Genomic DNA, 143,756 nt, shown 5'->3' on the forward strand with positions numbered 1-143,756 from the left:
CAGGAGGCCAGTCCAGGTGGGGAGGGGTCATGGGGGTGTTGTGCCCAAGATGTCGAATCTGAGAAACCACTAAGGAGCCGACACTGATGCAAACACCCAAGGGTTGTTTTACAAACTCGAGCATGTGTTCAAGTATAGGCCACACAGTGGAACAGGAATTTGGACCCCGAGGAGGATTTTAGCTTAGTTTTAAGGGCTGGTCTCAGGGACGTCCAGAAGAGCTGGAGCAATTCCTCAAGTTCTGTTTACATTTTGATATGGGGCCTTCAAGGGCATTGAGCTCTCCTCTCATTCTAATTGGGGTGTCCAGCCCTTTGCTTAGGCTCAGTTTTTATTCTATTGTGGGGCTTTCTAAGAAATTAAGCTGTAAACTTGTTTTTTTCCAGTAACTGAAGTAATGCAAATTTCAGCTTTCTTCACAGGGGCCTGGGATTGCTGGACATGTGCTCATACTGAACTTAAAGTAGAATGGCCATAATGTTCTCGGCCTCCAAGCATCCTGTCCTGTCCTATCTAGCTCATGCCCCCCTCCCTGGAGCTCCTAAGAGAGAAATTGCAAACGACCTCAGCATGGCAGCCTGTTTTGTGGGACAGGCCCAGAAATTTGTGATCAGGAAGACCTGGGGCACAGGCATCCCAGCAGTGCAGCAGGATTCCATGCTGCAGACTATTAACCCTAAGGCTATCTTGACAACTGACTTTGTACATAGAAAAGTTCTCCTTTGTCTTTAAAAGTGCAGGAGCGAGATGCAAACACACGAGGGTTTATTTACCACCTCGAGCTTGTGTCCAAGTGTACCCAACAAGCGGAGCAGGGACTTGGACCCTAGGTGGGTTTTAGCTTAGTTTTAAGGGCTGGTCTCGGGGACCTCCAGAAGGGCTGGAGCAATTCCTCAAGTTCTGTTTACATTTTGATATGGGGCCTTCAAGGGCATTGAGCTCTGTTCTCATTCTAATAGGGGCTTCCTGCCCTTGGCCTGGGCTAAGTTTTGATTCAATTGTGGGGCTTTCTAGGACATTAAGCTGTAAACAGCAAAGGTTCCACACCTGGAAGGGGGACGTCACACTGTCCCTATATGCTGAAGATGCAGAACTAGAAACAGGCAACCCCAGAGCCTCCACCAAAACCTGTTAGAACTAAGGAGTGAGTTCAGTAAAGTCACGGACACAAACTGACCCTACAGAGCAGAGTAGCCTTGCTGTGTCCCGACAATGAGCACTCAGGAAGGAAAGGAAGGATGTGAAGGCCTTCTCAGGAGCATCAAGGAGAATAAATAATGAGACTGAACCAAAGGAGCACAAGACTTGTGCACTGAGCCATACCAGGCTCTGGGAGGCCGTCCTGGGCTCGTGGGGTGGGAGCCTCATCTTGTGAAAATGTCCGCAGTTCCTGAAGCCACCCTCAGTTTCAATGTCATTCCTATCAAAATCATGGTGGCAGACCTTAAAAATAGGAAAAAAAAACCCATAACATCCATCCTCCTCAACAAATAACCCCTGACAACAAACCAGTATTGGAGAAGCAGGACAGGGTGAGACGCAGCACTTTCCTATTTCCACTGTTATGCCCCCACCCCTCCAGCGACCCTCAGTTCGTTTCATATCATTAAGAGTCTGTATTTCCTGCATCTGTTTTGATCTTATTTGTTTCTCCTTCCCTTCACTGATGTTCATCTGCTTTGCTTCTTTAATTCTACCTATGAATGACACCACAGGGTCATTCTCTTTCCCGAGTGACTTACTTCACTTAACATTTTCCCTTTAGTTCTATCCACATCATTGCAAATGGCAAGATTTCCTTCTCTTTGATAGCTGAGTACCATTCCTCTCTCTATGACCATCATCTATCTCCCATCCTCTTTATCCATCATCTGCCACAGGGCACCGAGTCTCCTCCCACAGTGTGGCTACTGTGGACCCAGCTGCAGTGGACATTGGGATGCACGTGTCCCAAGTCTCACTGCATCTGTATCTTCGGAGTGAGCTCCAGGCCGTTCACCTGCTCGTCACAGGGCGGCTCTATTTGTAACTTCCTGAGGGGCCTCCACACTGTTTCCAGGGCGGCTGCATGAACCCACGGTCCTGCCCACAGTGGAAGAGGGTTGAGTGAGTTTTGCAGGACGTGGTAAAAGTCTGGTCCTCATTTCATTTCGCAACCTGTGGGCTCCAATTCCTTGTTCTTAAGTATTTCTGGGGAAGCCGGGTGTTGGGCTCCTTTTCAGTGAGATGTTTCCGAAACTAACAGGCCTCAGCTGGACCCTGAAAGGAGGCAGGTGGGGCCCATGGAGCACCCGCTGCCTCCAGCACAGCCTCCTGCACAGCCTCCTGCAGCGCCTGGGTGTCCCACAGGGTGCGCCCAAGCCAGGCCCCTCCCATGGGGCAGGCATGTGCAGTAGGCCTCCTCTGCCTGCACTAACAGGAGCCAGCCTGTGCTGGGGAGGCCTGAGGGGGACGTGGGGACGCATCTACACTGATGAGCTGCAGCCTCCACAGGACCCGCAGGAAGGCTTCAGGGGGAAATTGGGTCGCGTTCATGCTGACAGGAGCCCCAGTCTCCTCAGGACCCGCGGTGAGGCTTTAGGAAGATGTGGGCCCGCATCCACCCTGACAGGAGCCCCTGGGCTGCCTCAGCACCAGCGGGGAGTCTTCAAGAAGATGTGGGCCCACGTCCACACTGACAGGAGCCCTGAGCCACCTCAGGACCCGCGGGGAGGTTTCAGAAAATTGTGGGCCCGCATCCACACTGACAGGAGCCCCTCAGCAGTCTCAAGACCCACGGGGAGGCTTCAGGAAGATATGGGCCCGCATCTACGCTGACAGGAGCCCCTGAGCCACCTCAGGACCTGCGGGGAGGCTTCAGGAAGATGTGGTGCGACATCCACTCTGGCAGGAGCTCCCAGGCCCCTCAGGACATAAGTTGAGGCTTCTGGAAGCTGGGGGCTGCATTCATGGTTACAGGAGCCCCGGCCTCCTCAGAACCCTTGGTGACACTTCAGGAAGACTTGGGGCCACATGGACACAACAGGACGCTGACTTCCTCAGGACCCCTGGTATAGACTTGGGGAAATATGGGGATGCGTCCATGGGGACAGAAGACCCCAGCCTTGTCAGGGCCTGTGGTGAGGCCTAAGAAAAATGTGGGTGCTGCATCCACACTGACAGGATTCTCCAGCCTTCTCAGAACCCACTGTGAAGGTTTGGGAAGATTATGGGCCACATCCATGCTGACAGGAGCCCCGAGCCTCCTCAGGTCTTATGGTGAGGCTTGAGGAAAATGTGGGGCCACGTCAACCCTGACAGGAACCCCGTCCTCCTCAGGACCAGCACTTTGGCTTCAGGACATATGGGGCTGCGTCTATGCTGACAGGAGCCCACAGCCCCCTCAGGACCCGCGGTGAGTTTTCTAGGGGACGTGGGGCCATGTCCAGGCTGACAGGAGCCCCCGGCTTCCTGAGGACCTGCTGTGAGGCTTCCAGAGGATGTGAGACATAGTCCACAATGACAGGAGACCCGGCGTCCTCAGGACCTGCTGACTATGACTCAGGAACACGTTGGGCCATGTCCACACTCACAGGAGCCCGGCTCGCTTGGACCCCCTGGAGGACTCTGGAGGAGCCATTGGGGGCCACGTCTACATCAGAAGGGACTCCTCAGAACCACAGGGTAAGTGAAAGGATAGAATGAATGGTAGGGTTAGGGGAGGGGAGGCAGTTGGTGGTTAGCCTTAGGTTATATGTTAGGTGTTAGTGATTATGCTTATGGTTACAGATTAGAAGTTAGGTGAGGCATAAGGGTAATGGTCAGTAGTTAACAGTTAGGATGGGGGTTAGGGTAAGGGACAGGATTTACTGTTAGGGTTAGGGTTTAGGCTCTAGGGTTAGGGCAGGAGGTTAGGAGTTGGGGTTAGGGTGATGGTTAGAGTTAGGGTTGGGCTTAGGTTTGCAGTTAGGGTTAGGGGTTAGAGTGTGAGTTAGGGTTAGGGTTTAGGGTGAGGGGTTAGGGTTATAGTTAGGGCTAGGTTTAGAATTAGGGCGAGGGTTAGGGTTGGGATAGGGGTTAGGACTAGGGTTAGGGTTATTGCTTGGTTAGGGTTAGGGACAGGTCCGGGTCAGGGTCAGGGTACGGTTTTGGAACAGGGTAAGAGATACGTTTAGGGAGTGGGCTAGGGGTTAGTTTTAGGGTACGGGTTAGGGTAAAGTTTGGGGTATGAGATAGGATTAGTATTAGAGGGTTAGGGTTAGGGTACAGGTTAAGGTCAGGAATAGGATTTGAGTACATTAAGTTAAGTTTAGGTTTAGAGGTTAGGGTTAGGGTTAGATTTAAGGTAGCGGTCAGGGTTAAGGGTTTAGAATAGGTTTAGGAGTTAGGTTGAGGTTTGGCAGGAAGGTTCAGTGAATGTGTTTTGGTCTTGGGGTTTGTGTTTGGTTTTCGATTAGTGATGGGTCTTATTTAAGGGTTAGGTTAACATTAGGATTAAGTGTAGGGTTAGGGTTATGTCTGTGAATGGTTAGAGTTTGGGTCTTGGCATGTGCCTGCACTGGGACTCCTAGCATCTTGGGCCATTTAGTTTTATGCACTCTATTTAGGTTTTGGGTTCAAAGATAGCCTGACTCCACCAAGTCACTGGCCTCCCCAGAGAATCTGTAATTCTCCTTTTTGGTGGGGTCTTTGTCTGGTTTTGGAATTAAGGTGATGCTGGCCTCATAGAACGAATTTGGAAGTACTCCATCTCTTTCTATCTTTCCAAACAGCTTTAGGAGAATAGGTATGGTTTCTTCTTTAAACGTTTGATAGAATTCCCCTGGGAAGCCATCTGGCCCTGGACTTTTGTGTCTTGGGAGGTTTTTGATGACTGCTTCTTTTTCCTCCCTTGTTATTGGCCTGTTAAGGTTTTCTATTTCTTCTTGTTCCAGTTTTGGTAGTTTGTGGCTTTCCAGGAATGCGTCCATTTCTTCTAGATTGCCTAATTTATTGCCGTATAGCTGTTCATAATATGTTTTTAAAATCGTTTGTATTTCCTTGGTGTTGGTAGTGATCTCTCCTTTCTCATTCATGATTTTATTAATTTGAGTCTTCTCTCTCTTCTTTTTAATAAGGCTGGCTAATGGTTTATCTATCTTATTAATTCTTTCAAAGAACCAACTCCTGGTTCTGTTGATCTGTTCCACAGTTCTTCTGGTCTCGATTTCGTTGAGTTCTGCTCGAATCTTTATTAACTCCCTTCTTCCCTCGGTGTAGGATCTATTTGCTGTTTTTTCTCTAGCTCCTTTATGTGTAAGGTTAGCTTTTGTATTTGAGTTCTTTCCAGTTTTTGAATGGATGCTTGTATTGCGATGTATTTCCCCCTTAGGACTGCTTTTGCTGCATCCCAAACATTTTGAACGGTTGTATCTTCATTCTCATTAATTTCCATGAATCTTTTTAATTCTTCCTTAATTTCCTGATTGACCCTTTCATCTTTTAGCAGGATGGTCCTTAACCTCCACGTGTTTGAGGTCCTTCCAAACTTCTTGTTCTGATTTAGTTCTAATTTCAAGGCATTATGGTCTGAGAATATGCTGGGGTGAGAATAGACATGGCATGCTTCTCCTGAGCTGAGCTAAGGAGGGGATTTGTGGCTCTAAAGACTTTATTTGGATTTTTCAGTTGCCTTTCTGATTTTATCTCTAGTGCATACATGTTTCATCAATACTACCTATTATTATTTTAGTTTTACTTGAATTCCTGTTTGTATACACAGAATGATATAGTTTCAGGTTTACCACATAGTGATTCAACCCTTGGATACAACGCCTGGTACTGGCCACAGGTGCCCTCCACTATCCCCATCCCCTGATTCCCCATCCCCATCACCTTCCTCTGGTATTTATTAGTTTATTCTCTGTGGTTAAGAGTGTGTTTTTTTGTTTGCTTCTCTCATCCCCCCTCTGCCCCTTTGCCAGTTTGTCTGGTTTCTTAAAATTTACATGTAAATGCAATTGTATGGTATTTGGTATCTTTCTCTGACTGACTGAGTTCATTAAGCATAAGTCCTTTCCACTTCTCCCACGTCATTGTAAATGGCTTCATTTCATCGCTCCTGATGACCCAGTGATGTCGCAATGGGTATATTTACCACATCGTCTCTGCCCATTCATCAGTCGATGGACATCTGGGCTGTATCCACAGTTTGGCTGTTGTTGATAACACTGCTACAAACACTGGGCTGCGTGTCCCACTTGGAATCTACTAAACGACTTTTGTATCCTCGGGGTAAATACGTAGCTCTGCAATTTTGGAATCGTAGTGTAGCTCTATTTTTAACTTCTTTTTAAAATTTTTTTATGATAGTCACAGAGAGAGGCAGAGACACAGGCAGAGGGAGAAGCAGGCTCTGTGCACTGTGAGTCCGACATGGGATTCGATCCTGGGTCTCCAGGATCGCGACATGGGCCAAAGGCAGGTGCCAAACCCCTGTACCACCCAGGGATCCCCTATTTTTAACTTCTCGAGGACCCCCCACAGTGTTTTCCACAGTGGCTGCACCTGTTCGCATGCCCACCAGGAGTGTAAGGGGGCTTCCTCTTCTCTATAGCCTCAACAACACCTGTTGTTTCTTCTGTTGTTAATTTTAGCCATTCTGATGGCTGTCAGGTGACATCTTATTGTGGTTTTCATTTCCATTTCCCTGATGATGGGTGACGCTGAGTGTCTTTCGATGTCTGGTGGCCATCTGGATGTCTTGTCAGAGACAAAGTCCATTCATTTCTTCTGCCCATCTGCAGTTGGATAATTTGTGTTTAGGATGCTGAGATATATATTTGCTTTATGCATTTTGCATACTAACTGTTTATTGGATGTGTTGTTTACAAATATCTCCTTTCATTTTGTATGTTGCCTTTTAGCGTTGGTTGTTTCTTTCACTTTGCAGAAGCTTTTGAATTTGACGAAGTCCCAATAGTAGTTTTGCTTTTGTTTCCCTCAACTCAGAGGCATATCTAGAAAGAAGATCCAATGGCCAATGTCAAAGACGTTGTTGCCTATCTTTTCTTCTTTGTATGGTTTCAGGCCTCACATTTAGGTCTTTCATGCATTTTGAATTTATTTTTTATATATATTGTGTAAGAAAGTGGTCCAGTTTCATTCTTCTGCATGTGGCTGCCTGATTTTCCCAACACCATTTGTTCTTATCCTGGGGTCAGGGTTAGGGTTTGTTGAAGAGACTGTCTTTGTGCCATTGGATGTTCCTTGCTGCCTTGTTGTCGATTAATGGATCATCGAGTTACAGGTTTGTATCTTGTTTCGGCATTCCATTCTATTCTATTGATCTAAGCATCTCCTGTTGGGAGATTCTTGATTCCTGATTCAATTTCGTTGCTGGTTATCTGTCTGTTCAAGTTTCTTATTTCTTCCTTTTTCATTTTTGCTATGTTATATATTTCCAGGAATTGATCTATTTCTTCCAGGTTCTAGGTTGCTGGCATATAATTTTTCATAATGTTCTCTTATAAACGTTTGTATTTCTCTAGTGTTGGTTGTTATTTCTCTTATCTCATTTGTGATTTTATTTGGATCCTTTCTCATCTTTTTATCTTTTTTCTTTTTTAAAGATTTTATTTATGTATTCATGCGAGACACAGAGAGGCAGGGGTATAGGCAGGGGGAAAATGAGGCTCCATGCAGGGAGCCTGATATGGGACATGATTCCCCAGGACCCCGGGATCATGACGTGAGCCAAAGCAGATGCTCAACCACTGAGGCACCCAGGTGCCTTTCTGATTGAATTCCTTTGCTTGTAATGGGTCTACTCACATTTTCTATTTCTTCCTGTTTCAGTTTTGCTCGTTTGCACATTTCTAGGGATCTCTCCAATTCTTCCTGGTCTCCCAGTTTGTTTGCGTATAATCTTTCATAGTATTCCCTTATAATTGTCTTATTTTCTGGTGTTGATTGTGATCACTCTTCTCTCTTTTGTGATTTTATTTATTTAGTTCTTTTCTGTTTTCTTGTTGATAAGGCTGGCTAGGGCTTGATCCATTTTCTTAGTTATTTTGAAGAACCAGTTCTTAGTTTCATTATTCCATTCTACTGTTTTGTTGTTTCTGTATTGTTTATTTCTGCTCTCATCTTTATTTTTCCCTTCTTCTGTAGGCTTTAGGCTTTGTTTCCTATTCCTTTTCCAGCTCCTTTAGGTGTAGTGTTGGGTTGTGTATTGGAGTCTTCTTGTTTCTTGAGGTAGGCCTGTATTGCTATCTACTTCCCTCTAAGGACTGTCTTTGCTACATCCTAGAGGTTTGAAGAAACATGTTTTCATTTTCATTTGTTTTAAATTTCCTCTTTAATTTCCTGGTTGCTCCATTCCTTCTCTAGTAGGATGATCATAATCTCCATGAATTTTTGGATTGTCCAAATTTTTTCTTACTGTCGACTTCGAGTTTCATAGCCTCATGGTCCGAAAATGTACTGGTGTGATACCATCCTTCTTGTACCTGTTGTACCTGTTGAGGGCTGATTTGTGGTCCATGATATAATCTATTCTGGAGAGTTTCCCATGTGCACTTGAAAGGAATGTGTATTCTGCTTTCGGAAGAAATGTTCAGACTATATCTGTTGAGTCCCTGTGGTCCAGTGTGTCAAGGCTATTGTTCCCCTGTTGATTATCTGCATAGACGATCGGTCCATTGCCATAAGTGGGTGTTAAAATCCCCTGTCATTGTATTATTATCAGTGTGTTCCTGTACGTTTGTTGTTAATTGGTTTCTATATTTCGGTACTCCCATGTTGGCAGCATAAATATGTAGTTGTTTGATCTTTTTTAAAAAATAAATTTATTTTTTATTTGTGTTCAATTGACCAACATACAGAATAACACGCAGTGCTCATCCTGTCAAGTGTCCCCCTCAGTGCCCTGTCACCCATTCACCCCCACCCCCCTCCCTCCTCCCCTTCCAGCAACCCTAGTTCTTTTCCCAGAGTTAGGAGTCTTTATGATCTCTCTCCTTTTCTGATATTTCCCAAACGTTTCTTCTCCATTCCCTTATATTCCCTTTCAGTATTATTTATATTCTCCAAAGGAATGAGAACATACACTGTTTGTCCTTCTCTGATTGACTTACTTCACTCAGCATAATACCCTCCAGTTCCATTCACGTTGAAGCAAATGTTGGGTATTTGTCGTTTCTAATGTCTCAGTAATATTCCATTGTATACATAAGTCACATCTTCTTTATCCATTCATTTTTTGATGGACACCGAGGCTCCTGCCACAGTTGGCTATTGTGGACATTCTGCTATAAACATCGGCGTGCAGGTGTCCCGGCGTTTCATTGCATCTGAATCTTTGGGGTGAATCCCCAACAGTGCAATTGCTGAGTCGTCAGGCAGGTCTATTTTTAACTCTTTGAGGAACCTCCACACAGTTTTCCAGAGTGACTGCACCAGTTCACATTCCCACCAGCAGTGTAAGAGTCTTCCCTTTTCTCCGCATCCTCTCCAACATTTGTGGTTTCCTGCCTTGTTAATTTTCCCCATTCTCACTGGTGTGAGGTGGTATCTCATTGTGGTTTTGATTTGTATATCCCTAAGGGCAAGTGATGCAGACCATGTTTTCATGTGCATGTTGGCCATGTCAATGTCTTCCTCTGTGAGATTTCTCTTCATGTCTTTTGCCCATTTCATGATTGGATTGTTTGTCTCTTTGGTGTTGATTTTAAGAAGTTCTTTATAGATCTTGGAAACTAGCCCTTTATCTAAAACGTCTTTTGCATATATCTTCTCCCATGCTGTAGGTTGTCTTTTAGTTTTGTTGACTGTATCCTTTGCTGTGCAAAAGCTTCTTATCTTGATGTAGTCACAATAGTTCATTTTTGCTTTTGTTTCTTTTGCCTTCATGGATGTACCTTGCAAGAAGTTGCTGTGGCCAAGTTTAAAACGGGTGTTGCCTGTGTTCTCCTCTATGATTTTGATGGACTCTTGTCTCACATTTAGATCTTTCATCCATTTTGAGTTTATCTTTGTTTATGGTGAAAGAGAGTGGTCTAGTTTCATTCTTCTGAAGGTGGATGTCCAATTTTCCCAGCACCATCTATTGAAGAGACTGTCTTTCTTCCAATGGATAGTCTTTCCTCCTTTATTGAATATTTCTTGACCATAAAGTTCAAGGTCCACTTCTGGGATCTCTATTCTGTTCCATTGATCTATGTGTGTTTTTGTGCCAGTACCACACTGTCTTGATGACCACAGCTTTGTAGTACAACCTGAAATCTGGCATGTGATGCCCCCAGATATGGTTTTCTTTTTAAAAATTCCCCTGGCTTGGGATCCCTGGGTGGCGCAGTGGTTTGGCGCCTGCCTTTGGCCCAGGGTGCCATCCTGGAGACCCGGGTTCGAGTCCCACATAGGGCTCCCTGTGCATGGAGCCTGCTTCTCTCTCTGCCTGTGTCTTTGCCTCTCTCTCTCTCTCTCTGTGTGACTATCATAAATAAATAAAAATTAAAAATAAAATAAAATAAACTTCCCCTGGCTTTTCGGGGTCTTTTCTGATTCCACACAAATCTTAAAATAATTTGTTCTAACTCTCTGAAGAAAGTCCATGGTACTTTGATAGGGATTGCATTAAACGTGTACATTGCCTGGGTAACATTGACATTTTCACAATATTAATTCTGCCAATCCATGAGCATGTAATATTTTCCATCTCTTTGTGTCTTCCTCAATTTCTTTCAGAAGTTTTCTATAGTTTTTAGGTATAGATCATTTATCTCCTTGGTTAGGTTTATTCCTAGGTATCTTATGCTTTTGGGTGCAATTGTAAATGAGATTGACTCCTTAATTTCTCTTTCTTCAGTCTCATTGTTAGTGTATAGAAATGCCATTGATTTCTGGGCATTGATTTTGTATCCTGCCATGCTACCAAATTGCTGTATGAGTTCTAGCAATCTTCACGGGGAGGGTTTTGGGTTTTCTAGGTAGAGTATCATGTCATTGGCGAAGAGGGAGAGTTTGACTTCTTCTTTGCCAATTTGAATGCCTTTAATGTCTTTTTGTTGTCTGATTGCTGAGGCTAGGACTTCCAATACTACGTTGAATAGCAGTGGTGAGAGTGGACATCCCTGTCTTGTTCCTGATCTTAGGGGAAAGGCTCCCAGTGCTGCCCCATTGAGAATGATATTTGCTGTGGGCTTTTCCTAGATGGCTTTTAAGATGTCGAGGATTGTTCCCTCTATCCCTACCCTCTGAAGTGTTTTGATCAGGAATGGATGCTCTATTTTGTCAAATGCTTTCTCTGCATCTAATGAGAGGATCATATGGTTCTTGGTTTTTCTCTTGCTGATATGATGAATCACATTGATTGTTTTAGGAGTGTTGAACCAGCCTTGTGTCCCGGGGATAAATCCTACTTGGTCATGGTGAATAATATTCTTAATGTATTGTTGGATCCTATTGGCTTTATCTTGTTGAGAATTTTTGCATCCATGTTCATCAGGGATATTGGTCTGTATTCTCCTTTTTGGTGGGGTCTTTGTCTGGTTTTGGAATTAAGGTGATGCTGGCTTCATAGAACGAATTTGGAAGTACTCCATCTCTTTCTATCTTTCCAAACAGCTTTAGTAGGATAGGTATGTTTTCTTCTTTAAACGTTTGATAGATTTCCCCTGGGAAGCCATCTGGCCCTGGTCTTTTGTGACTTGGGAGTTTTTTGATGACTGCTTCAATTTCCTCCCTGGGTATTGGCCTGTTTAGGTTTTCTATTTCTTCTTGTTCCAGTTTTGGTAGTTTGTGGCTTTCCAGGAATGCCTCCATTTCTTCTAGATTGCCTAATTTATTTCCATATAGCTGTTCATAATATGTTTTTAAAATCGTTTGTATTTCCTTGGTGTTGGTAGTGATCTCTCCTTTCTCATTCATGATTTTATTTTATTTTTTTCATTCATGATTTTATTAATTTGAGTTTTCTCTCTCTTTTAATAAGACAGGCTAATGGTTTATGTATGTTATTAATTCTTTCAAAGAACCAACTCCTGGTTTTGTTTATCTATTCCACATTTCTTGTGGTCTCAATTTCCTTGAGGTCTGCTCAAATTTTAATTAAATCTCTTATTCTCTTGAGCGTAGGATCTAGCTGCTGTTTTTTTCTCTAGCTCCTTTATGAGTAAGGTTAGCTTTTGTATTTGAGTTCTTTCCAGTTTTTGAATGGATGCTTGTATTGTGATGTATTTCCCCCTTAGGACTGCTTTTGCTGCATGCAAAAGATTTTGAACGTTTGTATCTTCATTCCAATTAGTTTCCATGAATCTTTTTAATTCTTCCTCAATTTCCTGGTTGACCCTTTCATCTTTTAGCAGGATGGTCCTTAACCTCCATGTGTTTGAAGTCCTTCCAAACTTCTTGTTGTGATTTAGTTCTACTTTCAAGGCATTATGGTCTGAGAATATGCAGGGGACGATCTGAATCTTTTGGTATCGGTTCAGACCCTATTTGTGACCCAGTATGTGGTCTATTCTGGAGAAAGTTCCATGTGCACTTGAGAAGAATGTTTATTCAGTTCAGTTCAGTTTAGATATAAAGTTCTGTAGATATCTGTGAAATCTATCTGCTCCAGTGTATCATTTAAAGCTCTCGTTTCTTTGGAGATGTTGTGCTTAGAAGACCTATCGAGGGTAGAAAGACCTAGATTGATGTCACCAGTATTTCTTCACTTTCGGTATTAATTGGTTTAAATATTTGGTAGCTCCGATATTCGGGGAGTATATATTGAGGATTGTTAAGTCCTCTTGTTGGATAGATCCTTTAAGTATGATTTAGTGTCCGTCTTCATCTCTCACTATAGTCTTCGGGGTAAATTTTAGTTTATCTGATATAAGGATGGCTACCCCTGCTTTCTTTTGAGGACCATTTGAATGGTAAATGGTTCTCCAACCCATTATTTTCAGATTGTAGGTGTCCTTCTGTCTAATATGAGTCTCTTGTAGCCAGGAAATAGTTGGGTCCTGCTTTTTTATCCAGTCTGAAACCCTGCGCCTTTGAGGGGGTTATTAAGCCCGTTCACGTTCAGAGTTACTATCAACAGATATGAGTTTAGTTTCATCATGATACCTATTCAATCCTTGTTTTTGTGGATTGTTCCACTGAACTTCTTTTTAAAGGGGAATTTTAAGAGTCCCCCTTAAAATTTCTTGCAGAGCTGGTTTGGAGTTCACAGATTCTTTCAGTTCCTGCCTGTCTTGGAAGCTCTTTATCTCTCCTTCCATTTTGAATGAGAGCCTTGCTGGATAAAGTATTCTTGGTTGCATGTTCTTCTCATGGAGGACCCTGAATATATCCGGCCAGCCCTTTCTGGCCTGCCAGGTTGCTGTGGAGACGTCTGCTGTTACCCTAATGCTCCTCCCCATAAAGGTCAGGATTTTCTTGTCTCTTGCTGCTTTAAGGATCTTCTCTTTATCTTTGGAATTTGCAAGCTTCACTATTAAATGTCGAGGTGTTGGACGGTTTTTATTGATTTTAGGGGGGGGGATCTCTCTATTTCCTGGATCTGAATGCCTGTTTCCCTTCCCAGATTAGGAAAGTTTTCAGCTAGGATTTGTTCAAATACATATTCTGGCCCTCTATCCCTTTTGGCGCCGTCGGGAACCGCATTTACACATAGGTTTTTCTTCCTCAGACTGTCGTTTATTTCCTTTAATCTGTCTTCCTGGTCTTTTAATTGTCTGTCTCTTTTTTCCTCAGTTTCCCTCTTTGCCATCAACTCGTCTTCTATGTCACTCACTCGTTCTTCCACCTCGTTAACCCTCATCTTTAGGACTTCTAGTTTGGATTGCATCTCATTCAATTGACTTTTAAATTTCGGCCTGATTGGATCTAAATTCTGCAGTCATGAAGTCTCTTGAGTCCTTTATGCTTTTTTCTAGAGCCACCAGTAGCTGTATAATAGTGCTTCTGAATTTGTTTTCTGACATTGAATTGTAATCCTGATTTGTAACTCTGTTGGAGAGAGGACTGTTTCTTTCTTTTGGGGTGAGCTTTTCTTTGTAGTCATTTTGCTCAGTGCAGAGTGGCCAGAAACAAGTGTATTGGGAATAAGAGAAAAAGAGAGGATAGAAAAAAGGAAAGAGAAGAGAAAAAGAAAAAAGGAAAAAGGACTAAAAAAAGCAAAAAAGAGAATAAAAGGAGAAAGAAAAAGAAAGAAAGGGGGAGAAAAAGGGTGGGGGAAGCAATCAGAAATAAATAAAACATGGGGGAGTATCTTCTGATTCTGTATACTTTAAGTCCCTTGACTTCCCCTGGAACTTGTCCGTCTAGCTGGTCTTCTGGGGGAGGGGCCTGTTGTGCTGATCTTCAGGTGTTAGCCCTTGGGGGAGCTCCTCTCCCCCTGCCAGGGGAAGCGCTCAATGGGGGTAGTTTACCCCATGAAGCCCAAGGAGAAACAACCCCAGTGGCAGTGGCCAGGTCTGAAAACCGGTATTCAGCCCCCACAGTAACTCCAGAACAGTCCATCTGCAGGGCCTGGAGGCTCCGGGGTGAGGCTGCTGATCTGCTGAGCTCTTGGCAGGAGCGTCATTGCTGTCCTGGGCCCTCCGGGCCTCTGCCTGTCCTGGGGGAGGCCGAATCCTGGGCTGTGTCATGGCGCCCTGTGCTCCGGGGCCTGTGCTGTTGGATTCTCGCTCCCAGCCGTGCAGCCACCTCTCCACGGAGCCGCCGCCCTAGCCCCTCTGAGCTGCTGTAGGAGCTGCGCAGCCCCCTCCACATGGAGTCTCTTCCTCTGCCCTAGGTTCCGCCACCTAGCTGCTCCCAGGGACCCGCAGCCCCCTCCACACAGAGCCGCCACCTGAGCCCCTCAGAGCTGCTCCTGGGTCAATGCATGTGCCCTGCAGCCCTTAGGGAGCTCGGTTCACTCTCTTGGGAGTGCAGGTGTCTGTTAGTTTCCCATGGACCCCGAGGGTATCCCCACCCTCCTGGGGTCCTGCTCTGAATCCCTGCGGGCGCCATTCCACCTTGGAAGATTGGTGCAGCTCCTGCATCTCTGGGACAGAGCTCTCCTGACCGGGGGGCACTCGCCCTGGCCTTAGCCCGGCTCCTCGGGGGCCTCTCCCCCTTGGATGCCTTTTGTTTCTTTATTCCTTTTTTGGTCTTCCTACCTTGATAGAAGCGCGAACTTTTCTCTCTGTAGCATTCCAGCTGATATATGTTTAAATCTCAGGTCGAATTCCTAGATTTTCAGGATGATTTGAAGGTTATCTAGGTAATTTGGTGGGGACAGGTGACTTGGGGACCCTTCTCTTCCGCCATCTTGCCCTTCTTCCTGTATGTTGCCTTTTAGGTTTGGTTGTTTCCTTCACTTGTGCAGAAGCTTTTCAATTTGATGAAGTCCCAATAGTATTTTTGCTTTTGTTTCCCTCACCTCAGAGGCATATCTAGAAAGAAGATCCAATGGCCTATGTCATAGATGTTGCTGCCTATCTTTTCTTCTTTGTATGGTTTCAGGTCTCACATTTAGGTCTTTCATCCATTTTGAATTTATTTTTTATATATATGGTGTAAGAAAGTGGTCCAGTTTCATTCTTCTGCATGTGGCTGCCTGGTTTTCCCAACACCATTTGTTCTTATCCTGGGGTCAGGGTTAGGGTTTCTTGAAGAGACTGTCTTTGTGCCATTGGATATTCCTTCCTGCCTTGTTGTCCATTAATGGATCATAGATACATGTTTGTATCTTGTTTTGGCTTTCCATTCTGTTCTATTGATCTAAGCATCTCCTGTTGGGAGATCCCTGATTGCTGATTCAATTTCTTTGCTGGTTATCGGTCTTTTCAAGTTTCTTATTTATTCATTTTTCATTTTTGCTATCTTATATATTTCTAGGAATTGATCTATTTCTTCCAGATTCTAGGTTGCTGGCATATAATTTTTCATCATATTCTCTTATTATCATTTGTATTTCTCTAGTGTTGGTTGTTATTTCTCTTTTCTCATTTGTGATTTTATTTCAGTCCTTTCTCATCTTTTTATCTTTTCTCTTTTTTAAATATTTTATTTATGTATTCATGAGAGACACAGAGAGGCAGAGGTATAGGCAGAGGGAAAATGAGGCTCCATGCGGGGAGCCTGATGTGGGACATGATCCCCCAGGACCCTGGGATCATGACCTGTGCCAAAGCAGATGCTCAACCACTGAGGCACCCAGGTGCCTTGCTGATTCAATTCCTCTGCTAGTTATGGGTCTGTTCACATTTTTTATTTCTTCCTGTTTCAGTTTTGCTCTTTTGCACATTTCTAGGGATTTGTCCATTTCTTCCAGGTCTCCCAGTTTGTTAGCGTATAATCTTTCATGGTGTTCTCTTGTAGCTTGCTTCTCATAACCATTAGCGTGATAGATGATTTTCCATCCCCTGACTTTCAATCTCCCGGTTTCTATAGGTCTAATGTGAGCATCTAGTAGGCAGCATACTGATGGATCTTGTTCTTTTAATAACGATTTTATATTTGAGAGCATGAGAGAGAGAGAGAGAGAGAGAGAGAGGCAGAAAATTAGGCAGAGAGAGAAGCATGCTCCCCACTACTAGTACACTATGGGACTCAATCCCAGACTCCAGGATCACACCCGGAGTCAAAGGCAGAGGCTCAACACCTGAGCCACCCAGGCATCCCGGATCCTGTTTTTTAAGCCACTGTGATACCCTCTATCTTGTGATTGGAGCATTTAGTCTATCAGCATTCAGAGTGATTATTGAAAGATATGAACTTACTGCCTTTGTGTTACCGGTAGAGTTGGTGTTTCCAGTGACTCTCTCTGGTCCTTTCTAGTCTTTGTTGCTTTTGGTCTCTTTTTTTCCCCCACTAGAAGAGTCCCTCTTAAAATTCCTTACTGGATTGGTTAAGTGGTCATGAACTCCTTTATATTTTGCCTGTCTGGGAAATCTTTATATCTCCTCTCCTGAATGACACCCTTGCTGAAGAAAGAATTTATAAAAATTAGGGATCCCTGGGTGGCGCAGCGGTTTGGCGCCTGCCTTTGGCCCAGGGCGCGATCCTGGAAGACCCGGGATCGAATCCCATGTCGGGCTCCCGGTGCATGGAGCCTGCTTCTCCCTCTGCCTGTGTCTCTGCCTCTCTCTCTCTCTGTGAGACTATCATAAATAAATAAAAATTTATAAAAAAAAGAAAAAAGAAAAAAAAGAATTTATAAAAATTAGACACTTATAAAAAGAAATTAAAAACATAAAATAAATTTTTGGTGTTATGATTGAAGAAAATGGCATTTAGGAGGAAAACCAGAAGCTGAAAGGGAGGAGGACAGATTTCACCCTCGGTAGCCTTCACAGGGACCTGGTGTCCTGTCCTAGGAGGGCCCCCCTCCTTAGGATGCTTCCTGCTCCTCTGCGCTCCTTGTTGGAACCCAGCAGGCACATCTCCATACCTCTGACACCTCTGTAGTCGTGGTTTATAACATCTTCCATGTATCCTTTTGGGGACCACAGCGTCGTGTATGGAATCATCGGCTGCTGTTTGACAACATTGGGGGGATTCTGATTTTTGTTGGTTTTGGGGTGTGTGCGTGTGTCTATCACATGCAGCTATCACGTGCAGCTATCGGATCCTCTGGCTGGGTCACCCAAACGCCAAAATGGTGGGCACAACATCATTTCTGGTGCTGGAGCTGGGCGGCTACTGGGGTCTCCTGGCCGACTCTGTGCTGGCTCATGCAATGACTTTCCGCTGGAGTGTCTGCTGAGATGGAAGTTCTGGCTTGACCACATTCCTAGGTCCTGCAGTGGGTCCTGCCAAGCACCATGTGCTTCTCTTCTCCCTGATGCCTCTCCAGCAGGGAGCCAGACCTCAGGGCCGCTCTGGGGGGTGCTCCTGAGGAGGTGGGTGCACATGGAGGGGAGCCCTGGGGCTGCCTGTGTGTGGGAGTCGGGGTGGGGACGGGGATGGGGTTCCTCAGTCTCCTGTGCTGCCTGGCCTTCAGGTCGAGTCCCATGCTCACCAAGCTCCTACTCACTCGGGCAAGGAGGGTGCCTTCCACACGGTGGTGTGAGAGATCCAGCACCACAAGGTGTGCACGCGGAGTCCACCTGGTGCCGGTGGCCCAGGTGCATGAGCTGCAAGTGTGGGACCCAGGAAATTTAACAAAAATCTCCTACCCCTGAGCAAGCAGAGCAGGACTGATTCCATTTTGTGCTACACCCGCCACCTCCCCTATGACCCCCTCATCACCTGATTATGGCTTAAGGCGCTGCCCCACCCTAGTCAGATTGCTGGGCACACCCTAATCAGAAATCAGCTCATAACAGTGAACCCCGCTTTGTGCCCACCAAATCTGTGCGCCGATTCTGACCAAAGTAATAGACCAGCTCAAGTGGATACTATACGGTAAGGTGCAATTCAATCGGCCACCTGCGTGTGAACTGACATGACTGTGCAAATTTCTGCATATCCCATGGTCCACTGGCCCCTATAAAGCTGCTATGCCTCTTAGTCTCAGGGTCCAAGTCCCTGCTCCGCTGTGTCGGGTGCACTTGGACACAAGCTCCAGTTTGTAAAGAAAGCCTTGGGAGTTTGCATCGGTGTTGGCTCCTCAGTGGTTTCTCGGTTTCACAATCTTGGGCACAACACAAGGGACTACTGTCCTGACATCCCTTCTAGGGCCATGCTGACTGCCCTGCAGGCCCTCTCTGCCCCAGGCTCATAGGCAAGGGGATGTGGGGAGGGGAGGAAGTGCCCCGTACCTGGCCAGCCACGACCTCCTGGACAGAGGGAGCACAGACATCCGGGTCGCTTTGCACAGACCCTGGTGACCTGAGGCTTCCTGGCTGTCACTCTGTCCCAGGCCCTCCTGGCCCGTGGGGCACAGCCTGAGTCCCAGTAAACTCTGTCAGGTCCTGAACCCGACATCTGGCCACCTGTGGAAGGCACGTGGGGATGTCAGCTGGGTGTTCCTGGTGGCGCCCCTGCAGGGGCTGGTGGGGCCAAGGTGGTACCCCCTCCTCCTCTCTTGGTGTCTTTCCATGCCCCATGAACAGTGTTCTGGGAGACACAGAAACGGGCTGGCTGTGCATTTTCGCACCACAACACTTTATTGACTTTCTACAGTAAACGGGTTCAGAGTCGAGGGTGCACACCTTCCCCTGGGGAGGGAGACCTTTCTGTCCTTTAGGGGAGGGCAAGAATGACATGAGTTGGGGGGCGGGTGCTGGAGTCCCCCACCTGGGAGCAGGTGTGGACTCTGGGTGGGGGCGTGTGTCCTGAGATTTCAGTCTGAGAGACAGTTCAGAGGACAGCAGAGCTGACCTGGACCTGCACCTCATGGGCTTCTGCGCTGGGCCCCGCAGGGCAGCTGGACCCCGGCCTCGGGATCACTGGGGCCCCAGCACCTGGAGGAGCCTGCCTCCTGGTGTGGGTGCGGGATGGGGCCCACCATCCTACCCCACGGCCCAGGAGTCAACATCCAGCTGTGAGAGGGCTCCCTCAGTCCAGGGCCAGAATCCAGGGCCGGCCAGGGCCATGTGGGCTGGATCCCATTAGTCTTTGTGTTGGGCCTGGGGTGAGGGCTCAAATCACCCCAGCCCTCACAGAGCCCAGGGCCAGGCCAGCCCAGATCCCCATGGGTTAAGGGCTGGTGTCCTGTGCAGGGTGTGCCGCCCTAAATGAGGGACAGTGGGCGGAGGCAGGGCACAGTGGGTCCTCTGCACCACTCACCTGCACCCACCCTGTTGGGGGCTCCCTGTCTTCCCTCCTCCCTGCAACCCATGGGTACTCTATGGGACACCCGGGCTTCTGAAGGGATCAGGTTATCCAGAGAACCCCAGGGAGGCTGAGCATGTCCCACAGGGGGCACCTGCACTGGGTCCTTGCTGGGGGTCAATGGTGTGGTGATAGATGGTGTGGGGGCAGGGGTATGATGGTGGTGGAGAGTGGGGAATGGTGTAGGGGTGATGGTGTTGGGGTATGGTGTGAGTGGGAATTGTGTGGGGCTGCGTGGTTTTCACAGGGATGGAGTCTGTGGGATGCCATTGGGGATGATGATGTAGGGTGATGGTGTGGGAGTGGTAAATGATGGGTATGTCGTGGGAGGCCTGTGGAAAAGGGGCATCTCCTTCCTCTAAGATGCACAAGGAGACATCTACAGTTAAAAGCGACTAGTCTGGGGTTTGCAGTGACACCTGCCCCTGGGGCACCGTGTGGTCAGTGCAGGGCTGGACTGGGGGCATTATCTGGGGGTCATTATACTATGTATGTTTTCAAATTGCAAATTGTCTCAAATGAAATGCATAGAATTTAGAAATATATAAAGCACCGAGAGTGGGTCTCACTCTGACCCATCCGACCCTCATGGGATCAATGTGTGTCCTCCTCCAGCCGCGGCCATGCCGCCTGGCCCCCAGGTCCGGGTCCTGCCCCCCACGTCCCCCACCCCATTCCCTTCTTCTCAGGGGGCCATCCTTCTCCCCTTTGGCGTTCAGCTCCCATGGCAACCCCTGGAGGCCCCATCCTACTGGCCTCCTCATCCCGGAGGCACCGGGAGTGTGGGCACGGGGTCATCCCCAGCATCCTACCATGGAGCAGTGTGTTGTTGGCTGCTATTGCTCCCCCCGGCCTCAGAAACCCGTTTTCCCTACCCAGAAGGCCCCGGGCCTCCCTCGGGGCCCCGAAGCCCCCTGGCCCAGCAGCCTCACCCGACCCCCTAGCCATCCCAAAATACGGTGTGGCTGCCGAATGTCCTGTTGACGTCCAAGTCTACCTGGGTGATGTCCCTGGAGGAGACCAGGACCTCCTCCTTCATTTCCTGTGGGAAAACTGGGGAGGAGGAGCAGGCATCAGGGACACAGACCCCCACCTGTCACGAGCTGCCATGCTGGCTAGGGAGCCCTGGGGCCACCATGGGAGTGTGTCCTGCCAAAACCCCCTTCCTTCCCCTGGGAGTCCGGGCATGGCAGGAGTGCCCACCATGCCCGTGGGACCTGTGTGAGGGCCTGTGCCCAGCTGTTGTGGGCGAGGAGGTGACTGAGGGTCAGCCTGGGTGGGAGGGGATAAGGGTTCAGCCCAGGTGGGAGGGGACATGGGGATGTTGTGCCCAAGATTGCGAATCCAAGAAACCACTATGGAGCTGACGCTGATGCAAACCCACAAGGGTGATTTCCAAACTCGAGCCTGCGTCCAAGTACACCAAGCGGAGCATGGACACAGCGGAGCATGGACTTGGACCACGAGGTGGGTTTTTGCTTAGTTTTAAGGGCTTGTATCGGGGACCTCCAGAAGGGCTGGAGTAATTCCTCAAGTTCTGTTTACATTTTGATATGGGGCCTTCAAGGGCATTGACCTCTGTTCCCATTCTAATAGGCGCCTCCATCCCTTTGCGTGGGTTCAGTTCTTATTCTATTGTGGGGGTTTCTAGGACATGAAGCTGTAAACTTTTGTTTTTTTTCCTGTAACTGAAGTAATGTAAATTTCATCTCTTCTTCACAGGGGCCTGGGATGGCTGGGCGTGTTCGAACGCTGAACTTAAAGCGGAAAGGCCTTCATTTTCTCAGCCTCCTTGCGTCCCATCCCATCCTATCTAGCTCCTTTCCCCTTCCCCGGACCTCCTGAGAGAGCAATTGCAAATGACCTCAGCGTGGCAGCGTGTGTTGGACAGGACCAGGGATTTGGGATCAGGAAGACCTGGGTTGCGTGCACCCCGGCTGTGCAGCGGGATTCGATGCTGCAGACTCTTATTCCCTAAGGCTATCTTGAAAACTGACTTTCACATAGAAAAGCTGTCCTTTATGTTTAAAACATGAGGAGTGAGTCAAAGCCTTTTTTCTCTGCCCATCTGATTGCTCAGATTCCAATCTGAGATGTATTTCCTGTTAATAAGGATAATTTACTATCCATAGTACTATGGTTAAAATATTCTGACACAAGTAATTCAGAGGGATGAGGGTTTCTCATCTCTTTCTTCACAGCTCAGTCACTCCTCAGGAAATGCATCTTTATGGATTTGGAAAGAACTGAGAGACATTATTACCAATGGTCCTATTATTATGTGAAGGATTCTTCCCTGAGAATCTTCCCCTGTTTCAACTGACACTGAAACACTTTGAACTCTTTGGAAGACAAATGTCAAGGAAATAAATGTTATGCATTGCTAATTTTAAATGCACTTGCAATATGGTGTCTATTATAATAGAAGTATTTTTATCTGATTTTTGCTATTTATTATCCGTTCCTGCTTTTTAGGTTGAGGAGGCATTATACATTTTATAAGTGTTTTTCTTTCCTTCTGATGTAAAATTCTTACTCTGTTTCCATCAAAGGAACTCTTTAAGAATAAGGCAACAGTTAATTAAACTATTCTTAAAATGTCTTCACACTTGGAGCCTGATTCATTTAAGTCAATTTTCAAAATAAATCTTATTTATTAGGAAAAAAACAAAGATATATAGGTAAATTGAGAAGATAGTACAGAGCATTCGCATGCACTTGCACTCAATTTCTCCAATTATTGATATCTTATATTAGTACGGTACAAATGTTAGCTAATGAATCAATATTAAAATAGTCGCATTAACCAAAGACCATACTTTATTCAGATTTCCTTAGTTTTTGCTAAGTTACCATCCCTCATATCACATTCCATTTGTCCTCATGTTTTCTTAGGCTCCTCTGGATTGTGACAGTCTTTCAGCCTTTCCTTGTTGTTGTTGCACTGGAACACTTTGAGAAGTAGAGTATTTTGTAAAATTTCCCTCAGTTGGGACATGTCTGTTGTTTATCTCATGATTGAATTGTTTTGTGGATTTTATGCAGAGATATACTGCCATTTTATTATATCATATAAAGGATAGATACTATCAACATGATTTATCAGTCTTGGTATCGATCTGATCATCTTGCTGAGTTAGTGTTTGTCATCTTTCTCCATAGTTAATTGATTCTTTTTATTATTATTAATTATTGTTATTATCATCATCATATTATTTTGTTTTTCATAATATATTTTGTAGAAGGAAGTTACTATGTGTATTCCACACGTAAGAGTGGGAAGCTATGCTCATCAACATGAGACTGGAATGTCTGCACAAATTGTTTGAAATTCTTCTACAAGGGAGATTTCTCTTCCTTGTGGGTTTCTTTTTTTTGTTTCTTTTTCAAAGATGTTATTTATTTGAGAGAGAGAAGAGAGAAAAAGCATGAGTGAGAGAAGCAGAGGGAGAGGGAGAAGCAGGTTCCCTGCTGAAAACGGAGCCTTCCTTGGGACCTGGATCATGATATGACTTAAGGTAGAAGCTTAACTGACTGAGCCACCCCGGTGCCACTCTTTCTTTCTTTCTTTTTTTTTTAAATAATAAATTTATTTTTTATTGGTGTTCAGTTTGCCAAATCAGAATAACACCCAGTGCTCATCCCGTCTAGTGACCCCTCAGTGCCCGTCACCCATTCACCCTCAACCCTGCCCTCCTCCCCTAAGTCACCAAGAGTTCATTTCCAAGAGTTAGGAGTCTTTATGTTCTGCCTCCCTTTCTGATATTTCCCACACATTTCTACTCCCTTCCCTTATATTCCCTTTAAGTATTACCTATATTCCCCAAATGAATGAGAACATACAATGTTTGTCCTTCTCTGATTGTCCTACTTCACTCAGCATAATACCTTCCAGTTCCATCCACCTTGAAGCAAATGGTGGGTATTTGTTGTTTCTAATGGCTGAGTAAGGCCCACCTTTTCTCTATCTTCATCTTCTGAGTCTCCTATGATATGAATGTTATTGTTTTAATAAGTGGCTGACTTCCCTACATCTGCCTCTGTGGTCCATAACCTTTCTTGTTTTTAAGGCTGCCAGTTGGGACTGCATCTCCGTTATAGCATTTTTAACGTTGGACTGACTTGATTTTAGCTCTTTTATTTCTACAGTAAGGGATTCTCTAGTTTTCTTCTGTGCTCTTTTTCCAGCCAAGCTGCTATCTTTATAATCATTGTTTTAAACTGTAGTTAGACATCATATATGTTTATTGATGAACTTCCTGGCTGTGAGTACTACCTCATGTTATTTTATGGAGGTGAATTTCTCCATCTCATTATTTTTTCCAGAAAAGAAAGAAGGAAGAAAATGAAAAACCAAGAAAAACAATAACAACTGCCCTCCAAAAAAAACACCAGATTATTTTGGCCTGATTGTTAAAAGATTCTAAATCCCAAAATATGAAACACAATTAAACTACCATAAAAGTAAAAATAAATATATAAGGTACATACATAAAATTAAAATAAGGCAATTAATAAAAAAGAATCAAAGAAAATAATTAAAAATAGAGCACAAAGTACAAAGGAATCTAGACCCTACTTTCCAGGCAGAGCTGAAGCTTTGCAGCCTCTGTGGTCTGGCAACTTGGGGGCAGCGAATGGTCTGTGTGGGGTCTGGGGATGGGCCTTGGCGCTGATTGTCAGGTGCACATCTGCCTGGGAGTTGCACCTGTGGGGGTCAGAGTCGGGGTGGGCTTCAGCGCCTCTGGGCTCCAGCGGGCGGCACTGTGCTGCTCCCTGATTCCTGGCCCTGATGGGCGGGATGCCGGTGGGGACGCTGGGTCCTCTGGCTCTGGGGCTGAGCATCCCGCCCCCCAGTCTGCTGGGGCCTCCACAGAAGAACCCCGAAGCCCCCGGGTCTCCGCGGCTTCGCTCAGAACCCTGCGTTCACTCTACCTGCGTCCGAGCTTCTTTTGGTTTTCTTTTTTTATCTCAGACTGTTGTGCCCAAGATTGTGAATCTGAGAAATCACCAAGAAGCCAACACCAATGCAAACACATGAGGGTTTATTTACAAGCTCGAACTTGTGTCCAAGTATACCCAACACAGTGGACCGGGGACTTGGACCCCTGAGGTGGGTTTTAGCTTATTTGTAAGAGTTGGTCTTGGGGAACTCCCGAAGGGCTGGAGTAATTCCTCAAGTTCTGTTTACATTTTGATATGGGGCCTTCAAGGGCATTGAGATCTGTTCTAATAGGGGCTTCCTGCCCTTGGACTGGGCTCAGTTTTTATTCTATTGTGGGGCTTGCTGTGTCCTGACAGTGAGCATTCAGGAAGGAAATGATGGATGTGACTCCCTTCTCAGGAGTATCACAGAGAATAAATAAGGAGACTGAACAAAAAGAGGACAAGACATTGGGGGCTTCGTCCATATCAGCATGGACTCCTCAGAACCACAGGGTAAGTGAATGGGTAGAATGAATGGTAGGGTCAGGGGAGGTGAGGCAGTTGGTGAGCCTCTGCAGTTGGTGGTTTGGCTTAGGTTAGATGTTAGGTGTTTGTGATTAACCTCAGGTGTTTGTAGGATGATCAGAAACTCAACGTATTTTTGGTCTGTCCAAATTTTTTCTTACTGTCGACTTCGAGTTTCATAGCGTCATGGTCCGACAATGTACAGGGTGTTATATCAAACTTCTTGTACCTGTTGTACCTGTTTAGGGGTGATTTGTGGCCCATGATATGATCTGTTCTGGAGAATGTCCCATGTGCACTTGAAAGGAATGTGTACTCTGCTTTAGGTTGAAATGTTCAGACTATATCTGTTGAGTCCCTGTGGTCCAGTGTGTCAAGGCTATTGTTCCCTTGTTGATTTTCTGTATAGATGATCGGTCCATTGCCATAAGTGGGTGTGAAAATCCGCTGTCATTGTATTATTATCAGTGAGTTCCTGTAAGTTTGTTGTTAATTGGTTTCTATATTTAAGTACCCCCATGTTGGCAGCATAGATATTTAGTTGTTTCATCTTGATAGTCTTTTTAATTATGAAATAATGCTCTTCTTCATCTCTTCTTACAGTATTTGTTCTTTCTTTTTTGAAATGTAAATATTTTATTTATTTATTCTTGAGAGACAAGGAGAGCAGCAGAGGCAGAAACATAGGCAGAAGGAGAGGCAGGCTCCACACAGGGAAGCCGATGTGGGACTCGGTCCTGGGATCCCAGGATCACACCCTGCGCCGAAGGCACATGCTCAACCACTGACCCACCAGGTGTCCCCCAGGGTTTGGTTTCAAATCTAGTTAGTCTGATATAAGTATGGGTCCTCCAGCTTTCGTATGGTATCCATTACCGTGATAGATGGTTTTCCATCCCCTGACTTTCAATCTCCCGGTGTCTGTAGGTCTAACGTGAGCATCTTGTTGGCAGCATACAGATGGATCTTGTTTTTTTAATAACGATTTTATTTATGAGGGAGTGAGAGAGAGAGAGAGGCAGAAAATTAGGCAGAGAGAAAAGCATGCTCCCCACCAGGAGCCCAATATGGGACTGGATCCCAGACTCCAGGATCACAGACTGAGTCCAAGGCAGAGGCTCAAACCCTGAGCCACCCAGGCATCCCGGATCCTGTTTTTTAAGCTACTCTGATACCCTATATCTTTTGATTGGAGCAATTTTTCTATCAGCATTCAGAATGATTATTGAAAAATATGAACTTATTGCCTTTGTGTTACCGGTAGAGTTGGTGTTTCTGGTGACGTTCTCTGGTCCTTTCTAGTCTTTGTTGCTTTTGGTCTCTTTTTTTCCCCCACTAGAAGAATCCCTCTTAAAATTCCTTACTGGACTGGTTTAGTGGTCATGAACTCCTTTATACTTTGTCTGTCTGGGAAATCTTTATCTCTCTTTCTTTCCTGAATGACACCCTTGCTGAAGAAAGAATTCATATGAATTGTACACCTGTGAAAAGAAATTTAAAAACATAAAATAAATTTTTGCTATTTTCATTGAGGAAAATGGCATTTAGGAGGAAAACCAGAAGCTGAAAGGGAGGAGGACAGATTTCACCCTCCGTAGCCTTCACAGGGACCTGGTGTCCTTTCCAAGGAGGGCCCTCCCCTCCGTAGGATGCTGCCTTCCCCTCTGCACCTCTTGTTGGAACCCACCAGGCACATCTCCGTACCTCTGACACCTCTGCAGTCGTGGTTTATGCCATCTTCCATGTATCCTTTTGGGGAACCACAGCATCGTGTATGGAATCATCCGGATACTTTTTGACAACATTGGGGGGATTCTGACTTTTGTTGGTTTTGGGGTGTGTGTGTGTCTATCACATGCAGCTATCATGTGCAGCTATCTGATCCTCTGGCTGGATCACCCAAATGCCGAAATGGTTAGCACAACATCATTTCTGGTGCTGGATCTGGGCAGCTAGCTGGGGTCTCCTGGCCGACCCTGTGCTCGCTGGTGCAATGACTTTCAGCTGGAGGGTCAGCTGAGCTGGAAATTCCGGCTCAACCACATTCTCATGACCTGCAGTGGGTCCCGCCAGGCGCCGGGTGCTTCTATTCTCCCCGATGCCTCACCAGCAGGGAGCCAGACCTTCGGGCCGCTCTGGGGGGAGCTCCTGAGGAGCCGGTTGCCCATGGCGGGAGCCCTGGGGCTGCCTGTGTGTGGGAGTCGGGGTGGGGATGGGGCTGGGGTTCTTCAGTCTGCTGTGCTGCTTGGCCTTCAGGCAGAGACCCATGCTCACCCAGCCCCTACTCACTAGGGTGAGGAGGATGCCCTCCATATGCTGGTGTGAGTTATCCAGCACCACAAGGTGTGCAGGCTGAGTCCACCTGGTGCGGGTGGCCCAGGTGCATGAGCTGCAAGTGTGAGACCCAGGAAATTTAACAAAAATCTCCTACCCCTGGGCACACAGAGCAGGACTGATTCCATTTTGTGCTACACCCGCCACTTCCCCTATGACCCTGACATGACCTGATTGTTGCTTAAGGCGCTGCCCCACCCTAGTCAGGCTGCTCAACACACCCTAATCAGAAATAAGCTCATAACAATGTAACCCCGCTTTGTGCCCGCCAAATCTGTGCCCCGATTCGACCAAAGTAATAGGCCAGCTCAAGTGGATACTATAGGGTAAGGTGTAATTCAATCGGCCACCTGCGTGTGAACTGACATGACAGTGCAACTTTCTGCGTATCCCATGGGCCACTGGCCCCTATAAAGCTGCTACGCCTTTTAGTCTCGGGGTCCAAGTCCCTGCTCTGCTGTGTCGGGTGCACCTGGACACAAGCTCCAGCTTGTAAAGAAAGCCTTGGGAGTTTGCAATGGTGTTGGCTCCTCAGTGGTTTCTCAGATTCACAATGTTGGGCACAACACAAGGGCCTACTGTCCTGACATCCCTTCTAGGGCCATGCTGACCGCCCTGCAGGCCCTCTCTGCCCCAGGCACACAGTCAAGGGAATGCAGTGAGGGGAGGAAGAGCCCCACACCCAGCCAGCCACAGCCTCCTGGACAGAGGGAGCACAGACCTCCGGGTCGCTTTGCACAGACCCTGGTGACCTGAGGCTTCCTGGTTGTCACTCTGTCCCAGGCCCTCCTGGCCCACGGGGTGCAGCCTGAGTCCCAGTAAAGTCTGTTGCGTCTTGACCCCGGCATCTGGTCCAGTGGAAGGCACGTTGGGATGTCAGCTGGGTGTTGCTGGCGGTGCCCCTGCAGGGTCTGGTGGGACCTAGGTGGTACCCCGTCCTCCTCTCTGGGGTTCTCTCCATGCCCCGTGAACAGTGTTCTGGGAGACACAGAAACGGGCTGGCTGTGCATTTTCGCACCACAACATTTTATTGACTTTCTACAGCGAACGGGCTCAGAGCTGAGGTTGCACGCCTTCCCCTGGGGAGGGAGACCTTTCTGTCCTTTAGGGGAGGGCAAGAATGACATGGGTTGGGGGGCGGGTGCTGGAGTCCACCACCTGGGAGCATGTGTGGACTCTGGGTGGGTACGTGTGTCCTGAGGTTTCAGTCTGAGAGATGGTTATGAGGACAGCAGAGCTGACATGGACCTGCAGCTCATGGGCTTCTGCGCTGGGTCCCAACAGGGCAGCTGGGACCCGGCCTCGGGCTCCCTGGCACCCCAGCACCTGGAGGAGTCTGCCTCCTGGTGTGGGTGTGGGTGGGGCCCACCATCCTACCCCAGGGTCCAGGAGTCAACATTCAGCTGTGAGAGGGCTCGCTCAGCCCAGGGCCAGAATCCAGGGCTGGCCAGGGCCATGAGGGCTGGATCCCATTAGTCTTTGTGTTGGGCCTGGGGCGGAGGCTCATATCACCCCAACCCTCACAGAGCCAAGGGCCAGGCCAGGCCAGATCCCCATGGGTTAGGGGCTGGTGTCCTGTGCAGGGTGTGTACCCTAAATGAGGGACAGTGGGAGGAGGCAGGGCACAGTGGGTCCTCTGCACCACTCACCTGTACTCACCCTGTTGGGGGTTCCCTGTCTTCCCTCCTCCCTGTAAACCCTGGGTATTCTATGGGACACCTAGGCTTCTGATGGGAGCAGGGTATCCAGAGAAACCTGGGGAGGCTGAGCATGTCCCACAGGGGGCACCTGCACCGGGTCCTTGCTGAGGGCCGATGGTGTGGTGTTTGGTGTGGGGGCAAGGTTATGATGGTGGTGGAGTGTGGGGGATGGTGTAGGGGTGATGGTGTTGGGGTATAGTGTGAGTGGGGATTGTGTGGGGCTGTGTGGGTTTGAGGGGGATGGTGTAGGTGGGATGCCAATGGGGATGATGATGTAGGTGGATGGTGTGGGAGTGGGTAATGAGGGGGATGTCGTGGGGGGCCTGCGGACACAGGGCATCTCCTTCCTCTAAGATGCACAAGGAGACGTCTACACTTAAAGGCGACTAGTCTGGGGTTTGCAGTGACACCTGCCCCTGAACTGGCTGGACTAGCAGCATTATCTGGGGATCATTATACTATGTATGTTTTCAAATTGCAAATTGTCTCAAAGTAAATGCATAGAATTTAGAATAATATAAAGCATTGAGAGTGGGTGTCACTCTGACCCGTCTGACCCTCATGGGATCGATGTGTGTCCTGCTCCAGCAGCCGCCATGCAGCCTGGCCACCAGGTCCGGTTCCTCCCCCCACGTCCCCCACCCCATCCCCTGCTTCTCAGGGGGCCGTCCCTCTCCCCTTTGGTGTTCAGCTCCCATGGCAACACCTGAAGGCCCATCCTTCTGGCCTCCTCATCCCCGAGGCATCGGGAGTGTGGGCACGGGAGTCATCCCCAGCATCCTACCATGGAGCAGTGTGTTTTTGGCTTCTATTGCTCCCCCGGCCTCAGAAGCCCCATTTTCCCTACCCAGAAGGACCCGGGCCTCCCTCAGGGCCCCGAATCCCCCTGGCCCAGCAGCCTCACCCGACCCCCTAGCCATCCCAAAATATGGTGTGGCTGCCGAACGTCCTGTTGACGTCCAAGTCTACCTGCGTGATGTCCCTGGAGGAGACCAGGGCCTCCTCCTTCATTTCCTGTGGGAAAACCGGGGAGGAGGAGCAGTTGTCAGGGAAACAGACCCCGACTTCTCAGGAGCTGCCGTGCTGGGCAGGGAGCCCTGGGGCCACCATGGGAGTGTGTACTGCCGAAACCTCCTTCCTTCCTCTGGGAGGCCGGGCATGGCGGGAGTGCCCACCGTGCCCGTGACACCTGTGTGAGGGCCTGTGCCCAGCTGTTGTGGGCAGGGAGGTGACTGAGTGTCAGCCTGGGTGGGAGGGGATAGGGGTTCAGCCCAGGTGGGAGGGGACATGGGGGTGTTGTGCCCAAGATTGTGAATCTGAGAAACCACTATGGAGCTGACACTGATGCAAACCCACAAGGGTTGATTTCCAAACTCGAGTTTGCGTCCAAGTTCACGCGACACAGAGGAGCAGGGACTTGGACCTCGTGGTGGTTTTTTTCCTTAGTTTTTAGGACTTGTCTCAGGGACCTCCAGAAGGGCTGGAGTAATTCCTCAAGTTCTGTTTACATTTTGATATGGGGCCTTCAAGGACATTGACCTCTGTTCTCATTCTAATAGGCGCTTCCAGCCCTTGGGGTGGGCTCAGTTCTTATTCTATTGTGGGGCTTTCTAGGACATTAAGCTGCAAACTTTTGTTTTTTTCCTGTAACTGAAGTAATGTAAATTTTACCTCTTGTTCACAGGGGCCTGGGATGGATGGACCTGTTTGAACCCTGAACTTAAAGAGGAAAGACCTTCATTTTCTTGGCCTCCTTGCGTCCCCTCCCATCCTTTCTAGCTCTTTCCCCCTTCCCCGGAGCTCCTGAGAGAGCAATTGCAAATGACCTCAGGTTGGCAGGGTCTGTTGGGGGACAGGCCCAGGGATTTGGGATCAGGAAAACCTGGGGTGCGGGCATACGGGCTGTGCATCGGGATTTGATGCTGCAGACTCATTCCCTAAGGCTATCTTGACAACTGACTTTATACATAGAAAAGCTCTCCTTTATCTTTAAAAGATGAAGATCCAATCAAAGCCTTTTTTCTCTGCCCATCTGATTGCTCAGATTCCAATGTGAGACGTATTTCCTGTGAATAAGGATAATTTACTATCCATAGTACTATGGTTAAAATATTCTGACACAAGTAATTCAGAGGGATAAGGGTTTCTCATCTCTTTCTTCACAGCTCAGTCACTCCTCAGGAAATGCATCGTTATGGATTTGGAAAGAACTGAGAGACATTATTACCAATGGTCCTATTATTATGTGAAGGATCCTTCCCTGAGATTCTTCCCCTGTTTCAACTGACACTGAAACACTTTGAACTCTTTGGAAGACAAATGTCAAGGAAATAAATGTTATGCATTGCTAATTTTAAATGCACTTGCAATATGGTGTCTATTATAATAGAAGTATTTTTTTTCTGATTTTTGCTATTTATTACTCATTCCTGCTTTTCAGGTTGAGGAGACATTATACGTGTTCATAAGTGTTTTTCTTTCCTTCTGATATAAAATTCTTACTTTGTTTCCATCAAAGGAACTCTTTAAGAATAAGGCAAAAGTTAATTCAACTGTTCTTAAAATGTCTTCACACTTGGAGCCTGATTCATTTAAGTCAATTTTCAAAATAAATCTTATTTATTAGGAAAAAAAACAAAGATTTATAGGGAAATTGAGAAGATAGTACAGAGCATTTGCATGCACTTGCACTCAGTTTCTCCAATGATTGATATCTTATATCAGTACGGTACAAATGTTAGCTAATGAATCAATATTAAAATATTCGCATTAACCAAAGATGATACTTTATTCAGATTTCCTTAGTTTTTGCTAAGTTACCACCCCTCATATGACATTCCATTTGTCCTCCTGTTTTCTTAGGCTCCTCTGGATTGTGACAGTCTTTCAGCCTTTCCTTGTTGTTGTTGCCCTGGAACACTTTGAGAAGTAGAGTATTTTGTAAAATTTCCCTCAGTTGAGACATGTCTGTTGTTTATCTCATGATTGAACTGTTTTTGTGGATTATATACAGAGATATACTGCCATTTTTATTATATCATATAAAGGATAGATACTATCAACATGATTTATCCGTCTTGGTATCGATCTGATCATCTTGCTGAGGTAGTGTTTGTCATCTTTCTCCGTAGTTAAGTGATTCTTCTTCTTCTTCTTCTTCTTCTTCTTCTTCTTCTTCTTCTTCTTCTTCTTCTACTTCTTCTTTTCTTCTTCTTCTTCCTCTTATTATTATTATTATTATCATTATCATTATATTATCATTATTATTTTAAGTTTTTCATAATATATTTTGTAGACGGAAATTACTATGTGTATTCCACACGTAAGAGTGGGAAGCTATGCTCACCAACTTGAGGGTGGAAAGTCTGCACAAATTGTTTGAAATTCTTCTATATGAGAGATTTCTCTTCCTTGTGTGTTTGTTTTTTTTTCCTTTTCAAAGATGTTATTTAATTATTTGAGAGAGAGAGGGAGAGAAGAGAAAAACCATGAGTGAGAGCGGCAGATGGACAGGGAGAAGCAGGTTCCCTGCTGAACAGGGAGCCTACATTGGGACCTGGATCATGATCTGACTTAAGGCAGAAGCTTAACTGACTGAGCCACCCAGGTGCCCCTATTTCTTTCTTTCTTTCTTTCTTTCTTCTTTCTTTCTTTCTTTCTTTCTTTCTTTCTTCTTTCTTTCTTTCTTTCTTTCAATAATAAATTTACTTTTTATTGGTGTTCAATTTACCAACATACAGAATAACACTCAGTGCTCATCCCGTCAAGTGCCCCCCTCAGTGCCCGTCACACATGCACACCCACCCCTGCCCTCCTCCCCTTCCATCACCCCTAGTTCGTTTCTCAGAGTTAGGAGTCTTTATGTTCTGTCTCCCTTTCTGATATTTCCCACACATTTCTTCTCCCTTCCCCTATATTCCCTTTCACTATTATTTATATTACCCAAGTGAATGACAACATACAATGTTGTCCTTCTCCAATTGACTTACTTCATTCAGCATAATACCTTACAGTTACATCCACGTTGAAGCAAATGGTGGGTATTTGTCGTTTCTAATGGATGAGCAAGGCCCACCTTTTCTCTCCCTTCATCTTCTGAGTCTCCTATGACATGAATGTTATTGTTTTAATAAGTGGCTGAGTTCCCTAAATCTGTCTCTGTGGTCCATAACTTTCGTTGTTTTTAAGGCTTCCACTTGGGACTGCATCTCAGTTATAGCATTTTTAACGTTGGCCTGACTAAATTTTAGTTATTTTATTTCTACAGTAAGGGATGCTCTAGTTTTCTTTTGTGCTTTTTCTAGCCCAGATGCTATCTTTATAATCATTGTTTTAAACTGTAGTTAGACATCATATATTTGTATTGATGGACTTCCTGGCTGTGAGTACTACCTCATGTTATTTTATGGAGTTGAATTTCTACATCTCATTATTTTTTCCAGAAAAGAAAGAAGGAAGAAAAAGAAAAACCAAGAAAAACAATAACAACTTCCCTCCCCCCCCCCAAAAAAAAACCCACCAGATTATTTTGGCCTCCTTGTTAAAAGATTCTAAATCCCAAAATAACAAACACAATTAAAGTACCATGAGTGTAAAAATAAGAAATATATATGGTACGTACATAAAAATTAAAATAAGGCAATTAATAAAATAGAATCAAAGAAAATAAATGAAAATAAAGCACAAATTACAAAGGAAGCTAGACCCTACTTTCCAGGCAGTGCTGAATCTCTACAGCCTCTGTGGTCCGACAACTTGTTGGCAGTGAGTGGTCTGTGCGGGGTCTGGGGATGGCCCATGGTGCTGATTGTCAGGTGCACATCTGCCTAGGTGATGCACCTGCAGGGTCAGGGGCCGGGTGGTTTTCAGTGACTCTTGCCTCCAGCGGGTGGCACTGTGCTGCTCCCTGAGACTCAGTGCTATTTGGCATGATGCCGGTGGGGATGCTGGGTCCTCTGGGTCTGGGGCTGATCATCCCACCCCCAGTCTGCAGGCCCTCCACAGAAGAGCCCCCAAGCTCATTTCTCAGAATCCTGCTTTCACTCTGCCTACGTCCGAGCTGCTTTTGGTTTTGTTTTTTTATCTCAGACTGTTGTGCCCAAGATTGCGAATCCGAGAAACCACCAAGAAGCCCACACCGAAGCAAACACACAATGGTTTATTTATAAGCTCGAGCTGGTGTCCGAGTATACCCGACACAGCAGAGCAGGGACTTGGACCCCGAGGTGGGTTTTAGCTTAGTTTTAACGGCTTGTCTCAGGGACCTCCAGAAGGGCTAGAGGAATTCCTCGAGTTCTGTTTACATTTTGATATGTGGCCTTCAAGGGCATTGAGCTCTGTTCTCATTCTAATAGGGGCTTCCTGCCCTTGGCCTGGGCTCAGTTTTGATTCTATTGTGGAGCTTTCTAGGACATTAAGCTGTAAACAGCAAAGGTTCCACACCTGGAAGGGGTATGTCACACTGTTGCTATATGCTGAAAATGCGGTACTGGAAACAGGAAACCCGGGAGCCTCCACCAAAACGTGTTAGAACTAAGGAGTGAGTTCAGTAAAGTCACGGACACAAACTGACCCTACAGAGCAGAGTAGCCTTGCTGTGTCCTGACAATGAGCACTCAGGAAGGAAAGGAAGGACGTGAAGGCCTTCTCAGGAGCATCAAGGAGAATAAATAATGAGACTGAACCAAAGGAGCACAAGACTTGTGCACTGAACCATACCAGGCTCTGGGAGGCCGTCCTGGGCTCATGGGGTGGGAGCCTCATCTTGTGAAAATGTCTGCAGTTCCTGTAGGCACCCTCAGTTTCAATGTCATTCCTATCAAAATCATGGTGGCAGGTCTTAGAAATAGGAAAAAAAATCCATAACATCTATCCGCCCCCACAAATGACCCGGGACAGCAAATCAGTATTTGAGAAGCAGGACAGATTGGGATGCAGCACTTTCCGATTTCAAATGATGTCACAGAGACACAGGATAAAGCAGTGTGGTTTTCGGGCCCCCACCTGGCTCCGTTGGTTAAGCATCCGACTCCTGACCACACCTCCTGTCCCGATATTAGGGGTGGTGAGTTCTAGCCCTGGGCTGGGCCATGGACGAGGCATGGAGCCTATGTAGGCAAACCAGTCCCACGGCGGGTGGTCCCAGTATAAGCTGAATGAGCAAAACAGAGAGTCCAGAAGGAAATGTGCTTTGATACAACTGATTTTTTAACTTAATTTAATTTAAACCCAATTAATTAACCGATAGTGTATTATACTTTCAGAGGAAGAATTCACGGATTCACCAGTTGGAGATAACAGCAGTGCTCATGACATCACATGCCCTCCTTCATGCCGGTCTCCTGTTAACCCACCCCCCCGCCTCCAACGACCCTCAGTTTGTTTCCTATCATTAAGAGTCTGCATTTCCTGCAACTGTTTTCATTTTGTTTTTCCTTCCCTTCACAGTTGTTATATGCTTCGCTTCTTTAATCCCACCTATGAATGACACCACACGGTCATTCTCTTTCCTGACTGACTTATTTCACTTAACATGATCCCTCTAGTTCTATCCACGTCATTGCAAATGGCAAGATTTCTTTCTCTTTGAAAGCTGAATACCATTCCTCTCTCTATGACCATCATTTATCTCCCATCCTTTTAATCCATCATCTGCCCGAGGGCACCGAGGCTCCTCCCACAATGTGGCTACTGTTGACCCGGATACTGTGAACATCAGGACATGCAGGTGTCCCGATTCTCACTGCATCTGTATCTTCGGAGTGAGCTCAGGCCTTTCACCTGCTGGTCGCAGGGCGGCTCTATTTGTAACTTCCTGAGGAGCCTCCAAACTGTTTCCAGGGTGGCTGCACCAGCCCGCAGTCCCGCCCACAGTGGAAGAGGGTTGAGTGAGTTTTGTGGGATGTGGTAAAAGTCTGGTCCACATTTCATTTCGCGTCCTGTGGGCTCCAATTCCTTGTCCTTTAGTATTTCTGGGGAAGCCGGGTGTTAGGCTCCGTTTCAGTGAGACGTTTCCGAAGCTAACAGGCCACAGCTGGAGCCTGAAAGGAGGCAGGTGTTGTCCCTGATGCGCCCGCTGCCTCCTGCACAGCCTCCTACAGCGCCTGAGCGTCCCGCAGGGGGCGCCCGAGCCCAGGCCCCACCCAGGGGGCCTGAATGGGCAGGAGGCCTAATCTGCCTGCAATAACAGGAGCAAGCCTGTGCTAGGATAGGCCTGAGGAGGACGTGGGGAAGCGTCCACGCTGATGAGCTGCAGCTTCAGGAAATTGTGGGCTTGCATCCAGGCTGAAAGGAGCCCCTGGGCCACTCAGGACCCACGGGGAGTCTTCAGGAAGATATGGGCCCACATCCACGCTGACAAGAGCCCCTGGGCCACCTCAGGACATAAGTTGAGGCTTCTGGAAGTTGGGGTCCGCATTCACGGTGACAGGAGCCCCGGTCTCCTCAGAACCCTCAGTGATGTTCGGGAGGACGTTGGGTGACATCTACACAACAGGATGCTGACTTCTTTAGGACCCCCAGTGTTGGCTTGGGGAAATATGGGATACGTCCATGTGGACAGAAGACCCCAGCCTTGTCAGGGCCTGTGGTGAGGCCTCAGAAAAATGTGGGTGGCCAATCCACACTGACAGGAGTCTCCAGCCTCCTCAGGACCCACTGTGAAGTTTTTGGAAGATTTGGGGCCACATCTATGCTGACAGGAGCCGCCAGCCTCCTCAGGTCTTATGGTGAGGCTGAGGAAAATGTGGGGCCACGTCAATCCTGACAGGACCTGGACTTTGGCTTCTGGAAATATGGGGCTGCGTCTATGCTGACAGGAGCCCACAGCCTCCTCAGGATGCGCCGTGAGTTTTCTGGGGGATGTGGGGCCATGTCCAGGCTGACAGGAGCCCCCGGCCACCTGAGGACCTGCTTAAGGCTTCCAGAGGATGTGAGGCATAGTCCACAGTGACAGGAGACCCAGCATCCTCAGGACCCGCTGACTATGACTCAGGAACACGTGGGGCCACGTCCGCACTCACAGGAGCCCTGCTTCCTCAGGACCCCCTGGAGGACTCTGGAGGCTCCGTTGGGGGCCACGTCCACATCAGAAGGGACTCCTCAGAACCACAGGGTAAGTGAATGGGTAGAATGAATGGTAGGGTCAGGGGAGGGGAGGCAGTTGGTGGTTAGGCTTAGGTTAGATGTTAGGTGTTTGTGATTAAGCTTATGGTTACGGATTACAGGTTAGGGTGAGGGATAAGGGTAAGGGTCAGTAGTTAGGAGTTAGGGTGGGTATTAGGGATTAGGGAACGGGGTTAGGGTTAGCGATAGGATTTAGAGTTAGGGTTAGGGTTTAGGCTTTAGGGATTAGGGCAGGAGGTTTGGAGGTGGGGTTAGGGTTATGGTTACAGTTAGGGATGGTTTTGGTTTCCATTTAGGGTTACGGTTTAGGGTGTGAGTTAGGGTTAGGGGTAAGGGTTAGAGGTTAGGGTAAATGGCTATGTTTAGGGTTAGGGCGAGGGTTAGGTTTAGGATAGGGGTTAGTGCTAGGTTTAGGGTTAGTGTTTAGTTAGGGATTAGGGTCAGGTCAGGGTCAGGGTATGGTTTTGGAAAAAGGTAAGAGATAGGTTTAGGGTGTAGTTTAGGAGTTAGTTTTAGGGTACAGGTTAGAGTACAGTTTGGGGTATGTGATAGGATTGGTATTGGGTTAAGGTTAGGGTACAGGTTAAGGTTAGGAATAGGATTTGAGTATATTAAGTTAAGGTTAGGGTTAGAGGTTAGGGTTAGATTTAATGTAGGGGTCAGGCTTAAGGGTTTAGAATAGGTTTAGGATTTAGGGTGAGGGTTGGCAGAAAGTTTCAGTGAATGTGTTTTGGTCTTGGGGTTTGTGTTTGGTTTTCGATTAGTGATGGGTTTTGTTTAAGGGTTATGTTAACATTAGGATTAAGTATAGGGTTAGGGTTATGTCTGTGTATGGTTAGAGTTTGGGTCTTGGCATGTGCCTGCACTCGGACTCGTAGTAATGGGCAGTTTAGTTTTGTGCACTCTAGGTTTTGGGTTCAAAGATAGCATGACTCCACCAAGTCAGTGGCCTCCCCGGAGAATCAAAATACAGGCTTCTGCTGGGGTCAGAATAGACATGGCAGGCTTCTCCCGAGCTGAGCTAAGGAGGGGATTTGTGGGTTAGAGACCCTTTATTTGGATTTTAAGTTGTCTTTCTGATATTATCTCTACTGCGCCCATGTTTCATCAATACTACCAATTATTATTTTAAAGTTTTACTTGAATTCCTGTTTGTAAACACAGTATGATATAGCTTCCAGTTTACCACATAGTGATTCAACCCTTGGATACAACGCCTGGTACTGGTCACAGGTGCCCTCCACTGTCCCTATCCCCTGATTCCCCATCCCCCCTTCCTCTGGTATTTATTAGTTTATTCTCTGTGACTAAGAGTGTGTCTCTTGGTTTGCTTCTCTCATCCCCCCTGAGCCCCTTTGCCAGTTTGTTTGGTTTCTTAAAATCCACATGTGAATGCAATTGTATGGTATTTGGTATCTGTCTTTCTCTGACTGAGTTCATTTAGCATAAATCCTTTCCACTCCTTCCACGTCATTGTAAATGGCTTCATTTCATCCCTTCTGATGACCGAGTGATGTCGCAGTGTGTATATTTACCACATCTTTCTGCCCATTCATCTGCCGATGGACATCTGGGCTGTATCCACAGTTTGGCTGTTGTTTACACTGCTACAAACACTGTGCTGCGTGTTTAGAATCTACTAAAGTACTTTTGTATCCACGGGGTAAATACCTAGCTCTGCAATTTTGGAATCGTAGGGTAGCTCTATTTTTAACTTCTTTTTTAAAAAAATTTTTTTTCTTTTTTTTTTAATTTTTATATATTTATGATAGTCACAGAGAGAGAGAGAGAGAGAGAGATAGGCAGAGACACAGGCAGAGGGAGAAGCAGGCTCCATGCACCGGGAGCCCGACGTGGGATTCAATCCTGGGTCTTCAGGATCGCGCCCTGGGCCAAAGGCAGGTGCCAAACCGCTGCGCCACCCAGGGATCCCCAAAAATTTTTTTATGATAGTCACAAAGAGAGAGGCAGAGACACAGGCAGAGGGAGAAGCAGGCTCCATGCACTGGGAGCCCGAAGTGGGATTCCATCTCGGGTTTCCAGGATCGCGCCCAGGGCCAAAGACAGGCACCAAACCACTGCACCACCCAGGGATCCCCTTTTTTTAACTTCTCGAGGACCATCCACACTGTTTTCCACAGTGGCTACATCTTTTTGCATGCCCACCAGGAGTGTAAGGGTGCTACCCCTTCTCCATAGCCTCACCAACACCTGTTGTTTCTTGTGTTGTTAATATTCGCCATTATGACGGTTGTCAGGTGACATATAATTGTGGCTTTGGTTTGCATTTCCCTGATGATGGGTGACGCTTAGTGTCTTTCCGTGTGTCTGGTGGCCATCTGGCTGTCTTGTCAGAGACAAAGTCCATCATTTTTCTGCCCATCTCCAGTTGCATAATTTGTTTTTAGGATCTTGAGATTTATATTTCCTTTATGTGTTTTACATACTAACTCTTCACTGGATGTGTTGTTTACCAATTACGCCTTTCATTTTGTATGTTGACTTTTAGCTTTGGTTTTTTCCTTCACTTTGCGGAAGCTTTTAAATTTGATGAATTCCCAATAGTATTTTTGCTTTTGTTTCCTCACCTCAGAGGCATATCTAGAAAGAAGATCCAGGGATCTCTGGGTGGCGCAGCGGTTTAGCGCCTGCCTTTGGCCCAGGGCCCGATCCTGGAGACCTGGGATCGAGTTCCACGTCAGGCTCCCTGCATAGAGCCTGCTTCTGTCTCTGCCTATGTCTCTTTCTCTCTCCCTCTGTGTGTGACTATCATAAATAAATAAAAATTAAAAAAACAAATATATATATATTTTATATATATATATAATATAGAAAATAAAAATTAAAAAAAATATATATATATAATATATTTTATATATATAAGATCCAATGGCTAATGTCAAAGACGTTGCTGCCTATCTTTCCTTCTTTGTATGGTTTCAGATCTCACATTTAGGTCTTTCATCCATTTTGAATTTATTTTTTATATATATCGTATAAGAAAGTGGTCCAGTTTCATTCTTCTGCATTTGGCTGCCTGGTTTTCCCAATACCATTTGTTCTTTTCCTGGGGTCAGGGTTAGGGTTTCTTGAAGAGACTGTCTTTGTGCTTTGGATATTCCGTCCTGCCTTGTTGTCGTTAATGGATCATAGAGTTACAGGTTTCGATCTTGTTTCGGATTTCCATTCTGTTCTATTGATCTAAGCATCTCCTGTGGGGAGATCCTTGATTACTGATTCAATTTCTTTGCTGGTTATCTGTCTGTTCAAGTTTCTTATTTCTTCCTTTTTCATTTTTGCTATGTTATATATTTCCAGGAATTGATCTATTTCTTCCAGGTTCTAGGTTGCTGGCATATAATTTTTCATACTGTTCTCCTATAATCGTTTGTATTTCTCTAGTGTTGGTTGTAATATCTCTTTTCTCATTTGAGATTTTATTTGGGTCCTTTCATTTTTATCTTTTTTCTTTTTTAAGGATTTATTTATGGATTCATGAGAGACACAGAGAGGCAGAGGTATAGACACAGGGAAATTGAGGCTCCATGCGGGGAGTCTGATGTGGGACTTGATTCCCCCAAGACCCCTGGATGATGACCTGAGCCAAAGCAGATGCTCAACCACTGAGGCACCCAGGTGCCTTGCTGATTCAAATCCTTTGCTAGTTATGGGTCTGTTCACATTTTTTATTTCTTCCTATTTCAGTTTTGCTCGTTTGCACATTTCTAGGCATTTGTCCATTTCCTCCAGGTCTCCCAGTATGTTAGCGTATAATCTTTTTTTTTAATTTTTTTTCTTTTTAAATTTATTTATTATTCATGATAGTCACACGGAGAGAGAGAGAGAGAGGTAGAGACACAGGCAGAGGGAGAAGCAGGCTCCAAGCACCGGGAGCCCGACGTGGGATTCGATCCCGGGTCTCCAGGATCGCGCCCTGGGCCAAAGTCAGGTGCCAAACTACTGCGCCACCCAGGGATCCCTGATAGCGTATAATCTTTCATAGTATTCCCTTATAATTGTCTTATTTTTCTGGTGTTGATTTGATCTCTCTTCTCTCGTTTGTGATTTTATTTATTTAGGTCTTTTCTCTTTTCTCGTTGATAAGGCTGGCTAGGGCTTGATTCCATTTTCTTAATTATTTTGAAGAACCAGCTCTTTGTTTCGTTATTCCATTCTACTGCTTTGTTGTTTATGTATTGTTTATTTGTGCTCTCATCTTTATTTTCCCCGTCTTCTATAGGCTTTAGGCTTTGTTTACTAATCATTTTCCAGCTTCTTAAGGTGTAGGGTTAGGCTGTGTATTGGAGACTTCTTGTTTCTTGAGGTAGGCCTGTATTGCTATGTACTTCCCTCGTACGACTGCCTTTGCTACATCCCAGAGGTTTGGAGAAACATGTTTTCATTTTCATTTGTTTTAAATTTCCTCTTTAATTTCCTGGTTGCTCCATTCATTCTCTAGTAGGATGTTCATAATCTCCACGTATTTTTGGTCTGTCCAAATTTTTTCTTACTGTTGACTTCGAGTTTCATAGCGTCGTGGTCCGAAAATGTACAGGGTGTGATATCAACCTTCTTGTACCTGTTGTACCTGTTGAGGGCTGATTTGTGGGCCATGATATGACCTGTTCTGGAGAATGTCCCATGTGCAATTGAAAGGAATGTGTATTCTGCTTTAGGAAGAAATGTTCAGACTATATCTGTTGAGTCCCTGTGGTCCAGTGTGTCAAGGCTATTGTTCCCTTGTTGATTTTCTGTATAGACGATCGGTCCATTGCCATAATTGGGTGTTAAAATCCGCTGTCATTGTATTATTATCAGTGAGTTCCTGTATGTTTGTTGTTAATTGGTTTCTATATTTAGGTCCTGCCATTTTCGCAGCATAAATATATAGTTTGATCTTGATAGAGAGTCTTTTTAATTATGAAATAATGCCCTTCTTCATCGCTTGTTACAGTATTACTTTCTTTTTTGAAATGTAAATATTTTATTTAGTTATTCATGAGAGACACAGAGAGCAGCAGAGGCAGAAACATAGGCAGAAGGAGAGGCAGGCTCCCCAATTGGAGGCCGCTGTGGGACTCGGTCCTGGGATCCCCAGGCATACAGGTACGGGGATGATGGGTGGAGGAGGGGCCCCAGAACACGGCCTGCCCCGGCCCCCTTCACAGAGAGAGCACAGACATCTGGGTGGCTTTGCACAGAAACTGGTGACCTGAGGCTTCCTGGCTGGCACTCTGTCCCAGCCCCTCCTGGCCCAAGGGGCACAGCCTGAGTCCCAGTAAAGTCTGTCAGGTCCTGAACCTGGCATCCGGCCGCCCCTGGAAGTCACATGGAGAGGTCAGCTGGGTATGGATGGTGGCGCCCCTGCAGGGGCTGGTGGGGCCTGGGTGGTGCCCCCTCCTCCTCCCTGGGGGTCTCTCCAAGCCCCATGCAGTGTTCTGGGAGACACAGAAAAGGGCTGCCTGTGCATTTTCGCACCACAACACTTTATTGACTTTCTACAGCAAACGGGCTCAGAGCCGAGGGTGCACACCTTCCCCTAGGGACGGAGAGCTTTCTGTCCTTTAGGGGAGGGCAAGAATGACACGGGGTGGGGGTGCGGGTTTTGGAGTCCCCCACCTGGGAGCATGTGTGGAATCCGGGTGGGGGGCGTGTGTCCTGAGGTTTCAGCCTGAGAGACGGTTCTGAGGAGAGCAGAGCTGACCTGGACCTGCAGTTCATGGGCTCCTGTGCTGGATCCCCGCAGGGCAGCTGGACCCCAGCCTCGGGCTCCCAGGTACCCCAGCACCTGGAGTAGCCTGCCTCCTGGTGTGAGTATGGGTGGGGCCCACCAGCCTACCCCTGCTCTCCCCACCCTGGGGTGTCCCAGGATCCAAAGGGCGCCCTAGGTCAGCGACCTGGATCGGTGGGGTACGCCCAGGGCCCAAGAGGCCACATCCAGCTGTGAGACAGCTTGCTCAGCCCGGGGCCAGAATCCAGGGATGGCCAGGGCCATGGGGGGCTGGATCCCATTAGTCTTTTTGTTAGGCCTGGGGGGGCTCAAATCAACTCAGCCCCCACAGAGCCCGGGGCCAGGTCACCCCAGGTTCCTATGGGTTAGGTGCTGGTGTCCTGTGCAGGGTGTGCCGCCCTCCAGGAGGGACAGTGGGTGGAAGCAGGACACGGTGGATCGTCTGCACCACTCACCTGCACCCACCCAGTCGGGGGCTCCCTGTCTTTCCAGCTCCCTGCAACCACTGGGTACTCTATGGGACACCAGGCTTCTGATGGGATCAGGGTATACAGGGAAACTCGGGGAGGGTGAGCATGTCCCACAGGGGGCATCTGCACCAGGTCGTTGCTAGGGATAAATGGTGTGGGGGTGGATCCTGTGGGAGCAGGGTTATGATTGTGGTGGAGTGTGGGGGATGTTGTAGGGGGATGGTGTTGGGGTATAGTGTGGGTGGAGATTGTGTGGGGCTGTGAGGGTGTGAGGGGGATCATTTAGGTGGGATGCCTTTGGGGATGATGATGTAGGGGGATGGAGTGGGAGTGGGGAATGAGGGGGATGTCGTGTGGGGCCTGCGCACACAGGGTATCTCCTTCCCCTAAGATGCACAAGGAGACATCTACAGTTCAAGGCGACCCCAGTCTGGGGTTTGTTGTGACACCTGCCCCTGGGGCACCGTGTGGTCAGTGCAGGGCCGTGGCTGGACCGGGGGCATTATCTGGGGGTCATCATAATATGCATGCTTTCAAATTGCAAATTGTCTCAAATTAAATGCATAGAATTTAGAAATATATAAAGCACCGAGAATGGGTGTCACTCTGACCCGTCCAACCCTCATGGGATCGATGTGTATCCTGCTCCAGCCACGGCCATGCCACCTCGCCCCCAGGTCTGGTTCCTGCCCCCCACATCCCCCACCCCATCCCCTGCTTCTCATGGGGCCGACCCTCTCCCCTTTGGTGTTCAGCTCCCATGGCAACCCCTGGAAGCCCCATCCTAGTGGCCTCCTCATCCCTGAGGCCCAGAGGGGTGGGCACGGTGGTCATCCCAATCACCCTACCATGGAGTTGTGTGTTGTTGGCTGCTGTTGCTCCCCCTGGTGTCAGAGGCTCCGTTTTCCCTACACAGAAGCCCCCGGGCCCCAAAGCCCCCTGGCCCAGCAGCCTCACCCGACCCCTAGCAGTCCTAATATATGATGTGGCTACCGAACGTCCTGTTGACGTCCAAGTCTACCTGCGTTATGTCCCTGGAGGAGACCAGGGCCTCCTCCTTCATTTCCTGTGGGAAAACTGGGGGGGAGGAGCAGGCGTCAGGGACAGACCCCGACCTGTCACGAGCTGCCATGCTGGGCAGGGAGCCCTGTGGTCACCATGGGAGTGTGTCCTGCCAAACCTCCTTCCTTCCTCTGGGATGCCAGGGATGGGGGGAGTCCCCACCATGCCCGTGGGACCTTTGTGAGGACCTGTGCCCACTTGTTGTGGGCGGGGAGGTGACGGAGTGTCAGCCTGGTTGGGAGGGGATAGGGGTTCAGCCAAGGTGGGAGGGGACATGGGGGTATTGTGCCCAAGATTGCGTATCCGAGAAACCACTAAGGAGCTGACATCAATGCAAACCCACAAGGGTTGAATTCCAAACTCGAGTTTGCGTCCCAGTACACCCAACACAGCGGAGCAGGGACTAGGACCCGGAGTTGGGTTTTAGCTTAGTTTTAAGGGCTGGTCTCAGCGACCTCCAGAAGGGCTGGAGCAATTCCTTAAGTTCTGTTTACATTTTGATATGAGCCCTTCAAGGGCATTGAGCTCTGCTCTCATTCTAATAGGGGCTTCCTGCCCTTGGCCTGGGCTCTGTTTTGATTCTATTGTGGGGCTTTCTAGGACATTAAGCTGTAAACTTCTGTTTTTTTTCTGTAACTGAAGTAATGTAAATTTCATCTCTTCTTCACAGGGGCCTGGGATGGCTGGGCATGTACGAATGCTGAATTTAAATTGGAATGGCCTTAATTTTCTCGGCCTCCATGTGTCCTGTCCCATCCTATCTAGTTCCTTCCCCCTTCCCAAGAGCTCCTAAGAGAGCAATTGCAAATGACCTCAACGTGGCATCCTGTGTTGGGGGGACAGGCCCAGTGATTGTGATCAGGAAGACCTGGTGTGTGGGTGTCCCAGCTGTGCAGCAGGATTCGATGCTGCTGACTCTTATTCCCTAAGGCTATCTTGACAACTGACTTCGTACATAGAAAAACTCTCCTTAGTCTTTAAAAGATGAGGAGCGGGTCAAAGTGTTTTTTCTCTGCCCATCTGATTGCTCAGATTCCAATGTGAGACGTATTTCCTGTTAATAAGGATAATTTACTATCCGTAGTACTATGGTTAAAATATTCTGACACAAGTAGTTCAGAGGGATGAGGGTTTCTCATCTCTTTCTTCACAGTTCAGTCACTCATTAGAAAATGCATCTTTATGGATTTAGAAAGTACTGAGAGACATTATTACCAATGGTCCTATTATTATGTGAAGGATTCTTCCCTGAGATTCTTCCCCTGTTTCAACTGACACTGAAACACTGTGAACTCTTTTGAAGACAAATGTCAAGGAAATAAATGTTATGCATTGCTAATTTTAAATGCACTTGCAGGGATCCCTGGGTGGCGCAGCGGTTTGGCGCCTGCCTTTGGCCCAGGGCGCGACCCTGGAGAGCCGGGATCAAATCCCACATCAGGCTCCCGGTGCAGGGAGCCTGCTTCTCCCTCTGCCTGTGTCTCTGCCTCTCTCTCTCTCTCTGTGACTATCATAAATAAATAAAAAAAAATTTAAAAATGCACTTGCAATATGGTGTCTATTGTACTAGAAGTATTTTTATCTGACTTTTGCTATTTATTTTCCTTTACTGCTTTTCAGGTTGAGGAGGCATTATACGTATTCATAAGTGTTTTTCTTTCCTTCTGATCTAAAATTCTTACTCTGTTTCCATCAAAGGAACTCTTTAAGAATAAGGCAAAGTTAATTCAACTATTCTTAAAATGTCTTCATACTTGAAGCCTGATTCATTTAAGTCAATTTTCAAAATAAATCTTATTTCTTAGGAAAAAAACAAAGATTTATAGGGAAATTGAGAAGATACTACAGTGCATTCACATGCACTTGCACTCAATTTCTCCAATTATTGATATCTTATATTAGTACGGCACAAATATTAGCTAATGAATCAATATTAAAATAGTCACAATAACTAAAGACCATACTTTATTCAGATTTCCTTAGTTTTTGCTAAGGAAATCATATCACATTCCATTTGTCCTCATGTTTTCTTAGGCTCCTCTGGATTGTGACAGTCTTTCAGCCTTTCCTTGTTGTTGTTGAACTGGAACACTTTGAGAAGTAGAGTATTTTGTAAAATTTCCCTCAGTTGGGACATGTCTCATTTATCTCATGATTGAATAGTTTTTGTGGATTATATACAGAGATATACTGCCATTTTCATTATATCATATAAAGGATAGATACTATCAACATGATTTGTCAGTCTTGGTATCAATCTGATGATCTTGCTGAGGTAGTGTTTGTCACCTTTCTCTGCAGTAAACTGATCCTTTATTATTATTAATTATTATTATTATATTATCAATATTATTTTAAGTTTTTCACATTATATTTTGTAGAAGGAAGTTACTATGTTTATTCCACACATAAGAGTGGGAAGCTATGCTCATGAACTTGATGGTGGAATGTCTGCAAAAATTGTTTGAAATATTTCTACATGGGAGATTTCTCTTCCTTGTGGGTTTGTTTCTTTTTCAAATATATTTTTTATTTATTTGAGAGAGAGTGGAGAGAAAAAGCATGAGTGAGAGGGGCAGAGGGAGTCGGAGAAACAAGTTTCCTGCTGAACAGATAGCCTGCCTTGGGACCTGGATCATGATCTGAGCCTAAGGCAGAAGCTTAACTAACTGAGCCACACAGGTGCCACTCTTCTTTCCTCCCTTCCTTCCTTCCTTCCTTCCTTCCTTCCTTCCTTCCTTCCTTCCTTCCTTCCTTCCTTCTCTTTCTTTCTTTCTTCTTTCTTTCTTTCTTTCTTTCTTCTTCTTTCTTCTTCTTTCTTTCTTTCTTTCTTTCTTTCTTTCTTTCTTTCTTTCTTTCTTTCTTCTTCTTTTAATGATAATTTTATTTTTTATTGGTGTTCATGTCGCCAACATACAGAATAACACCCAGTGCTCATTCCGTCAAGTGCCCCCCTCAGTGCCCGTCACCCATTCACCCGGACTCCCTGTACTCCTCCCCTCCCAGCATCCCTAGTTACTTTCTCAGAGTTAGGAGTCTTTATGTTCTGTCTCCATTTCTGATATTTCCCACACATTTCTTCTCCATTCCCTTATATTCCTTTTCACTATTATTTATATTAACGCATTGAATGACAACATACATTTGTCCATCTCCGATTGACTTACTTCACTCAGCATAATACCCTCCAGTTCCATCCACGTTGAAGCAAATGGTGGGTATTTATCATTTCTAATGGCTGAGGAATATTCCATTGTATACATAAACCACATCTTCTTTATTCATTCATCTTTCAGGGGACACCATGGCTCCAACCACAGTGTCGCTATTGTGGACATTCCTGGTAAAAACATCGGGGTGCAGGTGTCCCGGCATTTCATTGCATCTGAATATTTTGGGCAAATAGGGAAGAGTGCAATTTCTGGGTCATAGGGCAGGTCTATTTTTAACACTTTGAGGAACCTCCACACAGTTTTCTGGAGTGGCTGCACCAGTTCACATTCCCACCAACAGTGTAAGAGGGTTCCCTTTTCTCCGCATACTCTCCAACATTTGTGGTTTCCGGGCTTGTTAATTTTCCCTATTCTCACTGGTGTGAGGTGGTATCTCATTGTAGTTTTGATTTCTATTTCCCTGAGGCAAGTGATGCAGAGCATTTTCTCATGTGCATGCTGGGCATGTCAGTGTCTCCCTCTGTGAGATTGCTCTTCATGTCTTTTGCCCATTTCATGATTGAGTTCTTTGTCTCTTTAGTGTTGATTTTAAGAAGTTCTTTATAGGTCTTTGAAACTAGCCCTTTATCTGATACATCATTTGCAAATATCTTCTCCCATTCTGTAAGTTGTCTCTTAGTTTTGTTGACTGTATCCTTTGCTGTGCAAAAGCTTCTTATCTTGATGAAATCACAACAGTTCATTTTTGCTTTTTTTCTTTTGCCTTCATGGATGTATCTTGCAAGAAGTTACTGTGGCCAAGTTCAAAAAGGGTGTTGCCTGTGTTCTCCTCTAGGATTTTGATGGACTCTTGTCTCACATTTAGATCTTTCATCCATTTTCAGATTATCTTTGTGTATGATGACAGAGAGTGGTCTCATTTCATTCTTCTGCATGTGGATGTCCATTTTCCCAGCCCCATTTATTGAAGAGACTGTCTTTCTTCCAATGGATAGTCTCCTCCTTTATCGAATATTAGTTGACCATAAAGTTCAAGGTCAACTTCTGGGTTCTCTATTCTGTTCCATTGATCTATTTGTCTGTTTTTGTGCCAGTACCACACTGTCTTGATGACCACAGCTTTTTAGTACACCCTGAAAACTGGCATTGTGATGCCCCCATATGAGGTTGTCTTTTTTAAATTCCCCTGTCTATTCGGGGTCTTTTCTGATTCCACACAAATCTTAAATAATTTGTTCTAACTCTCTGAAGAAAGTCCATGGTATTTTGATAGGGTTTGCATTAAACGTGTTCATTGCCTGGGTACCATTGACATTTTCACAATGATAATTCTGCCAATCCATGAGCATGGAATATTTTTCCATCTCTTTGTGTCTTCCTCAATTTCTTTCAGAAGTGTTCTATTGTTTTTAGGGTATATCCTTTACCTCCTTGGCTAGGTTTATTCCTAGGTATCTTAAGTTTTTGGTGCAATTGTAAATGAAATTGACTCCTTAATTTCTCTTTCTTCAGTCTCATTGTCAGTGTATAGAAATGCCATTGATTTCTGGGCATTGATTTTTTATCTTGCAACGCTACCAAATTGCTGTATGTGTTCTAACAATCTTGGGGTGGGGGCTTTTGGGTTTTCTAGGTAAAGTATTATGTCATCTGAGAAGAGGGAGTGTTTGACTACTTCTTTGCCAATTTGAATGCCTTTGATGTCATTTTGCTGTCTGCTGAGGCTGGGACTTCCAGTACTATGTTGAATAGCAGTGGGAGAGTGGACATCCCTGTCTTGTTCCTGATCTTTGGGGAAAGGCCTCCAGTGCGGCCCCACTGAGAATGATATTTGCTGTGGGCTTTTCCTAGATTGCTTTTAAGATGATGAGAAATGTTCCTTCTCTCCCTATGCTCTGAAGTGTTTTGATCAGGAATGGATGCTCTATTTTGTCAAATGCTTTCTCTGCATCTAATGAGAGGATCATATGGTTCTTGGTTTTTCTCTTGCTGATATGATGAATCACATTGATTGTTTGACGAGTGTTGAACCAGCCTGTGTTCCGAGGATAAATCCTACTTGGTCATGGTGAATAATTTTCTTAATGTACTTTTGAATCCTATTGGCTAGTATCTTGTTGAGAATTTTTGCATCCATGTTCATCATGGCTATTGGTCTGTAATTCTCCTTTTTGCTGGGGTCTTTGTCTGGTTTTGGAGTTAAGGTGATGCTGGCCTCATGGAACGAATTTGGAAGTACTCTATCTCTTTCTAACTTTCCAAACATCTTTAGTAGGATAGGTATGGTTTCTTCTTTAAACGTTTGATAGAATTCCCCTGGGAAGCCATCTGGCTCTGGACGTTTGTGTCCTGGGAGGTTTTGGATGACTGCTTCAATTTCCTCCCTGGTTTTTGGCCTGTTCAGGTTTTTGTATTTCTTCCTGTTCCAGTTCTGGCAGTTTCTGGCTTTCCAGGAATGCGTCCATTTCTTCTAGATTGCCTCATTTATTGGTGTATGGCTGTTCATAATATGTTTTTAAAATCGTTTCTATTTCCTTGGTGTTGGTAGTGACCTCTCCTTTCTCATTCATGATTTTATTAATTTGAATTTTCTCTCTCTTCTTTTTAATAAGGTTGGCTAATGGTTTATCTATCTTATTAATTCGTTCAACGAAACAATTCCTCCTTCCGTTGATCTGTTCCATGGTTCTTCTGGTCTCGATTTCCTTGAGTTCTGCTCGAATGTTAATTAACTCTATTCTTCTGTTGGGTGTAGGATCTATCTGCTTTTTTTTTGCTCTAGCCTCTTTATGCGTAAGGTTAGCTTTTGTATTTGAGTAGTTTGCCGTTTTGGAATAGATGCTTATATTGTGATGTCTTTCCCCCTTAGGACTGCGTTTGCTGCATGCCAAAGATTTTAATGGTTGTATGTTCATTCTCATTAGTTTCCATGAATCTTTTTAATACTTCCTTAATTTCTTGGTTGACCCTTTCATCTTTTAGCAGGATGATCCTTCACCTCCACGGGTTTGAGCTCCTTCCAAACTTCTTGTTATGCTTTAGTTCTAATTCCAAGGCATTATGGTCTGAGAATATGCAGGGGACGATCCCAATCGTTTGGTATTGGTTCAGACCCTATTTGTGACCCAGTATGTGGTCTATTCTGGAGAAAGCTCCATGTGCACTTGAGAAGAATGTGCATTCAGTTGAGTTTGGATGTAAAGTTCTGTAGATTTCTGTGAAATCCATCTGGTCCAGTGTATCATTTAAAGCTCTCGTTTCTTTGGAGATGTTGTGCTTAGAAGACCTATCGAGGGTAGAAAGAGCTAGATTGAAGTCACCAAGTATAAGATAATTATTATCTAAGTATTTCTTTACTTTGGTTATTAATTGGTTTAAGTATTTGGCAGCTCCCATATTCGGGGCATATATTGAGGATTGTTAAGTCCTCTTGTTGGATAGATCCCTTAAGTATGATTTAGTGTCCCTCTTCATCTCTCACTACATTCTTCGGGGTAAATTTTAGTTTATCTGATATAAGGATGGCTACCCCTGCTTTCTTTTGAGGACCATTTGAATGGTAAATGGTTCTCCAACATTTAATTTTCAGATTGTAGGTGTCCTTCTGTCTAAAATGAGTCTCTCGTAGGACAGCAAATAGATGGGTCCTGCTTTTTTTATCCAGTCTGAAACCCTGGGCCTTTTGATGCGGTCATTAAGCCCTGTTCATGTTCAGAGTTACTATCGATAGATATGAGTTTAGTGTCATCATGATATCTATTCAGTTCTTGTTTTTGTGGATTGTTCCACTGAACTTCTTCTTAAAGGGGAATTTTAAGAGTCTCCCTTAAAATTTCTTGCAGAGCTGGTTTGGAGGTCACATATTCTTTCAGTTCCTGCCTGTCTTGGAAGCTCTTTATCTCTCCTTCCATTTTGAATGAGAGCCTTGCTGGATAAAGTATTCTTGGTTGCATGTTCTTCTCATTGAGGACCCTGAATATATCCTGCCAGCCCTTTCTGGGGTGCTAGGTCGCTGTGGAGACGTCTGCTGTTACCCTAATGCTCTTCCCCTTAAAGGTCAGGGATTTCTTGTCTCTTTCTGCTTTAAGGATCTTCTCTTTATCTTTGGAATTTGCCAGCTTCACTATTAAATGTCGAGGTGTTGGATGGTTTTTATTGATTTTAGGGGGGAATCTCTCTATTTCCTGGATCTGAATGCCTGTTTCCTTTCCCAGATTAGGAAAGTTTTCAGCTAGGATTTGTTGAAATACTTATTCTGGCCCTCTGTCCATTTTGGCGCCCTTGGGAACCCCAATTACATGTAGGTTTTCTTCCTCAGGCTGTCGTTTATTTCCCTTAATCTGTCTTCCTGGTCTTTTAATTGTCTGTCTCTTTTTTCCTCAGTTTCCCTGTTTGCCATCAACTTGTCTTCTATGTCACTCCCTCGTTCTTCTACCTTGTTAACCTTCGTCGTTAGGACTTCTAGTTTGGATTGCATCTCATTCAATTGATTTTTACTTTCTGCCTGATTGGATTTAAATTCTGCAGTCATGAAGTCTCTTGAGTCCTTTATGCTTTATTCTAGAGCCACCAGTAGCTGTATAATAGTGCTTCTGAATTGGCTTTCTGTCATTGAATTATAATCCAATTTTTGTAACTCTGTGTGAGAGAGGACTGTTTCTGATTCTTTCTTTTGAGGTGAGCTTCTCCTTCTAGTCATTTTGCTCAGTGCAGTGGCCAAAAACAAATTGTATTGGGAAAAGGAGAAAAAGAGAGGAGAGAAAGAAGGAAAGAAAAGAGAAAAAAAAAGAATAAAGGAAGATAGAAGGATAAAATGAGAATAAAAAGAGAAAATAAAAGAAAGAAGGGGGAAAAAGGGAGGGCGAAGCAATCAGAAATCAAAAAATAAAACATGGGGGAGTATCTTCTGTTTCTGTATACTTTAAGTCCCTTGACTTCCCCTGGAACTTGTCCATCTAGCTGGACTTCTGGGGCGGGGCCTGTTGTGCTGATTTTCAGATGTTAGCACTTGGGGGAGCTGTTCTGTCCACTTCCTGGTGGAGGGCTCAGTGGGCGTAGTTTACCCTGTGAGGCCTCTGGAGGAACAACCCCAGTGGCAGCGGCCAGCTCTGGATACCTGTATTCAGCACCCACAGTAACTCCAGAGCAGTCCATCTGCAGGGCCTGGAGGCTCTGGGACGGGACCGCTGATCTGCTCAGCTCTGGGCAGGAGTGTCCTTGCTGTCCTGGGCCATCCGAGCCTCTGCCTGTCCCCGGGGAGGCCTAATCCTGGGCTGTGTCCTGGCGCCCTGTGCTCTGGGGCCTGCGCTGTTGGATTCACGCTCCTGTCTGTGCAGCCGCCTCTCCCCGGAGCTGCCGCCCAGCCCCTCTGAGCTGCTCCTGGTCGGGCAGCCCCCTCTGGGAGCCGCCGCCTGAGCACCTCCGAGTTGCTTCCGGAGCCGCACAGCCCCCTCTGCAGGGAGCCACTTCCTCTGCTTGAGGCACTGCCACCAAGCTGCTCCTGGGGCATGCAACCTGCTCCATGCAGAGCCCTGCCCGAACCCCTCTGAGCTGCTCCCAAGTCAGTGCACGTGCCCTGCAGCACTTAGGGAGCTTGTTGCACTCTCCTGGGAGTGCAGGTGTCTCTTAGTGTCCCAGGGAGCCGGTGGGTATCCCCGCCCTCCTGGGGTCCTGCTCTGAACCCCTGTGGTCGCCATTCTGCCCAGGAAGATTGGTGCATATCCTGCTTCTCTGGAACAAAGCTCTCCTGACCAGGGGGTACACCGCCTGGCCTCAGCCCGGCTCCTCGTGGGGCCCCACCCCTTGGATGCCTTTTGTTTCTTTATTTCTTTTTCCCCTGTCATCCTACTTTGCTAGAAGCGTGAACTTTTCTCACTGTAGCATTCCAGCTGGTCTGTCTTTAAATCTCAGGCAGAATTCGAAGATTTTCAGGATGATTTGAAGGTTATCTAGGTAATTTGGAGGGGACACGTGACTTGCGGACCCTACTCTTCCGCCATCTTGCCCCTCCTCCTGTATGTTGCCTTTTAGCTTTGGTTGTTTCATTCACTTTGCAGAAGCTTTTCAATTTGATGAAGTCCCAATAGGATTTTTGCTTTTGTTTCCCTCACCTCAGAGGCATATCAAGAAAGAAGATCCAATGGCCAATGTCAAAGTCATTGCTGCCTATCTTTTCTTCTTTATATGTTTTTTGGTCTCACATTTAGGTCTTTCATCCATTTTGAATTTATTTTTTATATATATGGTGTAAGAAAGTGGTCCAGTTTCATTCTTCTGCATGTGGCTGCCTGGTTTTCCCAACACCATTTGTTCTTATCCTGCAGTCAGGGTTAGGGTTTGTTGAAGAGACTGTCTTTCTGCCATTGGATATTCCTTCCTGCCTTGTTGTCCATTATGGGTCATAGATACATGTTTGTATCTTGTTTTGGCTTTCCATTCTGTTCTATTGATCTAAGCATCTCCTGTTGGGAGATTCTTGATTCCTGATTCAATTTCTTTGCTGGTTAACTGTCTGTTCAAATTTCTTATTTCTTCATTTTTAATTTTTGCTATGTTATATATTTCAGGGAATTGATCTATTTCTTCCAGGTTCTAGGTTGCTGGCATATAATTTTTCATCATATTCTCTTATGATCTTTTGTATTTCTCTAGTGTTGGTTTTTATTTCTCTTTTCTCATTTGTGATTTTGTTTGGGTCCTTTCTCATCTTTTTATCTTTTTTCTTTTTTAAAGATTTTATTTATGTATTCATGCAAGACACAGAGATGCAGAGGTATAGGCACAGGGAACCTGAGGCTCCATGTGGGGAGCCTGATGTAGGACTTGATTCCCCAGGACCCCGGGATCATGACCTGAGCCAAAGCAGATGCTCAACCACTGAGGCACCCAGGTGCCTTGCTGATTCAATTCCTTTGCTAGTTATGGGTATGTTCACATTTTCTTTCTTCCTATTTCAGTTTTGCTCATTTGCACATTTCTAGGGATTTGTCCATTTCTTCCAGGTCTCCCAGTGTGTTAACGTATATTCTTTCATAGTATTCCCTTATAATTGTCTTATTTTTCTGGTGTTGATTGTGATCACTCTTCTCTCATTTGTGATTTTATTTATTTAGGTCTTTTCTCTATTCTCGTTCATAAGGCTGGATAGGGCTTGATCCATTTTATTAATTATTTTGAAGAACCGGTTCTTAGTTTCATTATTCCATTCTACTGTTTTTTTATTTCTGTATTGTTTATTTCTGCTCTGATCTTAATTTTTTCCCTTCTTCTGTAGTCTTTAGGCTTTGTTTGCTATGCCTTTTCCTGCTCCTTAGAGACTTCTTCTTTCCTTTTTTTAAAAACATTTTATTTAATTTTTATTTATTTATGATAGTCACAGAGAGAGAGAGAGGCAGAGACATAGGCAGAGGGAGAAGGAGGCTACATGCACCAAGAGCCCGATGTGGGATTCGTTCCCGGGTCTCCAGGATCGCGCCCTGGGCCAAAAGCAGGCACCAAACCGCTGCGCCATCCAGGGATCCCAGACTTCTTGTTTCCTGAGGTAAGCCTGTATTGCTATGTACTTCCCTCTTTGGACTGCCTTTGCTACATCCCTGAGGTTTGGAGAAACATGTTTTCATTTTCATTTGTTTTAAATTTCCTCTTTAATTTCCTGGTTGCTCCACTCATTCTCTAGTAGGATATTCATAATCTCCACGTATTTTTGGTCTGTCCAAATTTTTTCTTACTGTTGACTTCGAGTTTCATAGCATCGTGGTCAAAAATATACAGGGTGTGATATCAACCTTCTTGAACCTGTTGTACCTGTTCAGGGCTGATTTGTAGCCTATGATATGATCTGTTCTGGAGAATGTCCCATGTGCACTTGAAAGAATGTGTATTCTGCTTTAGGAAGAAATGTTCAGACTATATCTGTTGGGTCCCTGTGTTCCAGTGTGTCAAGTCTATTGTTCCCCTGTTGATTTCCTGCATAGACAATCGGTCCATTGCCATAAGTGGGTGGGTGTTAAAATCCCCTGTCATTGTATTATTATTAGTGTGTTCCTGTACGTTTGTTGGTAATTGTTTTCCATATTTAGGTACTCCCATGTTGGCAGCATAAATATTTAGTTGTTTGATCCTGATAGAGAGTCTTTTTGACTATGAAATAATGCCCTTCTTCATCACTTCTTACAGTATTTGTTCTTTCTTTTTTGGGATTGAATACTTAATTTATTTATTCATGAGAGATACACAAAGAAGCAGAGGCAGGAACATAGGCAGAGGGAGAGAAAGGCTCCCCAAAGGGATGCCGATGTGGGACTCGATCTTGGGATCCCAGGAACACACCCTGTGCTGAAGGCAGATGCTCAACCACTGAGCCACCAGGTGTCCCCCAGGGTTTGGTTTCAAATCTAGTTTTTCTAATATAAGCATTGGTCCTCCAGCTTTCTTCTCATAACCATTAGCATGATAGATGATTTTCCATCCCCTGACTTTCAATCTGCTGGTGTCTATAGGTCTAAGGTGAGCATCTAGTAGGCAGCATACCTATGGACCTTGTTTTTTTAATAACGATTTTATTTTTTAGAGTATGAGAGAGAGAGAGAGAGAGAGAGAGAGGCAGAAAATTAGGCCAAGAGAGAAGCAGGCTCCCCACCAGGAGCCCAATATGGGACTCGATCCCAGACTCTAGATCACATCCTGATTCAAAGGCAGAGGCTCAAACCCTGAGCCACCCAGGCATCCCGGATCCTGTTTTTAAAGGCACTCTGATACCCTATATCTTTTGATTGGAGCATTTAGTATCAGCATTCAGAGTGCTTTTTCAAAATATGAACTTTGTGCCTTTGTGTTACTGGTAGAGTTGGTGTTTCTGGTGACGTTCTCTGGGCCTTTCTAGTCTTTGTTGTTTTGGTCTCTGTTTTCCCACACTAGAATGGTCCCTCTGAAAATTCCTTACTGGACTGATTTGGTGGTCATGAACTCCTTTATACTTTGCCTGTCTGGGAAAATCTTTCTCTCTCTTTCTATCCTGAATGACACCTTTGCTGAAACAAGAATTCATATAAATTGGACTCCAATAAAAAGAAATATAAAAACATAAAATAAATTTTTGCTATTATGATTGTGGAAAATGGCATTTAGTAGGAAAAGCAGAAGCTAAAATAGAAGAGGAATGATTTCACCATCCATGGCCTTCACAGGGACCTGGTGTCCTTTCCTAGGAGGGCCCCCCACTCCGGAGGATGCTTCCTGGCCCTCTGTGCTCCTTTTTGGAACACAGCAGGCACATCTCCGTGCCCCCAGCACCTCTGCAGTCATGGTTTATAGCATCTTCCAGGTATCCTATTGGGGACCACGGCATCGTGTATGTAACCATCCAGCTGCTGTTTGACAACATTGGGGGGATTCTGACTTTTGTTGGTTGTGGGGTGTGTGTGTGTCTATCACATGAAGCTATCACATGTAGCTATCAGATCTTCCGGCTGGATCACCCAAATGCCAAAATGGTTGGTACAACATCATTTCTGGTGCTGTTGCTGGGTGGCTAGCTGGGCTCTCCTGGCTGACCCATGGCTCGCTCCTGAGGTGAATTTCAGCCAGAGGGTCAGCTGAGGTGGAAGGTCTGGCTCGGCCACAATCCCATGTCCGGCAGTGGGTCTCCCCGAGCGCCGCCTGCTTCTCTTCTCCCCGATGCCTCTCCAGCAGGGACCAGACCTCGGGGCTACCCTGGGGGTTCTCCAGAGGTGCCGGATGCCCATTACGGGGAGCCATGGGGCAGCCTGTGTGTGGTAGTAGGGGTAGTGATGGGGCTGATGTTCCTCGGTCTTCTGTGCTGCCTGGCCTTCAGGACAAGCCCCATGCTCACCCAGCCCCTACTCACTAGGTGAGAAGGGTGCCCTCTACACACTGGTGTGAGAGATCCAGCACCACAAGGTGTGCACAGTGAGTCCACCTGGTGAGGGTGGCACAGGTGCACGATCTTCAAGTGTGGGGAACAGGAAATTTATCAAAAATCCCCTACCCCTGGACAAGCAGAGCAGGACTGATTCAATTTTGTGCTACAACCGCCACCTCCCCTATGACCCCCACATGACCTGCTTATGTCTTAAGGCGTTTCCCCAACCCAGTGAAGCCGCTGGGTACACTGTAATCGTAAATCGGCTCATAACAATGTAACCCTGCTTTGTGCCCGCCAAAACTGCACGCCGATTCTGACCAAAGAAATAGGCCAGGTCAAGTGGATCCTATAGGGTAAGGTGTAATTCAATCGGTCACCTGCATGTGGACCGACACGACTGTGCAACTTTCTGTGTATCCCATGGGCCAATGGACCCTATAAAGCTGCTACGCCTCTTAGTCTCAGGGTCCAAATCCTTGCTCCGCTGTGTCGGCTGCACTAGGACACAAGCTCCAGATTGTAAGGAACCCTTGGGAGTTTGCATCGGTGTTGGCTCCTCAGTGGTTTCTCTGATTCACAATCTTGGGCACAACACAAAGGCCTACTGTCCTAACATCCCTTCTAGGACCATGCTGACCCCCCGGCAGGCCCTCTCTGCCCCAGGCACAGAGGCACAGGGATGCGGGGAGGGGAGGAAGTGCCCCGTACCCGGCCAGCCACGGCCTCCTGGAAAGAGGGAGCACAGACCTCTGGGTCGCTTTGCATTGATCCTGGTGACCTGAGGCTTCCTGGTGTCCCTCTGTCCCAGGCCCTCCTGGCCCATGGGGCACAGCCTGAGTCCCAGTAAAGTCTGTTGTGTCCTGACCCCGGCATCTGGCCACCCGTGGAAGGCACGTGGGGACGTCAGCTGGGTGTTCCTGGCGGCGCCCCTGCAGGGGCTGGTGGGGCCTAGGTGGTACCCCCCCCTCCTCTCTGGGGGTCTCTCCATGCCCCGTGAACAGTGTTCTGGGAGACACAGAAGCGGGCTGGCTGTGCATTTTCACACCACAAGACTATTGACTTTCTACAGTAAACGGGCTCAGAGCCGAGGGTGCACGCCTTCCCCTGGCGATGGAGACCTTTCTGTCCTTTAGGGAAGGGCAAGAATGACATGAGTTGGGGACGGTTGCCGGAGTCCCCCACCTGGAAGCATGTGTGGCCTCTGGGTGGGGGCGTGTGTCCTGAGGTTTCAGTCTGAGAGACGGTTCTGAGGACAGCAGAGCTGACCTGGACCTGCAGCGCATGGGCTTCTGTGCTGGGTCTCCACAGGGCAGCTGGACCCCGGCCTCAGGCTCCCTGGGGCCCCAGCACCTGTAGGAGCCAGCCTCGTGGTGTGGGTGCGGGTGGGGCCCACCATTCAGCTGTGAGAGGGCTGGCTCAGCCCGGGGCCAGAATCCAGGGCTAGCCAGGGCCGTGCAGGCTGGATCCCATTAGTCTTTGTGTTGGGCCTGTGGTGAGGGCTCAAATCACCCCAGCCCTCACAGAGCCCAGGGCCAGGCCAGCCCAGATCCCCATGGATTAGGGGCTGGTGTCCTGTGCAGTGTTTGCCACCCTAAATGAGGGACAGTGGGTGGAGTCAGGGCACAGTGGGTCCTCTGCACCACTCAACTGCACCCACCCTGACGGGGGCTTCCTGTCTTCCCTCCTCCCTGCAACCCCTGAGTACTCTATGGGACACCCGGGCTTCTGATGGGATTAGGGTATCCAGAGAACCCCGGGGAGGCTGAGCTTGTCCCACAGGGGGCACCTGCATCGGGTCATTGCTGGGGGTCAATGGTGTAGTGGTGGATGGTGTGGGGGCAGGGGTATGATGGTGGTGGAGTGTGGGGGATTGTGTAGGGGTGATGCTGTTGGGGTATAGTGTGAGTGCGGATTGTGTGGGGCTGTGTGGGTGTGAGGGGGATGTGTAGGTGGGATACCATTGGGGATGATGATGTAGGAGGATGGTGTGAGAGTGGGGAATGTGGAGGATGTCGTGGGGGGCCTGCGGACACAGGAAATCTCCTTCCTCTATGATACTAAGGAGACATCTACAGTTAAAGGCGACTAGTCTGGGGTTTGCAGTGACACCTGCCCCTGGGGCTCCGTGTGGTCAGTGCAGGGCCCTAGCTGGACCGGGGGCATTATCTGGGGGTCATTTTACTATATATGCTTTCAAATTGCAAATTGTCTCAAATTAAATGCATAAAATTTAGAATAATATAAAGCACCGAGAGTGGGTGTCACTCTGACCCGTCCGACCCTCATGGGATCGATGTGTTCCTGCTCCAGCCGCGGCTATGCAGCCTGGCCCCCCGGTCATGTTCCTGCCCCCCACATCCCCCACCCCATCCCCTGCTTCTCAGCGAGCCGTCCCTCTCCTCTTTGGTCTTCAGCTCCCATGGCTACCCCTGGAGGCCCCATCCTAGTGGCCTCCTCATCCCCGAGGCACCGGGAGTGTGGGCACGGGTGTCAGCCCCAACATCCTACCATGGAGCAGTGTGTTGTTGGCTGCTATTGCTCCCCCGGCCTCAGTAGCCCCGTTTTCCCTACCCAGAAGGCCCCGGGCCTCCCTTGGTGTCCCGAAGACCCCTGGCCCAGCAGCCTCACCCGATCCCCTAGCCATCCCAAAATATGGTGTGGCTGCCGAACATCCTGTTGACGTCCACGTCTACCTCCAAGATGTCCCTGGAGGAGACCAGGGCCTCCTCCTTCATTTCCTGTGGGAAACCCGGGGAGGAGGAGCAGGCGTGAGGGACACAGACCCCAACCTGTCACGAGCTGCTGTGCTGGGGAGGGAGCCCGGGGGCCACCATGGGAGTGTGCCCTCCGAAAACTCTTTCCTTCCTCCGGGAGGCCAGGCATGGCGAAAGTGTCCACCGTGCACTTGACACCTGTGTGAGGACCTGTGCCCAGCTGTTGTGGGGGGGGAGGTGACTGAGTGTCAGCCTGGATGGGAGGAGATAGTGGTTCAGCCCAGGTGGGAGGGGACATGGGGGTGTTGTGCCCTAGATTGTGAATCTGAGAAACCACTATGGAGCTGACACTGATGCAAACACAAGGGTTGATTTCCAAACTCGAGCTTGCGTCCAAGTACACCCGACAAAGCAGAGCAGGGACTTGGACCCAAGGTGGTGTTTTGCTTTTAAGGACTTGTCTCGGGGACCTCCAGAAGGGCTGGAGCAATTCCTCAAGTTGTGTTTACATTTTGATATGGGGCCTTCAAGGGCATTGAGCTCTGTTCTCATTCTAATAGGCGCTTCCAGAACTTGGCGTGGGCTCTGTTCTTATGCTATTGTGGGGCTTTCCAGCGCATTAAGCTGTAAACTTTTGTTTTTTTCCTGTAAATGAATAATGTAAATTTCATCTCTTCTTCACGGGGGCCTGGGATGGCTGGACGGGTTCGAACGCTGAACTTAAAGTGGAAAGGCCTTCATTTTCTTGGCCTCCTTGCGTCCCTTCCCATCCTATATTGCTCCTTCCCCCTTCCCCGGAGCTCCTAAGAGAGCAGCTGCTAATGACCTCACCCTGGCAGCGTGTGTGGGGGACAGGCCCAGGGATTTGGGATCAGGAAGACCTGGGGCGCGGGCGTCCCTAGCTGTGCAGCGGGATTCGATGCTGCAGACTCTTATTCCCTAAGGCTATCTTGACAACTGACTTCGTACGTAAAAAAGTTGTCCTTTCTCTTTATAAGATGAAGAGCGATTCAAAGTGTTTTTTCTCTGCCCTTCTGATTGCTCAGATTCCAATCTGAGACATATTTCCTGTTAATAAGGATAATTTACTACTCTCCGTAGTACTATGGTTAAAATATTCTGACACAAGTAATTCAGAGAGATGAGGGTTTCTCATCTCTTTCTTCACAGCTCAGTCACTCAGGAATTGCATCTTTATGGATTTGAAAGAACTGAGATATAGGGAACCCTGGGTGGCGCAGCGGTTTGGCGCCTGCCTTTGGCCCAGGGCGCGATCCTGGAGACCCGGGATCGAATCCCACATCAGGCTCCCGGTGCATGGAGCCTGCTTCTCCCTCTGCCTGTGTCTCTGCCTCTCTCTCTCTCTCTCTCTCTGTGACTATCATAAATGAATAAGAAATTTAAAAAAAAATGAAAGAACTGAGATATATTATTAACAGTGGTCCTATTATTATGTGAAGGATTCTTCCCTGAGATTCTTCCCCTGTTTCAACTGACACTGAAACACTTTGAACTCTTTGGAAGACAAATGTCAAGGAAATAAATGTTATGCATTGCTAATTTTAAATGCCCTTGCAATATGGTGTCTATTATAATAGAAGTATTTTTTATCTGATTTTTGCTTTTATTATCCGTTCCTGCTTTTCAGGTTGAGGAGACATTATACGTGTTCATAAGTGTTTTTCTTTCCTTCTGATATAAAATTATTACTTTATTCCCATCGAAGGAAGTCTTTAAGAATAAGGAAAAAGTTAATTAAACTATTCTTAAAATGTCTTCACACTTGGAGCCTGATTCATTTAAGTCAATTTTCAAAATAAATCTTATTTATTAGGAAAAAAAGAAAGATTTATAGGGAAATTGAGAAGATAGTACAGAGCATTCGCATGCACTTGCACTCAGTTTATCCAATTATTGATATCTTATATCAGTATGGTACAAATATTAGCTAATGAATCAATATTAAAATATTCGCATTAACCAAGGACCATACTTTATTCAGATTTCCTTAGTTTTTGCTAAGTTACCATCCCTCATATCACATTCCATTTGTCCTCCTGTTTTCTTAGGCTCCTCTGGATTGTGACAGTCTTTCAGCCTTTCCTTGTTGTAGCACTGGAATACTTTGAGAAGTAGAGTATTTTGAAAATTTCCCTCAGTTGAGACATGTCTGTCGTTTATCTCATGATTGAACTGTTTTTGTGGATTATATACAGAGATATACTGCCATTTTCATTATATCATATAAAGGATAGATACTATCAACATGATTTATCAGTCTTGGTATTGATCTGATCATCTTGCTGAGGTAGTGTTTGTCATCTTTCTCCATAGTTAAGTGATTCTTCCTCTTCTTCTTCTTCTTCTTCTTCTTATTATTATTATATTATCATTATTATTTTAAGTTTTTCATAATATATTTTGTAGAAGGAACTTACTATGTGTATTCCACACGTAAGAGTGGGAAGCTATGCTCATCAACTTTAGGGTGGAATGTCTGCACAAATTGTTTGAAATTCTTCTACATGGGAGATTTCTCTTCTTGTGGCTTTGTTTTTTTTAGTTTCTTTTTCAAAGATGTTATTTATTTATTTGAGAGAGAGAGGAGAGAAAAACCATGAGTGAGAGGGGCAGAGGGAGAGGGAGAAGCAGGTTCCCTGCTGAAAACGGAGCCTTCCTTGGGACCTGGATCATGATCTGACTTAAGGCAGAAGCTTAACTGACTGAGCCACCAAGGTGCCACTATTTCTTTCTTTCCCTCTTTCTTTTTTTTAAATAGTATATTCACTTTTTATTGGTGTTCAATTTGACAACATACAGAATAACACTCAGTGCTCATCGCGTCAAGTGCCCCCCTCAGTGCCCGTCACCCATTCATACAGATCCCTGACCTCCTCCCCTTCCATCACCCCTAGTTATTTTCCTAGAGTTAGGAGTCTTTATGTTCTGTCTCCCTTTCTGATATTTCCCACACATTTCTTCTCCCTTCCCCTATATTCCCTTTCACTATTATTTATATTCCCCAAGTGAATGAGAACATACAATGTTTGTCCTTCTCTGATTGACTTACTTCACTCAGCATAATACCTTCCAGTTACATCCACATTGAAGCAATGGTGGGTATTTGTCGTTTCTATTGGATGAGTAAGGCCCAGCTTTTCTCTCCCTTCATCTTCTGAGTCTCCTATGATATGAATGTTATTGTTTTAATAAGTGGCTGAGTTCCCTAAATCTGCCTCTGTGGTCCATAACTTTCTTTGTTTTTAAGGCTTCCACTTGGGACTGCATCTCAGTTATACCATTTTTAACATTCGCCTGACTAAATTTTAGTTCTTTTATTTCTACAGTAAGGGATTCTCTAGTTTTCTTATGTTCTCTTTTTCCAGCCCAGCTGCTATCTTTATAATCATTGTTTTAAACTGTATTTAGACATCATATATATGTTTTGATGGACTTCCTGGCTGTGAATACTACCTCATGTTATTTTATGGAGGTGAATTTCTCGATCTCATTATATTTTCCAGAAAAGAAAGTAGGAAGAAAAAGAAAAACCAAGAAAAACAATAACAACTGCCCTCCTCCAAAAAAACCACTAGATTATTTTGGCCTCCTTGTAAAAAGATTCTAAATCCCAAAATAACAAACACAGTTAATGTTCCATGAAAGTAAAAATAAGAAATATATAAGGTACATACATAAAAAATAAAATAAGGCAATTAATAAAATAGAATCAAAGAAAATAAATGAAAATAAAGCACAAAATACAAAGGAAGCTAGACCCTACTTTCCAGGCAGCGCTGAAGCTCTGCAGCCTCTTGGGTCTGACAACCTGGTGGCAGCGAATGGTCTGTGTGGGGTCTGGGGATGGCCCATGGTGCTGATTGTCAGGTGCACATCTGCCTGGGAGATGCACCTGCGGGGTCAGGGGTGGGGTGGTCTTCAGCGCCTCTAGCCTCCAGCAGGTGGTGCAGTGGTGCTCCCTGAGATTGGCGCTGTTTGGCGTGATTTGGGAGGGGACACTGGGTCCTCTGGTTCTGGGGCTAAGCATCCCACCCCCCAGTCTGCAAGCCCTCCACAGAAGAGCCCCCAAGCGCATCTCTCAGAACCCTGCTTTCACTTTGCCCGCGTCTGAAATGCTTTTGGTTTTGTTTTTTTATCTCAGACTGTTGTGCCCAAGATTGCGAATCCGAAAAACCATGGAGAAGCCCACACCGAAGCAAACACACGAGGGTTTATTTACAAGCTCGAGCTTGTGTCCAAGTATAGCTGACAGTGCGGAGCAGGGACTTCGACCCCGAGGTGAGTTTTTGCGTAGGTTTAAGGGCTTGTCTCGGGGACCTCCAGAAGGGCTAGAGCAATTCCTCAAGTTCTGTGTACATTTTGATATGGGGCATTCAAGGGCATTGAGCTCTGTTCTCATTCTAATAGGGGCTTCCTGCCCTTGGCCTGGGCTCAGTTTTGATTCTATTGTGGGGCTTTCTAGGACATTAAGCTGTAAACAGAAAAGGTTCCACACCTGGAAGTGGGACGTCACACTGTCCCTATATGCTGAATACGCGGTACTGGAAACAGGAAACCCAGGAGCCTCCACCAAAACCTGTTAGAACTAAGGAGTGAGTTCAGTAAAGTCACGGGACACAAACTGACCCTACAGAGCAGAGTAGCCTTGCTCTGTCCCGACAATGAGCACTCAGGAAGGAAAGGAAGGACGTGACTCCCTTCTCAGAAGCATCAAGGAGAATAAATAATGAGACTGAAACATAGGAGCACAAGACTTGTTCACTGAGCCATACAAGGCTCTGTTCTGGGAGGCCGTCCTGGGTTCGAGGGGTGGGAGCCTCATCTTGTGAAAATGTCCACAGTTCCTGAAGCCACCCTCAGTTTCAAAGTCATTCCTATCAAAATCATGGTGGCATATCTTAGAAATAGGAAAAAAAAAAAACCATAACATCAATCTGCCCCCACAAATGACCCCGGGCAGCAAATCAGTACTGGAGGAGCAGGAGAGAGTGGGACGTAGCACTTTCCTATTTCAAACGATGTCACAGACACAAAGTATAAAGCAGTGTGGTTCTCAGGCCCCTAGCTGGCTCCATTGGTTAAGCATCTGACTCCTGACCTCACCTCCGGTACTGATCTCAGGGGTCGTGAGTTCTAGCCCTGGGCTGGGCCATGGACGGTGCGTGGAGCCTACTTAGGCAAACCAGTCCCATTGGGGGTGGTTCCGGCATAAGCTGAAGGAGCAAAACAGAGAGTCCAGAAGGAAATGTGCTCTGATACAACGGATTTTTTTAACTTAATTTAATTTAAACCCAATTAATTAACGGATAGTGTATTATACTTTCAGAGGAAGAATCAGGGATTCACCAGTTGGAGATAACAGCAGTGCTCGTGACATCATGTGACCTCCTTCATGGAGGTCCCCTGTTAACCTCCCCGCCTCCAACGACCATCAGTTTGTTTCCTATCATTAAGAGTCTGTATTTCGGGGATCCCTGGGTGGCGCAGCGGTTTGGCGCCTGCCTTTGGCCAAGGGCGCGATCCTGGAGACCTGGGATCGAATTCCACATCGGGCTCCCGGTGCATGGAGCCTGCTTCTCCCTCTGCCTATGTCTCTGCCTCTCTCTCTTTCTCTCTCTGTGAATATCATAAATAAATAAAAATTAAAAAAATAATCTGTATTTCCTGCAACTGTTTTCATCTTATTTCTTTTTCCTTCCCTTCACAGTTGTTATATGCTTTGCTTTTTAATTCCACCTATGAATGACACCACACGGTCATTCTCTTTCCTGACTGACTTATTTCATTTAACATGATCCCTCTAGTTCTATCCACGTCATTGAAAATGGCAATATTTCCTTCTCTTTGATAGCTGAGTTCCATTCCTCTCTCTATGACCATCATCTATCTCCCATTCTTTTTATCCATCATCTGCCACAGGGCACCGAGGCTCCTCCCACAGTGTGGCTACTGTGGACCCGGCTGCTGTGTACATTGGGGTGCAGGTGTCCCAAGTCTCACTGCATCTGTATCTTTGGAGTGAAATCAGGCCGTTAACCTGCTGTTCTCAGGATGTTACAAATAGAGTCGCCCTGCAGAGCCTCCACACTGTTTCCAGGGTGGCTGCACCAGCCCACAATCCCGCCCACAGTGGAAGAGGGTTGAGTGGGTTTTGCGGGATGTGGTAAAACTCTGGTCCACATTTCATTTCGCGTCCTGTGGGCTCCAATTCCTTGTCCTTAAGTATTTCTGTGGAAGCCAGGTGTTGGGCTCCGTTTCAGTGAGACGTTTCCAAAGCTAACAGGCCACAGCAGGAGCCTGGAAGGAGGCAGGTGTGGCCCCTGGAGCGCCACTGCTTTCTGCACAGCCTCCTGCAGCGCCTGAGCGTCCTGCAGGGGGCACCCGAGCCCAGGCCCCACCCAGCGGGCATGAATGTGCAGTAGGCCTCCTCTGCCTGCACTAACAGGAGCCAGCCTGTGCTGGGGAGGCCTGAGGAGGACGTGGGGACACGTCCACGCTGATGAGCCGCAGCTTCAGGAAATTGTGGGCTCGCATCCATGCTGAAAGGAGACCCTGGGCCTCCTCAGGACCCACAGGGCGGCTTCAGGAAGATGTGGGCCCGCATCCACGCTGACAGGAGCCCCTGGGCCACCTCAGGACATAAGTTGAGGCTTCTGGAAGCTGCGGGCCGCGTTAATGGTGGCAGGAGCCCCGGCCTCCTCAGAACCCTCGGTAACACTTCGGGAGGACGTTGTGTCACATCGACACAACAGGATGCTGAATCCTTAGGACCCCTGGTGTTGACTTGGGGAAATATGGGATGCGTCCATGCAGACAGAAGACCCCAGGCTTGTCAGGGACTGTGGTGAGGCCTAAGAAAAATGTGGGTGGCCAATCCACACTGACAGGAGTCTCCAGCTTCCTCAGGACCCACTGTGAAGGTTTGAGAAGATTTGGGGTCACATCTATGCTGACAGGAGCCCCCAGCATCCTCAGGTCTTATGGTGAGGCTTGAGGAAAATGTTAGTCCACCTCAACACTGACAGGACCCCCGTCCTCCTCAGGACATGCACTTTGACTTCGGGAAATATGGGGCTACGTCTATGCTGACAGGAGCCCACAGCTCCTCAGGACGTGTGGTGAGTTTTCTGGGGGACGTGTGGCCATGTCCAGGCTGACAGGAGCCCCGGGCCACCTGAGGACCTGCTGTGAGGCTTCCAGACGATGTGAGGCATTGTTCACAGTGACAGGAGACCCAGCGTCCTCAGGACCCGCTGACTATGACTCAGGAACAATTGGGGCCACGTCCGCACTCACAGGAGCCCTGCTTCCTCAGGTCCCCCTGGAGGATCCTGGAGGCGTTGTTGGGGGTCACGTCCACATCAGAAGGGACTACTCAGAACCACAGGGTAAGTGAATGGGTAGAATGAATGGTAGGGTCAGGGGAGGGGAGGCAGTTGGTGGTTAGGCTTAGGTTAGATGTTAGGTGTTTGTGATTAAGCTTATGGTTACGGAATACAGGTTAGGGTGAGGGATAAGGGTAAGAGTCAGTGGTTAGGAGTTAGGATGGGGGTTAGGGATTAGGGAACAGGGTTAGGGTTAGTGACAGGATTTAGAGTTAGGTTTAGGGTTTAGGCTTTAGGGATTAGGACAGGAGGTTGGGAGGTGGGGTTAGGGTTATGGTTACAGTTAGGGTTGGGCTTAGGTTTGCATTGAGGGTTAGGGGTTAGGGTGTGAGTTACGGTTAGGGGTAAGTGTGAGGGGTTAGGGTAAAAGTTAGGGCTAGGTTTAGGGTTAGGGCGAGGATTAGGTTTAGGATAGGTGTTAGGGCTAGGGTTAGGGTTAGTGTTTAGTTAGGGATTAGGGTCAGGTCAGGGTCAGGTTACGGTTTTTTAAAAGGGTAAGAGATAGGTTTAGGGAGTGGTTTAGGAGTTAGTTTTAGGGTACAAGTTAGAGTACCATTTGGGGTATGAGATAGGATTAGTATTAGAGGGTTAGGGTTAGGGTACAGGTTAAGGTCAGGAATAGGATTTGAGTACATTAAGTTAAGGTTAGGGTTAGAGGTTAGGGTTAGATTTAAAACAGGGGTCAGGGATAAGGGTTTCGAATAGGTTTAGGAGTTAGGGTGAGGGTTGGCAGGAAGGTTCACTGAATGTGTTTTGGTCTTGGGGTTTGTGTTTGGTTGTCGATTAGTGATGGGTCTTGTTTAAGGGTTAGTTTAACATTAGGATTAAGTGTAGGGTTAGGGTTATGTCTGTGTATGGTTAGAGTTTGGGTCCTGGCATGTGCCTGCACTGGGACTCCTAGTATCTTGGGCCGTTGAGTTTTATGCACTCTATTTAGGTTTTGGGTTCAAAGATAGCCTGACTCCACCAAATTAGTGGCCTCCCAGAGACTCAAAATCCAGGCTTCTGATGGGGTCAGAATAGACATGACAGGCTTCTTCCAAGCTGACCTAAGGAGGGGATTTGTGGCTCTAAATACTCTTTATTTGGATTTTTAGTTGCCTTTCTGATTTTTTCTCTAGTGCGCACATGTTTCCTCAATACTACCAATTATTATTTTAAAGTTTTACTTGAATTCCTGTTTGTAAACACAGTATGATATAGTTTCAGGTTTACCACTTAGTGATTCAACACTTGGATACAATGCCTGGTACTGGTCACAGGTGCCCTCCACTGTCCCCATCCCCTTATTCCCCATCCCCCCACCTTCCTCTGGTATTTATTAGTTTATTCTCTGTGGTTAAGAGTGGGTATCTTGGGATCCCTGGGTGGCGCAACGGTTTGGCGCCTGCCTTTGGCCCAGGGCGCGATCCTGGAGACCCGGGATCGAATCCCACATCGGGCTCCCGGTGCATGGAGCCTGCTTCTCCCTCTGCCTGTGTCTCTGCCTCTCTCTCTCTCTCTCTCTCTCTCTGTGACTATCATAAATAAATAAAAATTAAAAAAAAAAGAGTGGGTATCTTGGCTTGCTTCTCTCATCCCCCCTGAGCCCCTTTGTCAGTTTGTTTGGTTTCTTAAAATTCACCTGTGAATGCAATTATATGGTATTTGGTATCTGTCTTTCTCTGACTGAGTTCATTTAGCATAAATCCTTTCTACTCCTTCCACATCATTGTAAATGGCTTCATTTCATCCCTTCTGATGACCGAGTGATGTCGCAGTGTGTATATTTACCACATTGTCTCTGCCCGTTCATCTGTCGATGGACGTAGGGCTCTATCCACAGTTTGGCTGTTGGTGATAACGCTGCTAGAAACACTGGGCTGCGTGTCCCCCTCGAATCTACTAAAGTACTTTTGTGTCCTCAGGGTAAATAACTAGCTCTGCAAATTTGGAATCGTAGGTTAGCTCTATTTTTAAATTTTTTTTAATTTTTTTATGATAGTCACAGAGAGAGAGGCAGAGACACAGGCAGAGGGAGAAGCAGGCTCCATGCACCGGGAGCCCAATGTGGGATTCGATCCCAGGTCTCCAGGATCATGCCCTTGGCCAAAGACAGGCACCAAACCACTGCACCACCCAGGGATCACCTATTTTTAACTACTAGAGGACCCTCCACACTGTTTTCCACAGTGGCTACTTCTGTTCACATGCCCACCAGGAGTGTAAGGGAGCGACCCCTTCTCCATAGCCTCACTAAAACCTGATTTTTCTTGTGTTGTTAATATTAGCCATTATGACGGCTGTCAGGTGAACTATCATTGTGGTTTTGATTTGCATTTCCTTGATGATGGGTGATGCTTAGTGTCTTTCCTTGTGTCTGGTCACCATCTGGCAGTCTTTCAGAGAGAAAGTCCATTCATTTTTCTGCCCAGCTCCAGTTGCATAATTTGTTTTTAGGATCTTGAGATTTATATTTGCTTTATGTGTTTTGCATACTAACTCTTTAGTGGATGTGTTGTTTACCAATATCTCCTTTCATTTTGTATGTTGCCTTTTAGCTTTGGTTGTTTCCTTCACTTTGCGGAAGCTTTTCAATTTGATAAAGTCCCAATAGGATTTTTGCTTTTGTTTCCCTCACCTCAGAGGCATATCTAGAAAGAACATCCAATGGCCAATGGCAAAGACTTTGCTGCCTATCTTTTCTTCTTTGTATGGTTTCAGGTCTCACAGTTAGGTCTTTCATCCATTTTGAATTTATTTTTTATATATATGGAGTAAGAAAGTGGTCCAGTTTCATTCTTCTGCATGTGGCTGCCTGGTTTTCCCAACACCATTTGTTCTTATCCTGGGGTCAGGGTTAGGGTTTGTTGAAGAGACTGTCTTTGTGCCATTGGATATTCCTTCCTGCCTTGTTGTCCATTAATGGATCATAGAGTTACAGGTTTGTATCTTGTTTCGGCTTTCCATTCTGTTCTATTAATCTAAGCATCTCCTGTTGGGAGATTCTTGATTGCAGATTCAATTTCTTTGCTGGTTATCTGTCTGTTCAAGTTTCCTATTTCTTCCTTTTTCATTTTTGCTATGTTATATATTTCCAGGAATTGATCTATTTCTTCCAGGTTCTAGGTTCCTGGCATATAATTTTTCATAATGTTCTCTTATAATCATTTGTATTTCTCTAGTGTTGCTTGTTATTTCTCTTTTCTCATTTGTGATTTTATTTGGGTCCTTTCACATCTTTGTATTTGTTCTCTTTTTTAAAGATTTTATTTATGTATTCATGCGAGACACAGAGAGGCAGAGTTATAGGCAGAGGGAAAACGAGGCTCCATTCGGGGAGCCTGATGTGGGACTTGATCCCCCAGGAACCCGGGATCATGACCTGAGCCAAAGCAGATGCTCAACCACTGAGGCACACAGGTGCCTTGCTGGTTCAATTCCTTTGCTAGTTATGGGACTGTTCACACTTTCTATTTCTTCCTATTTCAGTTCTGCTCATTTGCTCATTTCTAGGGATTTGTCCATTTCTTTCAGGTCTCCCAGTTTGTTTGCGTATAATCTTTCATAGTATTCCCTTATAATTGTCTTATTTTTCTGGTGTTGATTTGATCTCTCTTCTCTCATTGGTGATTTTATTTATTTAGGTCTTTTCTCTTTTCTCGTTGATAAGGCTGGCTAGGGCTTGATCCATTTTATTAATTATTTTAAAGAACCAGCTCTCAGTTTTGTTTTTCCATTCTACTGTTTTGTTGTTCCTATATTGTTTATTTCTGCTCTCATTTTTATTTTTTCCCTTCTTCTGTAGGCTTTAGGCTATGTTTGCTATTTCTTTTTCAGCTCCTTCAGGTGTAGGGTTACGATGTGTGTTGGAGACTTCTTGTTTCTTGAGGTAGGCCTGTATTGCTACGTACTTCCCTCTTAGGACTGCCTTTGGTACATCCCAGAGGTTTGTAGAAACATGTTTCATTTTCGTTTGTTTTATATTTCCTCTTTAATTTCCTGGTTGCTCCATTCATTCTCTAGTAGGATGATCATAAACTCAACATATTTTTGGTCTGTCCAAATTTTTTCTTACTGTCGACTTCAAGTTTCATAACGTTGTGGTCCAAAAATGTACAGGGTGTGATATCAACCTTCTTGTAACTGTTGTACCTGTTGAGAGCTGTTTTCTGGGCCTTGATATTATCTGTTCTGGAGAATGTCCCATGTGCAGTTGAAAGGAATGTGTATTCTGCTTTCGGATCGAATATTCTGACTATATCTGTTGAGTTCCTGTGGTCCATTGTGTCAAGGCTATTGTTCACTTGTTGATTCTGCGAGACGATCGGTCCATTGCCATAAGTGGGTGTTGAAATCCCCTGTCAGTGTATTATTACCAGTGATTTCCTGTATGTTTGTTGTTAATTGGTTTCTATATTTATGTACTCCCATGTTGGCAGCATAAATATTTAGTTGTTTGATCTTGATAGAGTGTCTTTTTTTTTTAATTTTTATTTGTTTATGATAGTCACAGAGAGAGAGAGAGGCAGAGACACAGGCAGAGGGAGAAGCAGGCTCCATGCACCGGGAGCCCGACGTGGGATTCGATCCCGGGTCTCCAGAATCGCGCCCTGGGCCAAAGGCAGGCGCCAAACCGCTGCGCCACCCAGGGATCCCCGATAGAGTGTCTTTTTAATTATGAAATAATGTTCTTCTTCATCTCGTCTTACAGTGTTTTTCTTCCTTTTTGAGATTTAAATATTTTATTTATTTTTTCATGAGAGATACACAGAGAAGCAGAGGCAGAAACATAGGCATAGCGAGAGGCATGCTCCCCTAAGGGAGTCCGATGTGGGACTCGATCCTGGGATCCCAGGATCACACCCTGAGCCGAAGGCAGATGCTCAACCACTGAGCCACCAGGTGTCCCCCAGGGTTTGGTTTCAAATCTCGTTTGTCTGATATAAGTATGGGTCCTCCAGCTTTCGTTTGATATCCATTAGCGTGGTAGATGATTTTCCCTCCCCTGACTATCAATCTGCTGGTGTGTATAGGTCTAAGGTGAGCATCTTGTAGGCAGCATACAGATGGATCTTGTTTTTTTAATAACGATTTTATTTATGAGAGAGAGAGAGAGAGGCCGAAAATTAGGGAGAGAGAGAAGCAGACTCCCCACCAGGAGCCCCATATGGGACTCGATCCCAGACTCCAGGATCACACCCTGAGTCAAAGGCAGATGCTCAACCCCTTGAGCCACCCAGGCATCCCAGATCCTGTGTTTTAAGCCACTCTGATACCCTATATCTTTTGATTGGAGCATTTAGTCTATCTGCATTCAGAGTGATTATTCAAAGATATGAACTTTGTGCTTTTGTGTTACCAGAAGAGTTGGTGTTTCTGGTGACGTACTCTGGGCCTTGCTAGAGTTGTTGCTTTTGGTCTCTTTTTCTCCCCCACTAGAAGAGTCCCTCTTAAAATTCCTTACTGGACTGGTTAAGTGGTCATGAACTCCTTTATATTTTGCCTGTCTGGGAAAATCATTATCTCTCCTCTCCTCCTGAATGACACCCTTGCTGAAGCAAGAATTCATACAAATTGGACTCCAATAAAAGAAATTTAAAAACATAAAATAAATTTTTGGTCTTATGATGGAGGAAAATGGCATCTAGGAGGTAAACCAGAAGCTGAAGGAGCGGAAGACAGATTTCACCGTCCCTAGCCTTCACAGGGACATGATGTCCTTTCCAAGGAGGGGCCTCCCCTCCGTAGGATGCTTCCTGCCCCTCTGTGCTCCTTGTTGGAACCCAGCAGGCACATCTCTGTGCCTCCAGCACCTCTGCAGTCATGGTTTATTGTGTCTTTCATGTATCCTATTGGGGACCACAGCGTCGTGTATGTAACCATCCTGGCTACTGTTAGACAACATTGGGGGGATTCCGACTTCTGTTGGTTTTGGGGTGTGTGTGTGTCTATCACATGTCGCTATCACGTGCAGCTATTGGATCCTCTGGCTGGGTCACCCAAATGCCGAAATGGTTGGCACAACATCATTTCTGGTGCTGGCGCTGGGCGGCTAGCTAGGCTCTCATGGCAGACCAACGGCTCGCGCGTGCAGTGATTTTCCGCTGGAGGGTAGGCTGAGCTGGAAGGTCCGGCTTGGCCATATTCCCATGTGCGGAAGTGGGTCCTGCCATGCGCTGCCTGCTTATCTTCTCCCTGATGCCTCTCCAGCAGGGAGCTAGACCTCGGGGCCATCCTGGCGGGAGCTCCTGAGGAGCCAGCTGCCCATGGCAGGGAGCCCTGGGACTGCCTGTGTTTGGGAGTCTGGGTGGGGACGGGGCTAGTGTTCTTCGGTCCCCTGTGCTGTCTGGCTTTCAGGCTGAGCCCCATGCTCACCCAGCCCCTATTCACTAAGGCGAGGAGGGTGCCCTCCACATGCTGGTGTGAGAGATCTAGCACCACAAGGTGTGCACGCCGAGTACACCTTGTGAGGGTGGCCCACGTGCGTGAGCTGCAGTGTGGGACCCAGTAAATTTAACAAAAATCCCTTACCCCTGGACAAGCAGAGCAGGACTGATTCCATTTTGTGCTCCACCAGCCATCTCCCCTATGACCCCACGTGACCTGCTTATGGCTTAAGGTGCTGCCCCACCCGACTGAAGCCGCTGGGCACACCCTAATCTGAAATCGGGCCATCACAATGTAACCCTGCATTGTGCCACACAAAGCTGCGCGCCAATTCTGACCAAAGTAATAGGCCAGTTCAAGTCCATACTAAAAGGTAAAGTGTAATTCAATCAGCCACCTGCGTGTGGACAAACATGACTACGCATCTTTCAGCATTCCCATGTGCCACTGGCTCCTATAAAGCTGCTACACCTCTTAGTCTCGGGGTCCAAATCCCTACTCCTCTGTGTCTGGTGCACTTGGACCCAAGCTCCAGCTTGTAAAGAAACCCTTGGGAGTTTGCATCGGTGTGGGCTCCTTGGTTGTTTCTCGGATTAGCAATCTTGGGCACAACACAAGGGCCTGTTGTCCTGACATCCCTTCCAGGGCCACGCTACCGCCCCGCAGGCCCTCTGTGCCCCAGGCACACAGGCACGGGGATACGGGGAGGGGAGGAAGTGCCCCGGAACCCAGCCAGCCCTGGCCCCCTGGACAGAGAGAGCACAGACCACCCAGGTCTCTTCCACAGACACTGGTGCCCTGAGGCTCCCTGGCTGTCACTCGGTCTCAGCCCCTCCTGGCCTGCTGGGCACAGGCTGAGTCCCAGTAAAGTCTATGGTGCCTGACCCTGGCGTCTGGCAGCCCCTGGAAGGCATGTGAGGATGTCAGCTGGGTGTGACTGGCAGTGCCACTGTAGGGGCTGTTTGGGGCATGGATGTAGCCCCTCCTCCTCTCTTGGGGTCTCTCCACGCCCTCTGCTCAGAGTTCTGGGATACACATAAATGGGTTGGCTGTGCATTTTCGCACCACAACACTTTATTGACGATCTACAGCAATGGGGCTCAGAGCCGAGGGCACGTGTTTTCCCCTGGGGAGGGAGACCTTTCTGTCCTTTAGGGGAGGGCAAGAATCACATGTGGGGTGGGGAAGGGTGCTGGAGTCCCCCACCTGGGAGCATGTTTGGATTCCGGGTGGGGACGTGTCCTGAGGTTTCAGCAAGAGAGACGGTTCTGAGGGCAGCAGAGCTGAGCTGGACCTGAGCTCATGGGCTCCTGCAATGTTCCCCGCAGGGTAGTTGGACCCCGGTCTCGGGGCCCTGGGGCCCCAGAACCTGGTGGAGCCTGTCTCCTAGTGTGGGTGCGGGTGGGGCCCACCGGCCGACCCCTTCTCTCCCCAACATTGGGTGTCCCAGGATTCCTAGGGCTGCCTTAGGTCAGCGACCTGGATCTGTGGGGCACACCCAGGGCCCAAGAGGCCACATCCAGCTGTGGGAGGGCTCTCTCAGCCTAGGGCCAGAATCCAGGGCTGGCCAGGGCCATGGGGGGCTGGATACCATTAGTCTTTGTGTTGGGCCTGGGGGGGCTCAAATCACCCAAACCCCACAGAGCCCGGGGCCAGGCCAGCCCATGTCCCTCTGGGTTAGGGGCTGGTGTCCTATGCAGGGTGTGCCGCCCTCCAGGAGGGACAGGGGTGGAGGCAGGGCACAGTGGGTCCTCTGCACCACTCACCTGCACCCACCCTGTCTGGGGCTCCCTGCCTTCCCTCCTTCCTGCAACCCCTGGGTACTCTATGGGAAACCCGGTCTTCTGATGGGAGCAGGGTATCCAGAGAACCCCGGTGAGGCTGAGTATGTCCCACAGGGGGCAGCTGCCCAGGGTCCTTGCTGGGGACAGATGGTGTGGGGGTGGATGTTGTGGGGGCAGGGGCATGATGGTGGTGGAGTGTGGGGGATGGTTTAGGGGGGATGGTGGGGGGAATAGTGTGGGTGGGGATTGTGTGGGGCTGTGTCGTTGTGAGGGGGATGATATAGGTGGGATGCTATTGGGGATGATGATGAAGGGGGATGGTGTGGGGGTGGGGAAAGAGGGGATGACATGGGGGGCCTGCCGACACAGGGTATCCACTTTCTCTCAGACGCACATGGATACGTCTACAGATAAAGGCGATCCCAGTCTGGGGTTTGCTGTGACACCTGCCCCTGGGGCCCCGTGTGGTCAGTGCAGGGCGCTGGCTGGACTGGGGGCATTATCTGGGGGTCATCATACTATGTATGTTTACAAATTGCAAATTGTCTCAAATTAAATGCATAGAATTTAGATATATATAAAACACCAAGTGTGGGTGTCACCCTGACCCGTCCGACCCTCATGGGAACGATGTGTGTCCTGCTCCAGCCACGGCCATGCCGCCTGGCCCGCAGCTCCGGTTACTGCCCTCCACGGGCCTCACCACAGCCCCCTGCTTCTCAAGGGGCCGTCCCTCGCCCCTGTGTGGTTCAGCTCCCATGGAAACCCCTAGAGGCCCCGACCTAGTGACCCCCTCAACCCCGAAGCCCCGGGGGTTGTGGCACGGGTGTCATCCCCTGCACCCAACCATACAGTGGTGTGTTGCTGGTTGCTGTTGCTTCCCCCGGCCTCTTAAGCCCCGTGTTTCGTACCCAGAAGCCCCTGGACTTCCCCCGGCGCCTAGAAGCTCCCTGACTCAACAGCCTCTCCCCACCCTCTAGCAGTCCCAAAACTTGATTTGGCTGCCAAACATCTTGTTGATGTTCAGGTCTATCTGCGTGATGTCCCTGGAGGAGACGAGGCCTCCTCCTTCATTTCCTGTGGGAAAACCGGGGAGGAGGAGCCGGCATCAGGGACACAGACACAGGCCAGTCACCAGCTGCCATCCTGGGCAGGGAGCCCTGGGGTCACCATAGGAGTGTGTCCTGCTGAAACCTCCTTTCTTCTCCTAGGAGGCCGGGGATGGCCAGAGTGTCGACCGTGGCTGTGGGACCTCTGTGAGTGGCTGTGGTGGGCCGCTGTGGGCGGGAGGTGACTGAGGGTCAGCCTGGGTGAGAGGGGACAGGGTATCAGCCCAGGTGGGGAGGGGACTTGGGGGTGCTGTGCCCAAGATTGCAAGTGCCCAACACTTGGGGGTGTTGTGCCCAAGATTGTCCAAGCCGACACCGATGCAAACACACGAGGGTTGATTTACAAACTCGAGCTTGGGTCCAAGTATAGCCCACACAGCGGAGCAGGGACATGGACCACGAGGTGGGTTTTAGCTTAGTTTTAAGGGCTGGTCTCAGGGTCCTCCAGAAGGGCTGGAGCAATTCCTCAAGTTCTGTTTACATTTTGATATGAGGCCTTCAAGGGCATTGAGCTTTGTTCTCATTCTAATATGGGGTTTCTGGGACCTTAAGCTGTAAGATTTTTTTCTTTTTTTCCTGTAACTGAAGTAATGTAAATTTTAGCTCTTATACACAGGGTCCTGGGATGGCAGTACTTGTGCTAACCGTGTACTTAAAGTGGAACGGCCTCAATTTTCTCAGCCTCCCCACAGACAAGTGACTGAAGTTTAAAACTCCAAATTTTAGGGGCGTCCCTGGTGGAGACCTGTTCTCTTCCTGCCCAGGAGGGTGTCCTCGCACTCCTGGCCTTTGCTGGTCTGTCTCAGGAACTGGGCCCCATGACTGCACAGGGGTTTGCAGCTTATGGCCACACAGGGCAGACAGCTGGCCCGAGCCCTGCTGCTCTACCCGGGTTCCTGCTCCTGTGCCTGGGAACAGTTGGCGCCACCATCCTTGGGACCCCTGGGATCCTGAGCCCACCCTGTCGCTCCAGGGACTGCCCCCCACTGCTCCACCTGAACACCTTTTTTTTTTTATTGGTGTTCAATTTACTAACATACAGAATAACACCCAGTGCCCGTCAACCATTCACTCCCACCCCCCGCCCTCCTCCCCTTCTACCACCCCTAGTTCGTTTCCCAGAGTTAGCAGTCTTTACGTTCTGTCTCCCTTTCTGATATTTCCCACACATTTCTTCTCCCTTCCCTTATTTTCCCTTTCACTATTATTTATATTCCCCAAATGAATGAGAACATATAATGTTTGTCCTTCTCCGACTGACTTACTTCACTCAGCATAATACCCTCCAGTTCCATCCACGTTGAAGCAAATGGTGGGTATTTGTCATTTCTAATAGCTGAGTAATATTCCATTGTATACATAAACCACATCTTCTTTATCCATTCATCTTTCGTTGGACACCGAGGCTCCTTCCACAGTTTGGCTATAGTGGCCATTGCTGCTAGAAACATCGGGGTGCAGGTGTCCCGGCGTTTCATTGCATTTGTATCTTTGGGGTAAATCCCCAACAGTGCAATTGCTGGGTCGTAGGGCAGGTATATTTTTAACTGTTTCAGGAACTTCCACACAGTTTTCCAGAGTGGCTGCATCAGTTCACATTCCCACCAACAGTGTAAGAGGGTTCCCTTTTCTCCGCATCCTCTCCAACATTTGTTGTTTCCTGCCTTGTTAATTTTCCCCATTCTCACTGGTGTGAGGTGGTATCTCATTGTAGTTTTGATTTGTATTTCCCTGATGGCAAGTGATGCAGAGCATTTTCTCATATGCATGTTGGCCATGTCTATGTCTTCCTCTGTGAGATTTCTGTTCATGTCTTTTGCCCATTTCATGATTGGATTGTTTGTTTCTTTGGTGTTGAGTTTAAGAAGTTCTTTATAGATCTTGGAAACTAGCCCTTTATCTGATATGTCATTTGCAAATAGCTTCTCCCATTCTGTAGGTTGTCTTTGAGTTTTGTTGACTGTATCCTTTGCTGTGCAAAAGCTTCTTATCTTGATGAAGTCCCAATAGTTCATTTTTGCTTTTGTTTCTTTTGCCTTTGTGGATATATCTTGCAAGAAGTTACTATGGCCGAGTTCAAAAAGGGTGTTGCCTGTGTTCTTCTCTAGGATTTTGATGGAATCTTGTCTCACATTTAGATCTTTCATCCATTTTGAGTTTATCTTTGTGTATGGTGAAAGAGAGTGGTCTAGTTTCATTCTTCTGCATGTGGATGTCCAATTTTCCCAGCACCATTTATTGAAGAGACTGTCTTTCTTCCAATGGATAGTCTTTCCTCCTTTATCGAATATTAGTTGCCCATAAAGTTCAGGGTCCACTTCTGGATTCTCTATTCTGTTCCACTGATCTATGTGTCTGTTTTTGTGCCAGTACCACACTGTCTTGATGACCACAGCTTTGTAGTACAACCTGAAATCTGGCATTGTGATGCCCCCAGATATGGTTTTCTTTTTTAAAATTCCCCTGGCTATTCGGGGTCTTTTCTGATTCCACACAAATCTTAAAATAATTTGTTCTAACTCTCTGAAGAAAGTCCATGGTATTTTGATAGGGATTGCATTAAACGTGTATATTGCCCTGGGTAACATTGACATTTTCACAATATTAATTCTGCCAATCCATGAGCATGGAATATTTTTCCATCTCTTTGTGTCTTCCTCAATTTCTTTCAGAAGTGTTCTATAGTTTTGAGGGTATAGATCCTTTACATCTTTGGTGAGGTTTATTCCTAGGTATCTTATGCTTTTGGGTGCAATTGTAAATGGGATTGACTCCTTAATTTCTCTTTCTTCAGTCTCATTGTTAGTGTATAGAAATGCCACTGACTTCTGGGCATTGATTTTGTATCCTGACACGCTACCGAATTGCTGTATGAGTTCTAGCAATCTTGGGGTGGAGACTTTTGGGTTTTCTATGTAGAGTATCATGTCATCGGCGAAGAGAGAGAGTTTGACTTCTTCTTTGCCAATTTGAATGCCTTTAATGTCTTTTTGTTGTCTGATTGCTGAGGCTAGGACTTCCAGTACTATGTTGAATAGCAGTGGTGAGAGTGGACATCCCTGTCTTGTTCCTGATCTTAGGGGAAAGGCTCCCAGTGCTTCCCCATTGAGAATGATATTTGCTGTGGGCTTTTCATAGATGGCTTTTAAGATGTCGAGGAATGTTCCCTCTATCCCTACACTCTGAAGAGTTTTGATCAGGAATGGATGCTGTATTTTGTCAAATGCGTTCTCTGCATCCAATGAGAGGATCATATGGTTCTTGGTTTTTCTCTTGCTGATATGATGAATCACATTGATTGTTTTACGGGTGTTGAACCAGCCTTGTGTCCCAGGGATAAATCCTACTTGGTCATGGTGAATAATTTTCTTAATGTACTGTTGGATCCTATTGGCCAGTATCTTGTTGAGAATTTTTGCATCCATGTTCATCAGGGATATTGGTCTGTAATTCTCCTTTTTGGCGGGGTCTTTGTCTGGCTTTGGAATTAGGGTGATGCTGGCTTCATAGAACGAATTTGGAAGTACTCCATCTCTTTCTATCTTTCCATACAGCTTTAGGAGAATAGGTATGATTTCTTCTTTTTTTTTTTTTTAATTTTTATTTATTTATGATAGTGAGAGAGAGAGAGAGAGGCAGAGACACAGGCAGAGGGAGAAGCAGGCTTCATGCAGGGAGCCCGACGTGGGATTCGATCCCGGGTCTCCAGGATCGCGCCCTGGGCCAAAGGCAGGCGCCAAACCACTGCGCCACCCAGGGATCCCTGATTTCTTCTTTAAACGTTTGATAAAATTCTCCTGGGAAGCCATCTGGCCCTGGACGTTTGTGTCTTGGGAGGTTTTTGATGACTGCTTCAATTTCCTCCCTGGTTATTGGCCTGTTCAGGTTTTCTATTTCTTCCTGTTCCAGTTTTGGTAGTTTGTGGCTTTCCAGGAATGCATCCATTTCTTCTAGATTGCCTAATTTATTGGCGTATAGCTGTTCATAATATCTTTTTAAAATCGTTTGTATTTCCTTGGTGTTGGTAGTGATCTCTCCTTTCTAATTCATGATTTTATTAATTTGAGTCTTCTCTCTCTTCTTTTTAATAAGGCTGGCTAATGGTTTATCTATGTTATTAATTCTTTTTTTTTTTTTTTATTTATGATAGTCACAGAGAGAGAGGCAGAGACACAGGCAGAGGGAGAAGCAGGCTCCATGCACTGGGAGCCTGATGTGGGATTAGATCCCGGGTCTCCAGGATCACGCCCTGGGCCAAAGGCAGGCGCCAAACCGCTGCGCCACCCAGGGATCCCTATTAATTCTTTCAAAGAACCAACTCCTGGTTCTGTTGATCTGTTCCACAGTTCTTCTGGTCTCGATTTCGTTGAGTTCTGCTCGAATCTTTATTAACTCCCTTCTTCTCTTGGGTGTAGGATCTATTTGCTGTTTTTTCTCTAGCTCCTTTATGTGTAAGGTTAGCTTTTGTATTTGAGTTCTTTCCAGTTTTTGAATGGATGCTTGTATTGCGATGTATTTCCCCCTTAGGACTGCTTTTGCTGCATCCCAAAGATTTTGAACGGTTGTATCTTCATTCTCATTAGTTTCCATGAATCTTTTTAATTCTTCCTTAATTTCCTGGTTGACCCTTTTATCTTTTAGCAGGATGGTCCTTAACCTCCATGTGTTTGAGGTCCTTCCAAACTTCTTGTTGTGATTTAGTTCTAATTTCAAGGCATTATGGTCCGAGAATATGCAGGGGACAATCCCAATCTTTTGGTATCGGTTCAGACCCGATTTGTGACCCAATATGTGGTCTATTCTGGAGAAAGTTCCATGTGCGCTTGAGAAGAATGTGTATTCAGTTGAGTTTGGATGTAAAGTTCTGTAGATATCTGTGAAATCCATCTGGTCCAGTGTATCATTTAAAGCTCTCGTTTCTTTGGAGATGTTTTGCTTAGAAGACCTATCGAGTATAGAAAGAGCTAGATTGAAGTCACCAAGTATAAGTGTATTATTATCTAAGTATTTCTTCACTTTGGTTAATAATTGATTTATATATTTGGCAGCTCCCACATTCGGAGCATATATATTGAGGATTGTTAAGTCCTCTTGTTGAATAGATCCTTTAAGTATGATATAGTGTCCCTCTTCATCTCTCACTACAGTCTTTGGGGTAAATTTTAGTTTATCTGATATAAGGATGGCTACCCCTGCTTTCTTTTGAGGACCATTCGAATGGTAAATGGTTCTCCAACCTTTTATTTTCAGGCTGTAGGTGTCCTTCTGTCTAAAATGAGTCTCTTGTAGACAGCAAATAGATGGGTCCTGCTTTTTTATCCAGTCTGAAACCCTGCGCCTTTTGATGGGGTCATTAAGCCCGTTCACATTCAGAGTTACTATTGAGAGATATGAGTTTAGTGTCATCATGATATCTATTCAGTCTTTGTTTTTGTGGACTGTTCCACTGAACTTCTTCTTAAAGGGGAATTTTAAGAGGCCCCCTTAAAATTTCTTGCAGAGCTGCTTTGGAGGTCACATATTCTTTTAGTTGCTGCCTGTCCTGGAAGCTCTTTATCTCTCCTTCCATTTTGAATGAGAGCCTTGCTGGATAAAGTATTCTTGGTTGCATATTCTTCTCATTTAGGACCCTGAATATATCCTGCCAGCCCTTTCTGGCCTGCCAGGTCTCTGTGGAGAGGTCTGCTGTTACCCTAATACTCCTCCCCATAAAAGTCAGGGATTTCTTGTCTCTTGCTGCTTTAAGGATCTTCTCTTTATCTTTGGAATTTGCAAGCTTCACAATTAAATGTCGAGGTGTTGAACGGTTTTTATTGATTTTAGGGGGGGATCTCTCTATTTCCTGGATCTGAATGACTGTTTCCCTTCCCAGATTAGGAAAGTTTTCAGCTAGAATTTGTTCAAATACATATTCTGGCCCTCTGTCCCTTTCGGCGCCCTCGGGAACCCCAATTAAACGTAGGTTTTTCTTCCTCAGGCTGTCGTTTATTTCCCTTAATCTATCTTCATGGTCTTTTAATTGTTTGTCTCTTTTTTCCTCAGTTTCCCTCTTTGCTATCAACTTGTCTTCTAGGTCACTCACTCGTTCTTTCACCTCATTAACCCTCGTCGTTAGGACTTCTAGTTTGGATTGCATCTCATTCAATTGATTTTTAATTTCTGCCTGATTAGCTCTAAATTCTGCAGTCATGAAGTCTCTTGAGTCCTTTATACTTTTTTCTAGAGCCACCAGTAGCTGTATAATAGTGCTTCTGAATTGGCTTTCTGACATTGTATTGTAATCCAGATTTTGTAACTCTGTGGGAGAGAGGACTGTTTCTGATTCTTTCTTTTGAGGTGAGGTTTTCCTTCTAGTCATTTTGCTCAGTGCAGAGTGGCCAAAAGCAAGTTGTATTGGGAAAAAGAGAAAAAGAGAGGAGAGAAAGAAGGAAAGAAAAGAGAAAGAGAAAAAAAAAGGGAAGAAAAAGAAAAAAAAAACGAAAAAAAAAAAAGAAGAAAAAGAGAAAGAAAAAGAAAGGAGAAAAAAAGGGGGTGGGGGAAGGAAACAAATCAAAAAGCAAAACAAACAAAAACAAAAACAAAAACAAACAAACAAAAAAAGAACCACCGGGGAGTATCTTCTGATTCTGTGTTCTTTAAGTCCCTTGGCTTCTCCTGGAAGTTGTCCGTCTAGCTGGTGTTCTGGGGGAGGGGCCTGTTGTGCTGATTTTCAGGTGTTAGCATTTGGGGGAGCTGCTGTGCCCCTGCCTGGTGCAGGGCTCGGTGGGGGTTGTTTACCCCGTGAGGCCGCAGGAGGAACAGCCCCTGTGGCGGGGCAGCTCTGGAGCCCTGGATTCAGCTCCGGCAGGAACTCCGTCTGCAGGGCCTGGAGGCTCCGGGGCGGGGCCGCTGATGTGCTCAGCTGGGGCAGGAGCGTCCTTGCTGTCCTGGGCCCTCCCGGCCTCTGCCTGTTCCGGGGGAGGCGGGATCCTGGGCTGTGTCCCGGCGCCCTGTGCTCCGGAGCCTGCGCTGGTGGATTCGCGCTCCCGGGCCGCGCAGCCCCCTCCGCGGAGCCGCCGCCCGAGCCCCTCCGAGCTGCTCCTGGAACCGCGCAGCCCCCTCCGCACGGAGCCTCTTCCTCTGCCCGAGCCCCTCCGAGCTGCTCCCGGGGCCGCGCAGCCCCCTCCGCGGAGCCGCCGCCCGAGCCCCTCCGAGCTGCTCCTGGTCCCGCCGGGTCCCGCCGCCCACGCTGCAGCCCTTAGGGAGCTCGGCGCACTCTCCTGGGTGCGCAGTTGCTGTTACTGTCCCCGGGAGCCCGAGGGCATCCCCTCTCTCCTGGGTCCTGCTCCACCTCCCCGCGAGCCCCTTTCCGCCCGGGGAAGGTCGGTGCAGCTCCTGCTCCTCCGGGACGGGGCTCTCCTGTCCTGGGGACACTCGCCCCGGCCTCAGCCCGGCTCCTCGCGGGGCCCCTCCCCCTTGGAGGCCTTTGTTTCTTTATTTCTTTTTCCCCGTCTTCCTACCTTGATAGAAGCGCGAACTCTTCTCACTGTAGCATTCCAGCTGGTCTCTCTTTAAATCTCAGGCCGAATTCATAGATTTTCAGGATAATTTGAAGGTTTTCTAGGTAGTTTGGTGGAGACAGGTGATTTGGAGACCCTACTCTTCCGCCATCTTGCTCCTCCCCCTCCACCTGAACACCTTAAGGCTGGTGTGTCCCCCACTCTAGGAGACTTCTGAAAGTTCAGATTTTGTGCACTGCTGCTTATAATATTGTGCGTAGAACTGTCAGTTCGCTCTCTGCCCTTGTGGGATCCGGGGCTATGTCTCTCCAAGATCAACTGATTGATTTTTTTAAGATTTTATTTTTCTGTAATCTCTACAGTCAACATGGGGCTAGAACTTGCTACCCCAAGAACAAGAGTCCCATGTTCTTACGAACCACACTGAGCCGGTCAGGCTCTCTTTGATTGATTGATACATGTTAATTGAAGCAGGGGTCTTGCATGTGTCAGGGCAGAAACTGAGCCCACGCTTTGAGGTGTGGTGGAGTCATTTGGACCTGATCAATGTGAAAGAAACCATAGCTTCCCTGGGAGCCCAGGGAACAGGGCCCACACACGTGAAAAGTTGATAATTTCCTTTACTGTAGTAGTTATTTTACTATTTATTTAAAGTGCTATTCAATGGTAAATGTCAATCTAGGATTGGGATACAGTGAGAACGTTCTAGGATTCGGAGGTAACTAAAGCTTCCTGTCCAGGACTTAATGTTCCAGTTCGATGCAAGGATAGGCAAGGAAGCAAAGAGTTATGAAACATGGCAGTGGGGTGCCTGGCTGGCCTGGTTGGGGGATCTTGATCTCAGGGTTGTGTGTTTGAACTCCATGTTGGTATAGAGAGGACATGAAACGAAAATATTTAACAAATAACAAATGGATGAACAAATAAAGCATGACATCAAAGGTAAGTGTTTGCTTATGTCTCAGCTGCGAACTATTCTTTATCGCCCCGCTTGTACTACTTAGCCCAGATGATGTCCTCCACAAGGGATCGTCCTGCCTCAGTGTAAGTGGGCGTCTTTCATTGTAAGACCTGTGGTTCCCCTCGTTCTGCAGGGGGAGAAGAGCCGTGAAACCACGACTTCGGGGGATCAGCATACACCTAGGCAATGACCATTTCTGAACCCGGGAGCCAGAGCTCGGCCTCTTTTAGGACGCGATGTCATAACGAAGCCTCTTTGGTCATTGTCTTGGATGCAGGGTGGAGGCTAACCAAGAATTAGGAAGAACAAAAGAGGAGGAAACCAGAAGCTGAAAGAGAGGACAGATTTCACCATCTGTAGCCTTTACAGGGACCTGGTGTCCTTTCCTAGGAGGGGCACCCCGTCCGTAGGATGCTTCCAACCTCTCTGTGCTCCTTTTTGAAACCCAGCAGGCACATCTCCGTGCCTCCAGTACCTCTGCAGTCATGGTTTATAGCGTCTTCCATGTATCCTATTGGGAACCACAGCGTAGTGTATGTAACCATCCGACTGCTGTTTGACAACATTGGGGGATTCTGACTTTTGTTGGTTTTGGGTTGTGTGTGTGTCTATCACATGCAGATATCACGTGCAGGTATCTGATCCTCTGGCTGGGTCACCCAAATGCCGAAATGGTTGGCACAACATCATTTCTGGTGCTGGCACTGGGCAGATAGCTGGGTTCTCCTTGCTTACTCGGGGCTCGCTCCTGCAGTGACTTTCCTCTGGAGGGTCAGCTGAGCTTGAAGTTCCGACTTGGCCAAATTCCCATGTCCAGCAGGGGGTCCCGCTGAGCGCAGGCTGCTTCTCTTCTCCCCGATGCCTCTCCATCAGGGAGCCAGACCTCAGCTCTGCCTGGGGGAGATCCTGTGGAGCTGCCCATGGCGGAGAGCCCTGTTGCTGCCTGTTTGTGGGAGTCAAGTTGCGGTGAGGGCTGGGGTTCTCAGTCCCCTATGCTACCTGGCCTTGTGGCGAGCCCCATGCTCACCCAGCCCCTACTCACTAGGGCGAGGAGGGTGCCCTCCACACGCTGGTGTGAGAGATCCAGCACCACAAGGTGTGCAGGCTGAGTCCACCTGGTCAGGGTAGCTGAGGTGCATGAGCTGCAAGTGTGGGACCCAGGAAAGTTAACAAAAATCCCCTACTCCTGGACAAGCAGGGCAGAACTGATTCCATTTTGTGCTACACCTGCCACCTCCCCTATGACCCCCACATGACCTGCTTATTGCTTAAGGTGCTGCCCCACCCTAGTCAGGCCGCTGGGCACACCCTAATAGGAAATCGGCTTATAACAATGTAAGCTTTGTGTCCCCCAAAACTGTGGGACGATTCTGACCAAAGTAATAGGCCTGCTCAATTGGATACTATAGGGTAAGGTGTAATTGAATCAGCCACCAGCTTGTGCACCGGCATGATCGTGCAACTTTCTGCGAATCCCATGTGCCACTGGCCCCTATAAAGCTGCTATGCCTCTTAGTCTCGGGATCCATGTCCCTGCTGCGCTGTGTTGGGTGCAATTAGACCCAAGCACCAGCTTGTAAAGAAACCCTCGGGAGTTTCCATAGGTGTGGGCTCCTTGGTGGTTCCCCTGATTTACAATCTTGGGCACAACACCAGGGCCTCGTGTCCTGGCATCCCTTCCAGGGCCACGCTGACCGCCCCACAGGCCCTCTGTGCCCCAGGAACACAGGCACGGGGATGCGGGGAGAGGAATAAGTGCCCCAGAACTCGGCCATCCTCGTTCATCAGGACAGAGGGAGCACAGACCTCCCAGGTCGCTGTGCACAGACCCTGGTGACCTGAAGCTCCCTGGCTGTCACTCTGTCCCAGCCCCTCCTGGCCCAGTGGGCAGAGCCTGAGTCCCAGGAACGTCTGTGGGTCCTGACCCTGGCATCTGGCCGCCCCTGGAAGGCACGTGGGGACGTCAGCTGTGTGTACCTGGCGGCGCCCCTGCAGGGGCTGTTTGGGGCCTGGATGGTGCCCCCTCCTCCTCTCTGGGTATGTCTCCACGCCCCATGCAGAGTTCTGGGAGACACAGAAATGGCCTGGCTATGCATTTTCGCACCACAAAACTTTATTGACTTTTTACAGCAAGCGGGCTCAGAGCCTAATGTGCGCCTTCCCCTGGGGAGGGAGATCTTTCTGTCCTTTAGGGGATGGCAAGAATCACACAGTGTGGGGGGGCGGGTGCTAGAGTCCACATTGTGGGAGCATGTGTGGACTCCGGGTGGGGGCGTGTGTCCTGAGATTTCAGCCTGAGTGACTGTTTTGAGCACAGCAGAGATGACCTAGACCTGAAGCTCATGGGCTCCTGACTGGGACCCACAGGGCAGCTGGACCCCGGCCTTGGGCCCTCTGGGGCCCCAATACCCAATACCTGGAGCCTGCCTCCTGGTGTGGGGTCGGGTGGGGCCAACCGGCCTATCCATCCTCTCCCCACCCTGGGTTGTCCCGGGATCCCTCAGCCTGCCCTGGGTCAGTGACCTGGATCTGTGGGGCACACACAGGGCCCAAGAGGCCACGTCCAGCTGTGAGAGGGCTCACTCAGCCTGGGGCCAGAATCCAGGGCTAGCCAGGACCATGGGGGCCTGGATCCCATTAGTCTTTGTGTTGGGGCTGGGTGGGGCTCAAATCACCTCAGCCCCCACAGAGCACGGGGCCAGGTCAGCCCAGGTCCCTTTGGGTTAGGGGCTGGTGTCCTGTGCAGGGTGTGCCGACCTCCAGGAGGGACAGTGGGCAGAGGCAGGGCCCAATGTGTCCTCTGCACCACTCACCTGCCCCCACCATTTCAGGAATCCTTGCCTTCCCTCCTCCCTGCAAGCCCTGGGTTCTCTATGGGACATTCGGGCTTCTGATGGGAGCAGGGTATCCAGAGAACCCTGGGGAGGCTGAGCATGTCCCACAGGGGGGCAGCTGCACTGGGTCCTTGCTGGGGGCCGGTGGTGTGGTGGTGGATGGTGTGGGGCAGGGATATGATTGTGGTGTTATATTAGTCCGGTACAAATATTAGCTAATGAATCAATATTAAAATAGTCGCATTAACCAAAGACCATACGTTATTCAGATTTCCTTAGATTTTGCTAAGTTACTATCCTTCATATCACATTCCATTTGTACTCGTGTTTTCTTAGGCTCCTCTGGATTGTGACAGTCTTTCAGCCTTTCCTTGTTGTCGTTGAACTGGAACACTTTGAGAAGTAGAGTATTTTGTAAAATTTACCTCAGTTGGGACATGTCTGTTGTTTATCTCATCATTGAACTGTTTTTGTGGATTATATACAGAGATATAATGCCATTTTTATTATATCATATAAGGGATAGATATTATCAACATGATTTATCAGTCTTGGTATTGATCTGATTGTCTTGCTGAGGTAGTGTTTGTCAGCTTTCTCCATAGTAAAGTGATTTTATTATTATTATTTTTTATTTTATATTAAGATTTTCATGTTATATTTTGTAGAAGGAAGTTACTATGTGTATTCCACACATAAGAGTGGGAGGCTATGCTAATCAACTTGAGGGTGGAATGTCTGGACAACTTCTTTGAAATTCTACTACATGGGAGATTTCTCTTCCTTCTGTTTGTTTCTTTTTCAGGATGTTATTTATTTATTTATTTGAGAGAGAGAGGAGAGAAAAACCATTAGCGAGAGGGGCAGATGGAGAGGGAGGAGCAGGTTCCCTGCTTCAGGGAGCCTGCCTTGGGACCTGGATCATGATCTGAGCCTAAGGCAGAAGCTTAACTGACTGAGCCACCCAGATGCCACTTTTTCTTTCTTTCTAATAATAAATTTACTTTTTATTGGTGTTCAATTTGCCCACATACAGAATAACGCCCAGTGCTCATCCCGTCAATTGCCCCCCTCAGTACACGTCACCCATTCACCCCCACTCCCACCCTCCTCCCCTTCCATCACCCCTAGTTCATTTCTCAGAGTTAGGAGTCTTTATGTTCTGTCTCCATTTCTGATATTTTCCACACATTTCTTCTCCGTTCCCTTATATTCCCTTTCATTCTTATTTATATTCCCCAAGTGAATGAGAACATACAATGTTTGTCCTTCTCTGATTGACTTACTTCACTCAGCATGATAGCTTCCTGTTCCATCCACATTGAATCAAATGGTGGCCATTTGTCTTTTCTAATGGCTGAGCAAGGCCCACCTTTTCTCTCTCTTCATCATCTGAGTCTCCTATGATATGAATGTTATTGTTTTAATAAGTGGCTGAGTTCCCTATGTCTGCCTCTGTGGTCCATAACCTTTCTTGTTTTGAAGGCTTCCACTTGGGACTGCATCTCAGTTATAGCATTTTTAACATTGGCCTGACTAGATTTTAGTTCTTTTATTTCTACAGTAGGAATTCTCTAGTTTTCTTCTGTGCTCTTTTTCCAGCCCAGCTGCTACCTTTATAATCATTGTTTTAAACTGTAATTAGAAAAAAAATAAATAAATAAACTGTAATTAGACATCATATATGTGTATTGATGAACTTCCTGGCTGTGAGTACTACCTCATGTTATTTTATGGAGGTGAATTTCTCCGTATCATTATTTTTTCCATAAAAGAAAGAAGGAAGAAAAAGGAAAACCAAGAAAAACAATAACAACTACCCTCCCAAAATATAAAAACACCAGATTATTTTGGCCTGCTTGTTAAAAATTCTAAATTCCAAAATAAGAAACACAATTAAAGTACCATGATAGTAAAAATAATAAATATATAAGGTACATACATAAAAATTAAAATAAGGCAATTAATAAAAAAGAATCAAAGAAAATAAATGAAAATAAAGCACAAAGAACAAAGGAAGCTAGACCCTACTTTCCAGGCAGAGCTGAAGCTCTACAGCCTCTGTGGTCCAACAACTTGTTGGCAGTGAGTGGTCTGTGCAGGGTCTCGGGATGGGCCATGGCGCTGATTCTTAGGCTTCTCTCAGAACCTTGCTTTTACTCTGCCTGCGTCCGAGCTTCTTTGTTAAGCATTCGACACCTGACCTCACCTCCCGTCCTGATCTCGGGGTCCTGAGATCTAGCCGTGGGCTGGGCCATGGATGAGGCGTGGAGCCTACTTAAACAAACCAGACTCAAGGGGGGTGGTGCTGGCATAAGCTGAAGGAGCAGAACAGAGATTCTAGAAGGAATTGTGCTCTGATACAACTGATTTTTTTAACTTAATTTAATTTAAACCCAATTAATTAACGGATAGTGTATTATACTTTCAGAGGAAGAATTCAGGGATTCACCAGTTGGAGATAACAGCAGTGCACGTGACATCACGTGCCCTCCTTCATGCCGGTCCCCTGTGATCCCCTCACCCGGCCCCTACCCTCCAGCGACCCTCAGTTTGTTTCCTATAATTAAGAGTCTGTATTTCCTGCATCTGTTTTCATCTTATTTGTTTTTCCTTCCCTTCACAGATGTTCATCTGCTTTGCTTCTTTAATTCCACCTATGAATGACACCCCACAGTCATTCTCTTTCCCGACTGACTTATTTCACTTAACATGATTTCTCTAGTTCCTTCCACGTCATTGCAAATGGCAAGATTTCCTTCTCTTTGATACTTGAGCACCATTCCTCTCTCTATGACCATCATCTATCTCCCATCCTCTTTATTCATCATCTGCCTGAGGGCACCGAGATACCTCACACAGTGTGGCTACTGTGGACCTGGCTGTTGTGGACATTGGGGAGCAGGTGTCCCGAGTCTCACTGTATCTGTATCTTTGGAGTCAGCTCCAGGCCCTGCACGTGCTGGTCACAGGGCGTCTGTATTTGTAACTTCCTGAGGAGCCTCCACACTGTTTCCAGGGCGGCTGCACCAGCCCGCAGTCCCGCCCACAGTGGAAGGGAGTTGAGTAAATTTTGCAGGACTTGCTAAAGTCTGGTCCACATTTCATTTTGCAGTCTGTGGGCTCCAATTCCTTGTCCTTAAGTATTTCTGGGGAAGCCGGGTGTTGGGCTCCTTTTCAGTGAGACGTTTCCAATGCTAACAGGCCACAGCTGGAGCCTGGAAGGAGGCAGGTGCGGCCCCCTGCACCAGCAAGCCACCTCCTGCACAGCCTCCTGCAGTGCCTAGCATCGCAAAGGGGGCGCCCAAGCCCAGGCCTCACCCAGGGTGCACGCATGTGCAGTAGGCCTCGTCTGCCTGCACTAAAAGGAGCCAGCCTGTGCTGGGGAAGCCTGATGAAGACATGGGGACGCATCCACCCTGATGAGCCACAGCCTCCTCAGGACGCGCAGGGAGTCTAAAGGGGGATATTGGGCCGTGTTCACGCTGACAGGAGCACCGGTCCTCTCAGGACCCTCGGTGAGGCTTCAGGAAGATGTTGGCCCGCATACACCCTGATAGGAAACCCTGAGCTACCTCAGGACCCGCGGGGAGGCTTCAGGATATTGTGGGCCCGCATCCACGCTGACAGGAGCCCCTGGGCCACCTCAAGACCCACAGGGAGGGTTCAGGAAGATGTGGCACCGCGTCCACTCTGGCAGAAACTCCCAGGCCCCTCAGGATATAAGTTGAGGCTTCTGGAAGCTGGGGGCCGCATTCAGAGTGACAGGAGCCACGGCCTCATCAGTACCCTCAGTGACATTTTGGTAGTACGTGTGGTCATGTCCACACAAAAGGACGCTGACTTCCTCAGGACCCCCGGTCTAGTCTTTGGGAAATATGGGTATGCGTCCATGCGGACAGAAGACCCCAGCCTTGTCAGGGCCTCTGGTGAGGCTTCAGAAAGATGTGGGTGCCGCATGCACACTGACAGGAACCTCCGGCCTCCTCAGGACACACTGTGAAGTTATGGGAAGATTTGGAGTCCTGTCAATGCTGACAGGAGCCCCCAGCCTCCTCAGGTCTTATGGTGAGGCTTGAGGAAAATGTGGGGCCACGTCAACACTGACAGGACCCCTGTCCTCCTCAGGACCTGCACTTTGGCTTTGGGAAATATGGGGCTGGGTCTATGCTGACAGGAGCCCACAGCTTCATCAGGACCCACAGTGAGTTTTCTGGGGGATGTGAGGCCATGTCCAGGCTGACAGGAGCCCCCGGCCTCCTGAGGACTTGCTGTGAGGCTTCCAGAGGATGTGAGGCATAGTCCACAGTGACAGGAGACGCGGCGTCCTCTGGACCCACTGACTATGACACAGGAACACGTGGGGCCATGTCCGCACTCACAGGAGCCTGGCTTCCTCAGGACCCCCTGGAGGACTCTGGATGCGCCGTTGGGGGCCACGTCCATATCAGAACGGACTCCTCTGAACCACAGGGTAAGTGAATGGGTAGAATGAATGGTAGGGTCAGGGGAGGGGAGGCAGTTGGCGGTTAGCCTTAGGTTAGATGTTAGGTGTTAGTGATTATGCTTATGGTTATGGATTAGAGGTTAGGGTGAGGGATAAGGGTAAGGGTCAGTGGCTACGAGTTAGGATGTGGGTTGGGGTAGGGATAGGATTTAGAGTTAGGTTAGGGTTTAGGCTTTAGGGATTAGGGCACGAGTTTTGGAGTTGGGTTTAGGGTTATGGTTAGAGTTAGTGTTGGGCTTAGGTTTGCAGTTAGGGTTAGGGGTTAGGGTGTGAGTTAGGGTTAGGGGTTAGAGTTAGGGGTTAGAGTTAAGAGTTAGAGTTAAAGTTAGTGCTAGGTTTAGGGTTAGGGCGAGGGTTAGGATTAGGATAGGGGTTAGGGCTAGGATTAGGGTTAGTGTTTGGTTAGGGGTTAGGGTTAGGGTCAGGTTAGGGTCAGGGTACGGTTTTGGAAAAGGGTAAGATATAGGGTTAGGGAGTGGGTTAGGGGTTGGTTTTAGGGTACGGGTTAGGGTACAGTTTGGGGTATGAGATAGGATTAGTATTAGAGGGTTAAGGTTAGGGTACAGGTTAAGGTTAGGAATAGGATTTGAATACCTTATTTTAAGGTTAGGGTTAGAGGTTAGTGTTCGGGTTAGATTTAAGTTAGGGGTCAGGGTGAAGAGTTCATAATAGGATTAAGAGTTAGCGTGAGGGTTGGCAGGAAGGTTCAGTGAATGTGTTTTGGTCTTGGGGTATGTGTTTGGTTTTCGAATAGTGATGGGTCTTGTTTAAGGGTTAGGTTAACATTATGATTAAGGGTTAGGGTTATGTCTGTGTATGGTTAGAGTTTGGGTCTTGGCATGTGCCTCCACGGGGACTCCTAGTATCTTGTGCAGCTTAGATTTATGCACTCTATTTAGGTTTTGGGTTCAAAGATAGCCTGACTCCACCAAGTCAGTGGCCTCCCCAGAGAATCAAAATACAGGCTTCTGTTGGGGTCAGAATAGACATGGCAGGATTCTCCCGGGCTGAGCTAAGGAGGGGATTTGTGGCTCTAAAGACTCTTTATTTGGATTTTCAGTTGCCTTTCTGATTTATCTCTAGTGCACATATATTTCATCAATACTACCAATTATTTTTTTAAAGTTTTACTTGAATTACTGTTTCTAACACAGTATGATATAGTTTCAGGTTTACCACATAGTGATTCAACCCTTGGATAGAACGCCTGGTACTGGTCACAGGTGCCCTCCACTATCCCTGTCCCCTGATTCCCCATCCCCCCCACATATCTCTGGTATTTATTAGTTTATTCTCTGTGGTTGAGTGTGGGTTTTTTTTTGTTTGCTTCTGTCATCCCCCCCTCTGCCCCTTTGCCAGTTTGTTTGGTTTCTTAAAATTCACATGTGAATGCAATTCTATGGTATTTGGTATCTGTCTTTCTCTGACTGAGTTCATTTAGCATAAGTCCTTTCCACTTCTCCTACGTCATTGTAAATGGCTTCATTTCATCCCTTCTGATGACCCTGTGATGTCGCAGTCGGTATATTTACCACATCGTCTCTGCCCATTCATCAGTCGATGGACATCTGGGCTGTATCCACAGTTTGGCTCTTGTTGATAATGCTGCTACAAACACTGGACTGCGTGTCCCTCTTTGAAACTACTAAACGACTTTTGTATCCTCGGGGTAAATACCTAGCTCTGCAATTTTGGAATCATAGGGTAGCTCTATTTTTAACATCTTTTATAAATTTTTTTTGATAGTCACAGAGAGAGAGGCAGAGACACAGGCAGAGGTAGAAGTAGGCTCCATGCACTGTGAGTCCGACATGGGATTCCATCCCGGGTCTCCAGGATCGCGACATGGGCCAAAGGCAGGTGCCAAACCACTGCACCACCCAGGGATCCCCTTTTTTTAACTTCTCGAGGACCCTCCACAGTGTTTTCCACATTGGCTGCACCTGTTCGTATTGTGATGTATTTCCCCCTTAGGACTGCTTTTGCTGCATCCCAAAGATTTTGAACGGTTGTATGTTCATTCTCATTAGTTTCCATGAATCTTTTTAATCCTTCCTTAATTTCCTGGTTGACCCTTTCGTCTTTTAGCAGGATGATCCTTCACCTCCACGTGTTTGAGCTCCTTCTAAACTTCTTGCTGTGATTTAGTTCTAATTTCGTTTTTTCATTATTTTATTATTTTTTTTAATTTATGATAGTCACACAGTGAGAGAGAAAGAGAGGCAGAGACACGGGCAGAGGGAGAAGCAGGCTTCTAGCACCGGAAGCCCGACGTGGGATTCAATCCCGGGTCTCCAGATTCACGCCCTGGGCCAAAGGCAGGCGCCAAACTGCTGCGCCACTCAGGGATACCTTAGTTCTACTTTCAAGGCATTATGGTCTGAGTATATGCAGGGGACAATCCCAATCTTTTGGTATCGGTTCAGACCCGATTTGTGCCCCAGTATGTGGTCGATTCTGGAGAAAGTTCCATGTGCACTTGAGAAGAATGTGTATTCAGTTGAGTTTGGATGTAAAGTTTTAGATTTCTGTGAAATCCATTTGGTCCAGTGTATCATTTAAAGCTCTCGTTTCATTGGATATGTTGTGCTTAGAAGACCTATCGAGGGTAGAAAGAACTAGATAGAAGTCACCAAGTGTAAGTGTATTATTATCTAAGTATTTCTTCACTTTGGTTATTAATTGTTTTAAATATTTGGCAGCTCTCACATATGGGGCAATATATTGAGGATTGTTAAGTCCTCTTGTTGGATAGATCCTTTAAGTATGATTTACTGTCCCTCTTCATCTCTCACTACAGTCTTCGGGGTAAATTTTAGTTTATCTGATATAAGGATGGCTACCCCTGCTTTCTTTTGAGGACCATTTGAATGGTAAATGGTTCTCCAAACATTTATTTTCAGGCTGTAGGTGTCCTTCTGTCTAAAATGAGTCTCTTTTAGACAGCAAATTGATGGGTCCTACTTTTTTATCCAGTCTGAAACCCTGCGCCTTTTGATGGGGTCATTAAGCCCGTTCACATTCAGAGTTACTATCAACAGATATGAGTTTAGTGTCATCATTATATCTATTCAGCCCTTGTTTTTGTGGATTGTTCCACTGAACTTCTTCTTAAAGGGGAATTTTAAGAGTCCCCCTTAAAATTTCTTGCAGAGCTCGTTTGGAGGTCACTTATTCTTTCAGTTCCTGCCTGTCTTGGAAGCTCTTTATCTCTCCTTCCATTTTGAATGAGATCCTTGTTGGATAAAGTATTCTTGGTTGCATGTTCTTCTCATTTAGGATCCTGAATATATCCTGCCATCCCTTTCTTGCTGCCAGGTCGCTGTGGAGAGGTCTTCTGTGACCCTAATGCTCCTCCCCATAAAGGTCAGGGATTTCTTGTCGCTTGCTGCTTTAAGGATCTTTTCTTTATCTTTGGAATTTGCAAGCATCACTATTAAATGTGGAGGTGTTGGACGGTTTTTATTTATTTTAGGGGGGGGGATCTCTCTATTTCCTGGATCTGAATGCCTGTTTGCCTTCCCAGATTAGGAAAGTTTTCAGGTAGGATTTGTTCAAATACATATTCTGGACCTCTGTCCATTTCGACGCCCTCGGGAACCCCAATTAAACGTAGGGTTTTCTTCCTCAGGCTGTCGTTTATTTCCCTTAATCTGTCTTTCTGGTCTTTTGTCTGTCTCTTTTTCCTCAGTTTCCCTCTTTGCCATCAACTTGTCTTCTATGTCACTCACTTGTTCTTCCACCTCGTTAACCCTTGTCGTTAGGACTTCTAGTTTGGATTGCATCTCATTCAATTGATTTTTACTTTCTGCCTGATTGGATCTAAATTCTGCAGTCATGAGTCTATTGAGTCCTTTATGCTTTTTTCTAGAGCCACCAGTAGCTGTATAATAGTGCTTCTGAATTGGCTTTCTGACATTGAATTGTAATCCAGATTTTGTAACTCTGTGGGAGAGAGGACTGTTTCTGATTCTTTCTTTTGAGGTGAGGTTTTCCTTCTAGTCATTTTGCTCAGTGCACAGTGGTCAAAAACAAGTTGTGTTGGGAAAAGGAGAAAAATAGAGGAGAGAAAGAAGGAAAGAAAAGAGAAAGAGAAAAAAGAATAAAGGAAGAAAGAAGGAAAAAAGAGAATAAAAAGAGAAAGAAAAAGAAAGAAAGGGGGAAAAGGTTGGGGGAAGCAATCAGAAATGAAAAAAAAACAGGGGGGAGTATCTTCTTATTCTGTATACTTTAAGTCCTTTGACTTCCCCTGGAACTTGTCCGTCTAGCTGGTCTTCTGGGGGAGTGGCTTGTTATGCTGATTTTCAGGTGTTAGCCCTTTGGGGAGCTGCTCTGCCCCCTGCCTGGTGCAGGGCTCAGTGGGGGTTGTTAACCCCGTGAGGCCCCAGGAGGAACAATCCCAGTGGCAGAGGCCAGCTCTGGAAGCCTGGATTCAGCCCCCCCAGTTACTCCGGAGCAGTCTGATGGTTCAGGAGGCTCCGGGGCAGGGCCTCTGATCTGCTCAGCTCTGGGCAGGAGGGTCCTTGTGGTTTTGGGCCCCCCCCGGCCTCTGCCTGTCTCGGGCGAGGCCAGATCCTGGGCTGTGCACCGGAGTCCGGTCCTCCGGGCCTGCACTGTTGGATTAGAGCTCCCGGCTGTGCAGCCGCCTCTCCACCAAACCGCCTCCCCAGCCCCACTGAGCTGCTCCTGGAGCCTCACCGCCCCCTCTGCCCGGAGCCTTTTCCTCTGCCCTAGGCGCCACCGCCAAGCCCCTCCCAGGTTCGTGCAGCCCCTTCAGCACAGAGCCACCGCCCGAGCCCCTTGGAGCTGCTCCAGGGTCAATGCATGTGCCGTGTACCCCTTAGTGAGCTCAGTGGACTCTCTTGGGAATGCAGGTGTCTGTTAGTGTCCCAGGGAGCCCGAGGGCATCCCCGCCCTCCAAGGTCCTGTGCTGACTCCCTGCGGGCCCAATTCCACCCTGGAAGGTTGGTTCAGCTCCTGCTTCTCTGGGACAGAGCTCTCCTGACTGGGGGGCACTCGCTGTGGCCATAGCCTGGCTCTTTGCAGGACCCCTCCCCTTGGATGCCCTTTGTTTCTTTATTTCTTTTCCCCCATCTTCCTACCTTGATAGATGCGCGAACTTTTCATACTGTAGCATTCGATCTGGTCTCTTTTTAAATCTCAGGCTGAATTCGTAGATTTTCAGGATGATTTGAAGGTTACTTAGGTAATTTGGTGGGTACAGGTGACTTGGGGACCCTACTCTTCCGCCATCTTGCCCCTCCTCCTGTATGTTGCCTTTTAGCTTTGGTTGTTTCCTTCACCTTGCAGAAGCTTTTCAATTTGATGAAGTCCCAATAGTATTTTTGCTTTTGTTTCCCTCACCTCAGATGCATATCTAGAAAGAGGATCCATGGCCAATGTCATAGATGTTGCTGCCTATCTTTTCTTCTTTGTATGGTTTCAGGTCTCACATTTAGGTCTTTCATCCATTTTGAATTCATTTTTTATATATATCGTATAAGAAAGTGGTCCAGTTTCATTCTTCTGCATGTGGCTGCCTGGTTTTCCCAACGCCATTTGTTCTTATCCTGGGGTCAGGGTTAGGGTTTGTTGAAGAGACTGTCTTTGTGCCTTTGGATATTCCTTCCAGCCTTGTTGTCAATTAATGGATCATAGAGTTACAGGTTTGTATCTTGTTTCGGATTTCCATTCTGCTCTATTGATCTAAGCATCTACGGTCGGGAGATCCTTGAATGCTGATTCAAATTCTTTGCTGGTTATCTGTTCAAGTTTCTTATTTCTTCCTTCTTCATTTTTGCTATGTCATATATTTCCAGGAATTGATCTATTTCTTCCAGGTTCTTGGTTGCTGGCATATAATTTTTCATAATGTTCTCTTATAATCATTTGTATTTCTCTAGTGTTGGTTGTTATTTCTCTTTTCCTTTGTGATTTTATTTGGGACCACTCTCTTTTTTTTCTTTGTTCTTTTTTAAAGATTTTATCTATGTGTTCATGAGAGACACAGGGAGGCAGAGGTATAGGCAGAGGGAAAATGAGGCTCCATGCAGGGAGCCTGATGTGGGACGTGATCCCCCAGGACCCTGAGATCATGACCTGAGCCAAAGCAGATGCTCAACCACTGAGGCACCCAGGTGCCTTGCTGATTCAATTCCTTTGCTTTTATATATCTGTTCACATTTTCTATTTCCTCCTATTTAGGTTTCCTCGTGTGACATTTCTAGGGATTTGTCCATTTCTTCCAGGTCTCCCAGTTTGTTAGCGTATAATCTTTCATGGTGTTCTCTTATAGTTGTCTTATTTTTCTGGTGTTGATTGTGATCTCTCTTCTCTCATTTGTGATTTTATTTATTTAGGTCTTTTTTCTTGTTGATAAGGCTGGCTAGGGCTTGATTCAATTTATTAATTATTTTGAAGAACCATCTCTTTGTTTCGTTATTCCATTCTACTGCTTCGTTGATTCTGTATTGTTTATTTCTGCTCTCATCTCTATTTTTCCCCTCTTCTATAAGCTTTAGGCTTTGTTTTCTATTCCTTTTCCAGGTCCTTAAGGTGTAGGGTTAGGCTGTGTATTGGAGACTTCTTCTTTCTTGAGGTAGGCCTGTATTGATATGTACTTCCCTCTTAGGACTGCCTTTGCTGCATCCAAGAGGCTTGGAGAAACATATTTTCATTTTCGTTTGTTTTAAATTTCCTCTTTAATTTCCTGGTTGCTCCATTCTCTAGTAGGATGATCATAAACTCAACGTACTTTTGGTCTGTCCAAATTTTTTCTTACTGTCGACTTCGAGTTTCATAGTGTCGTGGTCCGACAATGTACATGGTGTGATATCAACCTTCTTGTACCTGTTGTACCTGTTTAGGGCTGATTTGTGGCCCATGATATGATCTGTTCTGAAGAATGTCCCATGCGCACTTGAAAGGAATGTGTACTCTGCTTTAGGTTGAAATGTTCAGACTATATCTGTTGAGTCCCTGTGGTCCAGTGTGTCAAGGCTATTGTTCCCTTGTTGATTTTCTGTATAGATGATCGGTCCATTGCCATAAGTGGGTGTGAAAATCCGCTGTCATTGTATTATTGTCAGTGAGTTCCTGTAAGTTTGTTGTTAATTGGTTTCTATATTTAGGTACCCCCATGTTGGCAGCATAAATATTTAGTTGTTTCATCTTGATAGTCTTTTTAATTATGAAATAATGCCCTTCTTCATCTCTTCTTACAGTATTTGTTCTTTCTTTTCTGAAATGTAAATATTTTACTTATTTATTCATGAGAGACACAGAGAGCAGCAGAGGCAGAAACATAGGCAGAAGGAGAGGCAGGCTCCACACAGGGAGGCCGATGTGGGACTCGGTCCTGGGATCCCAGGATCACACCCTGCGCCGAAGGCACATGCTCAACCACTGACCCACCAGGTGTCCCCCAGGGTTTGGTTTCAAATCTAGTTAGTCTGATATAAGTATGGGTCCTCCAGCTTTCGTATGGTATCCATTGCCGTGATAGATGGTTTTCCATCCCCTGACTTTCAATCTCCCGGTGTCTATAGGTCTAACGTGAGCATCTTGTTGGCAGCATACAGATGGATCTTGTTTTTTTTTTATTTTTTTTATTTATTATTTATGATAGAGAGAGAGAGAGAGGCAGAGACATAGGCAGAGGGAGAAGCAGGCTCCATGCACTGGGAGCCCAACCTGGGATTCGATCCCTGGTCTCTAGGATCGCGCCCTGGGCCAAAGGCAGGCGCTAAACTGCTGCGCCACCCAGGGATCTCTTGGATCTTGTTTTTTTAATAACGATTTTATTTATGAGGGAGTGAGAGAGAGAGAGAGGCAGAAAATTAGGCAGAGAGAAAAGCATGCTCCCCACCAGGAGCCCAATATGGGACTGGATCCCAGACTCCAGGATCACAGACTGAATCCAAGGCAGAGGCTCAAACCCTGAGCCACCCAGGCATCCCGGATCCTGTTTTTTAAGCTACTCTGATACCCTATATCTTTTGATTGGAGCAATTTTTCTATCAGCATTCAGAGTGATTATTGAAAAATATGAACTTATTGCCTTTGTGTTACCGGTAGAGTTGGTGTTTCTGGTGACATTCTCTGGTCCTTTCTAGTCTTTGTTGCTTTTGGTCTCTCTTTTCCCCCACTAGAAGAATCCCTCTTAAAATTCCTTACTGGACTGGTTTAGTGGTCATGAACTCCTTTATACTTTGTCTGTCTGGGAAATCTTTATCTCTCCTTCTTTCCTGAATGACACCCTTGCTGAAGAAAGAATTCATATGAATTGGACACCTGAAAAAAGAAATTTAAAAACATAAAATAAATTTTTGCTATTTTCATTGAGGAAAATGGCATTTAGGAGGAAAACCAGAAGCTGAAAGGGAGGAGGACAGATTTCACCCTCCGTAGCCTTCACAGGGACCTGGTGTCCTTTCCAAGCAGGGCCCCCCCTCCGTAGGATGCTTCCTTCCCCTCTGCACCTCTTGTTGGAACCCACCAGGCACATCTCCGTACCTCTGACACCTCTGCAGTCGTGGTTTATACCATCTTCCATGTATCCTTTTGGGGACCACAGCATCGTGTATGGAATCATCAGGCTACTTTTTGACAACATTGGGGGGATTCTGACTTTTGTTGGTTTTGGGGTGTGTGTGTGTCTATCACATGCAGCTATCATGGGCAGCTATCGGATCCTCTGGCTGGGTCACCCAAATGCCAAAATGGTTGGCACAACATCATTTCTGGTGCTGGATCTGGGCAGCTAGCTGGCGTCTCCTGACTGACCCTGTGCTCGCTGGTGCAATGACTTTCAGCTGGAGGGTCAGCTGAGCTGGAAGGTCCGACTCAGCCACATTCTCATGACCTGCAGTGGGTCCCGCCAGGCGCTGGGTGCTTCTATTCTCCCCGATGCCTCGCCAGCAGGGAGCCAGACTTTCGGGCCGCTCTGGGGGGAGCTCCTGAGGAGCCGGTTGCCCATGGCGGGAGCCCTGGGGCTGCCTGTGTGTGGGAGTCAGGGTGGGGATGGGGCTGGGGTTCTTCAGTCTGCTATGTTGCCTGGCCTTCAGGCCGAGACCCATGCTCACCCAGCCCCTACTCACTAGGGTGAGGAGGATGTCCTCCATATGCTGGTGTGAGTTATCCAGCACCACAAGATGTGCAGGCTGAGTCCACCTGGTGCGGGTGGCCCAGGTGCATGAGCTTCAAGCGTGGGACCCAGGAAATTTAACAAAAATCTCCTACCCCTGGGCACACAGAGCAGGACTGATTCCATTTTGTGCTACACCCGCCACTTCCCCTATGACCCTGACATGACCTGATTGTTGCTTAAGGCGCTGCCCCACCTAGTCAGGCTGCTCAACACACCCTAATCAGAAATCAGCTCATAACAATGTAACCCCACTTTGTGCCCGCCAAATCTGTGTGCCAATTCGACCAAAGTAATAGGCCAGCTCAAGTGGATACTATATGGTAAGGTGTAATTCAATCGGCCACCTGCGTGTGAACTGACATGACAGTGCAACTTTCTGCGAATCCCATGGGCCACTGGCCCCTATAAAGCTGCTAAGCCTTTTAGTCTCGGGGTCCAAGTCCCTGCTCTGCTGTGTCGGGTGCACCTGGACACAAGCTCCAGCTTGTAAAGAAATCCTTGGGAGTTTGCAATGGTGTTGGCTCCTCAGTGGTTTCTCAGATTCACAATGTTGGGCACAACACAAGGGCCTACTGTCCTGACATCCCTTCTAGGGCCATGCTGACCGCCCTACAGGCCCTCTCTGCCCCAGGCACACAGTCAAGGGAATGCAGTGAGGGGAGGAAGAGCCCCACACCCAACCAGCCACAGCCTCCTGGACAGAGGGAGCACAGACCTCCGGGTCGCTTTGCACTGACCCTGGTGACCTGAGGCTTCCTGGCTGTCACTCTGTCCCAGGCCCTCCTGGCCCGCGGGGCACAGCCTGAGTCCCAGTAAAGTCTGTTGCGTCATGACCCCGGAATCTGGTCCAGGGGAAGGCACGTTGGGATGTCAGCTGGGTGTTGCTGGCGGCGCCCCTGCAGGGGCTGGTGGGACCTAGGTGGTACCCCGTTATCCTCTCTGGGGTTCTCTCCATGCTCCATGAACAGTGTTCTGGGAGACACAGAAACGGGCTGGCTGTGCATTTTCGCACCACACTTTATTGACTTTCTACAGCAAACGGGCTCAGAGCTGAGGGTGCACGCCTTCCCCTGGGGAGGGAGACCTTTCTGTCCTTTAGGGGAGGGCAAGAATGACATGGGTTGGGGGGCGGGTGCTGGAGTCCCCCACCTGGGAGCATGTGTGGACTCTGGGTGGGGGCGTGTGTCCTGAGGTTTCAGTCTGAGAGATGGTTCTGAGGACAGCAGAGCTGACATGGACCTGCAGCTCATGGGCTTCTGCGCTGGGTCCCAACAGGGCAGCTGGACCCCGGCCTCGGGCTCCCTGGCGCCCCAGCACCTGGAGGAGTCTGCCTCCTGGTGTGGGTGTGGGTGGGGCCCACCATGCTACCCCAGGGTCCAGGAGTCAACATTCAGCTGTGAGAGGGCTCACTCAGCCCAGGGCCAGAATCCAGGGCTGGCCAGGACCATGAGGGCTGGATCCCATTAGTCTTTGTGTTGGGCCTGGGATGGAGGCTCAAATCACCCCAACCCTCACAGAGCCCAGGGCTAGGCCAGCCCAGATCCCCATGGGTTAGGGGCTGGTGTCCTGTGTAGGGTGTGTACGCTAAATGAGGGACAGTGGGCAGAGGCAGGGCACAGTGGGTCCTCTGCACCACTCACCTGTACTCACCCTGTTGGGGGTTCCCTGTCTTCCCTCTTCCCTGTAACCCCTGGGTATTCTACGGGACACCCAGGCTTCTGATGGGAGCAGGGTATCCAGAGAAACCCGGGGAGGCTGAGCATGTCCCACAGGGGGTACCTGCACCGGGTCCTTGCTGAGGGCCGATGGTGTGGTGGTGGATGGTGTGAGGGCAAGGTTATGATGGTGTTGGAGTGTGGGGGATGGTGTAGGGGTGATGGTGTTGGGGTATAGTGTGAGTGGGGATTGTGTGGGGCTGTGTGGGTTTGAGGGGGATGGTGTAGGTGGGATGCCAATAGGGATGATGATGTAGGGGGATGGAGTGGGAGTGGGGTATGAGGGGGATGTCGTGGGGGGCCTGCGGACACAGGGCATCTCCTTCCTCTAAGATGCACAAGGAGACGTCTACAGTTAAAGGCGACTAGTCTGGGGTTTGCAGTGACACCTGCCCCTGCCCTGGCTGGACCAGCAGCATTATCTGGGGATCATTATACTATGTATGTTTTCAAATTGCAAATTGTCTCAAATTAAATGCATAGAATTTAGAATAATATAAAGCATCGAGAGTGGGTGTCACTCTGACCCGTCTGACCCTCATGGGATCGATGTTTGTTCTGCTCCAGCAGCGGCCATGCAGCCTGGCCACCAGGTCTGGTTCCTCCCCCCACGTCCCCCACCCCATCCCCTGCTTCTCAGGGGGCCGTCCCTCTCCCCTTTGGTGTTCAGCTCTCATGGCAACACCTGAAGGCCCCATCCTTCTGGCCTCCTCATCCCTGAGGCATCGGGAGTATGGGCACGGGAGTCATCCCCAGCATCCTACCAGAGAGCAGTGTGTTTTTGGCTTCTATTGCTCCCCCGGCCTCAGAAGCCCCATTTTCCCTCAGGGCCCCGAATCCCCCTGCCCCAGCAGCCTCACCTGACCCCCTAGCCATCCCAAAATATGGTGTGGCTGCCGAACGTCCTGTTGACGTCCAAGTCTACCTGCGTGATGTCCCTGGAGGAGACCAGGGCCTCCTCCTTCATTTCCTGTGGGAAAACTGGGGAGGAGGAGCAGGCGTCAGGGAAACAGACCCCGACTTCTCACGAGCTGCCGTGCTGGGCAGGGAGCCCTGGGGCCACCATGGGAGTGTGTACTGCCAAAACCTCCTTCCTTCCTCTGGGAGGCCGGGCATGGCGGGAGTGCCCTTCGTGCCCATGACACCTGTGTGAGGGCCTGTGCCCAGCTGTTGTGGGCGGGGAGGTGACAGAGTGTCAGCCTGGGTGGGAGGGGATAGGGGTTCAGCCCAGGTGGGAGGGGACATGGGGGTGTTGTGCCCAAGATTGTGAATCTGAGAAACCACTATGGAGCTGACACTGATGCAAACCCACAAGGGTTGATTTCCAAACTCGAGTTTGCTTCCAAGTTCACCCAACACAGAGGAGCAGGGACTTGGACCCCGTGGTGGGTTTTTGCTTAGTTTCTAGGACTTGTCTCAGGGACCTCCAGAAGGGCTGGAGTAATTCCTCAAGTTCTGTTTACATTTTGATATGGGGTCTTCAAGGACATTGACCTCTGTTCTCATTCTAATATGTGCTTCCAGCCCTTGGGGTGGCCTCAGTTCTTATTCTATTGTGGGGCTTTCTAGGATATTAAGCTGCAAACTTTTGTTTTTTTCCTGTAACTGAAGTAATGTAAATTTAACCTCTTCTTCACAGGGGCCTGGGATGGATGGACCTGTTCGAACCCTGAACTTAAAGAGGAAAGACCTTCATTTTCTTGGCCTCCTTACGTCCCCTCCCATCCTATCTAGCTCTTTCCCCCTTCCCCAGAGCTCCTGAGAGAGCAATTGCAAATGACCTCAGCTTGGCAGGGTCTGTTGGGGGACAGGCCCAGGGATTTGGGATCAGGAAGACCTGGGGTGCGGGCATACGGGCTGTGCATTGGGATTTGATGCTGCAGACTCATTCCCTAAGGCTATCTTGACAACTGGCTTTATACATAGAAAAGCTCTCCTTTATCTTTAAAAGATGAAGAGCCAGTCAAAGCCTTTTTTCTCTGCCCATCTGATTGCTCAGATTCCAATGTGAGACGTATTTCCTGTTAATAAGGATAATTTACTATCCGTAGTACTATGGTTAAAATATTCTGACACAAGTAATTCAGAGGGATGAGAGTTTCTCATCTCTTTCTTCACAGCTCAGTCACTCCTCAGGAAATGCATCGTTATGGATTTGGAAATAACTGAGAGACATTATTACCAGTGGTCCTATTATTATGTGAAGGATGCTTCCCTGAGATTCTTCCCCTGTTTCAACTGACACTGAAACACTTTGAACTCTTTGGAAGACAAATGTCAAGGAAATAAATGTTATGCCTTGCTAATTTTAAATGCACTTGCAATATGGTGTCTATTATAATAGAAGTATTTTTATCTGATTTTTGCTATTTATTAATCGTTCCTGCTTTTCAGGTTGAGGAGGCATTATACGTGTTCATAAGTGTTTTTCTTTCCTTCTGTTCTAAAATTCTTACTTTGTTTCCATCAAAGGAACTCTTTAAGAATAAGGCAACAGTTAATTCAACTATTCTTAAAATGTCTTCACACTTGGAGCCTGATTCATTTAAGTCAATTTTCAAAATAAATCTTATTTATTAGGAAAAAAACAAAGATTTATAGGGAAATTGAGAAGATAGTACAGAGCATTTGCATGCACTTGCACTCAGTTTCTCCAATGATTGATATCTTATATCAGTACGGTACAAATATTAGCTAATGAATCAATATTAAAATATTCGCATTAACCAAAGACGAAATTTATTCAGATTTCCTTAGTTTTTGCTAAGTTACCACCCCTCATATGACATTCCATTTGTCCTCCTGTTTTCTTAGGCTCCTCTGGATTGTGACAGTCTTTCAGCCTTTCCTTGTTGTTGTTGCACTGGAACACTTTGAGAAGTAGAGTATTTTATAAAATTTCCCTCAGTTGAGACATGTCTGTTGTTTATCTCATGATTGAACTGTTTTTGTGGATTATATACAGAGATATACTGCCATTTTTATTATATCATATAAAAGATAGATACTATCAACATGATTTGTCCGCCTTGGTATCGATCTGATCATCTTGCTGAGGTAGTGTTTGTCATCTTTCTCCGTAGTTAAGTGATTCTTCTTCTTCTTTTTCTTCTTCTTCTTCTTCTTCTTCTTCTTCTTCTTCTTCTTCTTCTTCTTCTTCTATTATTATTATTATTATCATTATATTATCATTATTATTTTACGTTTTTCATAATATATTTTGTAGAGGGAAGTTACTATGTGTATTCCACACGTAAGAGTGGGAAGCTATGCTCACCAACTTGAGGGTGGAAAGTCTGCACAATTTGTTTGAAATTCTTCTACATGGGAGATTTCTCTTCCTTGTGTGTTTGGTTTTTTTTTCGTTTTCAAAGATGTTATTTATTTATTTGAGAGAGAGAGAGAGGAGAGAAAAACCATGAGTGAGAGGGGCAGATGGACAGGCAGAAGCAGGTTCCCTGCTGAACAGGGAGCCTACATTGGGACCTGGATCATGATCTGACTTAAGGCAGAAGCTTAACTGACTGAGCCACCCAGGTGCCCCTATTTCTTTCTTTCTTTCTTTCTTTCTTTCTTTCTTTCTTTCTTTCTTTCTTTCTTTCTTCTTTCTTTCTTTCATCTTTCTTTCTTTTAAATAATAAATTTACTTTTTATTGGTGTTCAATTTGCCAACATACAGAATAACACTCAGTGCTCATCCCGTCAAATGCCCCCCCTCAGTGCCCATCACACATTCACACCCACCCCTGCCCTCCTCCCCTTCCATCACCCCTAGTTCGTTTCTCAGAGTTAGGAGTCTTTATGTTCTGTCTCCCTTTCTGATATTTCTCACACATTTCTACTCCCTTCCCCTATATTCCCTTTCACTATTATTTATATTCCCCAAGTGAATGAGAACATACAATGTTTGTCCTTCTCCAATTGACATACTTCACTCAGCATAATACCTTCCAGTTACATCCACGTTGAAGCAAATGGTGGGTATTTGTCGTTTCTAATGGATGAGCAAGGCCCACCTTTTCTCTCCCTTCATCTTCTGAGTCTCCTATGACATGAATGTTATTGTTTTAATAAGGGGCTGAATTCCCTAAATCTGTCTCTGTGGTCCATAACTTTCGTTGTTTTTAAGGCTTCCACTTGGGACTGCATCTCAGTTTTAGCATTTTTAACGTTGGCCTGACTAAATTTTAGTTCTTTTATTTCTACAGTAAGGGATGCTCTATAATCATTGTTTTAAACTGTAGTTAGACATCATATATTTGTATTGATGGACTTCCTGGCTGTGAGTACTACCTCATGTTATTTTATAGAGTTGAATTTCTACATCTCATTATTTTTTTCCAGAATAGAAAGAAGGAAGAAAAAGAAAAACCAAGAAAAACAATAACAACTTCCCCCCCCCCCAAAAAAAAACACCAGATTATTTTGGCCTCCTTGTTAAAAGATTCTAAATCCCAAAATAACAAACACAATTAAAGTACCATGAGTGTAAAAATAAGAAATATATATGGTACGTACATAAAAATTAAAATAAGGCAATTAATAAAATAGAATCAAAGAAAATAAATGAAAATAAAGCACAAATTACAAAGGAAGCTAGACCCTACTTTCCAGGCAGTGCTGAATCTCTACAGCCTCTGTGGTCCGACAACTTGTTGGCAGTGAGTGGTCTGTGCGGGGTCTGGGGATGGCCCATGGTGCTGATTGTCAGGTGCACATCTGCCTAGGTGATGCAACTGCAGGGTCACGGGCCGGGTGGGTTTCAGTGACTCTTGCCTCCAGCGGGTGGCACTGTGCTGCTCCCTGAGACTCAGTGCTGTTTGGCATGATGCCGGTGGGGATGCTGGGTCCTCTGGGTCTGGGGCTGATCATCCCACCCCCAGTCTGCAAGCCCTCCACAGAAGAGCCCCCAAGCTCATTTCTCAGAATCCTGCTTTCACTCTGCCTACGTCTCAGCTGCTTTTGGTTTTGTTTTTTTATCTCAGACTGTTGTGCCCAAGATTGCGAATCCGAGAAACCACCAAGAAGCCCACACCGAAGCAAACACACAATTGTTTATTTATAAGCTCGAGCTGGTGTCCGAGTATACCCGACACAGCGGAGCAGGGACTTGGACCCCGAGGTGGGTTTTAGCTTAGTTTTAACGGCTTGTCTCAGGGACCTCCAGAAGGGCTAGAGGAATTCCTCGAGTTCTGTTTACATATTGATATGTGGCCTTCAAGGGCATTGAGCTCTGTTCTCATTCTAATAGGGGCTTCCTGCCCTTGGCCTGGGCTCAGTTTTGATTCTATTGTGGAGCTTTCTAGGACATTAAGCTGTAAACAGCAAAGGTTCCACACCTGGAAGGGGTATGTCACACTGTTGCTATATGCTGAAAATGCGGTACTGGAAACAGGAAACCCGGGAGCCTCCACCAAAACGTGTTAGAACTAAGGAGTGAGTTCAGTAAAGTCATGGACACAAATTGACCCTACAGAGCAGAGTAGCCTTGCTGTGTCCCGACAATGAGCACTCAGGAAGGAAAGGAAGGACATGAAGGCCTTCTCAGGAGCATCAAGAAGAATAAATAATGAGACTGAACCAAAGGAGCACAAGACTTGTGCACTGAGCCATATCAGGCTCTGGGAGGCCGTCCTGGGCTCGTGGGGTGGGAGCCTCATCTTGTGAAAATGTATGCAGTTCCTGTAGGCTCCCTCAGTTTCAATGTCATTCCTATCAAAATCATGGTGGCAGGTCTTAGAAATAGGAAAAAAAAAATTCATAACATCCATCCGCCCCCACAAATGACCCGGGACAGCAAATCAGTATTTGAGAAGCAGGACAGAGCGGGATGCAGCACTTTCCGATTTCAAATGATGTCACAGAGACACACAGGATAAAGCAGTGTGGTTCTCGGGCCCCCACCTGGCTCCGTTGGTTAAGCATCCGACTCCTGACCACACCTCCTGACCCGATATTAGGGGTGGTGAGTTCTAGCCCTGGGCTGGGCCATAGACGAGGCATGGAGCCTATGTAGGCAAACCAGTCCCACGGCGGGTGGTCCCAGTATAAGCTGAATGAGCAAAACAGAGAGTCCAGAAGGAAATGTGCTTTGATACAACTGATTTTTAACTTAATTTAATTTAAACCCAATTAATTAACGGATAGTGTATTATACTTTCAGAGGAAGAATTCAGGGATTCACCAGTTGGAGATAACAGCAGTGCTCATGACATCACATGCCCTCCTTCATGCCGGTCTCCTGTTAACCCACCCCCCCGCCTCCAACGACCCTCAGTTTGTTTCCTATCATTAAGAGTCTGTATTTCCTGCAACTGTTTTCATCTTGTTTTTCCTTCCCTTCACAGTTGTTATATGCTTTGCTTCTTTAATCCCACCTATGAATGACACCACACCGTCATTCTCTTTCCTGACTGACTTATTTTACTTAACATGATCCCTCTACTTCTATCCACGTCATTGCAAATGGAAAGATTTCTTTCTCTTTGATAGCTGAATACCATTCCTCTCTCTATGACCATCATTTATCTCCCTTTTTATCCATCATCTGCTCGAGGGCACCGAGGCTCCTCCCACAGTGTGGCTACTGTTGACCCGGATACTGTGAACATCAGGACATGCAGGTGTCCCGATTCTCACTGCATCTGTATCTTCGGAGTGAGCTCAGGCCTTTCACCTGCTGGTCGCAGGGCGGCTCTATTTGTAACTTCCTGGGGAGCCTTCAAACTGTTTCCAGGGTGGCTGCACCAGCCCACAGTCCCGCCCACAGTGGAAGAGGGTTGAGTGGGTTTTGTGGGATGTGGTAAAAGTCTGGTCCACATTTCATTTCACGTCCTGTGGGCTCCAATTCCTTGTCCTTTAGTATTTCTGGGGAAGCCGGGTGTTGGGCTCCGTTTCAGTGAGACGTTTCCGAAGCTAACAGGTCACAGCTGGAGCCTGAAAGGAGGCAGGTGCTGTCCCTGAAGCGCCCACTGCCTCCTGCACAGCCTCCTACAGCGCCTGAGCGTCCCGCAGGGGGCTCCCGAGCCCAGGCCCCACCCAGGGGGCATGAATGGGCAGTAGGCCTAATCTGCCTGCAATAACAGGAGAAAGCCTGTGCTGGGGTAGGACTGAGGAGGACGTGGGGAAGCGTCCACGCTGATGAGCCGCAGCTTCAGGAAATTGTGGGCTTGCATCCAGGCTGAAAGGAGCCCCTGGGCCACTCAGGACATAAGTTGAGGCTTCTGGAAGTTGGGGTCCGCATTCACGGTGACAGGAGCCCCGGTCTCCTCAGAACCCTCAGTGATGTTCGGGAGGACGTTGGGTGACATCTACACAACAGGATGCTGACTTCTTTAGGACCCCCGGTGTTGACTTGGGGAAATATGGGATACGTCCATGCGGACAGAAGACCCCAGCCTTGTCAGGGCCTGTGGTGAGGCCTCAGAAAAATGTGGGTGGCCAATGCACACTGACAGGGGTCTCCAGCCTCCTCAGGACCCACTGTGAAGTTTTTGGAAGATTTGGGGCCACATCTATGCTGACAGGAGCCCCCAGCCTCCTCAGGTCTTATGGTGAGGCTGAGGAAAATGTGGGGCCACGTCAATCCTGACAGGACCTGGACTTTGACTTCTGGAAATATGGGGCTGTGTCTATGCTGACAGGAGCCCACAGCCTCCTCAGGATGCGCCGTGAGTTTTCTGGGGGATGTGGGGCCATGTCCAGGCTGACAGGAGCCCCCGGCCACCTGAGGACCTGCTTGAGGCTTCCAGAGGATGTGAGGCATAGTCCACAGTGACAGGAGACCCAGCATCCTCAGGACCCGCTGACTATGACTCAGGAACACGTGGGGCCACGTCCACACTCACAGGAGCCCTGCTTCCTCAGGACCCCCTGGAGGACTCTGGAGGCTCCTTTGGGGGCCACGTCCACATCAGAAGGGACTCCTCAGAACCACAGGGTAAGTGAATGGGTAGAATGAATGGTAGGGTCAGGGGAGGGGAGGCAGTTGGTGGTTAGGCTTAGGTTAGATGTTAGGTGTTTGTGATTAAGCTTATGGTTATGGATTAGAGGTTAGGGTGAGGGATAAGGGTAAGGGTCAGTGGTTAGGAGTTAGGATGGGTGTTAGGGATTAGGGAATGGGGTTAGGGTTAGCGATAGGATTTAGAGTTAGGGTTAGGATTTAGGCTTTAGGGATTAGGGCAGGAGGTTTGGAGGTGGGGTTAGAGTTATGGTTACAGTTAGGGTTGGGCTTAGGTTTCCATTTAGGGTTAGGGGTTAGGGTGTGAGTTAGAGTTAGGGGTAAGTGTTAGGGTAAAAGGCTATGTTTAGGGTTAGGGCGAGGGTTAGGTTTAGGATAGGGGTTAGTGCTAGGTTTAGGGTTAGTGTTTAGTTAGGGATTACGGTCAGTTCAGGGTCAGGGTATGGTTTTGGAAAAGGGTAAGAGATAGGTTTAGGGTGTAGTTTAGGAGTTAGTTTTAGGGTACAGGTTAGAGTACAGTTTGGGGTATGTGATAGGATTGGTATTGGGTTAAGGTTAGGGTACAGGTTAAGGTTAAGAATAGGATTTGAGTATATTACGTTAAGGTTAGGGTTAGAGGTTAGGGTTAGATTTAATGTAGGGGTCAGGCTTAAGGGTTTAGAATAGGTTTAGGATTTAGGGTGAGGGTTGGCAGAAAGTTTCAGTGAATGTGTTTTGGTCTTGGGGTTTGTGTTTGGTTTTCGATTAGTGATGGGTTTTGTTTAAGGGTTACGTTAACATTAGGATTAAGTATAGGGTTAGGGTTATGTCTGTGTATGGTTAGAGTTTGGGTCTTGGCATGTGCCTGCACTCGGACTCCTAGTATTGGGCAGTTTAGTTTTATGCACTCTAGGTTTTGGGTTCAAAGATAGCATGACTCCACCAAGTCAGTGGCCTCCCCGGAGAATCAAAATACAGGCTTCTGCTGGGGTCAAAATAGACATGGCAGGCTTCTCCCGAGCTGAGCTAAGGAGGGGATTTGTGGGTCTAAAGACTCTTTATTTGGATTTTCAGTTGTCTTTCTGATATTATCTCTACTGCCCCCATGTTTCATCAATACTACCAATTATTATTTTAAAGTTTTACTTGAATTCCTGTTTGTAAACACAGTATGATATAGCTTCCGGTTTACCACATAGTGATTCAACCCTTGGATACAACGCCTGGTACTAGTCACAGGTGCCCTCCACTGTCCCTATCCCCTGATTCCCCATCCCCCCACCTTCCTCTGGTATTTATTAGTTTATTCTCTGTGACTAAGAGTGTGTCTCTTGGTTTGCTTCTCTCATCCCCCCTGAGCCCCTTTGACAGTTTGTTTGGTTTCTTAAAATTCACATGTGAATGCAATTGTATGGTATTTGGTATCTGTCTTTCTCTGACTGAGTTCATTTAGCATAAATCCTTTCCACTCCTTCCACGTCATTGTAAATGGCTTCATTTCATCCCTTCTGATGACCGAGTGATGCCGCAGTGTGTATATTTACCATATCTTTCTGCCCATTCATCTGCCGATGGACATCTGGGCTGTATCCACAGTTTGGCTGTTGTTGATTATGCTGCTACAAACACTGTGCTGCGTGTTTAGAATCTACTAAAGTACTTTTGTATCCACGAGGTAAATACCTAGCTCTGCAATTTTGGAATCGTAGGGTAGCTCTATTTTTAACTTCTTTTAAAAACATTTTTTTATGATAGTCACAAAGAGAGAGGCAGAGACACAGGCAGAGGGAGAAGCAGGCTCCATGCACTGGGAGCCCGAAGTGGGATTCCATCTCGGGTCTCCAGGATCGCGCCCAGGGCCAAAGACAGGCACCAAACCACTGCACCACCCAGGGATCCCCTTTTCTAACTTCTCGAGGACCATCCACACTGTTTTCCACAGTGGCTACATCTTTTTGCATGCCCACCAGGAGTGTAAGGGTGCTACCCCTTCTCCATAGCCTCACCAACACCTGTTGTTTCTTGTGTTGTTAATATTAGCCATTATGACGGTTGTCAGGTGACATATAATTGTGGCTTTGGTTTGCATTTCCCTGATGATGGGTGACGCTTAGTGTCTTTCCGTGTGTCTGGTGGCCATCTGGCTGTCTTGTCAGAGACAAAGTCCATTCATTTTTCTGCCCATCTCCAGTTGCATAATTTGTTTTTAGGATCTTGAGATTTATATTTCCTTTATGTGTTTTGCATACTAACTCTTCACTGGATGTGTTGTTTACCAATTACTCCTTTCATTTTGTATGTTGCCTTTTAGCTTTGGTTTTTTCCTTCACTTTGCGGAAGCTTTTCAATTTGATGAATTCCCAATAGTATTTTTGCTTTTGTTTCCTCACCTCAGAGGCATATCTAGAAAGAAGATCCAGGGATCTCTGGGTGGCGCAGCGGTTTAGCGCCTGCCTTTGGCCCAGGGCCCGATCCTGGAGACCTGGGATCGAGTCCCACGTCAGGCTCCCTGCATGGAGCCTGCTTCTGTCTCTGCCTATGTCTCTTTCTCTCTCTCTCTCTGTGTGACTATCATAAATAAATAAAAATTAAAAAAAAACATTTGTGTGTATATATATATATATATAAAGATCCAATGGCCAATGTCAAAGACGTTGCTGCCTATCTTTTCTTCTTTGTATGGTTTCAAGTCTCACATTTAGGTCTTTCATCCATTTTGAATTTATTTTTTATATATATGGTGTAAGAAAGTGGTGCAGTTTCCTTCTTCTGCATTTGGCTGCCTGGTTTTCCCAATACCATTTGTTCTTTTCCTGGGGTCAGGGTTAGGGTTTGTTGAAGAGACTGTCTTTGTGCTTTGGATATTCCGTCCTGCTTTGTTGTCGATTAATGGATCATAGAGTTACAGGTTTGTATCTTGTTTCGGCTTTCCATTCTGTTCTATTGATCTAAGCATCTCCTGTTGGGAGATCCTTGATTCCTGATTCAATTTCTTTGCTGGTTATCTGTCTGTTCAAGTTTCTTATTTCTTCCTTTTTCATTTTTGCTATGTTATATATTTCCAGGAATTGGTCTATTTCTTCCAGGTTCTAGGTTGCTGGCATATAATTTTTCATAATGTTCTCTTATAATCGTTTCTATTTCTCTAGTGTTGGTTGTAATGTCTCTTTTCTCATTTGAGATTTTATTTGGGTCCTTTCATCTTTTTATCTTTTTTCTTTTTTAAGGTTTTATTTATGGATTCATGAGAGACACAGAGAGGCAGAGGTATAGACACAGGGAAATTGAGGGTCCATGCAGGGAGCCTGATGTGGGACTTGATTCCCCCAAGACCCCTGGATGATGACCTGAGCCAAAGCAGATGCTCAACCACTGAGGCACCCAGGTGCCTTGCTGATTCAAATCCTTTGCTAGTTATGGGTCTGTTCACATTTTTTATTTCTTCCTATTTAGTTTTGCTTGTTTGCACATTTCTAGGCATTTGTCCATTTCCTCCAGGTCTCCCAGTATGTTAGCGTATAATCTTTCATAGTATTCCCTTATAATTGTCTTATTTTTCTGGTGTTGATTTGATCTCTCTTCTCTCATTTGTGATTTTATTTATTTAGGTCTTTTCTCTTTTCTCGTTGATAAGGCTGGCTAGGGCTTGATCCATTTTCTTAAATATTTTGAAGAACCATCTCTTTGTTTCGTTATTCCATTCTACTGCTTTGTTGTTTATGTATTGTTTATTTGTGCTCTCATCTTTATTTTCCCCCTCTTCTATAGGCTTTAGGCTTTGTTTACTAATCATTTTCCAGCTTCTTAAGGTGTAGGGTTAGGCTGTGTATTGGAGACTTCTTGTTTCTTGAGGTAGGCCTGTATTGCTATGTACTTCCCTCGTACGACTGCCTTTGCTACATCCCAGAGGTTTGGAGAAACATGTTTTCATTTTCATTTGTTTTAAATTTCCTCTTTAATTTCCTGGTTGCTCCATTCATTCTCTAGTAGGATGTTCATAATCTCCACGTATTTTTGGTCTGTCCAAATTTTTTCTTACTGTTGACTTCGAGTTTCATAGCGTCGTGGTCCGAAAATGTACAGGGTGTGATATCAACCTTCTTGTACCTGTTGTACCTGTTGAGGGCTGATTTGTGGGCCATGATATGACCAGTTCTGGAAAATGTCCCATGTGCAATTGAAAGGAATGTGTATTCTGCTTTAGGAAGAAATGTTCAGACTATATCTGTTGAGTCCCTGTGGTCCAGTGTGTCAAGGCTATTTTTCCCTTGTTGATTTTCTGTATAGACGATCGGTCCATTGCCAGTAAGTGGGTGTTAAAATCCGCTGTCATTGTATTATTATCAGTGAGTTCCTGTACATTTGTTGTTAATTGGTTTCTATATTTAGGTACTGCCATTTTGGCAGCATAAATATATAGTTGTTTGATCTTGATAGAGAATCTTTTTAATTATGAAATAATGCCCTTCTTCATCGCTTGTTACAGTATTTGTTCTTTCTTTTTTGAAATGTAAATATTTTATTTATTTATTCATGAGAGACACAGAGAGCAGCAGAGGCAGAAACATAGGCAGAAGGAGAGGCAGGCTCCCCAAATGGAGGCCGATGTGGGACTCGGTCCTGGGATCCCCAGGCATACAGGCACGGGGATGATGGGCGGAGGAGGGGCCCCGGAACACGGCCTGCCCCGGCCCCCTTGACAGAGGGAGCACAGACATCTGGGTGGCTTTGCACAGAAACTGGTGACCTGAGGCTTCCTGGCTGTCACTCTGTCCCAGCCCCTCCTGGCCCAAGGGGCACAAGCCTGAGTCCCAGTAAAGTCTGTCAGGTCCTGAACCTGGCATCCGGCCACCCCTGGAAGTCACATGGGGAGGTCAGCTGGGTGTGGATGGTGGCGCCTCTGCAGGAGCAGGTGGGGCCTGGGTGGTGCCCCCTCCTCCTACCTGGGGGTCTCTCCAAGCCCCGTGCAGTGTTCTGGGAGACACAGAAAAGGGCTGGCTGTGCATTTTCGCACCACAACACTTTATTCACTTTCTACAGCAAATGGCCTCAGAGCCGAGGGTGCACGCCTTCCCCTAGGGACGGAGAGCTTTCTGTCCTTTAGGGGAGGGCAAGAATGACACGGGTTGGGGGGGCGGGTGCTGGAGTCCCCCACCTGGGAGCATGTGTGGAATCCGGGTGGGGGCGTGTGTCCTGAGGTTTCAGCCTGAGAGACAGTTCTGAGGAGAGCAGAGCTGACCTGGACCTGCAGCTCATGGGCTCCTGTGCTGGGTCCCCGCAGGGCAGCTGGACCCCGGCCTCGGGCTCCCAGGTACCCCAGCACCTGGAGCAGCCTGCCTCCTGGTGTGAGTATGGGTGGGGCCCACCAGCCTACCCCTGCTCTCCCCACACTGGGGTGTCCCAGGATCCAAAGGGCGCCCTAGGTCAGTGACCTGGATCGGTGGGGTACGCCCAGGGCCCAAGAGGCCACATCAGCTGTGAGACGGCTTGCTCAGCCCGGGGCCAGAATCCAGGGCTGGCCAGGGCCATGGGGGGCTGGATCCCATTAGTCTTTGTGTTAAGCCTGGGGGGGGCTCAAATCAACTCAGCCCCCACAGAGCCCGGGGCCAGGTCAGCCCAGGTTCCTATGGGTTAGGGGCTGGTGTCCTGTGCAGGGTGTGCCGCCCTCCAGGAGAGACAGTGGGCGGAGGCAGGACACGGTGGATCCTCTGCACCACTCACCTGCACCCACCCTGCGGGGGCTCCCTGTCTTTCCAGCTCCCTGCAACCCCTGGGTACTCTATGGGACACCCGGGCTTCTGATGAGATCAGGGTATACAGAGAAACTCGGGGAGGCTGAGCATGTCCCACAGGGGGCATCTGCACCAGGTCGTTGCTAGGGATAAATGGTGTGGGGTTGGATCCTGTGGGAGCAGGGGTATGATTGTGGTGGAGTGTGGGGGATGGTGTAGGGGGGATGGTGTTGGGGTATAGTGTGGGTGGGGATTGTGTGGGGCTGTGTGGGTGTGAGGGGGATCATTTAGGTGGGATGCCTTTGGGGATGATGATGTAGGGGGATGGAGTGGGAGTGGGGAATGAGGGGTATGACATGGGGGGTCTGCGCACACAGGGTATCTCCTTCCCCTAAGATGCACAAGGAGACATCTACAGTTAAAGGCGACCCCAGTCTGGGGTTTGTTGTGACACCTGCCTCTGGGGTGCGGTGTGGTCAGTGCAGGGCCGTGGCTGGACCGGGGGCATTATCTGGGGGTCATCATAATATGCATGGTTTCAAATTGCAAATTGTCTCAAATTAAATGCATAGAATTTAGAAATATATAAATCACCGAGAGTGGGTGTCACTCTGACCCGTCCAACCCTCATGGGATCAATGTGTATCCTGCTCCAGCCGCGGCCATGCCACCTGGCCCCCAGGTCCGGTCCCTGCCCCCCACATCCCCCACCCCATCCCCTGCTTCTCATGGGGCCGTCCCTCTCCCCTTTGGTGTTCAGCTCCCATGGCAACCCCTGGAGACCCCATCCTAGTGGCCTCCTCATCCCTGAGGCCCAGAGGGGTGGGCACGGTGGTCATCCCAATCACCCTACCATGGAGTGGTGTGTTGTTGGCTGCTGTTGCTCCCCCTGGTGTCAGAGGCCCCGTTTTCCCTACACAGAAGCCCCCGGGGCCCCAAAGCCCCCTGGCCCAGCAGCCTCACCCGACCCCTAGCAGTCCTAATATATGATGTGGCTGCCGAACATCCTGTTGACGTCCAGGTCTACCTGCGTGATGTCCCTGGAGGAGACCAGGGCCTCCTCCTTCATTTCCTGTGGGAAAACCGGGGAGGAGGAGCAGGCGTCAGGGACAGACCCCGACCTGTCACGAGCTGCCGTGCTGGGCAGGGAGCCCTGTGGTCACCATGGAAGTGTGTCCTACCAAAACCTCCTTCCTTCCTCTGGGATGCCAGGGATGGGGGGAGTCCCCACCGTGCCCATGGGACCTTTGTGAGGGCCTGTGCCCAGTTGTTGTGGGCGGGGAGGTGACAGAGTGTCAGCCTGGTTGGGAGGGGATAGGGGGGTATTGTGTCCAAGATTGCGTATCCGAGAAACCACTAAGGAGCTGACACCGATGCAAACACACAAGGGTTGAATTCCAAACTCCAGTTTGCGTCCCAGTACACCCAACACAGCGGAGCAGGGACTAGGACCCGGAGTTGGGTTTTAGCTTAGTTTTAACGGCTGGTCTCAGGGACCTCCAGAAGGGCTGGAGCAATTCCTCAAGTTCTGTTTACATTTTGATATGGGGCCTTCAAGGGCATTGAGCTCTGCTCTCATTCTAATAGGGGCTTCCTGCCCTTGGCCTGGGCTCTGTTTTGATTCTATTGTGGGGCTTTCTAGGTCATTAAGCTGTAAACTTTTGTTTTTTTCCTGTAACTGAAGTAATGTAAATTTCATCTCTTCTTCACAGGGGCCTGGGATGGCTGGGCGTGTGCGAATGCTGAATTTAAATTGGAATGGCCTTAATTTTCTCGGCCTCCATGCATCCTGTCCCATCCTATCTAGTTCCTTCCCCCTTCCCAAGAGCTCCTAAGAGAGCAATTGCAAATGACCTCAGCGTGGCATCCTGTGTTGGGGGGACAGGCCCAGTGATTGTGATCAGGAAGACCTGGTGTGTGGGTGTCCCAGCTGTGCAGCAGGACTCGATGCTGCTGACTCTTATTCCCTAAGGCTATCTTGACAACTGACTTCGTACATAGAAAAACTCTCCTTTGTCTTTAAAAGATGAGGAGCGGGTCAAAGTGTTTTTTCTCTGCCCATCTGATTGCTCAGATTCCAATGTGAGACGTATTTCCTGTTAATAAGGATAATTTACTATCCGTAGTACTATGGTTAAAATATTCTGACACAAGTAATTCAGAGGGATGAGGGTTTCTCATCTCTTTCTTCACAGTTCAGTCACTCATTAGAAAATGCATCTTTATGGATTTAGAAAGTACTGAGAGACATTATTACCAATGGTCCTATTATTATGTGAAGGATTCTTCCCTGAGATTCTTCCCCTGTTTCAACTGACACTGAAACACTGTGAACTCTTTGGAAGACAAATGTCAAGGAAATAAATGTTATGCATTGCTAATTTTAAATGCACTTGCAATATGGTGTCTATTGTACTAGAAGTATTTTTATCTGACTTTTGCTATTTATTATCCTTTACTGCTTTTCAGGTTGAGGAGGTATTATACGTATTCATAAGTGTTTTTCTTTCCTTCTGATCTAAAATTCTTACTATGTTTCCATCAAAGGAACTCTTTAAGAATAAGGCAAAGTTAATTCAACTATTCTTAAAATGTCTTCACAGTTGGAGCCTGATTCATTTAAGTCAATTTTCAAAATAAATCTTATTTATTAGGAAAAAAACAAAGATTTATAGGGAAATTGAGACGATACTACAGTGCATTCACATGCACTTGCACTCAATTTCTCCAATTATTGATATCTTATATTAGTACAGTACAAATATTAGCTAATGAATCAATATTAAAATAGTCACAATAACTGAAGACCATACTTTATTCAGATTTCCTTAGTTTTTGCTAAGTTACCATCCCTCATATCACATTCCATTTGTCCTCATGTTTTCTTAGGCTCCTCTGGATTGTGACAGTCTTTCAGCCTTTCCTTGTTGTTGTTGAACTGGAACACTTTGAGAAATAGAGTATTTTGTAAAATTTCCCTCAGTTGGGACATGTCTCATTTATCTCATGATTGAACAGTTTTTGTGGATTATATACAGAGATATACTGCCATTTTCATTATATCATATAAAGGATAGATACTATCAACATGATTTGTCAGTCTTGGTATCAATCTGATCATCTTGCTGAGGTAGTGTTTGTCACCTTTCTCCGCAGTAAACTGATCCTTTATTATTATTATTAATTATTATTATATTATCAATATTATTTTAAGTTTTTCACATTATATTTTGTAGAAGGAAGTTACTATGTGTATTCCACACATAAGAGTGGGAAGCTATGCTCATGAACTTGACGGTGGAATGTCTGCAAAAATTGTTTGAAATATTTCTACATGGGAGATTTCTCTTCCTTGTGGGTTTCTTTCTTTTTCAAATATATTTTTTATTTATTTGAGAGAGAGTGGAGAGAAAAAGCATGAGCGAGAGGGGCAGAGGGAGAGGGAGAAACAGGTTTCCTGCTGAACAGATAGCCTGCCTTGGGACCTGGATCATGATCTGAGCCTAAGGCAGAAGCTTAACTAACTGAGCCACACAGGTGCCACTCTTCTTTCCTTCCATCCATCCTTCCTTCCTTCCTTCCTTCCTTCCTTCCTTCCTTCCTTCCTTCCTTCCTTCTTTTCCCTTTCTTTCTTTCTTTCTTTCTTTCTTTCTTTCTTTCTTTCTTTCTTTCTTTCTTCTTCTTTTAATAATAATTTTATTTTTTATTGGTGTTCATGTCGCCAACATACAGAATAACACCCAGTGCTCATCCCGTCAAGTGCCCCCCTCAGTGCCCGTCACCCATTCACCCGCACTCCCTGTCCTCCTTCCCTCCCAGCATCCCTAGTTACTTTCTCAGAGTTAGGAGTCTTTATGTTCTGTCTCCATTTCTGATATTTCCCACACATTTCTTCTCCATTCCCTTATATTCCTTTTCACTATTATTTATATTAACGCATTGAATGACAACATACGTTTGTCCTTCTCTGATTGACTTACTTCACTCAGCATAATACCCTCCAGTTCCATCCACATTGAAGCAAATGGTGGGTATTTGTCGTTTCTAATGGCTGCGTAATATTCCATTGTATACATAAACCACATCTTCTTTATCCATTCATCTTTCGATGGACACCATGGCTCCGTCCACAGTTTCGCTATTGTGGACATTGCTGCTATACACATCAGGGTGCAGGTGTCCCAGCGTTTTATTTTATTTTATTTTATTTTACTTTTGTCCCAGCGTTTTATTGCATCTGAATCTTTGAGGTAAATCCCCAACAGTGCAATTGCTGGGTCGTAGGGCAGGATCTATTTTTAACTCTTTGAGGAACCTCCACACAGTTTTCCACAGTGGCTGCACCAATTCACATTCCCACCAACAGTGTAAGAGTCTTCCCTTTTCTGCGCATCCTCTCCAACATTTGTTGTTTCTTGCCTTGTTAATTATCCCCATTCAGTGGTGTGAGGTGGTTCTCATTGTGGTTTTGATTTGTATTTCCCTGATGGCAAGTAATGCAGAGCATTTTTCCATGTTCATGTTGGCCATGTCAATGTCTTCCTCTGTGAGATTTCTCTTCATGTCTTTTGCCCATTTCATGATTGCATTGCTTGTCTCTTGGTGTTGATTTTAAGATGTTCTTTATAGGGATCCCTGGGTGGCGCAGCGGTTTGGCGCCTGCCTTTGGCCCAGGGCGCGATCCTGGAGACCCGGGATCGAATCCCATATCAGGCTCCCGATGCATGGAGCCTGCTTCTCCCTCTGCCTGTGTCTCTGCCTCTCTCTCTCTCTCTCTGTGACTATCATAAGTAAATTTAAAAAAATTTAAAAAAAAAGATGTTCTTTATAGATCTTTGAAACTAGCCCTTTATCTGATACGTCATTTGCAAATATCTTCTCCCATTCTGTAGGTTGTCTTTTAGTTTGGTTGACTGTATCCTTTGCTGTGCAAAAGCTTCTTATCTTGATGAAATCACAATAGTTCATTTTTGCTTTTGTTTCTTTTGCCTTCGTGGATGTATCTTGCAAGAAGTTACTGTGGCCAAGTTCAAAAAGGATGTTGCCTCTGATCTCCTCTAGGATTTTGATGGACTCTTGTCTCACATTTAGATCTTTCATCCATTTTGAGTTTATCTTTGTTTATGGTGAAAGAGAGTAGTCTAGTTTCATTCTTCTGCATGTGGATGTCCATTATCCCTGCACCATGTATTGAAGAGACTGTCTTTCTTCCAATGGATAGTCTTTACCCCTTTATCGAATATTAGTTGACCATAAAGTTCAGGGTCCAATCCTGGGGTCTCTTTTCTGTTCCACTCATCTATTTGTCTTTTTTTGTGCTAGTACCACACTGTCTTGAACCACAGCTTTGTAGTACACCCTGAAATCTGGCATTGTGATGCCCCCAGATATGGTTGTCTTTTTTAAAATTCCCCTGGCTATTCAGGGTCTTTTCTGATTCCACACAAGTTTTTTTTTTTTATGATAGTCACAGAGAGAGAGAGAGAGAGAGAGAGAGAGAGAGGCAGGGACAGAAACGAAGCGAGAAGCAGGCTCCATGTACCGGGAGCCTGACATGGGATTCGAACCCAGGTCTCCAGGATCGTGCCCTGGGCCAAAGGCAGGCGCCAAACTGATGCACCACCCAGGGATCCCGATTCCACACAAATCTTAAAATAATTTGTTCTAAATCTCTGAAGAAAGTCCATGGTATTTTGATAGGGTTTGCATTAAACCTGTACATTGCCTTGGTAACATTGACATTTTCACAATGTTAATTCTGCCATTCCATGAGCATGGAATATTTTTCCATCTCTTTGTGTCTTCCTTAATTTCTTTCAGAAGTGTTCTATAGTTTTTAGGGTATAGATCATTTACCTCCTTAGTTAGGGTTATTCCTAGATATCTTATGCTTTTGGGTGCAATTGTAAATGAGATTGACTCCTTAATTTCTCTTTCTTCAGTCTCATTGTTAGTGTATAGAAATGTGTCTTCCTCAATTTCTTTCAGAAGTGTTCTATAGTTTTTAGGGTATAGATCATTTACCTCCTTAGTTAGGGTTATTCCTAGGTATCTTATGCTTTTGGGTGCAATTGTAAATGAGATTGACTCCTTAATTTCTCTTTCTTCAGTCTCATTGTTAGTGTATAGAAATGCCATTGATTTCTGGCAATTGATTTTGTATCCTGCAACGCTACCAAATTCTGTATGAGTTGTAGCAATCTTGGGGTGGAGGCTTTTGGGTTTTCTAGGTAGAGTATCATGTCATCGGCGAAGAGGGAGAGTTTGACTTCTTCTTTGCCAATTTGAATGCCCTGAATGTCTTTTTGTTCTCTGATTGCTGAGGCTAGGAATTCCAGTACTATGTTGAATAGCAGTGGTGAGAGTGGACATCCCTGTCTTGTTCCTCATCTTAGGGGAAAGGCTTCCAGTGCTTCCCCATTGAGCATGATATTTGCTGTGGGCTTTTCATAGATGGCTTGTAAGATGTCGAGGAATGGGGATCCCTGGGTGGCGCAGTGGTTTAGCGCCTGCCTTTAGCCCAGGGCGCGATCCTGGAGACCCGGGATCGAATCCCACGTCAGGCTCCCGGTGCATGGAGCCTGCTTCTCCCTCTGCCTGTGTCTCTGCCTCTCTCTCTCTCTCTGTGACTATCATAAATAAAAATTAAAAAAAAAAGATGTCGAGGAATGTTCCCTCCATCCCTACACTCTGAAGTGTTTTGATCAGGAATGGATGCTCTATTTTGTCAAATACTTTCTCTGCATCTAATGAGAGGATCATATGGTTCTTGGTTTTTCTCTTGCCGATATGATGAATCACATTGATTGTTTTATGAGTGTTGAACCAGCCTTGTGTCCTGGGGATAAGTCCTACTTGGTCATGGTGAATAATTTTCTTAATGTACTGTTGGATCCTATTGGCTAGGATCTTGTTGAGAATTTTTGCATCCATATTCATCAGCGATATTGGTCTGTAATTCTCCTTTTTGGCAGGGTCTTTGTCTGGTTTTGGAATGAAGGTGATGCTGGCTTCATGGAACGAATTTGGTAGTACTCCATCTTTCTATCTTTCCAAACAGCTTTAGTAGAATAGGTATGAATTCTTCTTTAAACGTTTCATAGAATTCCCCTGGGAAGCCATTTGGCCCTGGACTCTTGTGTCTTGGGAGGTTTTTGATGACTGCTTCAATTTCCTCCCTGGTTATTGGCCTGTTCATTTTTTCTCTTTCTTTCTGTTCCATTTTTTGGTAGTTTCTGGCTTTCCAGGAATGCGTCCATTTCTTCTAGAATGCCTAAAATATTGGTGTATACCCAATAATATAATAATAATTATAGCCAATAATATAATAATGTTATAGCCAATAGTATGTTTTAAAAATCGTTTTATTTCCTTGGTGTTGGTAGTGACCACTCCTTTCTGATTCATGATTTTATTAATTTGAATATTCTCTCTCTTCTTTTTAATAAGGTTGGCTAATGGTTTATCTATCTTATTAATTCATTCAAAGACCCAACTCCTCGTTCCGTTGATCTGTTCCACAGTTCTTCTGGTCTTGATTTCCTTGTGTTCTGCTCGAATGTTAATTAACTCTATTCTTCTGTTGGGTGTAGGATCTATCTGCTGTATTTTCTCTAGCTCCTATGTGTAATGTTAGCTTTTGTATTTGAGTAGTTTCCCGTTTTTGAATGGATGCTTGTATTGTGGTGTACTTCCACCTTAAGGCTGCTTTTGCTGATCCCAAAGATTTTGAATGCTTGTATGTTCATTCTCATTAGTTTCCATGAATCTTTTTAATTCTTCCTTAATTTCCTGGTTGACCCTTTCATCTCTTTTTTTAAATTATTTTTTAATTTTTATTTATTTATGATAGTCACAGAGAGAAAGAGAGAGAGAGAGAGAGAGAGAGGCAGAGGGAGAAGCAGGCTCCATGCACCGGGAGCACGATGTGGGATTCGATCCCAGGTCTCCAGGATCGCGCCCCGGGCCAAAGGCAGGCGCCAAACCGCTGCGCAACCCAGGGATCCCCGACCCTTTCGTCTTTTACCAGGATGATCCTTCACCTCGACGTGTTTGAGGTCCTTCCAAACTTCTTGTTGTGATTTAGTTCTAATTTCAAGGCATTATGGACTGAGAATATGCAGGGGATGATCCCAATCCTTTGTTATCAGTTCAGACCCTATTTGTGACCCAGTATGTGGTCTATTCTGGAGAAAGTTCCATGTGCACCTGAGAAGAATGTGTATTCAGTTGAGTTTGGATGTAAAGTTCTGTAGATTTCTGTGAAATCCATCTGGTCCAGTGTATCATTTAAAGCTCTCGTTTCTTTGGAGATGTTGTGCTTAGAAGACCTATCAAGGGTAGAAAGAGCTAGATTGAAGTCACCAAGTATAAGATAATTATTATCTAAGTATTTCTTCACTTTGGTTATTAATTGGTTTAAATATTTGGCAGCTCCCGCATTCGGGGCCTATATTGAGGATTGTTAAGTCCTCTTGTGGGATAGATCCCTTAAGTATGACTTAGTGTCCCTCTTCAACTCTCACTACACTCTTTGGGTTAAATTTTAGTTTATCTGATATAAGGATGGCTACCCCTGCTTTCTTTTGAGCACCATTTAAATGGTTCTCCAACATTTTATTTTCAGATTGTAGGTGTCCTTCTGTCTAAAATGAGTCTCTTGTAGACAGCAAATAGGTGGGTCCTGCTTTCTTATCCAGTCTGAAACCCTGCGCCTTTTGATGGGGTCATTAAGCCTGTTCACGTTCAGAGTTACTATCGACAGATGAGTTTAGTGTCATCATGATATCTCTTCAGTCCTAGTTTTTGTGGATTGTTCCACTGAACTTCTTCTTAAAGGGGAATTTTAAGAGTCCCCCTTAAAATTTCTTGCAGAGCTGCTTTGGAGGTCACATATTCTTTCAGTTCCTGCCTGTCTTGGAGGCTCTTTATCTCTCCTTCCATTTTGAATGAGAGCCTTGCTGGATAAAGTATTCTTGGTTGCTTGTTCTTCTCATTTAGGACCCTGAATATATCCTGCCAGGCCTTTCTGGGCTTCCAGGTCTCTGTGGAGAGGTCTTCTGTTATCCTAATGCTCCTCCCCATAAAGGTCAGGGATTTCTTTTTCTTTTTTTTTTAGGTCAGGGATTTCTTTTCTCTTACTGCTTTAAGCATCTTCTCTATATGTTTGGAATTTGCAAGCTTCACTATTAAATGTCGAGGTGTTGGATGGTTTTTATAGATTTTAGGGGGGGATCTCTCTATTTCCTGGATCTGAATGCCTGTTTCCCTTCCCAGATTAGGAAAGTTTTCAGCTAGGATTTATTCAAATACTTATTCTGGCCCTCTGCCCCTTTCGGCGCCCTCAGGAACCCAAAATACAGGTTGCTTTTTCTTCCTCAGGCTGTCGTTTATTTCCCTTAATCTGTCTTCCAGGTCTTTTAGTTGTCTGTCTCTTTTTTCCTCAGTTTCCCTCTTTCAATCAACTTGTCTTCTATGTCACTCCCTCGTTCTTCCACCTCCTTAACCCTCGTGGTTAGGACTTCTAGTTTATATTGCATCTCATTCAGTTGATTTTTAATTTCGGCCTGATTGGATCTAAATTCTGCAGTCATGAAGTCTCTTGAGTCCTTTAGGCTTTTTTCTAGAGCCACCAGTAGCTGTATAATAGTGCTTCTGAATTGGCTTTCTGACATTGAATTGTAATCCAGATTTTGTAACTCTGTGGGAAAGAGGCCTGTTTCTGATTCTTTCTTTGAGGTAAGGTTTTCCTTCTAGTCATTTTGCTGAGTGCAGAGTGGCCAAAAACAAATTGTATTGGGAAAAGGAGAAAAAGAGAGGAGAGAAAGAAGGAAAGAAAAGAGAAAAACGAAAAAGAATAAAGGAAGAAAGAAGGAGAAAAGAGAACAAAAAGAAAGAAAAAGAAGGAAAGGGGGGAAAAGGGTGGGGAAGCAAACAGAAATGAAAAAAAAAACATGTGGGAGTATCTTCTGATTTTATATACTTTAAGTCCCTTGACTTCCCCTGGAAATTATCCGTCTAGCTGGTCTTCTGGGAGAGGGGCCTGTTGTGCTGATTTTCAGGTGTTAGCACTTGGGGGAGCCGCTCTGTCCCCTGCCTGGTGCAGGTGTCAGTGCGGGTAGTTTAACCCGTGAGGCCCCAGGAGGAACAACCCCAGTGTCAGCGGCCAGCTCTGGAAACCTGTATTCAGCCCCCTCAGTAACTTGGGAGCAGTCCATCTGCAGGGCCTGGAGGCTCTGGGGCAGGGCCACTGATCTGCTCAGCTCTGGGCAGGAGCGTCCTTGCTGTCCTGGGCCATCCGGGCCTCTTCCTGTCTCGGGGGAGGCTGAATCCTGGGCTGTGTCCTGGCGCCCTGTGCTCCAGGGCCTGCCCTGTTGGATTCTCACTCCTGGCCGCATAGCCGCCTCACTGCGGAGCCACCGCCCAAGCCCCTCCGAGTTGCTCCCGGAGCCCCGCAGCCCCCTCCGCACGGAGCCTCTTCCTCTGCAGGAGGCGCCGCCACCAAGCTTCTCCTGGGGCTATGCAAACCCCTCCGCACAGAGCCACCGCCCAAGCCCCTCAGAGCTGGTCCGGGGTCAATGCATGTGCCCTGCAGCCCTTAGGAAGCTCGGTGCACTCTTCTGGGAGTGCTGTGTCTGTTAGTGTCCCAGGGAGCCCGAGGGCATCTCCGCTTTCCTGGGGTCCTTCTCTGACTCCTTGAAGGTGCCATTCCACCCTGGAAGATTAGTGCAGATCCTCCTTCTCCCAGGACAGAGTTCTTCTGTCCTGTGGGCACTCACCCCGGCCTTAGCCCGGCTCCTTGCAGGGCCCCTCACCCTTGGATGTCTTTTGTTCTTTATTTATTTTTCCCATCTTCCTACCTTGATAGAATCACGAACTTTTCTAACTGTAGCATTCGATCTCGTTTCTGTTTAAATCTCAGGCCGAATTCGTAGATTTTCAGGATGATTTGAAGGTTATCTAGGTAATTTCGTGGGGACAGGTGATTTGGGGACACTACACTTCCGCAATCTTGCCCCTCCTCCTCTATGTTGCCTTTTAGCTTTCGTTGTTTCCTTCACTTTGCAGAAGCTTTTCAATTTGATGAAGTCCCAATAGTATTTTTGCTTTTGTTTCCCGCCCCTCAGAGGCATATCTAGAAAGAACATCCATTTTTATCCGACAACATGGTGGCACTGAGTGGTCTGTGCAGGGTCTGGGGATGGGCTCTGGCGCTGATTATCAGGTGCAGGTAGATGCACCTGCGGGGTCAGAGGCGGGGTGGGCCTTCTAAGCACCTCTGGCCTCCAGTGGGCGGTGCAGTGCTGCTCCCTGAGACCCCCCTGATGAGTGGGATGCGGGTGGGGTCTCTGGGTCCTCTGGCTCTGGGGCTGAGCATCTGGTCCCCCAGTCTGCATGGGCCTCCACAGAAGAGCCCCCAAGCCCCCGGGTCTCGCTGATTCTCTCAGAAACCTGCGTTTACTCTACCTGTCCGAGCTTCTTTTGGTTTTGTTTTTTTATCTCAGAGTGTTGTGCCCAAGACTGCGAATCCAAGAAACCACGGAGAAGCCGACACTGATTCAAACACACGTGCGTTTATTTACAAGCTCGAGCTTGTGTCCAAGTATACCCAACAGAGTGGAGCAGGGACTTGGATCCCGAGGCGGGTTTTAGCTTAGTTTTAAGGGCTGGTCTCAGAGACCTCCAGAAGGGCTGGAGCAATTCCTCAAGTTCTGTTTACATTTTGATATGGGACATTCAAGGGCACTGAGCTCTGTTCTCATTCTAATAGAGGCTTCCTGTCCTTGGCCTGGGCTCAGTTTTGATTCTATTGTGGGGCTTTCTAGGTCATTAAGCTGTAAACTTTTGTTTTTTTCCTGTAACTGAAGTAATGTAAATTTCAGTTCTTCTTCACAGGGACCTGGGATGGGTGGACTTGGGCTAACACTGAATTTAAATTGGAATGGCCTTAATTTTCTTGGCCTCCATGCTTCCCGTTCCATCCTAACTATCTCTTTCCCCCTTCCCCAGAGCTCCTAAGAGAGCAATTGCAAATGACCTCAGCATGGCAGCGTCTGTTGGGGGACAGGCCCAGGGATTTGGGATCAGGAAGACCTGGGGCACGGGCTTCCCAGCTGCGCAGCGGGATTCCATGCTGCAGACTCTTATTCTCTAAGGCTATCTTGACAACTGACTTTGTACATAGAGAAGCTCTCCTTTGTCTTTAAAAGATGAAGAGCGAGTCAAAGCAATTTTTCTCTGCCCATCTGATTGCTCACATTCCAATCTGAGACATATTTCCTGTTAATAAGGATAATTTACTATCCGTGGTACTATGGTGAAAATATTCTGACACAAGTAATTCAGAGGGATGAGGGTTTCTCATCTCTTTCTTCACAGCTCAGTCACTCATCAGGAAATGCATCTTTATGGATTTGGAATGAACTGAGAGACATTATTACCAATGGTCCTATTATTATGTGAAGGATTTTTTCCTGAGATTCTTCCCATGTTTCAACTGACACTGAAACACTGTGAACTCTTTGGAAGACAAATGTCAAGGAAATAAATGTTATGCGCTGCTAATTTTAAATGCACTTGCAATATGGTGTCTATTATAATAGAAGTATTTTTATCTGATTTTTGCTATTATCCGTTCCTGCTTTTCAGGTTGAGGAGGCATTGTACGTGTTCATAAGTGTTTTTCTTTCCTTCTGATCTAAAATTCTTACTTTGTTTCCATCAAAGGAACTCTTTAAGAATAAGGCAAAAGTTAATTCAACTATTCTAAAAATGTCTTCACATTTGGAGCCTCATTCATTTAAGTCAATTTTCAAAATAAATATTATTTATTAGGAAAAAAAAGATTTATAGGGAAATTGACAAGATAGTACAGAGCATTCGCATGCACTTGCACTCAATTTCTCCAATTATTGATATCTTATATTAGTATGGTACAAATATTAGCTAATGAATCAATATTAAAAAATTCGCTTTAAACAAAGACCAAAAACAAAAAACAAAAACAAAAACGAAAACAAAGACCATACTTTATACAGATTTCCTTAGTTTTTGCTAAGTTTCCATCCCTCATATCACATTCCATTTGTCCTCATGTTTCCTTAGGCTCCTCTGGATTGTGACAGTCTTTCAGCCTTTCCTTTTTGTTGTTGAACTGGAACACTTTGAGAAGTAGAGTATTTTGTAAAATTTCCCTCAGCTGGGACATGTCTGTTGTTGATCTCATGACTGAACTGTTGTTGTGGATTATATACAGAGATATACTGCCATTTTCATTATATCATATAAAGGATAGATACTATCAACATGATTTATCAGTCTTGGTATCGATCTGATCATCTTGCTGAGGTAGTGTTTGTCAGCTTTCTCCATAGTAAACTGATTATTATTATTATTAATTATTATTATTATTATATTTTCAATATTTTAAGTTTTTCATATTATATTTTGTAGTAGGAAGTTACTATGTGTATTCCACACTTAAGAGTGGGAAGCTATGCTCATGAACTTGAGGCTGGAATGTCTTCACAAATTGTTTGAAATTCTTCTAAACGGGCGATTTCTCTTCCTTGTGGGTTTGTGTGTTTGTTTCTTTTTCAAAGATGTTTTCTATTTATTTGAGAGAGAGAGGAGAGATAAAGCATGAACGAGAGGGGCAGAGGGAGAGGGAGAAGCAGGTTCCCTGCTGAACAGGGAGCCTTCCTTGGGACCTGGATCATGATCTGAGCCTAAGGGAAAAGCTTAACTGACAGAGCCACACAGGTGCCACTCTTTCTTTCTTTCTTTCTTTCTTTCTTTCTTTCTTTCTTTCTTTCTTTCTTTCTTCTTTCTTTCTTTCTTTCTTCCTTTATTTTTAATAATAATTTTATATTTTATTGGTGTCAATTTGCCAACATACAGAATAACACCCACTGCTCATCCTGTCAAGTGCCCCCCTCAGTGCCCATAACCCATTCACCCCCACCGCCCGCCATCCTCCCCTTCCATCACCCCTAGTTCATTTCCCTGAGTTAGGAGTCTTTATGTTCTGTCTCCCTTTCTGATATTTCCCACTCATTTCTTCTCCATTCCCTTATATTCCCTTTCACTATTATCTATATTCGCCAAATGAATGAAAACATACAATGTTTGTCCTCCGATTGACTTACTTCACTCAGCATAATACCTTCCAGTTCCATCCACCTTGAAGTACATGGTGGGAATTTGTCGTTTCTAATGTCTAAGCAAGTCCACCTTTTCTCTCTCTTCATCTTCTGAGTCTCCTATGGTATGAATGTTATTGTTTTAATAAGTGGCTGACTTTCCTGCGTCTGTCTCTGTGGTCCATAACCTGTCTTGTTTTTAAGGTTTCCACTTGGGACTGCATCTCAGTTATAGCATTTTTAACATTGGCCTGACTAGATTTTCATTCTTTTATTTCTACAGTAAACGTTTCTCTAGTTTTCTTCTGTGCTCTTTATCCAGCCCAGCTGCTATCTTTATAATCATTGTTTTAAGCTGTAGTTAGACATCATATATGTGTATTGACGATCTTCCTGGCTGTGATTAGAACCTCATGTTATTTTATGGAGGTGAATTTCTCCATCTCATTATTTTTTCCAGAAAAGAAAGAAGGAAGAAAATGAAATTCAAGAAAAACAATAACAACTGCCCTCCCCCCCCCAAAAAAAAAACAACAGATTATTTTGGCCTGCTTGTTAAAAGATTCTAACTCCCAAAATAGAAACAATTAAAGTGATCCCTGGTGGCGCAGCGGTTTAGTGCCTGTCTTTGGCCCAGGGCACGATCCTGTAGACTCTGGATTAAATCCCACATCGGGCTCCCAGTGCCTGGAGCCTGCTTCTTCCTCTGCCTGTCTCACTCTCTCTCTCTCTCTCTCTCTCTCTCTCTCTCTCTCTTTCTGTTTGTGATTATCATAAATAAATTGAAAAAATTAAAAAAAGAAACACAAATAAAATACTATGAAAGTAAAAATAAGAAATTTATAAGGTACATACATAAAAATTAAAGTAAGGCAATTAATATAAAAGAATCAAAGAAAATAAATGAAAATAAAGCACAAAGTACAAAGGAAGCTAGACCATACTTTCCAGGCAGAGCTGAAGCTCTGCAGCCTCTGTGGTCTGACAACTTGGTGGAAGCGAGTGGTCTGTGTGGGGTCTGGGGATGGGATGTGGTGCAAATTGTCAGGTGCACATCAGCCTGGGATATGTACCTGCGGGGTTCAGAGACGGGGTGGGCGTCAGCATCTCTGGGCTCCAGCGTGCGGCGCTGTGCTGCTCCCTGAGACTCGGCGCTGATGGGGGGATGCGGGTGGGGACACTGGGTCCTCTGGCTCTGGGGCTGAGGATTCCGCCCCCCAGTCTGCAGGCTGCAGGAACCAAAGGAGCCGCCAAGCCCCCGGGTCTCTGCCGCTTCTCTCAGAACCCTGCTTTCACTCTGCCCGTGTCCGAGTTTCTTTGGTTTTGTTTTTTACCTCAGACTGTTGTGCCCAAGATTGTGAATATGAGAAACCACCAAGAAGCCGATTCCGACGCAAACACACGAGGGATTATTTACAAGCTCGATCTTGTATCCAAGTATACCCGACACAGCAGAGCAGGGACTTGGACCCTGAGGTGGGTTTTAGCTTAATTTTAAGGGCTGGACTCGGGGACCTCCAGAAGGGCAGAAGCAATTCCTCAAGTTCTGTTTACATTTTGATATGGGGCCTTCAAGGGAATTGAGCCCTGTTCTCATTCTAATATGGGCTTCCTGCCCTTGGCCTGGGCTCAGTTTTGATTCAATTGTGGGGCTTTCTAGGACATTAAGCTGTAAACAACAAAGGTTCCACACCTGGAAGGGGGACGTCACACTGTCCCTATATGCTGAAGAAGAGGTACTAGAAATGAGAAACACGAGAGCCTCCACCAAATCCTGTTAGAATTAAGGAGTGAGTTCAAAAGTCACGGGACACAAACTGACCCTACAGAGCAGAGTAGCCTTGCTGTGTCCCGACAATGAGCACTCAGGAAGGAAATGAAGGATGTGACGCCCTTCTCAGGAGCATCAAGGAAAATAAATAATGAGACTGAACCAAAGGAGCACAAGACTTGTGCACTGAGCAAAACCAGGCTCTGGGAGGCCGTCCTGGGCTTGTGGGGTGGGAGCCTCATCTTGTGAAAATGTCCGCAGTTCCTGAAGCCACCCTCAGTTTCAATGTCATTCCTATCAAAATCATGGTGGCAGATGTTAGAAATAGGAAAAAAAACCCATAACATCCAACCCCTTCAACAAATGACCCCAGACAGCAAATCAGTATTGGAGAAGCATGACAGAGTGGGATGCAGCACTTTCCTATTTCAAAAGATGTCACAGAGATAAAGCAGTGTGGTTCTCAGGCTCCTGGATGACTCCGTCGGTTAAGCATCCGACTCCTGACCTCACCTCCGGTCCTGATCTCAGGGGTTGTGAGTTCTAGCCCTATGCTGGGCCAAGGATGAGGCGTGGAGCCTAGGTAGACAAACCAGACCCACGGGGGGTGGTCCCGGCATAAGCTGAATGAGCAAAATAGAGAGTCCAGAAGGAAATGTGCTCTGAAAGAACTGATTTTTTTAACTTAATTTAAACCCAATTAATTAACGTATAGTGTATTATACTTTCAGAGGAAGAATTCAGGGATTCATCAGTTGGAGATAACAACAGTGCTCGAGACATCACGTGCCCTCCTTCATGCCTGTCCCCTGTTATCTGCCCCCTCCAGCTACCCTCAGTTTGTTTCCTATCACTAAGGGTCTGTATTTCCTGCGTCTGTTTTCATCTTATTTGTTTTTCCTTCCCTTCACAGTTGTTCATCTGCTTTGCTTCTTTAATTCCACCTATGAATGAAACCACACAGTCATTCTCTTTCCCGAGTGACTTACTTCACTTAACATGATCCCTTTAGTTCTATCCACATTATTGCAAATGGAAAGATTTCCTTCTCTTCGATAGCTGAATACCATTCCCCTCTCTATGACCATCATCTATCTCCCATCCTCTTTATCCATCATCTGGCAGAGGGTACCGAGGCTCCTCCCACAGTGTGGCTACTGTGGACCCAGCTGCTGTGGACATTGGGGTGCAGGTGTCCCAAGTCTCACTGCATCTGTATCCTCGGAGTGAGCTCCAGGCCATTCACCTGCTGGTCGCAGGGCGGCTCTATTTGTATCATCCTAAGGGGCCTCCACACTGTTTCCAGGGTGGCTGCACCAACCCGCGGTCCCGCCCACAGTGGAAGATGGTTGAGTGAGTTTTGCAGGACGTGGTAAAAGTCTGGTCCACATTTCATTTCACGTCCTGTGGGCTCCAATTCCTTAAGTATTTCTGGGAAGCCGGGTGTTGGGCTCCTTTTCAGTGAGATGTTTCCGAAGCTAACAGGCCCCAGCTGGAGCTAGAAAGCAGGCAGGTGCGGCCCATAGAGCACCTGCTGCCGCAGGCACAGTTTCCTGTAGCACCAGAGCATCCCGCAGGGGGCGCCTGCGCCCAGGCCCCTCCCATAGGGCACGCATGTGCAGTAGGCCGCCTCTGCCTGCACTAACAGGAGCCAGCCTGTGCTGGGGAGGCCTGCAGAAGACATGGGGACGCATCTATGCTGATGAGCTGCAGCCTCCTCAGGACCCGCGGGGAGTCTTCAGGGGGAAATTGGACCACATTCATGCTGACAGGAACCGTGGTCTCCTCAGGACCCACGTTGAGGCTTTAGGAAGATGTGGGCCCGCATCCACCCTGACAGGAGCCCCTGGGCCGCCTCAGGACACGCGGGGAGGCTTCAGGAAGATGTGGGCCCACATTCACGGTGACAGGAGCCCTGAGCACCTCAGGACTGGCGGGGAGGTTTCAGGAAATTGTGGGCCCACATCCACGCTGACAGGCGCCCCTGAGCAGCCTCAGGAACTGTGGGGAGGCTTCAGGAAAATGTGGCGACGCGTTCACTCTGGCAGGAGCTCCCGGGCCCCTCAGGACATAAGTTGAGGCTTCTGGAAGCGGGGCCCGCATTCATGGTTACAGGAGCCCTGGCCTCCTCGAATCCTCGGCTACGCTTCGAAGGACTTGGGGCCACATGGACACAACAGGACACTGACTTCCTCAGGACCCCTGGTGTAGACTTGGGGAAATATGTGGATGCGTCCATGTGGACAGAAGACCCCAGCTTTGTCAGGGCCTGTGGTGAGGCCTAAGAACTGTGGGTGCCGCATCCACAGTGACAGGAGTCTCCAGCCTCCTCAGGACACACTGTGAAGTTTTGGGAAGATTTGAGGCCACGTCCATGCTGACAGGAGCCCCCAGCCTCCGCAGGTCTTATGGTGAGGCTTGAGGAAAATGTGGGACCACGTCAATGCTGACAGGAACCCTGTCTTCCTCAGGACCTGCACTTTGGCTTCGGGACATAAGGGGCTGCGTCTATGCTGACAGGAGCCCACAGCCTCCTCAGGACCTGCGGTGAGTTTTCTGGGGGACGTGGGACCATGTCCAGGCTGACAGGAGCCACCGGCCTCCTGAGGACCTGCTGTAAGGCTTGCAGAGGATGTGAGGCATAGTCCACAGTGACAGGAGACCCAGCGTCCTCAGGACCCGCTGACTATGACTCAGGAACACGTGGGGCCACGTCCACACTCACAGGAGCCCGGCTTCCTCAGGACCCCTTGGAGGAATCTGGAGGACTCATTGGGGGCCACGTCCATATCAGAAGGGACTCCTCAGAACCACAGTGTAAGTGAAAGGGTAGAATGAATGGTAGGGTTAGGGGAGGGGAGGAAGTTGGTGGTTAGCCTTAGGTCAGATGTTAGGGGTTAGTGATTATGCTTATGGTTACGAATTAAAGGTTAGGTGAGGCATAAGGGTATTGGTCAGTGTTAAGAGTTAGGATGGTGGTTAGGGTAAGGGACAGGATTTAGTGTTAGGGTTAGTGTTTAGGCTCTAGGGATGAGGGCAGGAGGTTAGGAGTTGGGGATAGGGTTATGGTTAGAGTTAGGGTTGGTCTTAGTTTTGCAGTTAGGGTTAGGGGTTAGGGTGTGAGTTACTGTTAGGGGTTAGAGTTAGGGGTTAGAGTTAAGGGTTAGAGTTAAAGTTAGGGCTAGGTTTAGGGTTAGGGCGAGGGTTAGGATTAGGATAGGGGTTAGGGCTAGGGTTAGTGTTAGTGTTTCGTTAGCGTTTAGGGTTAGGGTCAGGTCAGGGTCAGGGTACGGTTTTGGAAAAGGGCAAGATATAGGGTTAGGGAGTGGGTTAGGGGTTGGCTTTAGGGTATGGGTTAGGGTACAGTTTGCGGTATGAGATAGGATTAGTATTAGAGGGTTAGGGTTAGGGTACAGGTTAAGGTTAGGAATAGGATTTGAATACCTTATTTTAAGGATAGGGTTAGAGGTTAGCGTTCGTGTTAGATTTAATGTAGGGGTCAGGGTTAAGGAAACCTAAGTTTAGGTGCACCTGCATTTAGGAGTTAGGGTGAGGGTTGGCAGGAAGGTTCAGTGAATGTGTTTTGGTCTTGGGGTTTGTGTTTGTTTTTCGATTAGTGATGGGTCTTGTTTAAGGGTTAGGTTAACATTACGATTAAGTGTAGGGTTAGGGTTATGTCTGTGTATGGTTAGAGTTTGGGAACTTAGCATGTGCCTGCACTGGGACTCCTAGCATCTTGGGCCGTTTAGTTTTATGCACTCTATTTAGGTTTTGGGTTCAAAGATAGCCTGACTCCACCAAGTCAGTGGCCTCCCCAGAGAATCAAAATCCAGGCTTCTGATGGTGTCAGAATAGACATGGCAGGCTTCTGCCGAGCTGAGCTAGGAGGGGATTTGTGGCTCTAAAGACTCTATGTGGATTTTCAGTTGCCTTTCTGATTTTATCTCTAGTGCGTACATGTTTCATCAATACTACCAATTATTATTTTAATGTTTTACTTGAATTCCTCTTTGTAAACACAGTATGATATAGTTTCAGGTTTACCACATAGTGATTCAACTCTTGCTTACAATGCCTGGTACTGGCCACAGGTGCTCTCCACTATCCCCATCCCCTGATTCCCCATCTCCCTCACCTTCCTCTGGTATTTATTAGTTGATTCTCTGTGGTTAAGAGTGTGTTTTTTTGTTTGCTTCTCTCATCCCCCCCCCTCTGCCCCTTTGCCAGTTTGTCTGGTTTCTTAAAATTCACATGTGAATGCAATTGTATGGTATTTCATATCTTTCTCTGACTGACTGAGTTCATTAAGCATAAGTCCTTTCCACTTCTCCCACATCATTGTAAATGGCTTCATTTCATCGCTTCTGATGACCGAGTGATGTCGCAGTGGGTATATTTACCACATCGTCTCTGCCCATTCATCAGTCGATGGACATCTGGGCTGTATCCACAGTTTGGCTGTTGTTGATAACGCTGCTACAAACACTGGTCTGCGTGTCCTACTTGGAATCTACTAAAATAATTTTGTATCCTCGGGGTAAATACGTAGCTCTGCAATTTTGGAATCGTAGGGTAGCGCTATTTTTATCTTCTTTTTTAATTTTTTTTATGATAGTCACAGAGAGAGAGGCAGAGACACAGGCAGAGGGAGAAGAAGGCTCCGTGCACTGTTAGTCCGACGTGGGATTCGATCCCAGGTCTCCAGGATCGCGACATGGGCCAAAGGCAGGTACCAAACCGCTGCACCACCCAGGGATCCCCTATTTTTCACATCTCGAGGACCCTCCACAGTGTTTTTCACAGTGGCTGCAACTGTTCGCATGCCCACCAGGAGTGTAAGGGGGCTCCCTCTCCTCTATAGCCTCAACAACACCTGTTGTTTCTTCTGTTCTTAATTTTAGCCATTCTGTCGGCTGTCAGGTGACATCTTATTGTGGTTTTCATTTGAATTTCCCTGATGATGGGTGACGCGGAGTGTCTTTCAGTGTCTGGTGGCCATCTGCATGTCTTGTCAGAGACAAAGTCCATTCATGTCTTCTACCCATCTGCAGTTGGATAATTTGTGTTTAGGAGGTTGAGATTTATATTTGCTTTGCGTATTTTGCATACTAACTGTTTATTGGATGTGTTATTTACAAATATCTCCTTTCATTTTGTATGTTGCCTTTTAGCGTTGGTTGTTTCTTTCATTTTGCAGAAGCTTTTGAATTTGATGAAGTCCCAAGAGTATTTTTGCTTTTGTTTCCCTCAACTCAGAGGCACATCTAGAAAGAAGATCCAATGGCCAACGTCAAAGACGTTGTTGCCTATCTTTTCTTCTTTTTATGGTTTCAGGTCTCACATTTAGGTCTTTCATCCATTTTGAATTTATTTTTTATATATATTGTGTAAGAAAGTGGTCCAGTTTCATTCTTCTGCATGTGGCTGCCTGGTTTTCCCAACACCATTTGTTCTTATCCTGGGGTCAGGGTTAGGGCTTGTTGAAGAGACTGTCTTTGTGCCATTGGATATTCCTTCCTGCCTTGTTGTCGATTAATGGATCATAGAGTTACAGGTTTGTATCTTGTTTTGGCATTCCATTCTATTCTATTGATCTAAGCATCTCCTGTTGGGAGATTCCTGATTGCTGATTCAATTTCGTTGCTGGTTATCTGTGTGTTCTAGTTTCTTATTTCTTCCTTTTTCATTTTTGCTGTGTTATATATTTCCAGGAATTGATCTATTTCTTCCAGGTTCTAGGTTGCTGGCATATAATTTTTCATAATGTTCTCTTATAAACGTTTTTATTTCTCTAGTTTTGGTTGTTATTTCTCTTATCTCCTTTGTGATTTTATTTGGGTCCTTTGTCATCTTTTTGTCTTTTTTTTAAAAATATTTTATTTATGTATTCATGCAAGACACAGAGAGGCAGGGGTATAGGAAGGGGGAAAATGAGGCTCCACGCAGGGAGCCTGATGTGGGACATGATTCCCCAGGACCCCGGGATCATGACTTGAGCCAAAGCAGATGCTCAACCACTGAGGCACCCAGGTGCCTTGCTGATTAAATTCCTTTGCTAGTTATGGGTCTAGTCACATTTTCTATTTCTTCCTCTTTCAGTTTTGTTCGTTTGCACATTTCTAGGGATCTCTCCAATTCTTCCTGGTCTCCCAGGTTGTTAGCGTATAATCTTTTATACTATTCCCTTATAATTGTCTTATTTTCTGGTGTTGATTGTGATCTCTCTTCTCTCTTTTGTGATTTTATTTATTTAGTTCTTTTCTGTTTTCTTGTTGATAAGGCTGGCTAGGTCTTGATCCATTTTCTTAGTTATTTTGAAGAACCAGTTCTTAGTTTCATTATTCCATTCTACTGTTTTGTTGTTTCTGTATTGATTATTTCTGCTCTCATCTTTATTTTTTCCTTCTTAAGGAGGCTTTAGGATTTGTTCCCTATTCCTTTTCCAGCTCCTTTAGGTGAAGTGTTGGGTTGTGTATTGGAGACTTCTTGTTTCTTGAGGTAGGCCTGTATTGCTATCTACTTCCCTCTAAGGACTGTCTTTGCTACATCCAAGAAGTTTGAAGAAACATGTTTTCATCTTCATTTGTTTTAAATTTCCTCTTTAATTTCCTGGTTACTCCATTCCTTCTCTGGTAGGATGATCATAATCTCCACAAATATTTGGTCTGTCCAAATTTTTTCTTACTGTCGACCTCAAGTTTCATAGCGTCATCGTCCGAAAATATACATGGTGTGATACCATCCTTCTTGTACCTGTTGTACCTGTTGAGGGCTGATTTGTGGTCCATGATATAATGTATTCTGGAGAATGTCCCATGTGCACTTGAAAGGAATGTGTATTCTGCTTTAGGAAGAAATGTTCAGACTATATCTGTTGAGTCACTTTGGTCCAGTGTGTCAAGCCTATTGTTCCCCTGTTGATTTTCTGCATAGACGATCGGTCCATTGCCATAAGTGGGTGTTAAAATACCCAGTCATTGTATTATTATCAGTGTACTCCCATGTTGGCAGCATAAATATGCAGTTGTTTGATCTTTTTTTTTAAATAAATTTATTTTTTATTGGTGTTCAATTGACCAACATACAGAATAACACGCAGTGCTCATCCCGTCAAGTGTCCCCCTCAGTGCCCGTCACCCCTTCACCCCCACCCCCCGCCCTCCTCCCCTTCCAGCACTGCTAGTTCTTTTCCCAGAGTTAGGAGTCTTTATGATCTCTCTCCCTTTCTGATATTTCCCAAACGTTTCTTCTCCATTCCCTTATATTCCCTTTCACTATTATTTATATTCCCCAAAGGAATGAGAACATACACTGTCCTTCTCCGATTGACTTACTTCACTCAGCATAAAAGCCTCCAGTTCCATCCACGTTGAAACAAATGTTGGGTATTTGTCGTTTTTAATGGTTGAATATTATTCCATTGTATACATAAACCACATCTTCTTTATCCATTCATCTTTCGATGGACACCAAGGCTCCTGACACTGTTTGGCTATTGTGGACACTCTGCTATAAACATCGGGGTGCAGGTGTCCCGGCGTTTCATTGCATCTGAATCTTTGGGGCAAATCCCCAATAGTGCAATTGCTGAGTCATCGGGCAGGTCTATTTTTAACACTTTGTGGAACCTCCACACAGTTTTCCAGAGTGACTGCACCAGTTCACATTCCCAACAGCAGTGTAAGAGGGTTCCCTTTTCTCTGCATCCTCTCCAACATTTGTGGTTTCCTGCCTTTTTAATTTTCCCCATTCTCACTGGTGTGAGGTGGTATCTCATTGTGGTTTTCATTTGTATATCCCTAAGGGCAAGTGATGCAGAGCATGTTTTCATGTGCATGTTGCCATGTCAGTGTCTTCCTCTGTGAGATTTCTGTTCATGTGCTTTGCCCATTTCATGATTGGATTGTTTGTCTCTTTGGTGTTGATTTTAAGAAGTTCTCTATAGATCTTGGAAACTAGCCCTTTATCTGAAACATCTTTTGCATATATCTTTTCCCATGCTGTAGGTTGTCTATTAGTTTTGTTGACTGTATCCTTTGCTGTGCAAAAGCTTCTTATCTTGATGAAGTCACAATAGTTCATTTTTGCTTTTGTTTCTTTTGCCTTCATGGATGTACGTTTCAAGAAGTTGCTGTGTCCAAGTTTAAAACGGGTGTTGCTTGTGTTCTCCTCTCAGATTTTGATGGATTCTTGTCTCACATTTAGATCTTTCATCCATTTTGAGTTTATCTTTGTTTCTGGTGAAAGAGAGTGGTCTAGTTTCATTCTTCTGAAGGTGGATGTCCAATTTTCCCAGCACCATCTATTGAAGAGACTGTCTTTCTTCCAATGGATAGTCTTTCCTCCTTTATCGAATATGAGTTGACCATAAAGTTCAAGGTCCACTTCTGGGTTCTCTATTCTGTTCCATTGATCTATGTGTCTGTTTTTGTGCCAGGTCTTGATGACCATAGCTTTGTAGTACAACCTGAAATCTGGCATTGTGATGCCCCCAGATATGATTTTCTTTTTTAAAATTCCCCTGGCTTTCGGGGTCTTTTCTGATTCCACACAAATCTTAAAATAATTTGTTCTAACTCTCTGAAGAAAGTCCATGGTATTTTGATAGGGATTGCATTAAACGTGTACATTGCCTGGGTAACATTGACATTTTCACAATATTAATTCTGCCAATCCATGAGCATGGAATATTTTTCCATCTCTTTGTGTCTTCCTCAATTTCTTTCAGAAGTGTTCTATTGTTTTTAGGGTATAGATCATTTACCTCCTTGGTTAGGTTTATTCCTAGGTATCTTCTGATTTGGGTGCAACGGTAAATGAAATTGACTCCTTAATTTCTCTTTCCTCAGTCTCATTGTCAGTGTATAGAAATGCCATTGATTTCTGGATATTGAGTTTTTATATTGCAATGCTACCAAATTGCTGTATGAGTTCTAGCAATCTTGGGGTGGAGGCTTTTGGGTGTTCTAGGTAGAGTATCATGTCATCTGAGAAGAGGGAGATTTTGACTTCTTCTTTGCCAATTTGAATGCCTTTAATGTCTTTTTGCTGTCTGACTGCTAAGGCTAGGACTTCCAGACTATGTTGAATAGCAATGGTGAGAGTAGACATCCCTGTCTTGTTCCTGATATTAGGGGAAAGGCTCCCAGTGCTGCGCCACTGAGAATGATATTTGCTGTGGGCTTTTCGTAGATGGCTTTTAAGATGTCGAGGAATGTTCCCTCTATCCCTAAGCTCTGAACAGTCTTGATCAGGAATGGATGCTCTATTTTGTCAAATGCTTTCTCTGCATCTAATGAGAGGATCATATGGTTCTTGGTTTTTCTCTTGCTGATATGATGAATGACATTGATTTTTTTACACGTGTTGAACCAGCCTTGTGTCCCGGGGATAAATCCTACTTGGTCATGGTGAATAATATTCTTAATGTATTGTTGGATCCTATTGGCTAGTATCTTGTTGAGAATTTTTGCATCCATGTTCATCAGGGATATTGGTCTGTATTCTCCTTTTAGGTGGGGTCTTTGTCTGGTTTTGGAATTAAGGTGATGCTGGCTTCATAGAACGAATTTGGAAGTACTCCATCTCTTTCTATCTTTCCAAACAGCTTTAGTAGGAAAGGTATGGTTTCTTCTTTAAACGTTTGATAGATTTCCCCTGGGAAGCCATCTGGCCCTGGACTTTTGTGACTTGGGAGGTTTTTGATGACTGCTTCAATTTCCTCCCTGGTTATTAGCCTGTTTAGGTTTTCTATGTCTTCCTGTTCCTGTTTTGGTAGTTTGTGGCTTTCCAGGAAAGCGTCCATTTCTTCTAGATTGCCTAATTTATTTCCGTATAGCTGTTCATAATATGTTTTAAAAATCGTTTGTATTTCCTTGGTGTTGGTAGTGATCTCTCCTTTCTCATTCATGATTTTATTAATTTGAGTCTTGTCTCTCTTCTTAATAAGACTGGCTAATGCTTTATGTATGGTATTGATTCTTTCAAAGAACCAACTCCTGGTTTTGTTGATCTGTTCCACATTTCTTATGGTCTCAGTTTCCTTGAGGTCTGCTCTAATTTTAATTAAATCTCTTATTCTGTTTGGGTGTAGGATCTAGCTGCTGTTTTTTTTCTCTAGCTCCTTTATGAGTAAGGTTAGCTTTTGTATTTGAGATCTTTCCAGTTTTTGAATGGATGCTTCTATTGTGATGTATTTCCCCCTTAGGACTGCTTTTGCTGCATGCCAAAGATTTTGAACATTTGTATCTTCATTCCAATTAGTTTCCATGAATCCTTTTAATTCTTCCTCAATTTCCTGGTTGAACCTTTCATCTTTTAGCAGGACGGTCCTTAACCTCCACGTGTTTGAGGTCCTTCCAAATTTCTTGTTGTGATTTAGTTCTAATTTTAAGGCATTATGGTCTGAGAATATGCAGGGGATGATCTGAATATTTTGGTATCGGTTCAGACGTGATTTGTGACCCAGTATGTGGTCTATTCT

The 143,756-nt window shown here is 46.4% G+C and overlaps 1 long non-coding RNA gene across 2 annotated transcripts; it reads left to right on the forward strand.

Moving 5' to 3' along the window:
- Nucleotides 1–36,955: 36,955 nt before the first annotated feature.
- LOC119878355 lies at nucleotides 36,956–105,982 on the forward strand. 2 transcript variants are annotated; one of them, XR_005386805.1, is made up of 4 exons: nucleotides 36,956–37,314; nucleotides 64,521–64,657; nucleotides 67,695–67,767; nucleotides 105,330–105,982. It is a non-coding gene; the product is annotated as an uncharacterized LOC119878355 (long non-coding RNA). The 2 variants fall into 2 exon arrangements; XR_005386804.1 differs by lacking the exons at nucleotides 67,695–67,767; nucleotides 105,330–105,982 and adding an exon at nucleotides 65,706–65,907.
- The last annotated feature ends 37,774 nt before the right edge of the window (nucleotides 105,983–143,756 follow it).

The sequence above is a fragment of the Canis lupus genome, unplaced genomic scaffold (genome assembly GCF_011100685.1).
Source record: "Canis lupus familiaris isolate Mischka breed German Shepherd unplaced genomic scaffold, alternate assembly UU_Cfam_GSD_1.0 chrUn_S1539H1726, whole genome shotgun sequence".
NCBI lineage: Eukaryota > Metazoa > Chordata > Mammalia > Carnivora > Canidae > Canis > Canis lupus.